The sequence below is a fragment of the Pteronotus mesoamericanus genome, unplaced genomic scaffold, assembly GCF_021234165.1.
Source record: "Pteronotus mesoamericanus isolate MK-2021 breed Mesoamerican mustached bat unplaced genomic scaffold, CSHL_Meso_final contig_202, whole genome shotgun sequence".
In the NCBI taxonomy this organism is placed as follows: domain Eukaryota; kingdom Metazoa; phylum Chordata; class Mammalia; order Chiroptera; family Mormoopidae; genus Pteronotus; species Pteronotus mesoamericanus.
Window position 1 is genome coordinate 7,158,755 of NW_026555086.1, and position 141,174 is coordinate 7,299,928.

Consider the following 141,174-nt stretch of genomic DNA (forward strand, 5'->3'; position numbering starts at 1 on the left):
CCCTGGTGGGGAGAAAGGCCCGGCAGGACCCTGGCTACACACAGACAGTGCTGCGGTCCAGAAATGCCTCAGCCGCAACCTGCAGGTTCCCAGCCCCCCAAAGCGAGGGGCTCTGCTGAGAACGGGGAGCTAGAGTGCAGAGGGGGACCCTGAGGAAGATGCAGAGGGTGGGGACCAAACAGGGAGCCACCAAGCCACTGGGGCAGAGCAGTGGTTAACAATGCGCGCCCTGGAGCAGCCTCGATCTGGGTTCAAATCCTACCCTCTGTCCCACCCTAGCCACGTGACCCTGGGCAAGACATTGAATCCCTTTCACCCATCCTGCCATTCTTAAACCTGTAAAATGAAGATAGGAAGAGCGAGTTCTGTATGGCATAACACTTAGCACAGTTCCTGGAACCAGGAGATGCGCAATGAATGGGAGGACCGGCGGACAGGTAGCAACTCTCGATGGCGTGCTTAGTAGTGTGTGCCAAACGCTGCTGAAGCCCTTCACAGTCAGGGCGCATCGAAGCCTTACAGCGGCCCCGGGGGCCAATGCTGCGATGCGCTCCATTATACAGAAGAGAAAACAGAGGCACCCGTCAGCCCAAGGTGACACAGCTGGTACGGGGCAGGGCCAGGAGGTGAAGCCCCAAGCAGCCAGCGTGAAAGCTGAGTGCCGCTCTGCCTGCTCATCTCCTTAGGGAAGCCAAGCGGTCAGGTCTCCTGAGGACTTGGAAGGGGAGGGTGACGGCATTTACCACACAGAGGGAGGAAGATCGCCGCCCTGAGCCCTGCTCCCTAGTTCCCCGCCCGCAGGGCCCCTAAGACACTCAGCTTTCCATCTTGGGGGCCCAGGGTGCGGTAGCCGGAGGAGACAGGCTTCCAGAGGATGTGTCTCAGGCAGGTGACTCTGTGCGTGGTCCCCGTGTGAGGACAACAGCCTGCACCTCCATCACGAAGCAGCTCATCAGACTCAGGGCCCTGGGGACCAGCCCAGACTGGGGGCAGCATCTTCCAGAGTCACCGTGGGCCAGCCTGGCCTGAGGACCCCTGAGGATCTCTCTGAGGAGGGTGCAGTTCCCCTCGCCGGCCCCTCCCCACCCTGCGTACTTGCTCTGCGGGCTCTGTGGCTGCTCCTGGTGCCTCCAGGACTGGCCCCTAGGCAGCGAGCGCAGGGCAGATTTTTCCCGTTCTGTGCCCTAGGGGGCGCCGTTCACACCTCCCAGGGAACGGACAGCTCGGCTGCGCTTTTAGCTAAGCATCTGCTAAGGCTGGTTGGAGCAAAGGGAAGAAATACCGGCCTGGGAAAGAAGGCGCTCAGGTTGCAAAAACCAAGGGCAAACCAAGGGCAAACCGGCCTGGCTGCACTGACCCTGAGGCTGTGGTTGGGAAAACTTCAGCCAAGGATACTGGGGCTGTTTTATCTAAACAGGAATTAAATATGCCACAAATATGCAGATTCCTGATTCTCATGGCAAATCCGCAGAATCCACATTTCTGGGGTGGGGCCCAGGAAGCTGAACTTGCACAATGTGCTAGCACAGCATGAGTTTGGGAAAGGCGAACAGGCAAAGGGTCCCTAGGAAGAAGCAGTGACTGTCGAGGACATGACTTTAACTGTCATCATGGAATGTTGGTAAATGGGACCCTTCTCACTGCGCCGCCAAAGTCTTCCCCACCGATTGGCTAAACTCATATACTATCCCCATTTCACAGGTGGGAACACCGAGGCTTAGGAGCCAAAGGCCACCTGGCGGGCAAATGGTGAAGTCAGGCTTTGAACCCACTTTTTCTTTTTCAACTCTTCAGGCCACACTCCTAAATCTCATGCCAACCAATACTGGCTATTTCACCCCAGGCGTGGTATTTGAAGTCAGCAAAACCTAAGTAGAAATTCTGGAGAAGTTCCTGCCTTCCACAGACATAGAGAGACCCAACTTTTTGAAACCACAGGAAGAGAAGTAACAGACGCACTGCACCTGCCACCGTCCAAGGGGTTTACAAGTATTTATTCACTTAATCCTCCCAACGAGCCTGTGACATAGGCACTGTTAGCTTCATCATCCCTCCCACTTTACAGACGAGGAAACCAAGTATGAGAAGGTGGCCAAGATTTCACAGTTAGTAAGTGACGGAACCGGGATAAAAATTCAGGCAAAGTGGCTCCTAACGCCATGCGTTTGGCCCCGCCGCATTCTGCCTCTCAGGGCTGCAGAAAAACCTGGACATGGTCAGCTTCCTAGAAAGAAGTATCAGCGGGATAGAGCGATATGCCGGAAGTCGGTGGCAAGGCAGCGGGAAGAACCACAGGGGTTCATGTGTGTTCCTGGCAAAGCCACTGGAAAGCGCTTCTTGAGGAAGAAGGAAAGAGCTCAGAGACTAGTGGGCAGGCATTTTAGGGGACTCTGAGACAGATGCCAGGCAAGCATCTGCCAATCCTCATACGCTGCGTTTACAATGCTGTGCACATTTAAGGAGACACACGCATGGAGAGATGCACTGCGTCCTTGGACGAGAGGAAGACTGAATACTGTAAAAATGTCAGTTCTCCCCAAATTGATCGATAGATTCAAAGCAATCACAGTTGAAATTCCAAAGGGAGTTTTTCATGGAACCCAGTGAGCTGACTCTGAAATTTGTACATTAAACAATTGCTTTGGAAAGAACATTACCAAGACATTTCCAAAGAAAAAGAGCTACAGCGTCTTGCCCAATTCGATAGGAAAACTTACTAGATTAGCAGGCAATGTTTGTTTGTTTTCCCAGCTTTAGTAAGAAATAATTGACTAATTAAAGTGTATATATTTAAAGTGTACAATGTGATGATTTGATAATTACCTGCTACATACGTTGTGATACAATGACCATAATTGAGTTAATTAACCCGTCACCTCGCACAGCTACCTTCCTGTGTATGTGGTGATAACACTTAATCTGCTCCGTTAGCAGCTTCTGAATACACAGTACAGCACTGTTAACTATAGTTGCCGTGCTGTGCCTTAGCTCCCAGAACGGACTCATCTCAGAGCCCCGATTTGGCCTCGAAAGTAATAACGAAGGCAGCCTGAGATTGCTCAGGCACAGACAAGAGACCGAAGGAGCAGAAGGAAGAGCTCAGAAACAAACCCAACTGTGCAAGGAAACTTGAACTACAGCTCACTCCATCATCATGGATGAATCCCCAAGGTGTTACATTGAGCCAGAGAAGTCAGAGGACAATATCACTAGTGTGATTCTTTCATATATAGTGCAAAGGACAAAACTAAACAAGCTCTTGTTAGGAATATATTCCTAGGTGCTGATGCTGTAAAGAAAGCAAAACAATGAAAATTTGCTACGCTCAGGATAGCGGTTACTGTGCAGTGGGGGACAAGGTGACAGAATGAGCGGAGGGGGGGCATGCGGGGTGGCCTGGGGGGTTGGAAATGCTCTATTTCTTATTCTGGGGATGGGGTTCTTGCATGTCCATGTCATTTATAGTGTGAATACTGTTCGAACATGTTTTATATACTCTTTCTTCTGTATGGTAAATTTTACCCTGCATTTTAAAGTGCTGAGAGTATGTGCGTATTTCTGGGAGGGTCCCCATTTCATCCAATTCTCTAAGGAGTGCTTGGTCCGATCCCAGAGTGCACTGGGGCATGGAGCTTCCTGAGGTCCAGTCCTGTTCAGATACTCCAGACTCTTTCCTGGAGAGAGACGTGAACCAGGTGTGGGCCCCTGTCCCCGTAACTCGCTCACATGACCCGCTGAAGGCCACAGGATGTACGAATGCATTCGGAGGCCAATGCAGAGAGGGAGAGTATCCGCATTCCTCTCCAGGGGCCCGAGGCCCTTTGCCTGGAGCACCTCCTTTCCTTCTCCTCCCCCAGCCCCTCTCCTGACACACCTTCCACCTGCCTTTCTGCTTCCCATGGTCCATCCCCATCTAACTGAAGGCCGTAGCCCCGTGTCAAAGGCCAGAAGCAGCAGAGAGGAGTCAGGACCCCGGGCGCAGGCTCCCAGCCCAGTGAGCTTTCCGTCACCCGACCCGCCACTCCTGGTCTCCTCGCCCCAGTCCCTGCCTGGTCCGCTATCCCACGGGGCCCGCAAGGCTTGTCTAGGCCTGCATCGGGGCGGCCTCATGAGGACGCCTTTGCTCCTTTTGTGAGACAGAGGAATCGAGGCTGACTCAAGGTTTTTCTCCTGAGGAGCTGGAAGGGGGACACCATAATCTGGAAGAAGGGAGGAGGAGCAGCAGGCTGTGGGCAGATCAGAGGGCAGGGCAGGAAATCTACATGGGACATGCTGAGTCCCAGGTGCCTTTTATGAACCAGGCGGAGATGTCCAGTCTGCAGTTGGATCCAGGCAGAGGATGGACGGAAGCTTTCAGTGTCGGTGTCTGACCTTCTGGAATCAAGTTCAGAAGGTCATCGCTCTCTCCAATGCCCCCATCTTATTGAGAATAAAACCCGGAGTCCCTTCGTGGCTGATAGGGAGGAAGGAGTACATGTGACACAAGCCCAGCCAAGCCTGGGGGCCTCACGGGAGGGCAGTCAGTTGGCATAGGGGACCAGTAGCGGAGGGCGGAGGGCGGAGCCGCACCCGAGTGGGCTGGAAGCCCTGAGAGCTTTAGTGGGAGGTGGCCCAGGGAGGCTAATTTCAGCTTATGGGGGTCCTGTATTGAGGAGACTTGCATGCTCTTTGTAAATATGGTATAATTTATAATAATGACCAATGACCCCAGGGCAGGGCAGCTGCAAGGACATAGGGGTCTATCGTCCCCTGATCCAAAAAACAAAGCAACAGACAAAAACTAGACAAAGAAAGAAAATAGAGGAAGCAAACAAATTACGAGCAAACCTCTCCTCCTCTCTGGCCTTAGCGGCCCCGATCAGTGCAGGCTCCGAGTCTGTGTACCCTCAGGACCCTTCCAGAACACAGCCCCTTGGGTTCCCAGAGGGCTCCAGCCCAGCCTTTGGGTGTCAGGGCCTTGGCATCTGCGGAGAGAGGGCCAGAGCTGGACTGAGAGCGCCGGCCATCGCCTTGCGCCCATGGCCTGTGTCACCACGTGCCATGGTAAGTGGAAGTGACGCCTCCCCAGAGATCACATTAACTCTGATAATGCTCCAGCCGCCTGCCCACCCACGTGCCCTCAGGCCACCGAGAGGGGCAGGGCGCCGGGCACAGAGAGAAGCCACATGGCCCCCCGGCTCTTAGACCAGAGATGCAGAGGGACACCTTCCCCTGAGCCCAGCCCCAGCCGGGCGTCCTCACGGCAGTGCCGCAGGAGTCTCTGCAGTGACAAGGCGGGACTCTCAGGACCTGCTCACTGGCCCTCTGACGCGTGCATGTGTGGGTCATGGGGCAGGGTGGGGGCCCCTCCTCCAGCCCTGCCCTCAGCCCTACACATGGTCACCCACCGCTCCTGCCGGTGAAGACCCGGCCCCATCAGCGTCCTACTGCCCGTCACGCTGCTCGGAGCCCTTGCTAGTGACTGGGGTGTGCTGGACCCGCACACCGGGCAGGCTGGGAGTGCTGGCAGGTAGGCACCCCGGGAGCAGCCTTAAGGATCCAATACCCCAGCTTTCTGGCCCGGGAATGGGACAACCGACGCTCGGTTCGTGTTGCCTCCCAGAGGTCCCCAGGAGGACTGCCCCTTGAGGTCCCCTCTTCTGTTTCCCTCCCCCTCCCCCGCCTTCCCTGCCAAACCTCCCCACCCATCCACCAGGGCCACCAGGGGCCACCTCCTAAATAAACGTCTTAAACTCAATTTGTTTCAGGTTCTGCTTCTGGAGGAATCCAACATCCACACCCTCATCCAAAGACACCCAAGCCAACCAACAACCGAGAGCTTTCCTAGGGCTGTTTTGTATACATTTCTGGAGCACTGAACTGTGTAACAGGACGTAACGGGCACTGTCCGTGTGCCGGTGGGGAAGTCACACAGATAACTGTTGGACAAATACACAAAGTGGCATAAAGGAGTTTACTCTGTTGTGGGAGGTGGCTATCAGGGAAGGCTTTACAGTGGCGGTGACATCTCACGTTTTGAAGGATGCATAGGAGTTCTCCAGGCAGACGAGAGAAAGACAAAAATAGCCTGTTAAAAAATCCAAAGGTGCAAAAAGGCACAACATGTCCAGGGAACTATTAGTAGTTGAGTACCTCCCCTGTTGCTAGAGAATAAAGCATATTTTGGAGATTATAGAGGGTTTGTAGAAAGAAGAGGAGGGGATTAAAATAGCCAGATATGTGGTTAAATAGACAGGCAGAATCTTGTCTGAATTGTCGAAGGTGTTCAGATGTTATCTTGGAAAGATTAGAGGGTTCAAAGAAATTTGGGGTTATCTTTTTCTGATTGCTTACGCATCAGATGCTCATCGTCAAAAAGTTGGCAGGTAAAGAAGTGTAAAGAAGAAAATAAAATTACTTCAAGTCAGAATTTAATTAAATCACGCAATGTCTTGCTGTCTCTCAGAGGAGTTTTAGGCAGAGGAGTAAGGTGATCAGACTTGAGTTTTAGAAAGAGCTCTGGCAGCTGGTGCACGTCAAGTGGCTGGAGCGGCACTGGCTGAGGGCGATGAGCCAGAGACGGACGGACGGTGGCAGGGCCCTCCGAGGGGCGCGAGGGATGCAGCCCCCGGCGGGAGCCCCGGGGCCTCACAGGGAGCCTAGAGGAGGGAGTCGCAGGGGGGCCGACCAGATGGGCCGGGGGGCCGGAGGAGAGGAGGAGCGCACGATCCATGATCAATCGCTAGGGAGCTTCTTTCTGAGGGTTCCCTTCCCCACCCAGTGGAGGGGGCGGGGGCTGGGAACCCAGAGACCTGAGTTCTCACCTCAGCGTCGCCGCTTCCAACCTGTGGAACTTCAGGCAGCTCCCTCGGCTCCTCAGATCTGAAAAATGAAACATGATTGCATTCCTGCTTTGCTCGCAGGCTTGACAAGGTAAACCCTGGCTCAGAGGCGATAACAACCTGTGGCCCCAGGCTCTCCTGGGACCTCTGCTCATTCCTTCCCCTGACCTTCCGCCTCCTCCAATCACCAGCCGCTAGGAGGCCAGGACAGACCCCTCGCTGTCCTCTCCTCTCCGATCCTTCACTGAGGACATCAGTCACCCTGGTCCCTCTGGGGAAAAATTCTCTAATCCTCCCCTCCCTGGAGGTCCATTGATTCATTCATTTTGTGTATAAATTGATGCCCTAGTGTGTCTGACGTGCTAGGAATTCAGTAGCGTGTAGGATGACGTCCCCACCGTCCTGGAGCTCATATGTCATCCGAGAGGAGACATGTACTAAACAAGCAAACTTACATTTGGATGGCGAGGTAATGAAGGGAATAGAACGGGGTGACGTGTCAGAGAGTGGCGGTGTATTTGAGATCGGGCAGAGGGAAGAGCATGCATAAAGGTCTTGGGGTGGCTGTGAGCTTGGAACGTTGAGAGGTCAGAGGTCGGCAGGCCTGGGCTTATGGAAACTCCTGCCTGTCCTACCTGAGTGTGGCCACCTCTGGGAAGCCTTCTTGGGTTACCACCCCACCCCTGGCTCGCTGACTCAGCTCCACCTAATTTCCATACCCTTGTGGCCACAGCAACCCTGACCACACCGGGTCATGACTGACTCTTTACACACAGAACTGTTCGCGCTTCCACGGCCGCGCTGGCCAGCCCGTTTGCTCAGGTAGCTAGCTGGTGATCCGCACCGGCCCGACGAACGAATCCACGAACCCACGGAGAAGCGCGTGCGTGGGTGAATGAATGAGCGAGTGCCAGGTCTTCGTGGCTCCCTTCTTTACCTATTTAAAGGCCGCCCTCTCCAATTCCCCGACCCCACAGCAACCCCACCCTCCCCGCGCATGGCCCTGCCCCATCCCCCAACCACGCTCGGCTTTCCCTCCTGCCACACAGGCCACCTTCTCACAGAGCAAATCGTGCATCTATGTCTTCACCGTTTATCACGAATCGTGTCTCCCCCTGCCGCCCCCGCCCTGCTGTCTTGCCCTTCCAGAAGGTGCACTCCATCGTGTCAGGCATTTTTGAGTAAGCTGTTCGCTCCTGTGTCCCCAGAGCCTAGAACAGTGCCTGGAACGGAGCAGGGGGAGGCAGGGACAAATGAGCCAGGGGGAGAAGCAGGCGTGAATAATAGTTCTCAGCCTCGTGCAACAGGGGCCGGAACGGCAGTGCCCGGCTAGCCTGCCCGTTGCAAGCAGAGATGCAGGAGTCAGGGCTGGGCTGTGTGCCCTTTCCACCCCAGCCAGCAGAGCAAAACCCACCCGACGCCTGCCAGCAGCGCGTCGCCCAACTGAGCAGAACGTTCCCGTTTGTTGAAAAAGAAACTCTAGCAGGGTAGTTTAAGACGCCTGCGACGGGTGACAGAGCCTGTATGGAACCGGGTCATTTGCTGTGTTCAGTCTTTTCCTGGGCCCCTATCAGAGGTGACTCAGGCCCTAGTTCTGGGAATCCCGTTCTCTTGCGGTGGTCGGAGGTCAGAATCTGGTGCCCCAAGGGTTTCGTTTGGTACCTCCGTTCGCGCTGGAAAGGGAATGCGTACCCGGGTCCCGCGAGTCGTTGGGAGCTGGGCTCCCGCCGCCTCCCGAGCCCGCGCCGCGCCCCCGCCCCCGCCCCCGCCCATTCCCGGCCGCTGTCACTCTCCATTAGTGCTAACAGGCTCCAGACGGAGCGGGTCCGGCGCTGGGTTAATGCAATCGGCGCGTTACCTGGGGCGCAGGCTACATTACCAGCCCGGCCCCGGTCCGGCGCGGCCAGAACCAACCAGCCCGTGCCCCGCGGGCCACCCCGCGCCACCAGCGCTCCTCGGGGTGAGCCCGGACGCCACGCGACGGAACTTGGCCCCAGCCCGCGCCCCACAGCCGAGCCAGGCGAGGCGGGTTCCGGGCTTGCAGGGCGCACGGCATCCGGGATCCCGTTGCTGCGGGACATGTGAGTGCGCCCTGCGTGTGGGACCCGGCTGGATGGGTCGGGAAGACCCAGGCTGGGGCGCGCAGAGCTAGAGTGCTAGCGAGTATGACGTGCAGAGGTGTGCGTGTCCGGGGAGGTTTCTGGGGCTGTTGAGGGGAAAGGGCAGCCAGCTGCACCGGGCTGGCCACCGCCCTGGGAAGCCTCCGCCTTGGCGTGTCCAAACCCCGTCATTTGGGACTGAGAGGGAGCGGCCAAATGAGGGAAGGGCTGCCAGGTCCCAAGCCCGACCTACAGGGCGGGCAGGAGAGGTCTCCGCCTCTAAGTTCCGTCACAGTCCAGCGCGCCACTACCTCTGTTTCCAAATTGTTCCAACAGACGCGCGCCCTTTTCTGAGGACTGCGTCCGCTCAGCGCGCGCTGACCGAGGTATCCCCGGCGTTCTCGGGAGGCTTCTGGAGGTGCAACCAGGGTGGAATGCCTAGTGACCACATCTTTTCCTTCTATCCAAACAGAGCCTCGGCGCGCTCCCAGTACCGCGGACGTCCCTCCCGCCAACCGCACCCATGCTTCTGGCACGGATGAACCGGCAGGTGCAGCCGGAGAATAGCGGGACGGACTCCGAGTCCGAGCAGCCCCTGCCGGCGCGCAAAGCTGCGGAGCTGTTGGTAGTGAAGGAGCGCAACGGTGTCCAGTGCCTCCTGGCGCCCCGGGGTAGGGACGAGCAGCCCCGGGAGACCTGGGGCAGAAAGATTGACTTCCTGCTCTCAGTGGTCGGCTTCGCGGTGGACCTGGCCAACGTGTGGCGCTTCCCTTACCTCTGCTACAAGAACGGCGGCGGTGAGTCCCCGGATGAGCTGGGGGTTTGGATTTGGGAGGCTACCTGTCCGCGGCAGTGACGGGGAGAGGAGATGGGGTACACACGGAGGAGAAGAGGAAGCCCACGGGCAAGTCTGGGGAGCAGGAAGGGTCTGGACAGGGCTCATGGAAATGGCATTGGCGTCCACGGTGGAAGAGGAAAATCGAGGCATGAACTTGGACAGTGAGGGTCGCATGGGTGGAAGGGGTGAGGGGGAAACCGGCACCAGGGTGGGTGAGGACCCCTGCCCTTTGATGGTCCACGGGAAGGGAGGTGGAGATTTGGAGAGCTCAGGAAGGGGCGCCAGAAGTGCACAGGAGGTGACAACCAGGCACACAGTGTCCCTAGATCCAGCACCACTACACTTGATAGAAGACTTGGGTTTGCTGACGACACTTGGGAAGCCCTGTGCTCCGGGGACAGAGACAGGCAAAGAGAAGCTGGTGTCAGAGGGAACTCCACTCCCAGCTGATGTTTTGCCAGAGAGGCCAGAACCCACAAGCTGGGTGGACTTGGTCAGCAGGTCCCAAGAGCTGGCCTGGTTCTGGAGGTAGGGGGCCTGGGTGATTGGGACGTACCCTCCGCCTCCTGGGGTCCTGGCCACGTGGCAGGGTAGAGGGGGACAGGGGCCTGGAAATAGCAATTAGGCTATCTCCCCCCTCTCCAGGTGGGTAACATTCCCTACCTGCCCTGGGACAAGAGCTTCAGAGACCAACCACAGCCCCACCAAGCATCAGAGCCCCGGGCAAAGTGGCCCAGGGGACAGGATTCTGGGCTCTAAGGCCCTAGCTCCGTCCCCAGGGCCTTTGCTCCTGGGTGCCCAAACCACTCGGTCCTGCCCCTTTTCCTGGGATGAGCTAAGGGGTGCCCTGTGGAGAGCCCAGCGAAGAATAAGCTAGAGGCAGAAGTTGGTGGAGGGGCGGGGGCCCAGCTCCGGAAACCGCTCTACCCCCTGGACCATCCTGCCTGGCAGAGCCTTTGGCTCGGGACCTCAGGGGTCAGAGACAGACAGGGAGTGGGTTTGGAACTGGGCGTCAGGGCCTGGGACCCAGCTCTTTGCTCCTCTGTGCGCACTGGACACTTGCTTCTCGTTCTGGGTGAGAAATGGGCTGCATGATCCAGACAGAGGTCCGACTTCTCCGTGTTTGGCGGCTGCGGCTTCTCAAGGGCTTCTGGTCAGGACAGAGCATTATGGCCCTTCAGACCCAAGAAGGGAGGCAATGCAGATTCGATGTTATTTTAACAGGGAGGTGATGAATGAAAGATGGACTGAAAGACCCTAGGCCATGCCGTCCAGCATGTCCTCAGTGACTGACCGAGGCTGCTTGTCGATAGCCAGCGGAAGGTCCGCTCATTGATCAGTGTTATTGACCAGGTTCTTCTCCGTGTGAGGCCCAATGGCGGCTCTGCCGGGGTCATCTAGACATACTAACCACCCCATCTGCCTGCCAGGAGTTTTAGTCACCTAAGTCATGCTGCTAACAAGTCATTTCCATTGTCGCAAGTGTTGAAACTAAAAGCACCCCAGGTGGCCAATCAGACACATCAGCTAGATGGGTATCTTGGTGTATCCCTGGCTCCACATGCCCTTGGCCCTCGCCACGAACACAGGCAGAGTGTGTGCTGTATGCCAGGTGACATCCCAGGTGCCCGGGGCACAAAACGGAGCAAACCTAGCACAGGTTCTAATTCTTAAGCGAAGTTGCCTGGAAACCCCCTCCCCTAAGCTTGCCAGTCCTGCACAGAGCCCACCTTGGGCTGTTTGGACCCATGTGTCTCTTCGGGAGTCTGTCTCCTGAACAGCCTGGGGCGCCTTGAGAGCCGGGAATGTGGCTTTTCATGCCTGTGTTTCTAATGCTCAAGATAAGGTCTAGATCCTAGGAATGTGGTAGAAGGTGCCCGGCAAACTTCTAAGGGCTGCATATATTCATGAAATGGCCAGAGCCCTCAAAGGCTTGGTCCCTCACCAGACACAGCAGGACGCCTGGGGGTAACTAGGGCCGGGGGTGGGGCTGGGGCTGGCAGCCTGGAGAGCAGGAGCCTGGATTCCAGCTTCCAGCAGCAGGACTGTGGGTGACTCTGCAAGCCTCAGTTTCCTCATCTGTCAAATGGCTTTAAAGAATGACATTCAGCTCCGAGGCTCACTGTGAGGACAAAGTGTGCCCATGGGGAGGCTGGCATGGAGGATGGCCTTCGTGCCAGCGGCTGCTGCTCCTTCTTGGCATCGTTAGGATGAGCTGTGAAACGGAGGCAGGGTGGTGAGCGTGGCTTAGGAAAAACCAGAGGTGGGGGGCTGAGGTCGGAGCTCAGCTCCCAGGGATGGGAGGGGCACGGACAGGCCTGGGGTCGGGGGGCGGGGGAAGGAGATATTCTAGTTGTTCAGGAATGCGCCTGGGATCACATCACAGACTAGGAGAGCAGGCTGAAGGGCAAGCTGAGAGAGATAAGGGTGGAGAGACAGGTTGAGGCCCAGCCATGGAGACCTTGAACGCCAGGCTAAGGGTGGGGAGGTATTGGCAGTGGCTTTCCATCTGTGGCCGGGGGGCCCACGGTTGGCACACCACAGCTGGGCGGCGCCGGTCAGAGTCCAGGGCAGCTCCTTCGGTAGCTGATGCCTCCCCGCCCCCCACCCCTACCCTGTTCAGGCGATGCTCAACAGGCCCCTCCTGGGCTTAATCTCTGCTGAGAGCTCCCGGTTGCTCCTTGTGGATCAGTTGTCACTTAGTAATTCTGAAACCTGCCCCAGAGGTGGGCAAGTGGGCTGGCAGGCGGGGATCCCGGAATTGAGGAAGCAGCCCAGAGATCTGAGTTTGAATCCCAGCTTGTTAAACCTGGGCGTGGTGCAGCCTCTCTCTGAGCCCAAATTCCCCGCTGCAGCTGGAGGTGAGCTCAGAGGACCCCCACAATCCGGCCCTGTCCTGGCCCAGCGCTGCACGCAAACCAGGGCTCACCACCCAGTTATCTAACCGCCTATGTGTTCTTCTGGTGTCAGAATGAACACCGTAACCTCCAAGTCTACTCGTTCCTGCTGGAGGCTGTTTTGAAATAATAGAGATGTTGCTAGTGTAGGCCCTTGGCTAACATTTCCTGAATGACTCGCTGGAAAAGACCAGCCTCCCTGATTATCCTCCTGCAGGCAGATCCTGGGGTGCATGAGTGTGGGGGGCTTCCGGGGGGAACGCCACTCTCGAAGATTCCAGGGTTGGCTTTATGCAGAACCTTCTCATCCAGGGAGGCAGTGCCCAGTAGGTTTCCAGGTTTCTGGATTGTCCCTCTGCACCTGTGGTCTTGAGCCTGGCCTGTGCTGGCTCCTGAAGAGGAGTGGGCCACTCGACTGGGTCCCCACACCTGCCTCCTGGCCATGGAAGGGGCCCCTGCAAGTTGTCCTTTGCAAATAGATGCTTTTGTCTGCGACGTGTCATGCTGACAGCTCTTTAGGTCCCGACAGACCCGAGTTTGAATCCAGGCCCGACGTTTCCAGAAAACGTGGCCTTGGACAAGTCACTTGTCCTCTCTGGACCTCTGTTTCCTTGAGCAGAAAAGGAGAGTAATTGTGCCTTCCTGCAGGATGGTATAACATCACAGAGAGTGTGCACGCAGAGAGCTCAAAGCAGAGCCCGGCACATCAGGGGGGGCCAACGGATGAAGTTGTCGCTATTAGGGGTGTTGCCCAATGGTTTCTAACCACAGGTTAGGCCCAGGCGTAGCACAGGGCACTGACTTTGGAGGGAGCAGAGCTGATTGTAAGAGGAAATCGGTGGACATGGTCACCCTTGTGCCTGGGACCGAGAATGAAGAGCCGCGCGGCCCTCCATTCCGACAGCCCAGCCTTGTGTTGCTGTCGTTTCCTCACCCGGAGAATGGGGGTCAACCTTTTCCTCATGCTCATGGGGCCCCATGTGGTTCTGGGTCCCAAATAGGGTTCCCCAAGGAAGCTCCAGGTCTCGGCTACCCACAGCCCTTTAGGAACCCTCTGGGCCAAAATAGCTGGGTTGCTGAGGCTGGGTGGCTGGTGCAAAGGGCAGGAGCCTGCAAACCCGGTGCCCCCACACCCAGCCCGGCTGTGAGGGCGCTGTCTGCACCCCACGCTTGCCGGGCCAGGCTCAGCTCAGGCGCCCACGAGCCAGCCAGTCGGTGTGGCCCTGCTGTTGACAAGTTTGCAGGAGTGGGCGCTCCCTGGGGGCTGGGGCAGAGACCTGGGGCTGAAGTCACCTGCACGATTTGGTCCCTTGCTCTGAGCTGGCCCCAGAAGGGGCCTTTTCCAGCAAGATGGAATTTCACGGGGATAAATGTCACATACTGCCCTGCAGTCCCAAACCCAACTGCCCAAGTAAGGGCCAGGTCACAGCATGAGTGGACAAAGTCCCCAGAGCTTCCACTAGCTGCGTGGAAGTCGCTGCCGGCATCCATTTATTGAACCAAAAAGCACCTACAAAAGGCCCATCCTATGCCCGGAACATCGAGATGAGCAAAAGGCAAGCCCTGCCTTTAGGGCGCTCATGGCCTATTGCAGAAAACGTAGAAGCTGGTGTCAGCGCAGACCCTGTTACGGGACGTGTGAGACCCTAAATGAGGGAGGTGAGGCCCTGCTCTGTGCTTTGCGGGTTATAGTCCGTCTGTCCTGTCGCTCTGAGCCTCCCACACACCCTCTCGTTTGTTCCTTTTAAAGAGACCAGGAGGGAGCAGGTGGGAGAGCAGAACCTTTGGGCCGCTGTCAACAGAAACCCAGCCCAGGCTCTGCCAGGCCGACAGTGGGCGGAGTGGTCGCACGAAGAGGGGCAGCCCCAACACTCGCTTCCCGGCCGCCCCCCGGTCCCCCTCCTTAGAGGAAGGGTCAGGCCATTGGGGAGTGAGTGTTCCTGCGCCAGGGCTGTCCCAGGTCTCAGAGCTAAGGCCGGGGTCAGCTGGGAGGACCCAAAGTGAAGGTAAGGGGGCGACCCCTTGTGGAGCCCCAACCAGCCTGCTGTCATCGCTCTGTGTGGCACTTGCTCTGGAGCAGCAGGAACGAGGCAGAGGCTCCCGGCCGGTCCCCGTCAGGCCCGGGGAAGGAGTGCACGATGTGAGACCCGCCCTGGGCTGAGGTGGTAGGGACCCTGGGGCCAGCGGTCAGGCCTCGCGGTCGCTGTGGAGGCCCCGAGGAGAAGATCGGTCTGGAGGAGGGGACATGAGTTGGCACCACGTGGCTCTGGAATGACGAACTTGAACAATCTGGGCTTGGTTTGGTATAAGAACTGGGGCGTTTCCCGACAGAAAAAGCCACGGGGAGCCAGCTGTCTAACCGGCAAGGACTCAGAGGGGGACCTTGTGCCTGGCGCCCAGCCGCAAAGGGTCGCTTTGGGAAAAGACTGACTTGTTTTGTTGTCATGGCTCCGCGGGGCCGAAAGGGGGTGAGGCTGCAGGGGGTAGGACGGAGGGAGGGAGGAAGCCAGACAGAGTGGTCGGGCTTCCAGGTCCAGCAAGGCCTCCGCTGATCTCAGGCCCGGAGGCGATGAGGGCCCCCGAGACTTGCCCTGAGTTGGGGTGAGGGGCGGGGCTGTATGTCCCGGGTCGATGGTCCCTGGAGGCCAGCTTCCCTGGGAAAGGGATCGGGCCTTGATTCAGGGGGCTTTCTTCAGCTGAGGCCTGAGCAGTCCCCTCTGAGGGGACAGCTCCTCATTCCTAAAGGTGGCACTCGGGTGGCACCGCGGGGCCCCTTTGGACCAGGGGGTGGGTGGAGGTGGCCCCGGGGAATCCTGGGCTCTGCACTTGCTTGTGGTCAGCAGCATATCTGGGTGCAAGCCTCCCTGGGGACAGCGGCATGCAGAGCCCAAGAGACTGCCTCCAGGTCCTTTGCGCTTGCGGGCCCCCGGCAGGCGTTCATGGCTATGCGCTAGGACGACCCTCAGTCGGCTGTGACTGCCGGGCTACAGAGTTGGGTGTGTCCCGCCCACTCACACGTGTGACAGCAGGACGTCATTCCCATTTACAGAGCGCCTACTAAGTGCAGGTCCTTGACCTCTCTTGTCTCTAATGATCACAGCAAGCCAGCGACGCAGGTGTTACCATCTCTGCTGACAAAGAGGAGACTTGGGCTCAGAGAGGTTGCAGTTTTACTCAAGGCCGCACAGCCATACATAACAGGCCCAGGCGGCCAGAGCTGTCAGGAGATCCAGGCGAGGGGGTAAGAGGAAAATCGGCTCGCTTTATATTCTTCTGACCCTAATGCGGGGGGGTGTCCCCCACACGGACCATTTCCCTGCTCTCCAGACACGGGCTGGATGGTCTACAGTTCATGTCTGACACTGTCTACCTGCTGTTAATGCAGACCCTCCTAAACCACCCACACTTCAGATGCCGTTGCAAGTCCCCCGTTGTCACCTGTGCGCCTGACTAACCGGCTGTAAGTCAGGGCTTCCCGCCCTCCTGTCTCAGGTTTGACCGTTTGTGCAAACAGCTCATAGAACCGGGGAAGCACCTGTTTACCTTTACCTGTTTATTATATAGGACATAGAGGAGCAGCCAGATAAAGGGGTGCGCAGAGTGAGGTTTGGACGGATCCAAAGTACAGGAGCTTCTGTCCCCACAGAGCTGGGGTTCGTCACCTCCTGACACGGGGGTCTGTTCACCACCTGGAAGTTCTCCAAACTCTGTAGCGCAGGGGTCTCTGTGGTGGCTCTGTCACATAGGCGTGGTCAGTAGTAACTCAGTTGCCAGCCCCCTGCCCTCCCCAGAGAAGGGGAGTGGCCGAAAGCTTCAAACTTCTCATCATTGTTGGTCCTTCCGGTGACCAGCCAACATCCAGGAGCCCACCGAGTCACTACGCTAGGACAAATGACACTCCCATCACCCAGAAAATGCCAAGGGACTTAGGAACCCTGTGCAAGACGCTGCTCTTACCCCATCACTCGGGAGAGTACAAGGGTTTTAGTTCTGTGTCAGAAACACAGAGCAGAGACCAAATATGTATCTATTTACTTTTACGTCACAGGGGGTCTGCCCTGGGCCCTGTGCTGCAGGGAGCCCCGTTCCGCCCTCCTTCTCTCCTCACGGGGATCAGGGCCGAGCGGCCACCCACCCAGGATGCTGCCTCCCAGCCCCCACCCCCTGCCGGGCACCCCAACCCCTCCGGGTCTGCGTGGGCCTTTTCCTTGGTCCCTTCCTCTGTCCTAAGGGCTGTGCTGGACATGGGCTCAGCCCCAGGCCCAAGGTGGGGCCGGGCCCACTCTCCGCAGAGGCTGTGCACGGACCTAAGACGCAGGGCACGTCTGGATAGAGCTCGGGGTGGGGCAAAGGAGGGGGAGCGGGGCCAGCAGGGCTCGCCACGCCGCCACTTTCCAGCGCAGAGCACCCAGAGCACAGAGCACTGAGGGCTCCGAACATGAATTCTCCACGGGCACCGAGGCGACTGGAAGGTTTGGTTGCCCAGGTAGGAAGACAGAACGTGTCTGTAGCAGCTGTAGCCTGACGTGACTGCTTTAGATCTGCGGACATGCGCACTGTCGATCTCCGCGCAGGCCACTGTCCTTGCCCCGCAGGTGCCCGGGGGCTGGAGGGAGCCACTCCGCCTTCTCCTGTTGTCTCACTCCCCTTGCACCTGACGTTGCCAGTGCCCCGGGGAGGCCCGGGGAAGAGGGACAAATCAGCCGTCCTGGGCGTTGACCGAGGTTTTGCTGGGGCTCTGGTGACCGCGGAACAGTTCTGTGGGAGTTTGCTCCTCAATGCACCAGGGCGTGGCTGCCATTTGGCTGTGGAATCAGGCCCTCAAGGGTCTGGCAAGCTGGTCCAGCTAGGTCTCAGGGGACCGTCCTCTCCTTCCTGCCACCCCTCCCTGGTCACACGCCCTCCTCCTGCCCTCAGCTCCCCAGCGGCTTGGGCCACACTCCCTCCTGCTATACACCCCCTGCGGACATCCCCTCCCATTCCTGGGGACCCCCTCACCCGCCTCCGCTCTGCTCCAGCACACCCACCCAGAACTGGGCAGCTGCCGGCCTTTCCTTCCTGAGACTTGGCGTTTGCAGAGAATTCCAGAACCCCTCATTGACCAGCAGGCTTCCTCTCTAATAGTGGGGCGCAGGCAGCACATGCTGGGCTAGGGGTGACGGATAGCTGCTTCCCTTACTAAATGCACCCAAGCTGGTCGGAGTTCCTTGCACAGTGTCAGGTGTTTTCCTCGTGCCTCTGTGAGTGTGTCAGTGTGCAGAGGGTACATGTCTCTTAGCAAGAATAGGTAGAGGCATGCTCTGTGGCTGTGTCTACATGTCAGAGACTCCCAGGAGCTGAAACCCTCCAGAGGTGCGGCCGAGCCTGCGTTTCTCTAGGGCTTTCCTCATCCCCAGCACCTGTACAGCCAGAACATTCCCCAGCCAGGACTGCATCTCTCAGGCCCCGCGGGAGGCTGGCTGCTGTGGGCACCACCCCACATGGGGATGTAGCCAGGCTGTGGGAATGTGACAGTTGCGGGCCTTGCAAGGCGGTGCCTTCTAGAATGTGTGCAATCCAGCCTCAGTTTCCTGGGAGCTGCTTCAGGGCTGTTTTCAAGAGAGGCCTCCTCAGCTGATCCATCTTCAGCTCTGCCCTGGCTTCCTCTATCTAGCACCTTCTGCAATGGGGTGTGGGCCAGCTTGCTGGTCGGTGTCCTCTTTTAGAAGGAGGCACCGGCCACTTGGAAGCTTTCTGGCTTTCATTCAAACTCAGCCTCTTCGCCATTCCCACATGTCCTCGGCCTGTTGCCACCTGAAGCTGTAGCTGACCCACACCACGCGCCGTCCTGTCGGGGAGAAGAGCTCGGGCTGGTGTGCCCTCATCCCCCTCCCTCTCCCTTCTCTGGGACTCCCAGCCCGCCCAGCAGGGGATGAGTTTAAACAGGGCCATTTACAACCTGTTGGCAGTGCTACCCTGAGCTGTAGGGATCGCCAGGGGCAAACCACAGTGCCAAGGCTGGAGCCGTGACCTTGGCTTTTCCTTCCCCATAGTCCCTGGAACCACTGACTTCCAACTCTGGGCCTATTAAACAGTTTAGTACATGTATTTTCCCTACTTCCTGGCCCCAAGCCCCCAACGGGAGTAACGGGTACCACCAGGCAGAGCAGGGCTCAGAGAGATCCAGGTTTGAAGCCAAGCAGCATCCTTAATAATTTGGACAAGCAACTTGACCTTTCTAAGCCTCAGTTTTCTTGTCTGTGAAATGGGATTAATGGTAATTATCTCTCAGGGGTAGTTTTAAGTGAATAATTATGTAAAAACTTAGTGTGATGGCTAAAAATGCCTGTATCTAGGGATTTCTGACCACCTGCCTAGGCGTTTGCAAAAGAGATTGCGTTGTAGAATTCTGTTATAGTTTAGGGTCCCATAGAGTGGCCAAACCTCCCCGTCCCCTAGCTGATATTGGGGCCAAGCTGTGTTACAAGAAAAGATCAGTCGGTCTTTCTTTAGGTTTTGAGGATCAAGCTTGACCCATTAGATAGGATATGTCTTAAGGGGGTACCAGCAGGAATGGACTCTTTATTCCCCATCTAGAAAAGTGGGGAGAGTGCTGTAAGCTGCGGTTTCTTGGCATAAGCCTGGCAAAGGAACACAGGTGGTAGACTAGACTGCCGACCCCTCTTCTAGGGGGTAAGAAAGAGTCTTAGTAGTTCCTGCGTCCTTCTGGGAGCTGAGAAGCCTTAGCGGGGAGCTGAGGGGTTAAACAGGGGCAGCCATTCCCTGGGAGTGAGCTGGGAAGTGGCTTGTTCCACCCTTAAAGTGGCTTTCAGTACCCCGACCCCTCCTCTTGCCCTGCTCAGGAAAGAGGCTGGAGAGGAAAAAAAAAAACACACAACTGAGATATCAGGCTCAGGCCTTACATGGCGGCTGAAAAACCGGCCTGAGTTTTAAAGTGTCGCCCTTATCCCTCTGCGTTGGAGAGGCAGGCACGCTGCCGTTCCTGCAGCCTGTAGTGAGTTTGAGCAGCGGGTTAATTACCTACTGTTCCCAGGACCTAGTAGCTCCTAGGTCTAGAATCTACAGTGTTTCAAAGACGTGTATGCTTATTTTTCCTTCTTATTTCTTTTTCCACTTCCATTTTCCTTCTTGAGTTACCTATTGCAATGTCCTTCCTTCCCATAATGAATTTCTTTCCTTTATTCCTTCTTACCCTTCACTTTCACAATCCTTCACTTTAATTCTTTCTTTCTCCTCACGTTCCTAATTCTTTCTTTTTCTGTTCCTTCCGCCTTCACAATCCCTCTTCAACTGGCACAGGTCATCCACAACTCACACATCCTTCTGCAACTCACACATCCTTCTGCATCTTACATACACAACATTCTAAAACAAGCACAAGCCTTCTCAAACTTAAGCCTGATTAGCGTGCCAAACATTTGACCTAAGGAGTGTATTATGAAATAAAAAAGAGGGAAACTTATGAATGAAGCAAGTTTAAGTGAAGAAAAGGCACAAATAAGAGAAAAGAACCTGGAAAAGCCAGCACTTCCCGCTGAAAGCTAAAACCTTGGTTCCTCCTCTCGAGAACGAACCCTAAGTGGGGAATGCGCCGCAGGGAGGGGAGGGTGCTTTTACCGTGTGCCTCTTGCTGCGTGGACTTCTGCTTGTGGCTGGCAGGTTTCCTAGCGTTCAGTCCCGGTCGCAATCCCAGCTTATCCTCTCACAGTGTCTTTGGGGCAAGTGCCCTTGTGGCTTTTAATGCTCAACCCGGGCCCATGGGGTGGGGTGAGGCAATTTCTCGAGAGGGAGAGAGCAAGACATTCACCTGGTAAAGGGAACATTGCCTCTCCTTGCAGCTACTGCAAGAGGGATTTGGATGCGAATTGAAGTGCTAGATAAGAGAGATGTGGCAAGAAGCCAGCTAGGGGTGGAAGATGCTGCAAGAGGCGACCTGGGAGAGAGAGATACTGCAAGCTTACAACACGCCGATGATCTAAACTGACTTTTCTTTTGGTCAAGTTTCGAGGCAGAAAAGGCTAAGGAGTCCATGTGGTGGGTGATGGGAGCTCCCTACAAGGCCCCTGCGCAGCTTAGGGACGGACCTCAAACACCTCCGCCGGGCCCGCTCACTCAGGGTGGCCCCGAGACCCAGGGCCAGAGGGAGAAAGTGCCTCTTTTGTTTTCGGACCCCGGGCGGAACCCGAGCACTCATTCCGGATTTCCTTATTTCTACCTCCAATCACAAGCCTAGCCCGTTTGAATACTGCACCCCCACAGCGCAGCACCTCCCTTACCTCAAAGGCGAGAGACCGCACTCACTGCGTTCCAAAGGGCTGGAGACAAAAAGGGTGAGATCTGAGAGGCACAGTCCCTCCCGGCACCAACTAATGTTACAGGAGAAACTCGGTTCTTGCGGACGCAGTAAAGAATTACAGATCCGCAAGCTTCCGAGCGTGCAAGCAAAGTTTATTAGTGGTAAGTTCTAATGGGAGAGCAGATGCAAGGGTGGCCGGAGCTGGGGCAGGGTGGGGGGCAGAGGCCCAAGAGAGCGAGGCCTTAGTTCTAAAGACTTACATGGTTTTGGGGATGGGGGCTAGGGAGTTACACATGGATGGGGGTAAAAATGGTGCTAGTCCCCCCGCCCCCCACCCCCGGCCCCGCCGCCCTGCGGAGACGTGACTACCAATGTAGGCGTGTGTCGGTCGGTAGCTGTCAGCCCGAATCCTTGTCTCCCTCCAGACTCCATGTGTTCATTTTGTGAACATAACAGGAGGCAGGCAATAACCATAGTTGTTTCATGGGCTGTATCTTTGGGCACTGTGGACCCCTCCCCTTCCCTCTTCCAGGCCTGGGGATGAATGCACAGTCTCAAGGTTTTCCTCTTTCCAGGAAGCGGAGAAGATACACACAGACTTTCAAGGGTTCCCCACCCCCCACACACCCGCACTATCGTAGTTTTGCTTGCGTTGTTGGGAATGCCTTACAATGTTACTGACCCCGGCTCAGGACTGCTGGGTCCAGAGGGTCTCCCTCCTCCTCCCTGCCTTGGCTTGCCGCCTATCCTACCTAACAGACAGACGTGGGTTCAGGTGCCAGAGCAGCCCTGTCTGTGCGGGAGGGGGACAAGGGTGGAGATTGGAAGCAGGAAATGGGGAGAAGAAGAGAGAGACTGGCATGTGGCTGTTTCAAAGGAGTCCGGGCTGGAGCATTAGACAAGCCTACAACCACCACATGAGGTGGCTTAGCTGGGCCCACCCACATCCCCAGTTTCAGAACACCCCTGCCCCCCAAGACTCTGTCCTTCATCTAGGCTGGAATGTTCTGGAATCTGCAGAATCCATTGAGAATGGCTCTGAAGCTCTGGCAGACCTGGGTCTGAATCGCAGCCCCATCCCTTACCACTTGGGTGAGGCCGGTCATGTCATTTAACTTCCCCAAGCCTCAGTTTCCTCCTCTGAAAAATGGGTATAGTGGTTGCTCCCTCGGGTGATTTCTGGGGGGCGAATGGGAGCGCAGATATCCAGAGGCCAGCGCCCTGCCTGGCGCATACTCGCTCCCCCGCCGCCCACCCCGCAGCGAGTCTGCTGCCACCGGAGGCCCTGGGTCTCAGAGCGCTCCAGGCTTTGTCCCCAAGGGACCGGGGCTTCCTGGGAAAAAAGCGGAGAACTTGGAGTTTGAGGAGCACAGTGGGTTTGACCCTGTGTGTTCTGTGGTGGCTACGGTTCTCTGCCAGCTTGGGGCCTCATTTTTCACATCTACAAAATGGAGGTCGTAACAGTTTTTCCATTTTAAGGTTGCCGTGACGATTAAATGAGACATCGCATGCAAAGTGCCCGGAACCCAGTAGGAGACGTTATAGTTCTAATGTTGCCATCATTAAATATTTCCCAGTTTCTGCACTTTGCTGATGTGGACAGGGCAGAGGGTGTTTGGTTTCCAAGGTTACAGCATCTCGGCCAAAGGTCATCGGTGCGAGGAGTGTGCGTCTGGCCTGGCCACGCCCTCCCCGCGACGTCAGGAGCAGGAGTTAGCATCTTACGGTGGTCATGTCAGCAGCCCAGGCTGACGATCCCATATCCCAGAGAGTCACCCAGTGAGTCAGAGCCCGCTAAGCTCACCCCAGCCTCGATCGCAGATGGATCTCATTCCACCAGTAATTCCCTCAGGGATCGGTTGCTGCCTGTTGCCAGGGGACCCCTCTAGTCTCTGCGTGGGCACCTTCCCTGGTCAGAGTCGGGAGCCTCTGGCCTCTGTGCTCCAGCACCTATTCACCTTCCACTGCCCTGGTTTGATTCCTGCTTCAGTCACGTACCAGCAGTGCAAACAGGACCCACTGGATCCCCGTCTCTGCCCTCGGGTTCCCGCGAGGGGACATAACGACCCTGTCTGACTGATTATGTTGTGGGACTGAGGAGAGTCTGATGAGACTGTGTTTGGGAAAGCCCCATGGGACCTTAAAATGATAGAGATATGAGCAAAGTGAGATACTCGGTCCAACGTCACTTTGGGCACTCTCTCTCCGTCTCTGGTCTCGGCTTTCTTACCTGTGAAAGGAGGGGCTTGGGGCGCTCGGCATTCCCAGAGTGGGCACTCAGGGAAGGAAGGTCTGTATTTAAACACCCTCAGTACACACTTACCTGTGACTGTCCTTGTGTGCTTGCGTATCAAAGACTAAGAGAAGCCTGCAAGAACCACACCTAGGTGGCTTTGATCGACCCAGATTTAGTAAACTGATTACAGAGCCTTGTTATTATGATTATTACTACTACTACTACCATTATGGCTGTCCTGGTTATTTGTAGTAACTGTTCTGTGTAACTCTGTTTACCTGCCTTGAACTACCCCTTGCAAAGCAGGGGGCAAGCAGGGGAATGAGGACCCTCGTGGCTCTGGTCCCCCTGGACCCACCAGCACTGTGCGGGGCAGGCCCAGGCTGGGCAGGGGTCCGGGGGTCACACTCTGCCTCTGTGTCCCCCAGGTGCCTTCCTGATCCCCTACACGCTGTTCCTCATTATCGCTGGGATGCCCCTCTTCTACATGGAGCTGGCGCTGGGCCAGTTCAACCGGGAAGGGGCAGCCACGGTGTGGAAGATCTGCCCGTTCTTCAAAGGTAAAGCATGGGCCTGGGGGGCCAAAGTTTGTCCAGAGAGACTTCCATGGGCCCCTGGAGAACCTGCTTCGAAGGTGGCATCTGAGGTAGTCCCCTACTCAAAGGTACATGGAGAGACTTTGGTGCTTCACGAATCGCTTTAGCCTAGAAAGTCTGGAAACTCGACTTTCCAGTCCAGGCTCTACAGCCGAGTGCCCAGAGGGTGTCTGTTTTCTGTGGGGAATACAGAGCGTCAGAAGTACCCAGCGCCCGTACCACCCCTCGCCCCTCTTGCTCCCATGGCAGGCATGATAAATAGATCATAGATCAGTCCAGGCTCAGCCAGGAAGCTGCCTCACAATCCTTAATACAAGAGCCACAACTAATCGATCACAGCTGGGATATGAGAGGAAGCCTGCTTGCATTTGGGGCTTAGGGCGCATCTGGAGGAACTGGCCAGAGCAGCTGCCATTTCTTGGCCCCTTTACAGCCGTGAGAAGGACGTGGAGTAAGAATTAGTGTCTCCCAAGCACTGTTTAGGGAGCTGGGCCCAGGGGACACTGAGCACCTATGTGAGTCTGCTGAGCCTCTTCTCAGCTGGCACGTGTCCCCTGAGCACCTCCCACGCGCCCAGTCCTTCGGTAGCTACCAGCTGGTACAAGAGGCTGTAAGGTGTCAGTGTATTAGCTAGGAACTATTTTTTTATTTCCAGAAATCCCATTCAAAGTGGCTTGAATATAAAAGAGAATTCATTGGCTATGCTATGATAAAGTCCAAGGATCAGGAATTTCCTGCTAGCTTTAGGTACAGCTTGATACATGTTCTTTTCTTAAAATTGATTTTTAGAGAGAAGAAGGGGGCAGAGAGAAAGAGAGAAACATGGATTTCTTGTTTCGCTTATTGATGGCATTCATTGGTTGATTCTTGAATGTGCCCTGACTAGGGATCAAACCTGAGATGTTGGCATATTAGGACAATATTCTAACCAACTGAGCCAACTGGCCAGGGCCCTTGAGCCAGGTTCTTGAAAAATGTTATTTGGAAACTCTCGCCATCCTTCTCCAGCCTGTTTTGGTCAGCGTCAGCTTCCGTCTCAGGTACAGTCTCTTCAGGTGCTAGCAAATCTGGCCATCAGCAACAAGATTAAATCCTACCAAATTTAACAAAGACAAAATAAAACAGAAACCTCTTATATCACCACTGCTTCATTAAAGGTCCCAGAAAGGACTCTCATTGGTTCGACTTGAGACACATGCTTATTTATCAACCAATCACTGTGGCTGTGGGGAAGCAGAGCTCTGATTGGCTGAGCCTGAGTCATGTGCCTACAGCAGATGAGGGAAGTGAGGGATTAGCCTCATTCAAGCCTTACTTAGGTGGTAAGAATACGTGAGGCCACTCTCTTAAAGCCATGCTGAGCAGGCAAAAAATATGCCTACTGCAGGCAAAAGCTGTAGAACTCGCCCTAAAGGAGCTTCTGATGCAGCCAGGAAGATGAGATTGGCACACGAAGCAGGTGCTCGAAAATAGGACCCTGAGGAAACACGGGGCGGAAGTTCTGAGCAGGGCGGGCTTGTTTGGGGTTCCCCAGAAGCAGGTTCTGAGACAAGGATTTCAATGGAAGGAGTTATTTGGGGGGCAGGTGATCCCGGGAAACACCAGTAGGGGAGAGGGAAGAGGAGGCAGCCAACGAGCCAGCTCCCCCATGGGCCAGGGGCTCGGCGCCACTGGCAGAGAGAGGTAACACGGCTCACTGTCATCCTGCTCAAAGCGAGGGAGCTGGGCTACTTGTGCTCCAATGCCTGACCCTGCTGCTCCCCGGGGACACTCAGGTCGTGGCTCACCTGGCCTGCCCGACGTGTGGGCAGAGGGGGGACTGCAGTGGCGAGGGAGAGCTCTTGGGCAAAGGCATGGCAGGTGCCTAGGAGACACAGGGGGGGCTCTGGCAATTGGCTACAGAAAAAGAGAGGTGTGCGGTCGGGTGGTGCAGTGGTTGGAGTCGCCCCACCCACCCGCACCTCCCCCACCCCGAAGAAACCTGGCTCTGGGCTGGGCCCAGGGAAGCCCTGCTTCACCCCTCTGCCCCCACCCAGGAGTCGGCTACGCTGTGATCCTCATCGCCCTCTACGTTGGCTTCTACTACAATGTCATCATCGCCTGGTCCCTCTACTACCTCTTCTCCTCGTTCACCTTCACCCTGCCCTGGACCAACTGTGGCCACGCCTGGAACAGCCCCAACTGCACGGACCCCAAGCTCCTCAACGCCTCCGTGCTGGGCAACCACACCAAGTACTCCAAGTACAAGTTCACACCGGCAGCAGAGTTCTACGAGTAAGTCCTCCACCCCGTCCTGACGCGCGGGCACCCTGAGGCCTGTGCTGGGCAGCCCTGAGCCAAGCGCTAAGGAGAGCCACAGGAGCCATGCCAGTCATCACTTGTAAGGTGTGCTGACCCGGGGCTGGAGCTGAGGATTCAGCCGTGGGCAAGGGACCGGGACGAGAGTGTGTTCAGGCACAGGAGAGGGGGCGTGGAGAGACAATACCTGAGGGATCAGGTAAAGAAGCAAGAATGTTTTAGAGAGTGGACATGCCATTGAGGAAATAAAATGCATTCGGGGGAGTGGAAGTGCCCTTAAGGAACAAAAACCAGGTAGGTGGGAGCAAGTGATTGTGGGGGTAAAGGGAGTCAGGGAGGGCTTCTATGAGGAGGTGTCCTGAGAACTGATGAAGTCAGCCAGGGCGATTGTGTTAAGAGTTCCTCTGAGATTCTAATAGCCAGCCAAGGTTGGGAGCCCCTGGCTTGGCCCCTGCACTGTCCCACCTCAGACAAAATGAGATTCTTGCGGGGGTCAGGCTGACGGCCCCACAGTGTCGTGTCATGGGAAATCTACAGCCTCCTCCACTCTCTCCGGAGGAGCATTGCCACAGAAAATGCCAGAACCTTTGGAGAGCATGTGGGCAGAGGTTTTAGGCCTTCCTGTGGTTTGGACGAGGGGGAGAGGGGGCTGCTGATAACGTGTGATTGATTCCACGCTTGCCCTGTTATCATTGCCTGGTGAAGGGAAAAGCCCGACTTCTCCTTTCTGCTCGTGGCGAACTTTGTCCTTACAAGTGAAATGGAAAAGGACAGCCTTGCCTCCAGTCCAGTTATTATTTGATTCCTCCTCTGCCGTCTTAAGGGCCAGCAGGTCCGCCCCAGCCCAGACGCCCAGCAGGAGGGAGAGGCGAGCTGAGTTTCCAGACGCTGCTTACACACTTTAATCACAGCCCTAAACTTCCTCCAGGCTCAGCTGTGAGCAGAATGTGGTGGGAAAAGATGACATCCTTATGCGCGGGGCTGACGGGCTGGGAGTGGGAGTGGGGAGCAGAGCCCAAGGCTCATTGTAGCAGCGCGTTCCTCTCTCCTCCCCTCCTTTCCCTTTCCCGCCCCTCCCCTCCGCTCTGCTCTCTTTTTAAGCCCTGCTCCTCCCCTAAGCTTCATAGTCACCAGGAGTCAGGCGCCAAGTATCCCTTCCCATCCAAGTCCCATACAGTCATCACAGTTCACGTCGGTGGAGGTCACTCCCATTTTATAGCTAAGGTCGTGAAGGCTCAGTGTCCCGATAAGAGGCAGAGCCAGCAGCAGAACCCTGGCTGCTGAGTTGAGACGCTCCCCCCCGCCCCCGCCCACAGGTCTCCCCCACCCCCGTCTTTCTCCTCTTCCTGTCCACATCTGCTTGGGGTGTCCTGGGGACAGGTGTGCAGGAGTCCGTCCGGGTGTTCAGGAGTCCACCCCAAGCCCCACGTTCCCACCTGGAACCTGCTTTCATGAGCTCCGAAGTCCCTGAGTCACGGGCTGCCTCTGAGTTTTTCTTTTAATGGCAGGCACATGGCCCCATTATCCAAATGTTTGTACTTTAAAAGCCATCCTGTCTCAGTCTGGGGACCCAGCAAGTAGGACTCCGAGTGCCAACACTGAGGAGGTTAGCGGTTTCTCCTTCCTCAGAGCCTGCTGGCCAATTCTGTTACCATCTTGTACTCATTTAAGCTGACGGATTGAACGTATCATTCAAGGGAACAAAACCGCTATTCTCTCCAGGCTCCAGGCCTGACGCCGAACAGCGAGCAGCTCAAAGCAACCCCGATGCTCAGGAGCCGTATCTGTACAAGGGCGCGCTTGGTCAACGTGCCCCGGCCGTAGAGAACCTCTACCCCTGCCTGATCCTGGCGGGAGGAGAACTCCCCCTCCACCCCACCACCGACACCCTGCACTTAAATGTCAAGTGAAAAACTGAGCCCATTTGGCCCGTGGACTTCGGAGAGCCTGGACCGTATGCGTCACCGGGATTCATTTTCATTAGGTTGCTGGGGAAACTCCAGCAAACCCGAGCTATGTGTGTCCAGCCCAAGGCTTGGGCCTGCTGGGGAGAGGAGGCCGCGTGTGCATTCCTTATGGTGGGAGTCAGCCGGTTCACCCACACAACATCGCAACAGCCACTGCGGCCCTGAAGCCGGACGTCACCTGCCTGTGGGGTTCCCTGGGCCTGTTAGGGGCATTTCAGCCTTCCGATTGGATGCTAGAGGCATTCATACTTAGCCCATAAAGCAAAGGGAAGAAGCCGAATTAAGGTAGATGAGCTTGGTACCTGATTCTGGTTCTCTGTCTTTTTTGATATGTTCAGCGCCTGCCACTCTCCCCTCTCTCCTCCCCCCCTCTTTCCCTGCCCTTCCCTTTTCTCCTTCCTCTCTCCCTGTCTCGCCCTCTCCCTTCCCTCCCTCTCTCTCTTCCCCGACAGGAAAGGGGGCCAAAGTCAGGACATCATTTTTTTTGAGACTAGCAGAATAAGTTTGCCAGGCAGAAAAATCAAGCTGGGAAATGTGTTCTAGGTGAAAAGAAACATAAAGTCCCAAGGCCCAAAGTGACGAGAGCTTCCTGTGATTACGGAATGACAAGTGGCAGGCCATTGCCAGGAGCCGGGGGCAGGGCGCGGTGAGGCAGAGGTTCACAGGGCCATTGTGAAAGGCTTCGGATTCGGGAAGGCTTACGTTTTCATGCTTTCGACCAGGATTTCACAATCTCGAGACTTGACATCTGGGGCTGGATAATTTCATGTCCTGTGCATTTTGGATGTTCAGCAGCATCCCAGCCTCTGACCACTAGATGCCAACAGCACCCCCGCCCCGCAGAGGTGCCTCCAGACAGTGCCATGTGTCCCTGGGAGGCCAAGCCAGCAATGCCTCCAGTGAGAACCAATGTTTAAGTGCGAGGGGCCTCTGAGGGATTTGGGGGCAGGAGGGTGACAAGGTTAGAACAGAGCCCCCGATCGGTCAGGGGCTCCCCCAGTGGCACAGACTGGTGTAAGGGGCCAACTGGAACATAGAGGCGGGAGTCGTGGGGAGGCGGAGGGCGGGGCTCCTACACAGTCCCGGAGGAAGAGAGAGCGTGGCCCGGGACAAGGCCCATGAGGGCGGGAAGCTGACCAAGGGATAGGATAGGAGGGGCCAGACACAGAGACGCATTGCAGGGAAAACCGAGGCAGGGTGAGCCGTTTAAAGCTGCGACACCTGGCCTGGGGACCGTGGGGAGGTGGGCCAGGAGCAGGGCCTCGCGGGGGGGGGCCGTGGTCTCCCCTGCAGCTCTCCTCTCCCATTCGCGCACTGCGCACTTGCTGACTTGCGTGCAGGCCCACCTCCCCCTCCCCCGCACCTGCGCATCGCCTCTCAACTCACCTGTCCTCCCCCAGGCCAGAGAAGGGCCCCTCCTCCATGGAGCCCGCCCGCGACTCCCTGGCAGCGCTTTCTGGGCACTCCTTCGCTCCTCGGCAGGTGCCTGGTGCTCTGGAAAGGCAGGACGCAGTCCTGACGGCTGCTGTCACCCCTGCGCCACATCCCTGTGTTCGCGTGAATCGCAGGCACTGATTTGGAAAGAGTGAGCAGATGAGTGACTGCGTGGGCGAATCATACCCAGCCTCAGGGCGGCTCCCCATCCCCCGTCTGCCCCGAGCGGAGCTGAACTCCTGCCCAAGGCTGTGCTGGCCACGTTTCCAGGCTCGAGTGCAAGTTTTCCTCCCAGGTCTAGAATCTTCCAGGGTCTGATGCACGGCTTCCACTGAGGGCGGCCATCCGCCTTGGATTCTGCGGGCTCATCCAGCACCCAGGCTTCCGAAATATTTCAGGCCCGCATTTTATGAGCCTCTCACAGCCTTTTTTCCCTCTGGAACAGAAAGCCGATCCTATTTTGTCAGGAAAGTAAAGGCAGTTCCTGGAAGCCTTCAGTTTGCTCTAAAGAACGCTGGCCACTGGGGTGGGCCTGTCGATCGGTGGGTCTCAGCTCCGCCTGCCTGGAGGACCCCCGGGGAATTTCGGGGACGCTGGTACCCAGGCCCCGCTCCCTAGGGCTCTGATTTCCTTGGTTGACAGCGGGGCCCAGATCTCAGTCATTTATTTAAAACCTCAGCGATGACTCTGTTCTTGTGGCTAAGCCCCAAGGTGACATTTTCCTGACCTCGTATTTCTCTTTGGGGAGATGGGGGAAAAAGAAGAGAAGGAAAGCGGGTGGAGGGAGAGAGAGAATGGCTTTCCTCTAGCTTATCTGTTGCAGGGTGTAAAAGTCTGCCATCGATGTGTCCTTTGGGTCAGAGCAGTGCTCCAGGGAAGCACTCACTATTAAGCTGCGTTGCCTTTAACGCTGGTGCGAATCGATTCACCAGGCACCATCTAAAAGGACCCCTGGCTGAGGGCAGACCCTGTAGAGTGAGGCTCAGGAAGCTAAACTCGCGCAGGGGAATGGACAGTCACCCTGGGCAGCAGGAGACAACTGGGCAGAAGGGTGAGGGATTTACAAGTCGGGGGCGGGGTTGCTAAGAGAACAAGAGTGTAAAACTGACCCACTTTCCTTCTCAGTTCCCCTGGAGGTGAGCCTGGGCTCGTTTTCTTCCAGCAAGAAAGGTTGCTAGAAATCTCTCTCCTCATCCCAGGAGAGCCGTGGGTACAGGCAGCCCTAGCGTTGCAGGAGCAGGCCCTGCTTGGGACATGAGCCAAGAGCCACCAAACCGAAAGGGTTGACAGAAGTGTATCAGGAGTGATCATGGAGGCCTCCCGGAGGAGGGGACATTGGCGCTGGGCCTGGAAGGGTGTGGGGAAGCGTGTGCTGACTGCGGCCTCTGGGTGTGAGGTGCCGAGGAGGACTGGGCAGAGGCCAGTTCCGGGTACCACGCAGCTCCACGCATTGTCCCAACCCTTGGCAGGTGTCACTGTGATTGTGGGTTTAATGCTGCCTCCAGTGCTAGGACAGAAGTTCCACAAGGTAGGTACCGTGTGTGAGGGGCTCCCCCTGTCCCCATGGAGACAACTCTGCTTTCTTTGTCTTGCAAGAGTGTAGATTGTGGTGGGGAACTTCCCTCCCGTGGGACCTGGCCTACGAGTTCACGGATTGGTTTTATGGGGCCTTGGCTGGACCCTAACAGACTTCAGTAGATTCTAATGAGCAGTTGTCGCTTTGTCTGCCACCCTCTTTACCATTGTTCATCGTAGGTTATCTGCGGGCCCTGATATTCTCGAACCCCACGTGTATTTATCCTGTTTGTTTTTATTGAAGGGTACCATATTACAGAGAAGTAAATATTAGTAGGCGGCACCTCAACAAATGTCACACGCTGAACACAGCCACGTAACAAACTCCCAGACTGAGAAACATAACCGGCTAGTGTCCCAGAGGCCCCCCTGCCTCCCTCGCAGTCAGGGTCCCCAGCCCAATTCAGGGTCCACCTTTCCTGGCTTCTGACTCCGTAGGTCAGTTTGCCCGATTGCTCTACTTTGCCTGAATGGGACCGTACAGAAAGCAAGCGCTCTTTTCACGCTGATGTCTTTCTCATAGAATCCCGTGTGCGCGAAGGCGCGTGTGAGGATTCACCCACACCGAGCCTGTTGCTGTATAATACTCCATGTTACAACTATATCGAAATTGATCCATTTTACTGTTGATGCATGTTTGAGTATTTGGCAATTGGGGTGATTGTGAATAACGCTGCTATGAACGTTCTAGAACGTGTTTTCTGGAGACCATATGTCCACATTTCTGTGGGGTAAACGCCCAGGAGGGGATTTGTTAGGGCACAATGGGCGCACACCTTCAGCTTCAGCAGATATTCCAGATGGGAGAAATGTCGACCCTTGTCTCGGCCTCTGGACCGGAGATCCCTAACCTCAGCAACATGGCGGTTTTGGACCAGATAATTCTTTGATGTCCACGGCTGTCCTGTCCATTGCAGTATGTCCCTAGTCTATTCTCTAGATGCCAGTAGCAACCCCCCTCCCCACGTTGTTCTTGTCTGGGAAGACATCCCAGACATTGCCGAATTTTCCAATGTCCCCTGGGGGGTGAAGTGTCCCGGCCGCTCCTCGAGAGCCCCGCCGTTCTGACTATGAGGGCGGGATCCTCCCTGTCCTTAACTGTCCAGGACCAGGCCTGCGGGAGGCACGGGGAGGTTTTTGTTCCTGCTGAAAAGGCAGCCCTGAGCGGGTCTCTCCCAGGAGCCTTGCTGGCCCTGGGAAGGGCAGTGCTGGGCACGGGCCGCGATGCACAGAGCAGCCCCAGGTGACGCAGGGCTGCGGCCTGTCTCCCTCACGTGTACCTGTGGGGATGGGCCCGCGGTGAAGCCCCAGGCCGTGCTCCCTGACTGATGGCGGCTCCCCGGCCTCCCCCGTCCCCTGGCAGGCGCGGCGTCCTGCACCTTCACGAGAGCAGCGGGATCCACGACATCGGCCTGCCCCAGTGGCAGCTCCTGCTCTGCCTCATGGTCGTTGTCATCATCCTGTTCTTCAGCCTCTGGAAGGGAGTGAAGACGTCAGGAAAGGTAGTGTCTTTGTTCCTCTTTCCGTTGGGAGGTCGGCCTCAGACAATTAATTTTTCTAGCTGGGACTGTTAGTTGGTGACAAGCAAAGGTGGGACGGGACGCACGGAGCCTGGGTTTGCTCCCAGCTCTGCCACTGTCTCCCTGCGAAACCTGGGACAAATCCCTTCCCTTCCCCAAGCCCAGGCTCCCCAACAGTAGGGTCAGGGTTACAAGGGGACCAGGGCACTCACGCTTTTCCGCCAAAGCTCCCTTAAGGGACTTGGAAATGGGACACCCCAAGGGCCTTGGGAAAAAGCCAGTTGGTCCCCTGGCACAAAGAGCAACCTATTGACATGGGTTTGATGTATTTTGAATTCTGGCTTAAAACTTCATGCCAATGTCCCCTCCTACGTGGAACCTAACCATTGCTTCACTGTGAAACCAGTCGTTGCCCCTTCAGAATCTTTGAGTAAAAGAGAATGCTCTAGAAGATATCTCTGTGCCCTGGGGCCTCGTGCTTCCTCTGTCACAGCGCTGCATGCCCCAAGGGTCGCGGTGTTCTGGAGAGAGGAGCACTGCGCCAGGTGACCTTAGAGGGCCTGGCCAGAGTTAGCATTCTGAACCTAAGTGTCACCTCCCCCTACAGCCAGCCCCGCAGGGTGCAGTACACCAGGCCCCTATTGATCCTTAGGCTGAGGAACACACCACCCATTTGGACCCGATGGGTTCCACATGGAACTTGACTGCATTAAAGAGGAGGCAGCTGGGGCCGCTCTCTCCAATGTTTTGGCTAGTTATTGCTGGGTAACAAAACCGCCCCAAGGTGTAGTGATGTAAAATATCAACCATTCTGTTCTCTCTCCTGATTCTGCGGGTCAGCTGGGATCAGCTGGGTGGTTCTTCCGCTCTGTGTGATGTTACCTGGGTTACAGAACTGGGGGCTCGGCTGGGCTGGAGTGTACAAGATGGTGCACGCGTGATGGCAGTTGGTACTGGCTGGGGGCTCAACTGGACCTGTCAACCAGAACAACTTGGGTTGTTTCCACAGAGCCTCTCCCTGTGGCCAGGGCAGCCAAGTTCCAAGTGCATGTTCCTAGCAGGTGGGCCCTGATGTGCAAGTATCTCTTCCAGTCTCTGCTTGCATCCTGTTTGTATTGCCCCCGTGGCCAAGATAAGTCTTGTAGGAGGGGCCTCCGCATTGGTGTGGGCTTGCTGGGGGTCACAAGGCAACCATCTGCCATAATCAGGTAGACAGGATTTTGTGAGGTACTTCATGAGATGACAATTTTGGAAAGCAGGGTGTATCAGTGGTCTCTCTGGCACTCTTAGCATTCTTGGTCATGCCATTGAAGGCAAAGATAGAGGCAGGGGGCCAATAGCCAGGGGAGGGGAAATCTCTCAGGAAGAGTTTGAAGTGGAGCTTCCTATCAGCATGTTGGAGACACAGTATCTGTCCCAGGGAAGAACCCCTATAGGATGCAAGTCTGGGAGGAATTCCAGAGCGGAGCAAAACCAGGTGAGGACCACCACCATCCAGCATCTGGCCCATGGTAGGCCATCAGCGAATACTTATCGAAGCGTGAATGAGGGAAGGTAGGAAGAAAGGAAGAAGAGAGGGTGGGTAAATAAGTTTGGGGACTTTTGTTAAATGTTCTGTTGAATTCAGTTCAACTTACTAAACATTTATGGACACCTTCTATGTACCAGACTTGACACTAGTACCAGCGATGCAAGAATAAATAAGATGGATTCCTCCTTCCGTTGCTCTAGAGCCCACGTGTACTGGAGACGGGTGGCTCGACTAATGACACTAGTGTCTGGAGTCTCTATCCAGAGCCACAGTTGTGTCCCCCTTTAAATAAACATAAATACTCACAAACTATTAATAAACATTATTAAATAAAAATTAATGGCCACACGCTATTCTAGATCTTGCTTTTTTGAATTTAAATTTACCTTGGAGATAATTTCACATCAGGTAGTCATGTTGCACTGTAGCACAGACACAAACGGTGGGTTGCTGAACTGTCATTAAATCAATGTCATCAGTCTCCACAGTTTTTAAAAAAAATAAAATAGGCTATAGCAGAAAGGAGTTTTCAGGGGAGGAGCCTGAGCAAAGGCACAGAGGTGCAAAGTCCTGACCAGCCTCCGGGTGCTTCCCCCGGGCATAGGGGGCGGGGCTCCCCAGCACAGGGGGCGGGGCCTTCCTGGCCTCTGTGGGTGTGAGAAGTGAAGATATAGGAGCCCAACTGCTGCCACTGGCCTGAGGGTGGGACCACTGCAGGCTTCTAACATTCCACCCTGAGATTAAGTTCCCCATAGCCCTCACCAGAGGGGTGGAGCCTGCCTGCCCAGTTTAGCCCTGGGCCGGAGCTGGAGTAGAGCAAGAACTGTCTGCAGGGAGAGTGATGTTAATGAGAGAAAGGGCTGAGCATGCAGCTCCTCTGGGCAAAGGCACCCTTCCGCTGGGGAGAGACTGGAAGGGCGGAGCAGGAATGTGGCACCAGAAAAGCCCCCCAGGTGGAAACACGTCAACAGAATCCACAGCCCACATTTGCGTAAGTCCCCCAGTCCACAGGGAGGGACTTCGCGTAGGACATTCTTGTGCCCTGTCTCTAATTGTTTTTATAAACTGGCTCAGGAGAAAAACAAGAGCGCTGCTTATTTCTTCCAGATTGCATGTGGAATAGGGCCGCGGCTTTCCCCAGCGGCCCCCACGGCCACAGAGCAGCCTGAAATGGAGCGCAAAAGTTCGCACTTCCCCGCCACTCTGTGGCCACTCCACTGCCGCCTGCTGGGACGATGGCGGCGGCGTGCAGTCTGGACCAGGGAAAGGGGTTACCCCAGACCCACATCCTGTAACCTGGACCCATGACCACCCCACGGTAGAGGGTGGAGGTCTGAGTCAGGAGTTCGCGGGCGGGCGGGGAGCCTGGCAAGAGGGTGCATATCCCGTTGTTGTCCTGGAGCCCTGCCTGCCTCCCCACTCCCAGCCCTTGGCTCAACCGGCCCTTAGCAACTACAAGCCCAGGAAGCCGGCACCTGCTGCGCACCTGGGAGATACTCAGGGGCCATCCACTCCGACCTGCTTGTAGAAATGGGGAAACTGGGGCCCAGAGAGGGGAAGGGTTTCACCACAATCTTTAGCATGGCCAGGACTTGAACCTGGGTCTCAAGTACACAGCAGAGGGAGTGATCACGCTCGTGGCCTAGTGGTCCGACCACCCGCGTCAAAGTCCAGGCACCATCATGTCCTACGGGTGACCTCAGGATTAACGGTGCCCGCTAAGCTTTCGTGTTCTCACCTGTGAAGTGACAGCAAGTATTGATGGCACCAGCCTGCAGGGCTGTCCCAGAGGGTGGAGTGAGAGGTCCTCAGTGCAGGGCTGGCGGACGGAAATTGCTCACTTAATGACCCTTGTCACTCTTTGTCCGTCATTAGCACTGCTGCTGGTGCTCAGTGGGTTTCAGACTTTCTGCGGGGCTGGAAGGAAGGGGCAGCCCAGGCCCCCACGGCCCTGTCTCCATGCTGAACCAATCTCTCTGAAGCCTTGGACCTCTTTACGCCTGGAGATAAGTCAGGACAAGAGAGCTGGCCGGGGTCAACCACCACACGCTGCCCCATTCACGGCCAGGCTCCAAGCTGTCTGGGAAACGGGACGAGACAGAGCGCATTCTCAAATTCTCGTGAAGTTGGTGGGGTCAGGGAGAGAGAAAGCTGGACCAATTCAAGGTACACCTGACGTCCAGAATACTTAATAGAAACGTCTTTTGGTTAACTTTTGCGTTCAAGCCGTAAGTCTAGCCACGTCTTTTCATCTGTAATATGTCAACACAGATGGTCCTGGCTTGCTGTCCTGACTCTGTTGGACTCAGTTATAATGTACAGCATCATTTGCATTTGGACGATGAATAGGCTAAACTATTTATAGCTCAGTATTTTCTTAAGTAACATGAGTGTATAGCCCTCACCCTGTATATCATAGTACGCCTTCATTTTTAGTGCAAATGTCCCTAAGACCCAGTTCAGAGAATTATAAATTATAAATCACTGGAGGGTAAATGAAGGCAGTTTCTATCCTCCCTGAGTGAGACAAGGCCTTAGAGGTGACCTAAGCTGGGCTTCTCAGCCTTCGATGCTCATAAGAATCACATGGAGGGTTTGTTAAAGCTCAGATTCCTGGGTCCCTCCTTGAGAGGTGACTCTGGGGGCGGGGTGAGCATTGCACTTCTGACAAGCTCCTAGGTGCTGCCGAAGCTGCTGGTCCATGGCCTCACCTTGACCTAGCGCTTTGCCTTGTGCGCGGATCCTAGCAAAGTTTGCACACGGGCAGCGGCCTCGCCATGTCCCTGGACAGTTCCTTTCCTCTTTAGAGAGCTCTGTTCATTGGAAGGCCCTCCCTTTGCTCAAGCCCAGCTCCTCTGCCTTGGGATTATCAGCCATTGCATTTGGCACCCTGGAACCATGCAAATTCTAACCTGTACCCACAGACTCACAGAATTTGGATTTGAGGTGATAGGAAGCAGAGTCTTCCTTTGGGGACTGATGGCACTTGTCAAAAGCCAGCGGGCTCCACATTGTTCCTCTCATCTCATGCTCAGAGATACACCAAGCCTCGCTTCTCATGGCTGGAGATTCACCACAAGCTGAAAATCTGGGAGCAGAGAAGCCGGGGGTGGGGCTCTCACAGCCCGGGGGCCCTTCGCTTCGCCTAGTGTGCGTGCGGGGCGCGAGTGAGCATGAGCGAGCACTTGGCCAGGGACGCAAGCGCCTCCCCTTCGGCACAAGGTCTTCGGCCGCAGAACTCACTCCTGCCCTCAATTCTGAGAACTTTCCACAAGACTCAGATGGTTTACTTTGAACACATGTGCATGGACAGAGCGAACTCCCTTCTTGATGGTTGACTGCAGTCAGGGTCAGCTCCGCCGTGCCCTGCTGTGTCCTTGGGGGAATCAAATCCACTTTGGAGCCTCAGGCATGGCTCGTGCGGGGGCCTCCAGACCCCGTGGGAGAGTCCTGAAGTCAGACCAGGGATGTTGTTTCCTGCTGGGTGGAGAGGTGGGCTCGACGCCGTGCGGGGTGGGGTAGTGGACCCGCGGCTGGTGACATGAGTTATAGGGAACACAGCAGCGAGGGCCTAACAAGGACGTCTGAGGGCTCCTCCTTGTGCCTGTCACTAAGGAATTAGTCTCATTTGTCCCAATTAGGGGAAATAAATCAAGGATTAATGTGAGGCTATCCAGAGGCAATGACTTCACTTTCTAAGGCATATTTTCTGCCTCATTTGTTTTTGGAAATTTGTCCTCCTTGTTCCTACACCCCTGGAAGAAAACAGAAATCTAGAGCCCATGTCTTCACAGCCCTGCCCCCACCCCATGTAACAGAGAGGGATGGAGGGACAATTGGCTAACGTGAAACACAGGAACCTGATTCCTCTGTTGATTCCCTCAGAAGATATGACCAGCCACTGATACCTTTCATTACTCCCTGATGCACACTTATTCTTTCATTCATTCTTTGGCTAACTTAATCATCCACTAGCCTTCTGATTTATCACTGACCCACTCATCCATCCATCTGCCCACTCAACCAGGTACTCACCTCACCATCCATCCATCCACTTACCCATCCATCCATTTACCCATCCACCCAACTATATGTCCAACCATCCAGTCATCCATCCACCATCCATCCGTCCACCCAACCATTCAATAATCAGCCCTCCATCCACAACCATCCATCCATCCACTTACCCATCCACCCAACTATATGATCAACCAGTCAATCATCCATCTACCCATCCATCCTTCCACCCAACCATTCAATAATCACCCCTCCATCCACCGCCTTCCATCCATCCATTTACCTACCTGTCCATCTGTCAATCCACCTATTTATCAACCTTTCATCCACCCACCCAACAGATATTTTTTTTAAGCATCTGTGTGTGCCATGTGCTGGATACAAGCTTGAAAACTATGGGTGTTTTGCTTCTGACATGCTCATGACCTGTTGGGGAAGACAGATGAGGAGGCTAGACCCCTCCCCTTAAACGTAGTTAATGGAAAGCATATGACTTCATTTCCTACATCTTGGATTTTAAGCCCATGCCTCTCCAGGCTGGCAAAGAACTTCACCCTCAGACATGGTTTGGGGCTTCTGTTTTCTCCCTACGGATGTGTAAAGATTCCCGGGGCTGCCTGATGTCAGGGCTTTGAGAGGAGAAGCCAACTGGTTCTTAAGTCACGTGTCCTCCAGTGCTTCAGTGGAGTCTTCCTTGGGCCAGGCTGTCCTGCCCTGAGCACAAGTTCTGCTGGGCGCCCACTGTGCTTTCTGCGTCTGCCCCAGCCCTCTCTGCGTAGAGCAGTGACTTGAACCTTGGCTGCACCTTTACACCAGCAGGGGGAGCTCTTAAAGCTCCTGAAGCTCAGGCTCCAGCCTACGCCAGTTAAACCAGAAACTCCAAGAATGGGATGTGCACTGGGACATTTTTATCTACAGCTTCCCCCGAAGGATTTCAGTGTGTCAGCAAGGGTGAGGAGGAACGGCGAGGAAGCCCACACAGCCTCCCTTGTCCCCGCCTCTCTTCTCTGCTCCTCTACCTGGGGCAGGAGGGGAGGGGGGCTCTGTTCAGTGTGCGGGCACCCTCCGTTTCCGGGTTTCTGGGGCTTTATGCCCCAGAGACATGCCCAGTCCAATGGAGGAAGGCCAGAGCACTGCTGGAGGGTGTGCCTGAGTGAGGGTAGAGGTGGGGGAGGAGGATGGAGGAGGTTGGGAAGGTGGCCTGCGCAGCTCAAAGGGTCCTTGAGACAGGTGCCCTGTAGAGGAGGAGGCAGCAGGTGCTGCGAGAACCTGGTCTCTGCCCTCACCAGGCCCCAGCCCTGGCGGCAGCGCTGCGGGGCGGCTGGCTCTCCACTCGGCTCTGAGCAGCCCCGGGGTGCAGCCGGTGCCTGCTCGCCCTGGGGTCGGGCCGGGACCTGGCCTGCTGACGGAGCCGGAGTCCATGCAGAGCCGGAGTCCGTGCACTGAGTGAAGGGAGGAGGGGGGAGGGCCTGTGCTCCCAGGCAGAGCCGGGCCCTCAGGGCGCTTGTCCACTGCAGGTCGTGTGGATCACAGCCACGCTGCCTTACTTCGTGCTGTTCGTGCTCCTGGTCCACGGCCTCACGCTGCCCGGCGCCTCCAGCGGCATCAGCGCCTACTTGCACATCGACTTCTACCGCCTGAAGGAGGCCACGGTCCGTGCCGGGGACCCCCCACCCGAGCGCCCGGGCTGGGGAGGGCTCTCGGGGCATGCAGTGGTAGGAAACCTGGCCCCAGCTCTGCTGAGCTCCTCCACCTGACCGATGCTGGTTTGATTTGCCCATCTGGCTCTGATGGCCTGGAATTGTGTCGCTCCTTTTGGTGGCCTCTGTCGACCCCTCTTTTCCAAGGGAGCAATGCTCTGCCCTGGCCTTTTATCCTGCCCTGGGCCGTGGCGCCTGGCCTCCCCCGGCCACTCCAGTCCCCAGCGCTGGTCTCAGCCGCCATCCTTGTCAGCCAGAGGGAGACCTGGACCTGCTGCCTCTCCTGTCACCCCCTCCAGCTCTGTGTCCTGGCTAGAGTCACAGATGACAACGAAGGGGTGAATTTGGAATGGGGCCCAAAGTAGTGGGGCGAGGCTGGGAGCAGACACAGTCTTGGCGGTACCAAAGCCTCGAGCATCTTCAAACCATGGCTGAGGGGCCCGCAGCCCCCTCCCTCAGTCCCGCCTCAGTGACAACCCTTCAGCAGTATTCTCACAGCCACACAGGACTGGGAGGGACCCCTCCCACGATGCACCCCAGAGTTGTGATGTAGCCACATACCACAGGGTTATAGCCCAGACACCAAGAGAAAAAAAGTATTTCCTTAGTAACTGTCACAAAGGGAGCAGAGCATAAGGCGTGGATCAGCCTTGTAAATTGTGAAACAGTCAGACTTCTATCTGCCCTGCGAGGGTTTAAATAGGCCGAGTCTTTCTGACATGTAGAAGCTGCACCTGGGGGCTGTCTCAGGGGGCAGCTCTGTCCTCCTTTCTGTACAGTTGCCTCTGTCGTTCCACCTTGTGCTGGCAAAGTAGGGGCAGCCCAGAGTCACGTGAGTAGGGAAATGATAGGCATCTCACCAGTCCTAGTGGCAGCTCTTAGTAGGGTGGGCTCTGTGTGATTATCCCCACGACGCAGGTGGGGGAACTGGTAGGCAGGGCCAGAAAGAGGACCTGGACTGGACCAGGCGGCCAGGGGCTCGGACCAGAGCTCAGATCTCTAGGCTACGTGTCACGTGCCTTCGTCACTCGAAAGATGGAGGAATAAGTGAACTCATTGGCCCCCAAGAGGCACCGCTGTGTGGCTGGTAGAAACTGCTAGAAACTTATTCCTTCCTGAAGATGCAGGCTCCATAACTCCCGAGATCGTCGTAACCCTCACTCAACCCACACGGCCTGGAACTGTTAGTTTATTACCTTTGACAATCGGGACATCCCATTGAGCCAGCAAGTTTCCCTCAAGACCACCCACCACCTGGAGATGCTAGAGAGACCCTGGGCTCTCTGCCCAGGCTTTGGGGGGTGGGGGGTGGCTTGCTGCCACCTCCGGTTCAGACCTCATCCCCTCGGGTCACGGGGCATCCCTGGGGTGTCCCGGCCCTTCTGGAGTGGTGAGGTAGTCCCCTTCCTGGGGTGGCCGAACGTGATGGCTTTTGTCTGCCCACCTCAGGTATGGATTGATGCTGCAACTCAGATATTTTTTTCCCTCGGGGCCGGATTTGGAGTCTTGATTGCATTTGCCAGTTACAACAAATTTGACAACAACTGCTACAGGTAAGGTCCTTCTGGAGGCTGGGCAGCACCGAATCCTGGCAGTGACAGGAGAGAGGCTCTGGTCTGGGACAAGGGATGGGTAGCTGGACAGAGGGACACAGTGTGGCTTTCAAGGCAGGCAGCACTGTCTGTCCATCCGGTGCCCAGGCAGCGAGGATGGGATCTCCAGGCTGGTCACGTGAGTCGTGAGGGACGGGCGGGCAGGCAGAAGTCTGCAGGGGGCAGCGGAGTCTGCAATGGGCACCGACGGGGCCTCTGTCCGTCCCTCCCTCTCAAAGGCCAAAGGCAGGACCACAGCCCCCCGGCACAAGACAGAGTAGGGTGATGTGAACCAGTGGGGTGGGCCGTAGGAAGACTAAGGAGATGGGGCGATTGGCCCTCTGGAGGGGGAGCCGCCTGGATGTGAGTTGGAGGTGGGCTTTGGAGGACGGTCAGGACTGTGACAGGCAGACACCGCGTGGGGGGCAGGCGTGGGGGGGAACAGCCTAAGCAACACCAGGGAGGTCACTTACCCCCCTGGTTTGACTGGATGGGAGCCTGGAAGGGAGGTTCAGGCATCTGAGCAGAGCTCTCGGTGGCCTGCTGAGAAGCCGCGAGACAGTGGGGAGCCATGGGAAGTGGGTTGAGGAAGGAGGCTGGCGACTCCGTTCCCCGACAAGGATTCGGTACCAGACCCTGGTCTCAGAGCGTTGCACCCAGAAGCTGAGCGCCTATTTCCTGCACCTGCAGGCCCTCACCCGGTTATGGAAGGGCCCTGGGTCCACGGGGCAGCAAGGCGACCGGAGGCGTGCGAGGCTGTGGATTCCCCAGGAGGCCAGTGGTCGATGAGCAGGGGCTGGGAAATTCTGGCGACTTGAACTAACAGTGACTCTTTCCCCCAGGGACGCCCTGCTCACCAGCACCATCAACTGTGTCACCAGCTTCATCTCCGGCTTTGCCATCTTCTCCATCCTCGGCTACATGGCCCATGAACACAAGGTCAACATCGAGGATGTTGCCACTGAAGGTGAGTGAGCAGACCGAGCCCAGGGAGGACGAGGGGGCTGAGAAACCCACCTCAGTCAAGGCCGCACAGACCTGTACTGGCGGTGGGGCTGAGCGTGCCCGACGGGGAGGTGTGCAAATCGCCCCTGGGATGGACTCTGGGGCCGTCAGTGGGAATTCCAGGCAGTGCTGGGCCCTGCGATGTAGCAGCGCCTTCCTGGGTCCGGCGGAGCATCGGCTCTGCTCCAGGCCGCAGGCTGAGCTCCGGACACACCTTCACTGAGTTCTCATGCGGGAGAGTGTGAGCGGGCCTGCTTTAGCCGTGAGAATGCTGAGGCTCAGGCTCAGTAGCCCGCGGTCCCCCCGCTGACTGCTCCGACCGTGGAGCCTGTGTCCTTCCCCACTGTTTCTGGTATTCTCGTGGCCACAAAGAAGCTGAGCCCTGAGGAGGGGCTGCTTCTCATGGCCCCCGAGGAGCCTGTGAGCGTAGAGGATCCCTCGCGGGGTGCAGGAGGCGGGCTCGCAGCACGTGGCCTGTGGCTGTCCGGGCGCGGTGCCGCTTTCTGGTCTGGCAGCCGGGTGTCTACCTCCTTGGCACACGGGTGAGCTGCAAGCTGGAGCTGGGCTCGTCTGTCCTCTTCAGACCCTTGGATTTTCTTGCCCACGCATGACTGACCAAGATCCGCGGGCCGGCCTGAGGCCGATGGAGCCTCACCATGCCCTCGTCCTACCTGCAGCTCAGACCCACTGTCCCAGGCGTTGATGAAGCCCTTGATGTTTCTTGCAGGAGCTGGTCTGGTGTTCATCCTGTACCCAGAAGCCATCTCCACACTGTCGGGGTCCACTTTCTGGGCTGTGGTGTTCTTCATCATGCTCCTGGCTCTGGGATTTGACAGCTCAGTAAGTGACCCTGCTCAGGAAACCCCCCACCCCCACGCACACCTCAGCCTCAAATTCCCACCATTCAAACCCCTGATTAGTAGTCCTTTCCAGAAGGCCCTATTTGAATGCAAACAAGGAAGTGAGTCCTCACTCAAAAAGGCAAGACATAAGCCACAGCCAGGAACCAGTAGAAACCCAGTTGCATCGTGGGAATCCACGCCACAGGGACTGCAGATCAGCCAGCCCAGCGCTCTCCTCTTGCGGACGGGGACTGAAATCGGAGAGGGTGCGGAGCGGGCGCTCTTCCCCTGTTCCTGTTATCACCAGCTAGCAGCCAAAGCCCTCGGAGCCTCATCCGTGTCTGAGGGCCTTTATCTGACCCATTGTAAGATGAGATTTCCCGGGCTCTCTCCATCTCTCTGTCCACCTTGAGCACATAGTGCCTGGAAGTCTGCAAGGGCTTAGAGTAGGGCTGGCAGACAGGTTTCCCCTCACGGCCTCCTCAGTGGGTGGAGCTGCCAGGAGCAGGGTGCCGGGAAGGGGCCTGAGGCTGCTTCTGGGCCCTTAGGAGGGGGTCCTGATTTTGCTGAGTGTTGCCTGCCAAGGGAAGGGTCATGCCCGTGGCTGACTGAGAGCGGTGGCCCGTATGCTACTTGTCTGCTGTCCCAGGCTCAGGGGTCACGTAAGCAAACACTTGAGGATGACCCATACGAGGCCATAAAGAGTAAACTAGCCCAGCGCCGTGGGCTCTGCGACCCCTTCACACTCTGGGTAATGAGGAAAGTAGCTGTAATGCTCGTCGGAAGCTGCTGCCTGTGTCCAGCACTAGAAGCTCCCCTTTGTGGCTGGTTCCAGAAAATTCCGCTCACATGCTGCTACGTTACCTGGGCGTTGGGCATTTTATGCCTTTCACACTCCTGTAGCTCATCTGAACCCACTGGGGCTGAGTGAGGGGGTGGGAGACAGGTGCCTGTTGATCAGGGGGTGGTGGGGAGTAACCTGTTCACCCTGCACCGTGTGGTTTCTGAGTCCCGATTTTGGTTGAGAAGGGGACAGATGTCGGGGAAGAGGCTGGGAGGCAGGCAGTACCGGCCGATTTCTCCGGCGGGTGAGAGTCGGGGTGAGCCTGAGCCGGAGCCTGGGGCGCAGGGAGCCCCTGCTTCCTGCGCCCACCCTGCCTGGTTCCCCCCAGATGGGAGGCATGGAGGCGGTCATCACGGGCCTGGCTGATGACTTCCAGGTCCTGAAGCGACACCGGAAACTCTTCACGTTTGGCGTCACCTTTAGCACCTTCCTCCTGGCCCTGTTTTGCATAACCAAGGTGAGGCGAGGCTGCGGCCGGGGTCGCCTCCCGTTTGTGGGGATGCTTTTCAATCCATCAGACATGTCCAGCCTCGGAGCTGGCGTGGACTGGGCAGGGCAGGGCCCTGAGCTCGGGGCAAACTGGACATCCTTACTTACCCCTGTAGCCTGATCCTCTAGGGACATGCCCCGTTGTCACCTGTCACCCCTGAGCCTTGGGTCGCCAGACACCCCTGTTGCGAGAGGGAGCAAAATCCCTTTGATGCCCTCAGACCTTGGGACTCTGGAAGGCCTTTGTCAGAACACACACAGGCGACCTCAGTACAGTAGCCCCCAAACCCTGTCACCCACATTCTCAGACTGGGTTCTGAGCCCGTGGGACAGGCGGCAGGGGACAGGCACATTGTGGTGGATGTAACAAGATGGCCTCAAGCGCTCTCCCTTCGCGCCCCAGGGTGGGATATACGTGCTGACCCTGCTGGACACGTTCGCGGCCGGCACCTCCATCCTCTTCGCTGTGCTCATGGAAGCCATCGGCGTCTCCTGGTTTTACGGTGCGTGCTGGGCCCTGAGTGCGAGGAACCCCGTGTTCCTGGACACTTTTGCCCTGGAACACAAAGGGGCTTCTGTGTCTGGCCGGCTCCTTGTCAGGAGCAGCTCCCCCAGCCCGCGGCTCATCTTTGGGGGAACCGGACCCCCTTAAGCTGGGGCTGCAAAGGGCCCAAAGGCCCCCCCGCATCAGCTTTTAAAGAGGGACTTGAGGAAACTGCCGCTCCCAAGGCCTGTCATTCACTCTAAAGCGGGGGCCAGACTCAGCAGAGAGAAGACAAGGTGCCCTGTTACGCTTGCGTTTCAGATAAGCTGTGCATAATTGTTTTCTGTTGCTCCCCACTTGGGAATTGTTTTCCCAAATGTCACACGGGACACACTTAAACTAAGACCGGCTTCATTGTCTGTCTGAAGTTCACGTGTAACCGGGAGTCCTATGTTTTGCCTGGCAAACTTTTTCTGCAGCTGAGGAGGTATAAGGTGTCACCAAGTGTCAAGTGTGTTGCCGCTGTTGATTTCTCCCCGCCCCCACCCCGTGTCATATCCGCGTGAGTCCTGTTCTCAGTCTTTCCCACAAGTCAGAAAGGGGTTTTGGTGTGAGCCTGGGCCCTTCTGCCGGACCAAAGTCCCAGAAAGCAGTGTCCACAGCCTCATGGTTTAGGAGTGTGAACAAGAGGGGGATCCAGGCTTTGGAGTCAGGATGACCTGGCAGTGAGACCTGGGCAAGTCCCCTCCCCTCCCCGAGCTCCATCTCCCTCTGGAAAGTGAATTCGGGTGGCAGGTCGGTGACCCTGTCTGTGAGTGTGTCCTCTCCCTGTTCTGCCCCCGCCAGGGCCCGTCCCCAGGAACGAGTGCTGGGTGCCGGGCCCTGCCTCACCGCCTGCTCCCTGCCCCGGGCTCCGCAGGGCCGCGGTGACAGGCCTGTATGTGTGCCCAGGTGTGGACCGGTTCAGCAACGACATCCAGCAGATGATGGGGTTCAGGCCGGGCCTGTACTGGAGGCTGTGCTGGAAGTTTATCAGCCCCGCCTTCCTCCTGGTGCGTATGTGGGGCCGGGCGCCCTGGGTCTGGGGGCTTGCCTGGGGTGGGGGGGTGGGCACGTTGGCTTCGTAGGGGAGGAGGTTCTGGGATGGCGAGTCCTGGTTGTGGGGACAGGACACGGGGGACGCTCAGGCCTGGTGACGCGGTGTTGGACGCTCACCCCAGCGGGGTCTCCAGCCTGGGCCAGTGCTCCGCCCAGCTCCAAGGTCACTGGTCCATTCTTCTCCTTTTCTCGCTCCCCGTGTCTTGATCTCCTTGTTATCATTCGCTTCTTGGACTCTTTCTTCTTTCTCTGTTTTCTCCGCTCCTGCCCCGCCCCCCGCGTCCCCCCTCCCACCCCTCTGCCTGCCCTCTGCCCTCCCCGCAGTTCGTGGTGGTGGTGAGCATCATCAACTTCAAGCAGCTCACCTACGACGACTACATCTTCCCGCTCTGGGCTAACTGGGTCGGGTGGGGCATCGCGCTCTCCTCCATGACGCTGGTGCCCGCCTACGTGGCCTACAAGTTCCTGAAGACGCGGGGTTCCCTGTGGGAGGTGAGCTCGGGCCGCGGGGGGTGGGCGGGGGCGCTAGGGGAGGGGGCATCCGAGCCATTCCTGTCGGAGTGAGAGGGGAGACAGGACAGGGACTCTAGGGTCAGGCGGACCCACCATGACCCTCGGTTTCCATACTTATAACCTGGGGACAGTCATGTGGATCTTAAATGAAAGGAGCACGCTTTGCACCGCAGCTGCACGTGGCAGACATTCAACACGTGTTGCTGGCCACTGTGTGGCATGTCATGAGCACAATGACATACATTCTCCTTCTGCTGTTCCCACTGGGGCTTATGGGAGAAGGTGACGCTCAGCTCTCTAGTCCTCTAAGGACAAGTTAGACATGTGGCCTTAATGGCCACCGCCCCCGCCCCAAGCCGTGTCCCTTTGTAAGGTTTGCCATGTCCCCAGATGGCCTGGCCGTCCGGGTCCAAGCTCACCATGGCCTAGTATCTTGGCTTGTTCCTGCCTCTTTCCTGAGCCTGGACCCGAATCTGACTCGCCTAAGCCAGGGACCTGCGGGATACGCTTTCTTCTCTTACCACGAGCGCTGCTGGGCACGTGCAATACAGACAAGTGTTTGGGAAGTAGTGGCCTCGACCCTGGAATGACATCTTTCCCGCTCTTGGGTTATCGAAATGCCATGTCTCTGAGGAATAGCGGAGAAGGCCTTTTCCTCACGTCCTTACTTTGCACGATAGAGAGCCCGTCCCTCCATTGCTTCACCCCTCCCTTCACGGCACGGCTGCGGGTCTGCACGGCCCAGCACAGACAGGCTTTCCTGGAGCTCACTCTCCTGGGAGGGGCCGGCGAACCACTGAGGACGTGAGTGAGGGAGCTGCACAAGCACTTAGGCCAGAGGGTCGCAGGCAAGGCTGCGGCTGCCGCCCCCACTTCCTTGTGGCACGTCCCTGAAATTCGAAGTCCAAGAGCTTCTGGGTCACCTGAAGGGTCCAGATTCTGGGGGCTCATCCCAGACATGGAAACCTGGACCTGCTTCCAGCTTTCTATTCTCCCCACATTGGGAGCGGGCTCCCCGCCACCTGGAGATCAGTCCCCGAGCCCCACCCTGGGGAGGCCTACCCTCTGCCCCGGGAGGGCGGGTCCCATCTTCTGGGCTCTGCGCTCTGTGCCGGCCCTCCCCAGCACTTACTCCCATTGCGGTGCTACACTTGCACGTGTGTTTAGTTTTTCAATGCCCACCCCTCCCACGAGCCGCACGCTCCGCCAAAGCGGGGGCTGCATGGGTCTCCTCAGCTCTGGGCCCCCAGTGACTGCCCATAGCACCCAGACGAATGACTCAGTGAGCCGACCATGGTAGGGTGTCTTGTATGGACCTCGTACACTGTCCATGTGGGACTTCAGGCCCAAATAGCAGGGGGGCCTTATCCAGGGGCTCCGCCTGGGCCTCTGGGCCTAGCTGAGGCCTCCCCCGGTCCCCCACCTCCCACAGAGACTGGCCTATGGCATCACACCTGAGAACGAGCACCACCTGGTGGCCCAGAGGAACGTCAGGCAGTTCCAGGTGGGTGCAGCCGACTTTCGGGGCCGGGGCCTGGGGAGGACCTTCGCTGCTCCCTGCTGGGCCCTGGGAGTGCCAGGCCGGGCCCCCTGCCCCCTGCGCAGTGGGCCGGAGCTCACGAGGGTCTGGTGTTAGGAGTGGGTGTGTCCCCTGCCTTCTGCCGGCTTCCGCTGGCCCCTCTGGTCTTTGGTCTGGAAATGCCAAGTCCCCAAACTTCGCTAAGCTCTATTCTCCTGCTCTGAGTTGTCACCATGGAGTATCGCCAAGCTAGACTGAGGATCCCTTGTCTTGAAGGAAGCTCTGTGGGCACACCGGTAATATGTTGACCAGAGTCCCAACTTGTTTCCCTTAGAAACAGCCATGGCAGGGGGTCGGGGAGGGGCCCCGTGAGCTCCTTGCTTTGGGCTTGCCATGCCACTTCGGGAAGCCTCCTTTGCCCTCTTTGAGCCGCAGCAGCAATCAGGGAACCCAGAGCCTGCGTGTCCTCCGGGTCTTGGGAGGGAGGGGGTGTTGTCCGCTCGCTGTGCTTTGCAGCAGGCCCTGGGCCCCCCAGTCCCCGCCTGTCCCCACCACCGGCACTAAGGCCTGGAATGTCCCCCGCAGTTGCAACACTGGCTGGCCATCTGAACCGGCCCCGAGGAGGACGGCCGTGGCGCCAGCGCCCAGGCCGAGGTGTCGGCTTCGCTCCCGCCTGGATGCTGTCCAGGGGCTCCTCTCCGGCAGGTGCCCTTCCTGACGCCCCTCCTCTCGTCCCCTTTCCAAATGATGCCGTCGTCTGGTTTCCCCTCACCTTCTGTTCGTCGGGCCTGGGGGCTGTGAGCTTTGACTGGCGAGCCTCACGGGCGAAGAGGACAGGCGGGAACAGGACCAAAGGACTTTATGCACGACCCGTGGACGTGAACGGGAGGGAAGGGGATATCGGGTGGAGGGGGGCAAAAGGGGAAAATCGGGACAGCTGTAATAGCATCACCAATATAATATACTTAAAAAAAGTAGAGAACTGAAAAAAAAAAAAAAAGACCTTTGTCGAATCTCTTGTTTTGAGGATTCTCACCCAATTTGAGAGACAGCCCAGGCTGGGTCCATGGCTCGGGCGGAATTCCCCGCCACGTCTGCTTGTCCTGTGGGCCCCAGGAGAAGCCCTTGGGCCATGCAGTGTGGGCGGGGGGGTGGGGGGCAGGGGGTTGCTGTGGTTGGACAGCACAAACCGGACACCGACCAAAAGCCTGACGGAGCCCGGGGGTGGTGTCCCTGGGTCTCCCCTCCCCTACATGCCCTCGCGTGGCCCCCATTGGCCCTCCGGGGCCTGAACCGGGCTCGGGAGCCTGGGTGCGCCTGTCGCTGTCGGGAGACCCATGGAGAGGGGCTCTGGGCGATCTCCAACACAAACTCTCTTGGTCCGTTTTCACCCTGGCCAAAGGGAGCCTGGCTGGTGTGTTCTGCAGCCGTCTTCCAGCTTCTGGTGGCCAGGCGATTCGGAGCCATGGGCGTCACAGCGGGCGGCCACGGAAGAGCCAGACAGGCTCGCAGGGGCCACGCGAGGTCTCACTCTGCCAGGCACGTGGAGCCCAGAAGCCCATCTGTGGTTCCTGAGACCTTCCTGGGACACGGGGTCAGGGACCCGGTGAGGCCAGCCGTGCGTATGTCCTGTGGCCCCTCTGCTGTGCCCTCGAGGCCAGGAGGGTGCCCGAGGGCCGCCTGACAGACCATCTGTCCGCCCGCAGACTCCTGCACAGTCTTTCCCTGGAAATCCCACCCAGCGTGGCCCGCGGTCTCAGCCGATGGCGAGTTGCCCCTGGAAGCTCCCTTTGTCTCTCATCATGGACTAAACGCGGCACTCAAGGGGCAGGGTGGAACCAAGCACAGCAATCTGGTCACGCAGGTTGAGGGGGACAATGTTCTGCGTTGATCGTTGGAGGCTGTAGAGAATTTCTAGGTTGACTTCCAATAGACACTCATGAGTGGTGCCCTCTGGTGGTGGTAGTGGTTAGTTTCAGCTCATTCAGAGAAAGGATTCCTAATTTGATTAAGGCGGTGGCAACTATTTGGGGTTTCTGTTTATGGTTTGAGCCTCTTACGCCTGCATTGAAAATCTGTGCTTGGGAGTTCTTATTGTGGCAGTGGAGTCCCTGCTGAGTCAGGGTCCTTGGGTCATTGTTTGGAGAAAAGAGGGGCATCAGGAGACTTTTGATCTTTCCATATAAAAACCCCAGCTCAGAGTCTGAGGCAGCCCCGCTGGAAGGCAAGGCCTGGGAGCAGCCACCGGCCTGGAGCCATGAGGTGGCGGTCCGGGCCCCCAGAGCAGGGTGGCCGGCACTGATGGTGTCCTGAAGGGACTGTGCATCCTCCCAGGAAGGACAACGCCTCTCCAACTGTTCCCTTTTTTTTTTTAACCAGCAGTGTCACCCATGCTGCCTCCTGCCTGCCCAGCGAGGCCCGCAAGGGTGGCTTCTGCCTCCCCATTTCCCGGATGAGAAAACCAAGGCCCGGCATTTCAGATTCTCAGCTGCTAAGGCATCCCGTCGGACCCTCAGCGTAGACCCCCGGCTCCCTGCCCAGGGCCCTCTGAAACTCCCTGCCCGATATGGTTCACCCACACAGGGCTGTTCTTCCAAATGCACAGAAATGCAGTCACGGGGCCAAGGAGGGTTTCTGAGCAAAGAACAAGGTGTCGGATGAAAGGAAGAGGGGAGATGATGGCATTCATTCTCCTCCAGCTGGTCGCCGGGAGGAAGGGAGGCAGCTACTCTCGTTGGATGAAAGAGCCTTTCGGGGAGAGCAGGGTGGGAAAGCGAGTCCACATGGCTGAAATGAGCGCGTCCAGAAAGCCCGTGCATGTCAGAATAGGGATGCACTTCAGAAGGAGCCTGCAGTTATTTTCTCTGCCGTCTGCAGGTGACCCTTCTGCCTCCAGACAGGTCTCCCAAAGGCGCATCGGTGATGTGGTGCTGGCTCAACTAGCCCCAAACCAGCGCAACAGAGCTGCCTTGTGGAGGGGCGTGGCCTCTGAGCCTGGCGTTGGGGGAAGCTGGCCCCAAGCCCGGACCCCTGGGGAGGCGGGGGATCCTGAAGTCCTTGTAAGTCCTCACGGAGGTGCTAGGAGACCCCTGGGTCCCTCCTCCACCCACGGTTAATGGGCTTTGCCCTAAGGAGTGCTTGGCTTCTTTTTCACGCCCCCCGCCCTTTTTTTTATAACAAAGGTTACCCAGGATAAGGGCTCTCCTGTGTACTGTACATGGCAATTTTGACATTTTACAAGATTTTAAAAGAATTATTACTTTCCGTAAATGTACAATATTTGTTTAAGACAATCAGGTTACCTTCTACGCAACATCTAGTTTGATATCATCCGTCTGGTAGCTGGTCTTTATTCTCGATGCAGGCGACACCAGGGAGGAGGAGGTGGCCAGCTCTGGCTGAACAGCCTGCTGAATGAAGGTCCCCAAAGCCGCCTTGGTTCTCAGAGGGGGTTCCCCCCCAGGTGGGAGCCAGTCTGTTTGTGCAGCATCTCTTCTGCTGACGTGGTAATGTGAGACCGAAACATGCTTACCAAAGAAGCCATTTCTTAGTAAAGAAGCCATGTGCTTCCTTTGAATGCCGTGGAATGGAGAGGAACAGGGACGGACCATAGCGTGTTGGGAACAGACCGTAGCATGTGGAATTGCCGCTGACCAGCCAGGTTCCGGGGGAGAGCAGTTTCATCTCTCTGAGGTTCAACATCCTTTGCCTGTAAAAGCAGGGTTGGGTCAGACAGTCCAAGGTCCCATCCAGTTAAAAAATTTCACGTCTGCCTGACAATGTTTTGGGCTAAATTTACACTAAAGAAAGCACATCATTTACGACAGGACCTTCCAGAATGATCTGATGACTGATAAACAACTTGTGGAGCAGAGAAATGTCAGATCAGATTTCTGGCCTCTACAACTTTTGATTTATTTATTTTTATTTTTGACATTCAATACTTTCTTTCTCTTCAATATGTCTTCAACGTATGCTGGAAACACTTGGTATTTAAAAAACATAAAATCCTACCCTTCTGTTCTGAGGATGCTGGAGGAAACCTGTTGGCCCGATCCAAGAAAACCCAGGATCCACGAGGCTGTGGACGCGCCAGAGGACCACTGCAGCCGCCAACACATCTCCAAACTACCGGTGCGCGGGAACTCGCTCTTGGGTGCCCGCCCTCGCCCCTCCGTTTCCCCTCCGTGTCTGTGTAGATAAGGACTGTTGCCACGGTGTCCTCTCTGTGTCAGGGACTGTTCCAGTGCCACTCAGATATCTCCGTTTAGTGTGGATGTGTTTTATAAGCTGTTCTCTCTGTGGAAAAGTAGCTGTACAGAATAATAAAGGCTATTCCTGCGCCATGTATCTGGTGGTGGAGTCCTTTCTGTCACGAAGGTAACAATGATACAATTATGTAGGTTTGTCTATGATCAGTCCCCAGCCGGTACAGAAGAGCTTCTGGTCAGAGGGCCCACTTCCCACTTAAATAACTTTCTTTAATGCCCTGAGGAGCAGGGGACTGAAGGCGGTCAGTAGTCCTAGCTCTGAGATGGGCGCGCTGATACTTAGATGGGAGGTAGGCACCCAGGGACCCCAGGCGCGTTGTCTGCTTTTGCTTTTTCATCTCCAGGGCAGTTTCTCCATCGCCCTGCATCGCAGGGACGCTTCATTTTAATCCACCCCACATCAAATCCATCATCAAATTTGTTTTCCTGACAATTACCCCGCAAGCGAGGCAGCCCCAAGACAAGTTCGCCCACTGGACAGAGGAGGAAGTTGAGGGCTGGGCTGAGCAGTGAGCCCCCCAAGGCCCACTGAGGGGCACAGTCCGTGGAACTGTGGTGGTCCGGACAGGTGCCCCAGAGCCGTCAGAAAGGGCAGCAAGGCTCTGAAGAGGGGGACATCAAGTGACGGCTTGTTGCAGGGGAATGGTAAGGTCCCTTTGTCACACAGCCCCCAACAGAACAGCCCAAGCGAGCCTGGATGGGCAGATGTCGTTAGAAGGCAGGGCTATGGAAGTGTTTCAGACCCACAGAGCCCATCTGGGACCGGCTACTCTGAGGTTGCGACTGAGTCACAGCAGAAAAGGCATCCTTATCACCAGAATGAGAAGGTTGGCTTAGGTGTTCCTGGAAAGTCCCTTGTGTCATGGTTCTCTAAGGCACTCCCAGGGAGCTCGCACAGCCGACGACTGAGCAGTTCACACTAAGAGGTGAATGACTGCCTTTCTAGGCAGAGACCGAGGGTCCGGCTGGGCGTTGCTGCCTTTTGCCTGTCCTGCCGTTTCCAAGCAGCCTCCATTTCCCCGCAGACCTCTGCGACTGCAGCGTGAAGGGAGCTATATTTACAAAACAGCTGGAGGCTGGCATGGTCTGCAAGCTGTGGTCTGCCCTGGTTTGGTGGAAAGAACAAAGGGTTCGGAGTCAGACTCAACCGGGCCTTGAAGCCCAGTTCTACCACCTGCTGCTATGGAATCTTGAAGAAAGTTACATGAAACCTCCGACGACTTCTTACGTCTGAGAGGCGGGAATAAGACCACACAAGAGTGTTATCAGGAGCGTCAGATGTGGGGCACCAAGAACAACTGCTCTGGAGCCGTGGCGCCTGGATCCACAGCCTGGTTCCATCGTGCACACGGGGAAAACTTGGGCAAGGTACTGACCTGCTTCAGGGGGTCACCGCTACATTGGAGAGACCACAGGGACCACTTCATAGGGTTGTGGGGAGGGTGGACTGTGAGTATTGTATTCAGAATAGTACCTGCTTACACAGCTTGTCATCGGATGTATTGTACCTATCAGCTACGTCATGCGTGTCTGTTTCTTCTCCCTCTTATTTGCTTCTGCCCGTTTCAGAGGCAGCCCACCTACTACTCTCTTTTTGTGTCACTGAAACAGTGTCTCTGTCCCCTTGTCCACTCCTTAGGATGGTGTCCCTAAGGTTTGAATTTGGATCTGAGTAGCCACCTCTCGGGCTCGCGAGGCCTGGGTGCAGGTGAACATGTGGGCGGGAAGTTCAAGCCCCGGCAAACATCAGCCTCCATGGGCCTTGCCAGGCAGCAGCCAACCTCCGGCAGGATGTGACTGCCCCATGTGCCCTCTGCCGTCAGCCCCCGTTAGGCTGCTGGCGAGAGAGATGCTTCTCCAGCTGGGCCCTGTCTCAGGCAGGCCCTGGCCTCAACTGTGACCCAGAGTAGGAGACGGACCGTGGAGATGGAGGCTTCTGAAGGAGCTGGCTAGTAACTGGCTTCTGGTGCCTGGGAGGGCCTGCGCTGGGCCAGACTAGCAGGGCCTGAAGGCAAGGGGTTGGCTTTCAGGGAATCAAGAAAGATTATATCTGTCCCCAAAGAAGACCCCAGCGGGGGCCATGGCCTGGACATACCCAGGAGCCACAGAACCATTATTTCTTCAGTATAGAACGGCTCTAAAGAGAGGGCAGTCCCTACACGCCACTCGGCCTCAGGCTCTCTCTACTCCAGAGTCCCGAGCTAGGATAGGCAGACTTGGCGTCGGGGGTGGGGGGAGAGGCCTGAAGCAAGCCCAGCACGGCCTGAAGCATGGCCACAGTGGACTGGTGCACACCTGAAGGCCACGGTCAGCCCAGCCACAAGGTGCTGCCTGCTGCCCACCCCAAACTCATGTCCCGGTCCCTCTAAACTTCTGCTCTCGCACCACAACCCCCCAAGCTCCCCAGGGGTTGCTATTGAACCCTGACCCCCATCTCCAGTCACTCGATAGTAACCAGCCCTACCACCGGAGAGAAGGGGGAGGGCAGGGCTTCAGAGATGAGTAAGGACATGGCAGGGCCGATATTTCAAATGCATCACACGACCACGAGCGTCAGAGTGAGGGTTAGCATGATTAGCTAGCCAATCACGCTTACAGAGACCCCAGTACAGTTTTGGGATTGGAAGGGGAGCAGGGTGCAAGGAGCTCCTGACTTCGTTCAGAGAGAGAGTGGGGCCATCCACCCCAGGCTCACAAGCCAAGGTCCCTGGACTGAGGCCTCAGGAGCATCAGCACCTTGGACAAGGCCAATGCACTGTGCTGGCCTTTCCTCGGCAGACACGCGGGCTTCTCCCGCGCCAGTTCCTTTTCCTGGAGCTTCACAAATCTCATCTCACTGGTCCTCCTACGCAAGTCCTAAGGCCGTATTGTCACCCGCTTTACAGCTGGGGGGAATTGAGACACAAGGAGGTGAAATCACTCACTAGCTGGTGAGACTGGGATTCGAACCCCGGAAGCCTGGTTCCAGCCTGTGCTCTTAACCACTCTGATACGCCATCTGCCTCACCCCAGACACAAAGGCCAAACATGGCCCAGCTGGGAGGGCCATGGGGCCTCTACTAGTACCAATGCCCTCTTTATTATGTTTATATAAAATTAAGATTTTTATTTACATGTATATACGTATATGTAATCTGTACACGCACATGCACACATCTACATACACATACTAAACCACATCTATTTCAGTGCCTACAGTGTGCTGGAATACAAATGACTTGCCCCAGGTCACGTGGTCAGAGTTCATGGGAACAGAGCGGCCTCTGCCTCCCGGGGAAAACACTTTCGCTGTCTTTCTGCAAACACACCCCATTCCCAAGCTCCCTGGTTCTTCGGGCCAGATAGAGCTTTCACCTGGGCTCTGTATCAAGAAGCAAAAAGATACACCTGTATACACTAGGCTGACAAGGTGTCCTTGGTTCAGAGAAGAGCGTAAGCAACGGCCTCCCCTGGACCAGCCCCGAGGCCTGGCGTGGCCCTGGAGAAGCTTAAGAAAGTCGCCGGGGGTTGGGCTGCCAGCTTTCTGTCCCAGCACCCACAGCATGTAGTTCTCTGCTCACAGGGAGAAAATGCCTAACCCACATGCAGACATCCTGCCCACCTTTCCGGCAGGAAGAACAGGAATGAAGAGGCAGAAGGAAAGGCAGAGGCCAGCTATCTGTCCCTCCTTACTCTGGAGGAGGGCAGCTTTCTCAGAACGCTGCCCAGACATTCGCCGGCGTCTTGTTGCCCAGGCTCATGCAACCTGGTGAACCGCAGTCTGTTCCAGGAACATTGCTTCCTTGGGCAGAATCAGGGTTGTCGTGGGAAGAGGGTAGTGGGAAGGCACAGGTCTCCCGCTCCGTCCCCATGGCTTCCTCCCCTGATTCCGGTGTCAGCTGACAACAGTGGAAAGCACCATGGTCTGGGTGGCCATAGATAAGGGCATCTCTGTCCCATGGGCTTACATGAAGGACTCAGGTCTTGTACAGTGAGGACAGACAGACCTGGGGTTAGCATTCACAGAGGCACCTCTAAGTTGGCTGAGCAGGTATGTTTTCCCGCTGAGCAAGCATTCTGCCTGCCGCTGCGGGTGACCACTCCCTTCCCCTGGGCTGACCAAGCACATTAGTAATCAGCGGAAGCAGTTGATCAAACGAGAATCTGGGCACTGTGGCCACCAGGGGGCACCAACGCACACTTCTGCCAGGCAGAGGGGGGAAGCCAAGACTATGGGGCTTAGAGCTCTCTTTGAACTCTCCCCACTTCCTTGAACCAGAAAGCCTAGAGCTGGCCCACCACCCGTCACTCCTGCCATAGTATAGTGGCAGAGCAAGTCAAGAGGCCAGCGCAGACTCTGAGCGGAGCGCAGAAATCACATGGCAAAGGGCAAGTATAGAAGCGGTGTGGAATAGGGGCAGAGAGGCCAATTAGGAGCCTCAGACCAGACCAGGCAACAGACAAAGGGCAGAGCCTTTGCAGAGAAATGCTATGAAGACTTCCAAAGTGCCAGAGACAGGATGAGTTCTGTTTTGGAGTCTGGGGAGGTGACGTGGGCCCAAAGGCATTTCACTGCAATTTGAAGAAGAAATAAGATTTGGGAAACTCCCGCTCAAGCAGCCCCTGCATGCCTACGACTCTAGAATCTGCAAGAAACCAGCCCAAATGCTGTTCCTGCACGTGTCGGCACAGGCAAATTCATTGCTCTTTGTAAACTTTCCTGGGAGTCGGTCTGGGATTGCAGCCACGTTTCCATTTCTGAAGCCGGTAAGACTGTGTGGGAACTGCCCACAAGGGGGCAGCAGAGAATCACTCTGCCAAATGGGTGGTAAAGGTCAGAGGCCAAAACAAACTCAGGAAAGGACTGTTGAATTGTGTCCAGTGCTGGAAGGAAGGATTGCGTTGCATTTAAGGACTGAGGCTCCAGAGGCAGGCTGCCAAGGTTCCTATCCAAGCTCTGTAGCCAGGATTCCAGGCTCCTAGGCTGCTTTAATGCTCTGCTGTCTCCATCTTCTTTTTTTTTAAAGATTTTATTTATTTATTTTTAGAGGGGAAGGGAGGAAGAGAGGGAGAGAAACATCAATGTGTGGTTGCCTCTCGCCCCCTACTGGGGACCTTGCCGGCATCCCAGGCAAGTGCCCCGACTGGAAATCAAACCAGTGACCCCTTGCTTCACAGGCTTGCGATCCACTAAGCCACACCAACCAAGGTATCCTCTTAATAATTTTTAAAATAAGGGGGTTTTTATTTTTTGGTGGTTTTATTTTTGCACAGCAATTATGTAGCTGGTCTTATCTGTCACTTACTAGTTAAGTTTTCTTGAGCCTTGTGTTAGCTTTCACAGCGTTGATACCAAGTATGTACCTCAAAGCGTTGCTGTGAAGATTATTAGAATTAATATGTAAAAGACTTCATTATGAAGACACACAATTCTAGTTACTATTATTACTCTAGCATTCAAAGGTAGTCATCAGATTACCAAAGGCTGCTGTCCACCTCCACCTTGTAAAGATGCACCTGGCCAGCCATCTATCCATCCATGTACCTAGTCCCATTGCCAAACACCTGCTGGGCGACCATGAAAATGGATGTGACCTTGGTCCTGACCCTAAGGAGCCCACAGCCTGACAGCAAAGCCTCTGGTCACTAACGAACTTGCCTTCCTTTTTCATTCCCGGCGCCCATGCACTCAGGGACACCAACGAGCTGACGGCCACCAACGCGGAGTTGCTCCCGCCACCAGGATCTGGACACCAGCACGGGTCCTACGGGTCTGCGGGGCTGCCCCAGTTGTGCGACCTGGTAGGGCGCTCCTCCCGCGGAGCCGCCTCCCGAGGCGGATAACCACCGCTCTGCCCCAGGCTTGTCCGATGAGTAAGAGAAGAGGCTGGCTGTGAGCACGCCGCGCCTGTCACCCAGGGGCTGCGCGTGTGGCAGGCACCACCAGGTGGAGAGTTTTCAAAGGGCATCATCCCCCTCCCACTCCTCTGCCCGAAGCCTTGGCCTCTCTCAGCAGCCGGAATGAGGGGAACCGTGCTGGAGAGAGTTGGTGCTGTGCCCCGGAGCTGGGGGCCATGCAGCGAACAGGCGGGCAATTGCAGAGGGACAGGTGTCTGAGAGTGTGGCCAAGGGGACAGCGGCATTCCCGCATGGAGGGAGTCAGGCTGGGGGTGGCAGGGGGTACGGTAGAAAAACCCCCATCTTAGGGGTGAGGGGGCCTCAGGCTGGCTCAGTAGTTAGGACAGTGACGTCCGTGTGACCTGGAGCCAGTTCCTGTGGTCTCTGGGTCGGCCGGTGTCCATACATAGAGGCAGGTGGTCAAGGGCCCGCCCTGGTGCCCTTCCGGCTTGGATCCCTCACTGCACGCTGTCAACGCTCAGCTGGTGGCCCCGCAACGCTCAAGGCCTCCCCCTCCCAGCACCCGCCACACGGGTGGCTTCTCTCTAGGAGGGGGGCCCAACCTATCGGCGTGTGTGTGCCACACTGGAAGAGGAGGAGTTGTCTTGGGCCACACAGTGCACACGTTGCGACACGTAATCATGAATAAATCTGATATGATTTAAGTAAATGTGTGATTTTGTGTTGGGCTGCATGTTGGACACCTCTCTCCAGGCACCTGTGACTGCCTGCAGGCTTCCTCCGTGGGGCAGGTCACGGTGCTGAGGACGGAAGCCTGTGAGGGGTGACAGTGTGCACGTGCCAACCGCCGCACCAGGGGCACTTCCTGCGCACGGCGCGCCCACCCCCCTTCGCCCTCCTGCCCCTGAGAAGGGTGGGTTAGTCTCCAGCCCAGGACATAGGCACTGACTTGGTCACCAAAAGAACATTATTTCCAAAATGGAGGCCACAGGTACAGAAATGCCCTGCCCGTGGCTGCGGCCCACGTGCCCCCGGCAGGGAGCTGCCTCCGGGGCCCACCAACGCTTTGCTGCAGAACTAGCCCTGTCTGATTAGCCGGGTCTCTGTGGCTGGCTGGGCCTCCCATTCACAGCTCAACATGTTCTCTTTGGGGTGGCTTCTTGGCTGCGTCCTTGGCAAAGAGCTCGGTCCAGAAAACCACTTCCTTCTCTTTCAGCTTCCAGGCTGCCTGGGTGGTGGCGCCAATCTGCAGGTACCCTTCTTTCTGGTCGTACGCCGGCCAATGGGGCAGCCCCTCACCATTGGGATTCCTGGGAACAGAAAAAAAATCAGAAAAACGCCCCAAAGCTCCTCTCAGAGATTTGCAGGGCCCCTCAGCTTCATCGCCCCCAGAAGGCCCGTGCGCCCCCAGAGGCAGGGGCCTCGCCGTCTCCTGGGCAGCCCGGCCCTTCGTAGGCAGCTCTTGCATCGGAGGTCTCCCCAGGGGCTGGGCCAGCAGGGGTTGGAAGCCGCCCCTCCCAGCAGATACGCCCGCCCCATCCCAACCGCGCTCCACCTTTGCTCACCCGTTCCGGGCAAAGTTGGCCCAGAATTTCATCACCATCTTACTGAGTTGGATCTCCTCTTCTGAGGCCCCCTCTGGAGGAAAGAGGAAAAAAGCCTTCATTACTTAAAGTGTGTTCGTGGGTCAACAGCAGCCACACCACTTGAGTGTTTGTTAAAAATTCAGAATCTGAGCCCTTCCTCCAGATCCCCTGAGCCAAAAGCTAAATTTTAAGAAAATCCTGGGTAGTGTCTGTGCATTTTAAGCTGAAGAGTTACGGGTCCAGGACTCAGCAAAGGGCTGTAGTCAACGCATACGCTGATGCCTTTGTGCTCTGTGGCCACCGGCCCTGCTCCGCATTTCAGAGTCACAATGCCTCACCCCAGGGTTTCTGCTAAAGCCACCCCACCTCCCAGGATTGTCCATCGATGGGGGTTTTCTCAATCTCTGTCACCCACCCACATTTGCATAGAATCTAAAATATAACAATGATCTTAAAGAGTCATCCAATCAGGGTGTGGCCCTGGTGTGTCCCAAATAACCCTGAGGTGGGTCACACCCAAGTCCTCTGCAACCACTGATAAAGTGTTGAAGACATTTGTGAAAGGTTGTCTTTAAAATATATTCCTAAATACAGGATCCAGCATGAATAATGCCCCTATTTTATTGCAAAGTCTTTTATTACAAAATCATAAGTATGTAATTCTGTCACACAACAACATCACACTTGAGCACACCACATGACATTTTAGGTGAAATGTTCAAATTAAAACTATAAATTATTACACCCATATTATTACCCTACCCACCACACTCAAGTGGATGTTACTTCTGCCAACCCTGTATATTAACTTTTTTAAAAATATGAGTTTTAGATGATAGAGAGATGGTTGGGCAGATAGACAGAGGACATATTTCATCCCTGACTCATGGTTAACACCAACTCTAACCCTACCCTTACATTCATCCTGATATGCTCTCATGAGTGGGGAGCAACAGGCGGCATTCCAGCCCTTGAGTGGGGCCCTGTCTTACTGACGCCCAGGTCTGGAGCCTCAGAGTGACCAGGAATAAGAGCACACACATGCACGTGCTCCATCATGCAAGTCAGAGCAAGAGAAAGGTGGGACCTTTGTGGTCCAGCCTGTTACAGTGAATTCAGGGAACTAAGGCCTACAGGGAAGGAGCAACTTGCACAAGGCCACAGACCGAGCCTCGACCCCAGAACCCCCAACTCCAGGCTTGTACAGCTGTCACCTTTTAAGAGTGGAGCCCCTAAGACGGAGAAGAGCTCATCACCGTGGTCCCCAATCACTGTCTCTGGCTTCATGTCTGATGAAAAGCTTGAGCGATACTGAAACTCATACAGGTAGGTGGGGACTCCAGCATCTGAAGAGACAAGAATGCTGCTCAGTTCACCTTACCAGGTGCACTCCCGACGGTGCCGAGGTCTCCGGGGGCCCTGAGCTCTTGGGATTAGTGGCACCCTTGGGTCCTGAGCACAAAATGACCATGTTAACAGCAGCCACCCATCGTGAGTGCTGGCTCTGGGCTGGACAATGTCCCTGGATAATTGTGCTGGACAATTATCAGTGTAGCAGAGAAGCAGAGTTTCTGGAAAGGTCCATGAGTTGATTAAAGATGCATAGTTTGTACAGGCAGAACACAGTTGAGCCAGGTATTCACTAAATGAATGAATGAATGAATGAATGAATGAATGTTGGAACCTTGGGTAAATCCATTCAAAATAACCGTCATTGTGGGAGCACTGAGCCAATTCACATGAACCCCTTTGTTTACTGAAGCATTCACACCAGAGCATCTGTATCCGCAGTTTACCACATCTCATTGGTAACAGACTACTTTCCATTCACCTGAAGAATACCTGCAGCCCAATAGGTACCCTTTGGGGACAGTAAAAATGTGGAAAATGCTGAAAAAAGGAAAATGAACAAAAAACCACTTATCCCACCACTCAGAGAAACCACTGTTAATATTTTAGCACACATCCCTTCTATTTGAATTGGGATAATATTGGATATGTTATCTTGTAATGACTAACCGTTTCTTACATCATTCAATATTTATCCACAAAATTATTCTATATCCCAACTGGAGGATGTACAATTATTTATTTCATTGCCTCCCTCTCCCCTCATCACTGCCCCGTTGGTGGAGCAAGCGGTGTTGTCCAGAAGAAGTAGTCCCGCTGCGGTTCCATAATTTCCTTGTTAACCAGCTTTCTCAGGGTCAAGGTTAGCCTTGCCTCTGCCGCTCAGGAGTTTTAGAAAGGAACTCAGGACCCAGCCACAAAGGAAAGAACTTTTGTGAATTAGGACCTTTTTTTGCCCTAAACATGATGATGATGATGATGATATTTTAGGACTCTTCTTCATCTCTCCCCAGCCCGCCAAGACTTAGCAAACCCTTGCAACTGCAACACAGTCTTCAAAGGAAAGTAGGGAACGGACGTGGATAACAATTAGGAACAACAAGAGAAGCAGAGAGAAGGAGTGATGATAATAAAAATACACAAATTGTAATAGTATGATGTTCTTTTAGGGGGTGAGAAAGGGCTTATAAAATTGGCAATATTCTTTTTTCTTTAATCTTAGTATGTCAAATGAGGGCTTTAAGAAATCCACACTCTTATGCACCAACGGCACAATCTGTGACCCAGATTAGTTGATTTCATCTCTAATAGCCAATCCTCAGAAAATGATTAAGAGACCTGGTTAAGGATTGATGCTCATATAACTAAACAAATTTTTTTTGTAGCATCAAAATAAAAGCAAGCAGCCTAAATACCCGAGACAGAAATGTTAAAGTCAATTTTAATCCATGAATAATGGATGTTTTGATGACTTTTTCTAGACATGGAGGAAATGACTGCAACATAGTGTTCTAGGAACACAAAAAATATGAAATTAATTTTTAAATCATATGTATGGAGTGAAGAGATTATAAGAAAATACCGAAAATGTACAGCAAATACTTCTAGGGAAAGGAATTATGGGCAATATCTAGTCTCTTCTTCACATGTTCCCATATTTTCAAAACGTCCTGCAATCAAAAGGTATGAATTTTATGTTTAGAAAACTTTTTTTATCAAAAAGAGAGTGAAACAAATACAAAAATGAAAGACTAACATTGATAAAAATCTATGTAGTCTTAGCCAAAAAACCCCCTAAACTTAAAGTCAAGAGAAATCAGATAAACAAACCACAGGTTCAGGTTAGGAGCAGCAAATAGCGCAGAAAAGGACACCGCCAGCGAGACACAAAACAAGAGGCAAGACCAAGGTTATGAAAGAATGGGTGCGCCCCCTTTCCTGGGGAGGAGGAGGCGGGAGCCAGAGTGCACGTCCAGGCGCGCGGGGAAGCGCGGCAGGCCGGTGGCAGCTCCGTTTGATCACAGGCACAAAGTTTAAAGGCCTCCCAGCACCGCTGGAGAAAGAGGTAGGGACCACAGCACCATTTCCTGCCTGCAGTCTAGGCGCCAGGCCTCCTGAAAGTCACTCCCTCTCCAGGTGAGCTCACCCACCCCCCACCTCACACGGCCTTGGATCGGTCCGAAGGCCCGTGGTAAAGCCAACCGGAGACGCGGATGTTCTCTGGGCCACCTGCCCTCACCCCCCTGCCGCTCACCCCTTCTGGCTTTCTTGGTCCTGGACAACCCTCCTGATCCTGCGCTTGGTTTCACTCTTTCCCCAGCTCTACTGGTTAACAAACCAGCTCACACTTGGCTCTGACCTTGGAGACCTTCCGAGGCACATCTTGCAAGATTAGCCCTAGCCCCACAGACCCCGTAACTCCGGGAGGGGGGCCCCTGGGGCAGAGGCTGCCAGCGGGTCCGCACGCCCCTGCTGCAGGGCATGCCAGCCTCGCCCACCGCCCCCCCTCCCCGGGCCTGCAGCTCTTCGCCTGAGGTCAGCAGCTGGCAGAGGCCACTCTGCCCGCGGGCACAGCGGGTCAGAGCTCCAGGGAGCTAGCGCCCTCTCTGGACCAGCCTCACGCCAACGTCTCGTGCAGGTGGAGGATAAGGACCCTAGTGCCCTCGTCACCAGGATGACCCTGGCACATGCCTTCCACAAGATTCCCAGAGCACCCCAGCTCCAGGTGTCCGCGGTAGACACCTGCTTGACCGCACAGCACGGTGGCCCCCCGCACTTCCCATGTCACTTCTCCACTCCTCTGCTGGTGGTTCCGGCGTCACCTCCAAATGTGCTAATTGAATTGGAGTCCTTTTCTCAGAGTCTGCTTCTGGCAGAAACCAAAAAAGGAGAGTGCCCTGCCCCCAGGCCATACGGAATCAGCCCAGGAGGCCTGAGCTTCAGTAGTTGGCACATGTGTCTATGCCAGCGGGGAGGGGCAGGACAGACAGCGAAGGTGGTGGGGTTGGAGTCCCTCACTGCCCAGGCTCTGGGACTCACCTCTGCTGTAACGGGCCACAGTCACAGTTGGGGCACCAAATAACACATCTCCCAACAAATCCAAGAATGAATCTTTCTTTTTGACAGGGTCGTCTGTCCCTCCTAAATACTTCTCAACAGCCATTGGAACCAGTTCCTCAGGAATCCTCTGCAATGGATCGAAAGCGAACATGACCCCCCACCCCGGCTGAGTGACGTGGCTCCTCCAGCCGGTGAGGAAGCCTCGTGTTTCGGGTGAAGTTCTCAAGTCCCATGCGCACCCTCTGTCCCTCCCCGTGGGAAGATGGAAGCCCTCTGGCTCCAGTCTTCATTCTGCCATTTAACCGCTCGGCGATCCGGGGCAATTAATCCCCTGTCCCTCCTTGGGTCTCCGCCAGTTCCCAGGATCCCCTAGACCCTTACAGTGATGGAGCAGGACTTCCACAAGAGTGTCTTGGCCGTCTCGTGGTCCAGCTTGCCTTCGGAGATCGGGTAGCCTATTATCTGTTGAAACAATGGTGTGATATTTGTGAATCACTGGGGATTAACAGGAAGAACCAAACTGACCAACCAGCCAAAGCAATGCAGGCTGAGGGACTTGTCCTGTCTTGATGAGCAGGGTCTCTGATGATTGGGCAAAACCAATGAAGGAAAGGGATTTATATCCAGAAACTCAAGGAGTGCAAAGAAGATTAAGTAAATGTTAAGAGGAGCTGTCTCAGCCTTCTGGAACATAATGCAAGCTAGTGTTGAAGGCCAGGGCTCCGGGTCAGACAACACAGCCTCACAAATACCCCGCTCGTCCCTGATGACCCCGGAATCCCCAAATCCTGCCAGTATGGCTTTGGTCCTTCAATGTAACCTTTGAAACCATTCTCAAGTGAGAACTGCTGGACAACTCTGCACATGACGATCCACCCAAATCTCTGCACTGAGAGCCATGATCAAACTGGCACGACTCCTAGCAGCTTGGGCTGGGTCCCAAGGATGACAGACCCCAGCCCCCGGGCAAACTCCGTGCTGTCAGGAGAATTTACCATGTGTTCCAGCCAAAGCCCCATGATAGGCAGATAGGCCCCCGAAGCCCCGCTGAGAACCATTTACCGTGACGAATCCCGCTCTGCCCTGGGAGATGTAACTCTACCCCAAGACCGGTTGCTCATGGGCCTGAGAGCCTCCCCTCTCTGCACGGCCACCACACCGGGCATAAGCCTTGCTCCGCCCCCAGACCCTCCGGAAGGAAAGCTGCCTGAACTCGTGCCCGCCTTCCGCGAGGGACATCACCACCTCCTGCCACGTGCACAGGTGACAAGCGCCACTAAGCAAACCCAGGTGGCCTGGTCACAGGGACAACCTCCTGCATATCCAGCCTCAAAATGGCTCTGTCTTTTGTTTCAAGGTTTGAGCTTGAATTCACGCTGGATCTTGTCCCCGCTGCAGAGGTGTAAATAGTGTCGGCTTTGTTTATATTTGACATATGGGAAAGCTGTTCCCGCCTTTGAGGAGGCAGTTTCACTGGGAGGGCAAGCCCCCTGCTTTGAAACCACCTAGTTAGCTGACCAAGAGCATGCAGGGGGGTTTTGTGGAAACCCTGAAGGCCAAAGGCAGGGACCGCAAGGCCCCAGCTCCGCCCCTCCCCAGGTGTCACGCCCTCATCTGCGCAATAATTCTCTCCACGGCCCCCCCACCCCGCGCCTCCGCACCCTACGCTTCAAGGGTCTTGGATTGGGGGCGATCAGAGTTTGGGAGAGGGGTCCCCAAGGCCTGGCCACCCAGGTGTCAGCCAGGCCACCCCAGAGAAGGCTTCCCCAGGACCGTCAACCGCGCGAAGGGGAGAGCTGCCAGGGACCCAGGCGGGGTCTGCGGAAGGAGGCGGTCCCAAGGCCAGAGATGAGAGGCTGGGGCGAGGGGCGCGCAGAGGGCAGGAGGGGCCCGCAGGTGCTCACTGTTGGAAGGATCCAGCCGAACTCTTGCTTGTTGATTCCGATCATGAATGGGATGGAGTTGAATTTCTTGTCAGCCAGAATCTCTTCGGGCATCTTCGGCAGCAACACCCCATCGACCATGATGGGCAGGAAGATGTGCTTCTGCGGGAGGGGATAGGATAGTGTCTGCATGGCCCCTGTCTGGGTCACCCCATGTCCATGTCTCCCTCTCAGCCGGCCTGAGCACGAGGCCAGCACCACACACCTGTGTGCCATGGGCGGTGGCACAGAACTCCAGGCCCGACCAAGGGAGCTAAGCAGGCCCCTCTCTTCTTCCCCCGGAACTTGGCTCTTTTGTCACCTTCTCACGAAGTCAGTCCCAGACCTGGCGATGCGAGCTCAAATCACTGGCCAATGCTACCCCATTTTCCACGTATTTTTTCTCCATGTCACGGACCATCATCAAACGCCCCACATATTTTATTTGTTTATTGTGCTCTCTCCTCACTGCAAGCGGGCAGGAGATTGTGTCTATCCTCACTGGTCTATTCCCCAGCTCAAAACTCACGTTCTGGCACATAGTAAGTGCCAGTAAAATCTTTGCTGAATGACTGAAAAAATGCCATTTAATCCTCAAGGCACCTTCTAAGATAAGCGCTACTATCCCCACGGAGGAAGCAGAGTGTCCAGGGCTGTAAGATGTTGCAGAGGTAATGCTGTTGGAACCTGGCGACCCCGTGGGCGGTGGGAGGGAGGTGGGGGGTGCGGCAGGAGTTTCCTGCGTGGCTGGGAGAAGGGTGGGGACCTCAGGACAGAGACTCCTGGCTCCCTTCCCGATGGCCCTGCAAACAGTGCAGCTTGTATGGTCGGTCACCCCGGCAGCCTGGGGGAAGAGGTGGGCCCCTCAGGGGAGGCTCCCGAGGAACCCTTATCCCGTGGCCCCCGCCTCCCTGTGGTGGGGGTTTCTAGTCCAGCCTTCTCCCACTGGGGCTTTGTGGGGAGCAGGAAACAGAAGCAAGAGTGTAGGCTGGGTCCAAGGGACACAGAGCCAGTGAACAAGAGCACTGGACTGGGAGTCACGGGCGCAAGTTTCAGTCCTACCTCTGTCCTGCTGGCTGGGTTACCCAGGAAAGTCACCCCGTCCCTGGGCCTCAGCAATACAAACACAAAGAGTGACTATATGTCCACAGCAAGAGCTCTTTTATTATCTTTAACTGGAGCTTAAAGGTGTCGAGGTTTAAAACCAGTAATCAGGAAACCAAAGGTTCCTACCTCTCTGTGGTCTCCAAGGAAATCAAAATGGCCAAAGTCCTGTGGAAAGAGAGGCAGAGGAAGTAGGTAAGAAGGCTTCCTGGGAGGAAAGCTGATCGCCACCTGGGCCCGGAAGGTGTCAGCTTCTCCCTCCTGGTGCCAGGGCCCAGAGGAAGTGGGCGGGGCACCAGCTCCCCTGGACGAGAGCCCAGGGTCTGAGGGGGTCGGGGAGAGGAGAGCTCTGGAGCGGCTGTCTGTTGTTTGTGCCTGCCGCGCCCTCTATCCATTTCCCCTTCTTGCTCCCCCAGGCGACAACACCTCAGCTTTCCTTTGGGGGAACCTCCCTTACCCCCATTCTCACTCCATGAGTCCAGGTATCTGTATAGGACCGGGGGTGCCCCATCTTCCTGAGCACAGAGATTAGTTAATGGACGGGCATGGTGCCTGTGTCAGGCCAAGAGAGTTTACCCCAAAACTTTTGCTGCAATAACTGGGAAAGGGGCTTCCTAAGCAGGTAAGATGTATGTGTAGACTGCTAATGTTTTCTTTAACCTCCCCAGGGGACACAGCTGTCTGAGAGTAAAACCAACACTGAAAGATAAAAATGGGGGCAGAGACAGATTCTTAATTCTACATGGGTCTCTTGATCCAGCCATGCCTGAAGCCACCTACTCCTGAACTTTTCAGTAACCTGCAGATTCTGTTACAACACATTCCTTTTTCTGTTTAAGGTACGTTGCGAAGAGTTTCCTCATCTTGCACTGGAAAGTCCTGACTCACACAGCCTCACCGAAGTTCACCCAGCCCCAGGCTTCACATGGTGTCCGCTCACCAAGACTGCGCCGACTGAATGCTGCACTGAGCTAAAGGGGCAGCCCAGCAGCAGAAACCAGCCAGTAGCGACCCTCCACTGTGGGCTGTAGCCCTACCAGCCCAGTGTGCACGGGGTGTGTGTGGGTGCGTGTGTGCTGGGGAGAGTGGATTAACATGGAAAGACTCCACACGAGCTCAGAGAACCCCAGAAGGGGAGCACGGCCCTTTGGTTCTCTGGGTTTTCCCAAAGTCGCCAGCTCTCCCCTTGCAACCTTTTAACTGGGTCCTCTTGGGCCACGTGGAATGAACTTGCCTCTTTCCAGGCATCAGAAAACAGCTGTGTTTTAATTCTTTGAATATGTTGGTACTTCATTTGAGCCTGAGGAGCCAGGACCCACGCCCTAAGGCCACCATGGATCCCCCCATGGAGCAGAGCGGAGTTCAGTGCCAGAGGCCTGCCCTGGGGGCCCAGGAATGTCTGCAGGGCCCAGGGCTCAGGGAGCAAGTCCAGAGATTCAGGCTCCTTTTGGGTTCAAGTTCACACCTCCCCACACGAAAAGGAACAGTTCCCATCGGACGAAGATGCTGTGTTCTCTGGGTGTCTGTCCTGCTGACACTTCCATGTGATGGCCCATGCCACAGCCATTCATCCATCCTCAAGTGTCATCGTCTCTGTGAGGCATCCCTGCTGACTATAATGAATGATCCTCTTCTCTGTACTCCCAGCACCCTGGTGGGCGGGCGGGTGGGTGGATGGATGGATGGGTGGTTGGGTAAATGGGTAGATGTGGCCACTGCATGGAGCATGTGTGTATTGGATGGATGAGTGGATAGATGGGCAATAACCAGCATGTGCCTGAGGGCTGGATCATTGATTTCAGAGGGAGCAATAATGGAGTGAAGAGGTATGGTGGCGAGATGATTCATGAATGATTGATAATAGATAAATGAAAGTTATGGATAGATTGATATTAGAATGATGAAAGGATATTGATGAATTGGATATATTTGTAGATGGATAGAGAGATAATAGGATGATGAAGAGATGGATGGATGGTTGGATGAATGAATGGATGGGATGGATGGTTATCCTGGAATCGCAGCTGAGGCAGGATATCGGAAAATGTAGAAAAATGGGCCATCATTAGGTTATACCTGATCGTTTCTCAATTAACCAAGATAAATTTTGAGTACCTGTCTGAAAATCTTTGTTCTTAATATCCCCATTCCCCAAAATCAGAATGGTAGTTACCTCTGGGAATACAAAAGGGATATTTTCTTAAAAATATTCCTGGAAACAAGAATGACAAAATAATAAATTTTGACAGAGCCAGGGAATTATTACACTGTTGATTATCTTGTTAGTTTTTAACTTAGCTAACATTGGAGATATTTCTCAAGAAATTCCCCCTTCAGATTTTGGGGTGATGTTACTCCTGAGAGACAAGACACTGTGCCAGGCAGTTTTTCTGGGGCAAACAGGCAGCTGAAAGGATGAAGCCTGGGGCCTAGTGCGGGGCGGTGGGGGCGGGGGGAGGGCGGGGGGGCGGGGCTTGCGTGGCCAGGAGAACCGAGGCGCCTACCATTTTCAGCGACGTCTCCAAGAGCTCCTGCTCCGACTTCTGGCGCAGGCAGTGCACCATGACAGCAGAGGTGGTGGTTTCACACCCAGCCAAGATGGCGATTTGCTGCAGAGAAATCAGGCGACAGTGAAATCCAGGAGCCTGGCCCCTTCTGTCAGTCAGTAGGAGGTGTTCTATCCCAAGCTCGGCCTCCATTTCCAGAGGCAGCAGGGGGGAGCAGAGAATTCCCCAGACCAGGAGGTGTGGTCCAGGGTCTCAGTCATGCCAATTATACAACCTCTGTCTCAGTTACCTTGTCTATCTTAAAATAGGCAACATGATCTCAAAGCTGAATGTCAAAAGAAGGGCAATCACGATGTCAGGTTTCAAATTCCGCTCATCCTCTTACTAACACTGGGCCTCTCGCAAGCACTGCAAAGAGCGGCCAGAGAAGTTGAAATAGAGAGAAGAAGGCAGGCTCCACAATGGTGGGGCTGTGGGGACGGGGCCCGGGCCCCCCAGGGCCTAGGGGAGTGTCTGATACAGAATCAGCACTCAGGAAAAGGGAGAAGCAGGGAGGAGAGAGAGATACGTTAAGGAGGGGAGAGCACAAGAGCAAGAATAAAAGTCTTAAATTCCCTTCATTTTTCCAATTTCTAGTTCTTATTTGACAGTGAAATTCAGCCCCGTCTCTGTCGCCTGCTTTTTTAAAATAAATTCCCCCTTTCTTGACTTAAGCCTGGTCAAACGGAGCTCCGTTGTTTACAACGAAAGAGTTCTGAAAAACACCCTCCGAATTCTTGGTGCCTTCATTTCCTTCCTCCTACTTACCAGCCCCTTCAAGTCCGGCCGCTGCCCCCACCCCTCCAGGAAACCACTTTCACAACCCTGCGAAAATGCGCCCCCAGCCCCGGCCCCAGCGGGCGCTGGCCGGGAGAGCGTCCCGTGCAGCCCGGCCCCTGCCACTGTCCCCATCCTCCGCTCACCCCAGGTCCCCTCTGCTGCTTCTGCTCTGGTCACATCAGCCTTAGTCACTCTCTCTCACCCAAGGTACTTCGTCCCGCCACAGGACACTTGCACATGTTGCTCCTGCTTCCTAGAACATTCTTTTGTCACTAAGTAAATTACTGCTCATCCTTGTGGTTTCAACTTATTGATCACTTTCTTCAGGAAGCCTTTCCTGATAACACCCTCTATATACTGGACTAAGTACTCTTTTGAATCCTGCTATGACATTAAGTACCTCTCCTTACTGCCTATCACAGTTGACATTTGATAACTGTGGGATGATGTATTATAATCATTAATCTGTCTCCTCCATTAGAATGGAAGTCTCATGAGGTTGCTAGATGTCTGGTTACACCAAAATGATTTGTTGAGTGAACAAATGAATCAATGAATTAATTCTCCAGAAACCGACCCCAGTCACAAGGTCCTCAGGGGGCAACCACTGCAGGCCCACGGGCTGCAGGGGGTCCCCAGAAAATCAGGCCCTCAGAGAGATGACACATGAGGGCAGCCCACTCCCCACTCTCAGGCCAGCACCCCGCCTTGGCACACTCTGGGGACATGGTCAGTGAACCGTGACTGTGTTTGCAATCCAGAGTCATGACCTTGAGTCCCAGCCCTGTCCTGATCACTTGTTGACCTTGGCAAGTTGCTTCTGCTCCTTAGCCCAGTTTGCCAGGCAACAAAAAGGAGTTGCGGGTATGAGGGAAAGGTATTGCCTTGAGCAACTGCTCGGCTATTTTTCTGTGCTTCTCTGAGGGTGTCACTGCGCCCCACAGCAATGGAGGCCTCTGAGGACTCCCGGAGAGCAGAGCAAAGGGCCTAAGGGCTGTCCAGTGTGGGACCTACCTGAGCTACGGCCTTAATGTCTGTCCTGGCCAAGCTGTCAGTGTGGAGCATACGGCTCTGAGAGATGACCCGGTGGAAGAGATTCTTGGCCAGGGGAGACAACATCTGCGAGGGGAGTGGACAGGAAAAGAGTTTAGGCTCATGGGGAGGGGTCTTCAAGCGCCTCCCTGGCTCTGTCCTGGCCCGCTCCCCTGGAGACCTGGCCTCAGTGGGTAGGACAGGTCCTCACCTGGCGTGGCCTGTTTTCCAGGCTGACCCAAGGCTCGGTTTTCCAAGAAAACCTCAGCTAGTGAAAGCCAGGGGCACAGAGTGAGGAACAGAACAGGAAGTATGTGGCGAGCGCTGATTATAACTGATCACAAGTACCTGAAAGGCAGTTTGGCAAGTCCCCTTACCACTTTCAAGGTACAGTTCTGAGTCTACATTTCCATTACTAAAAATTTGCCCTGAGCACAATGATCACGGAGGCACAGCGATTTCTGGGGGCGCTCCTGCTATTCATCGCGGGGAGAGCTGAAAACCACCCCACATTCCAAAATGATGGTAGTAGGCAAATAAGCTATTTTTAATTCTTACCATGGAATACTCTGAAACGATACAAAATAAAATTATGGAAGAGTACTTAATGGTTATGAAAATATTTATCTTATATTTGTAATAGTAAGGAAGGTTTTTTTGTTTAAAAAATCATAGGTAAATGATACATAGATAGGTAGATAGATACAGGACAGGGCGTGTCATAGAAAAAAGACTAGAAAGATAAGTGTCAACATGTCCATGGTGACCATTCCTGGGTAGTGAGATTGTAGATGACTTTTTTTCCTTCTTTGGGCTTATCTGTACTTTTCCTTTTTCTCCACTTTACAAAATATAACAAGTTTCCTCTGAGTATTCAGCTAGGAAAGCAAACATGTTTGAAAAACATAGTAACAGGGGCGACTGCGAGGCAGCCGGAGGGGCATGGACCAGCTCCCAGCGCCTTCTGATCTGGTCCTCCATCTTTGCTCCCCACAGGGTCTTCCCCCACCCCCTGCTCCATCCCTCACACCAGGCTACCGGGGGGTCTGTGTCCCTTGTCCCCTGTCCCATCCCCGCCCCCTCTTCTCCTTCCCCCAGCCTGCTCCCTGCTTTGTCCACAGAGACTGCTATCCCCGACCTGGGCCGTGGACAAACCACCAAACCACCTCAGGGCTGTCCTTAGCGCTCACATCCTCTTGCTGTGTAGATCTGGCTTTAAGCCAAACAAGGACCCTCTGCCAAACTCTCGGGGTTGCCTCGTCTTCTGCATAATTTATTCCTACCCCTAGTCCCCAAGAGAAGCGAGGTGAGTCCTGACCTAACAATGAGAGCGCTCCTCCACACGAGAAGAAGGGATGCTGCGGGCAGGGCTGGAGGTTGTTTTGGCCCCAGGACGCAGTTGAGCCCCACGCTTCCTGGGGGCCCAGGGGAGCTGGGCCATTAGCTCTCCACCCTCTGGTTCTGCACAGGGCAGGTCCCGCTTGGAATCCAGCGCCTGCTCATGAGGGTGCCTCTGGCTACATTGACTGGTCTCCAAGGGGCCCCATCGGCAGCCACATCAGGGCAAGGAACACTTACAAGAACAAAGACACTTTCACCTCCTCCTGACTCTCCGAAGATGGTCACAGAGCCTGGGTTCCCTCCAAAGCTGGCGATGTTCTCCTGGACCCAGCGCAGTGCGGCCAGCTGGTCTAAGATCCCCCAGTTCCCCCGGCTGTGCTCGTCCCCTGTGCTGTGAGGGAGGGATGGTGCAGGGCTGGGAGCCAGGCATCATGCAGGGTTCTCGGGGCCGCAGGTGGGGCTGGGGCCAAGGCCGGGCGAGCCTCGGGAGCAGGCCGAGGCCTCCGCAGCCCCGCCTCAGAGGTGTGCGCCTACCTTCCGTTCCTGCAGCACTGCTTTCTGTAGGGCCCTACATTCATTCACCTCATTCATTCCCCTGGCATCTACTAACACAGCATCTTCTATGTGCCGACACTGTCCTAAGAGCTGGAAGTGCATCTGAGAACTGAATAGGCAAAATCTCTAACTACACAGAGCTCACACTATAGATCACGAACAAATAAATAGATAAATATAGAATATAACACCAGTTAGTTAAAATGCTTTGGGGAAAAATAAAACAGGGCTCATGAGGGAAAAAGCAGGGGTGGGGCAGCGGGGTCCTAGCTCAGATCACATGTCCAGGGAAGGCCTCTTTGAGTAGAGATCTGAGTGAATGAGCACATGAGCCTCACAAACATCCGAAGAAGGGAACTCCAGGCAATAGAAACAGCAAGTACACAGGCCCCAGCGTCCAGCGAACGGAAGTGTGAGGGTAGAACACGCAGCTGGAGAGGGCCCTGTGGGCCTTGGTAAGGACTTCGGTGTCATTGTAAGTAACGTGGGAAGCCGGGGAGTGATGTGATTCTGTTTGTCTTAAATGATCACTCTGGCCACTGGCCATCAGTCATGGTAGAAAAGTAAGCGGTTATTACAATAACCCAGGTGAGAGACACGTGTCAGAGAGCTTTGATTAGGGCGCGTGCAAGGGAGGAGGTCAGAGTGGCTGGACTCTGAATGGGCCTAAGGTGGAGCCAGGAGGACTTGCTGGCCAGCGGGGGGTGGGGTGGGGCCTCAGCGCCAGGCTTCTGTGCTGAGCAACCAGAGGGATGGAGCTGCCAGCAGCCCAGCCGGAGAGAAGGATTGTTTCTGGGGTGGGGGAAGGGGTGGGGGAAGCAGGGGCAGTGAGAGTCAAGTGTAAGTTTGTCCTGGTGAAGTGTGAAGTGCCCTTTAGACATCCAGGAAGTAGTTAATTATGTGCATCTGAGTCTGTGAAAGCTGCCCCCCCAAAAGCTGGGGTCCACTCAGACAACCAGTGAGACCCAAGGCCTGAGCACAGGGAGGAGGAGGGGTCGCTGAAGGGGCCCAGAGAAGCAGTCCCTGAGGTGGGAGGTGACCAGGAGCCGAGGGAAGGAAGCATTTCAAAGAGGCGGGAGGGGTCACATGCGGGTGCCAAAGCCGGTGGGTCCCTGGGACCTCGGCCAGAACAGCCCAATGGCAGGGTGTGGCCGGAATATTTCTACTGGTGTGGGGAGAGGAGCAACGGGAAGGGGAGAAAACCTAGAGAGCAGGCAGGGAGGCTTAACGTAATGGGGAGCAGAGAAACGGGCTGGGGCGAGAGAGATGAGGAGCCTGGGTGACGCCTATGCATGCTGGGGCATGTGACAACAGCATCTGGCCCCAGGGGTCTTTCCCGTGGGAACCCTCCCCACCTCCAGCCCACATTCCATCTGCCATCTCAGGGCCAGAGGCCCTGGGGCCAGTGCATTTCGAAAACCTCCCATTAACTGTGCCTTAGGGAGACCTGGCTCCTGTCTCTAGACTCTAGCCTGGTGCCAAATGCAGAAGGAAGTGGGCGGGGCCGGGGGGGACCCTGGCAACCCTCCTGGCAGGAGTGTCGCTGGAGTCAGCTACTCTGGTAGCCTCCCCACTGTCACCCCAGGTCACCCACTGCGCTCTCCGCCCTCCGAGCTCCCTCCCTGGGTCTGCCCCTTCCCTGCTTTCCCATGAGAGCCAGGGCGTTCACACTGCCGCCCTAACCGCTGCGCCGCTGTCATTCCAGAGATGTGCGCTGTGCTGTGGCGGCACAGGTGCAAAGGAGATGAGCATCTCAGAGGAGGCGACGTTTGAGTTGGGCTTTACAGAATGAACAAGAGTTTGTCGGGTGGAATAGGCCTTCCAGGCAGAGGGAACAGTGCGGACAAAAGCTCGGAAGCAAGTGGACCAGTGTGACTGGGAGACGAGGCCAATGATGAAGGGATTTGGGTGCCTTACCAGGGAACGTGGCAAAGGTCTCCTTAAGGGCTGACATGACCAGGGCTGGGGCCTAGCACCCCCCCTTTCAGGGCCAATGCACAGTGAGGGGAGTGCAATATGTTACCTGAAGAATCCCCAGATGCCCAGGCGGTACTGGATGGTCACCACCACCACGTTTTCTTGGGCGGAGAGGACCCGCCCATCATAGCTTGATGCCCCGCCTACTAACAGGCCTCCTCCATGGATCCACACCATCACCTGGACGGGGAGGAAGCAATCACACTGGTTATTAGAAGCAGAGCTGGGAAGGACCTCAGGAGCTTGTCTGGTTTGGTCACCTACCTCTTGGCCGTGACTCGAGGAGGCCGTTCTCCAAAGTTCATCAGCTCCCAGCAAAGCTGGAGCAGGCCGCCCCTTTCCTCCCCATCCTCCCAGCTCCCTCCCTGCGGCCAGGCCGCTGCCCCACTCAGCACACCCTTGCTTGCTCTCCAGCCCCTAGCCCCCGCCATGCACCAGAAGAGCCGCCAGCTGGAACCACACTCACCGGGAGCCTGCTCCTCTTTGCCAAGTCAGCAGGGGTGTAAATGTTTAGATACAGACAGTCTTCAGAGAACTTGAGAGGGATGTTCTTGTGGTTGGTAAAGATCTCTGAGAACATGTGGCTTGTCACTCCATCTTGGGAGCACCTGGGAGGGCCAGGCAGGAAGGAGAAGACCTGAGGCCCGAGCAGGGCTGAGCTCGGAGCTGTCTCCTGCACACTGGCCAGGCCTGGGCCTGGGCCTGAGAGCACTAGGCCTGTGCGGAGTTGTTCTCACCACAGTGAAGACACCAGAGCGGACCAGAGGCTGCCTGAGGGGGGCGGAGGCTGGGTGGGGGACCCTGGGGCTCCCGAAAGCCTCCCAGGACCACACACAGTGCGAAGGCCTGGCTCCTCTCCTTCCCCGGACCCCCCTGGTGCACAGAGTCGAGAGCAGGAGGCTGCCCAACCAGTGCCCGCCTGGGACATGATGGTCCCTGCTGCCCTGGACAGAGCCTGGCTATCCGCGCGGCCCCCGCAGGGGGTGCAGGATGCCCATGTTCCTCCACCGGGGGACCCAGGTGCTCTAGGCCACAGGAGACTGCCAGTAACCATGAGAAGTCATTCAGATGGCCCCAGTCATTCGGAGTCCGTGACAGATCAGGGGTGAAGTCTTGGTAGGGCAGCATCAGGAGAACTGCCTTGGCCACTGGTGTGCTGGGTGACCTCGGGTGAACTCCCTCCCTGCTCTGGGCCCCAGTCGGCCAGGTCCAAGCGAGGGGAGTGATTTCTCCAAGGGTCGTGTAGCCCTGACATGCTGAGGTTCTGTCACCCACCCGTCCATCCACCCTAGGCAAGCGCCGCTGCCTGCCCTAATAACAGCCTGTGAGGAGCCAGCATAGATTGTGATTGGTGACATTTACTGAATCCTCCCAGTGTGCCAGGCACTTAGTCCTCCTTGGGACTAGGTCGTTAGGCACACCTGGGAACTGAGAGCCTGCCGGGTCGACACCTCAAAACATTCCCACCCAGACGCCTCCTGGCCCACCCCGCCCCCCAGACATGGCAATGTTCAAGACAGGAGAATATACAGAATCCTACCTTTCCTCCCCATCACCTGCTCAATATTAATTTTTCCTAAAGCACTTATGATATTCTAACCTATTACATAATTTATTAATTTGCATATTATTTATTATTTCTCTCTCCCTACTAGAACATAAGCTCCATGAAGGCAACCATGTTTATTTCATTTACAAATGGCGCCCAGCAACCTAGAACACGCCTGGCACACAGTAGGTGCCCAATAAATATTTGGAGACTAAAGGGCTCTAGAATGCTGTGGGAGTTCTGGAATATTTTTAAGGATCTACCATATCTTAAGGACCCCAGGACAGTGGAGAAGCCACACAGAGGCCAGCCTCGGTGCCTTCCTGCATCCCTTTGAGGCAAACATTCCATTAAAAGATGCCAGCACTCACATAGGAGGGTAAGAGGTGGCGTTCTTCACGAAGGCCCATGGTTCTGCAGGCTGTGGAGGAGTGAACCTCAGGGGTCCAAGAGGAGGCTTGGCGAAAGGGATTCCCAGGAAAACAGCCACAGGCTCTGCAAATCCTTTTAAGCTGACATATGTCCCCAGGATTTTGCCCTGCACGGTGTCCACAATAGGCGGTGAAGGCGGGTGCCCTGTGCATATCGAGAGAAAGTGAGGACACACCAGTGGTGAAAGGTTTGAACTGGATGCCAGATGGGTCTGGCTACATGTGACCCTGAATGAGTCACCTCAACTCTGAGGCCTCAGTTTCTTCCTATGTAAAAAGGAGATGAGGTGACTTCTTAATGCATGGGGTCCACCTAAGGAGCAAATGGGGGTAGAGGTGTAACAGCATCAAGCAAAACATAAAAGCAAGAAGGGCTGCTGGGTATGGACAAGACATATGGTTTCCATGCTTAGGCGCCTCTGGAAACAAGTATCCATTAGGGTCCTGGCACTGAGCTACACGCTGGATGAAAGCGTGAATGAGAGGCAGCCCCTCTTCTCAGAAGCCTGGGCCTTGGAGGGAGAATGAGCCACATGCACATTTGACCCTACTGCTGGGAAGAAAGGAGCAAGTGGCTGGTGTCCTGAGAGAGGATCAGTGAAGTGTCCCAGGAGTGGTGGCATCATGGAGGCGGTGGCCTTGGCACTGGGGCTTGCAGGAGGGGAACACTGGACCAGGGGAGATGGAACAGGGGGTACAAAAGTGTAAAGCAGAGGGCGGACTGTGCCAACGCAGGGCTCCGGGACACCACAGGGCAAGACCTGACTGAGAAAGAGAGAACGACCCATCGGGCAAGAGGAACCTATGGGGAGAGGAAGATCATTCTGGAATGAGAGAGCTTCGTGTCTGCAAGGGCCTCAATGCCAGGCCACGGGTTTGGGCTTGAAGAGATTCTTCTGGTGGCTCTCCGCAGGGATATCGAGCGGAGAGAGAGGGTCAGCCCCCGACCTGTCCTGTTCCTGGGCAGCAGGCAGCTCCTCCTCAGCGAGCCGAACTCCTCTCCCTGCGGCTTCCCTGCCAGCCCTGGCTATACCTGCCATGGGCCATGCTGAACTTCCAGACTCTCGGTCGCGCCCACCCTCACGTCTCCTCGGGCCCAGCCTCGGCAGCCTCAGCTGGTTTAAGTGCTCCCCTTCAGAAATGACTTCTAGCCTCTCATCCTCCCAAGTGTTCCCCTTTAGATACAGACAAAAGGCCAATCTCTCTCTCAAAGTGTGTGGCTAGAGCAAAAAAGAATGATTCAAATTTGGTCTTATCGAAGACTACCTAGTGACACTAGGGGCTATGTGCAAAAGCAGGGTATAGAACAGCATCCATGCCCCTGTGTTTAATAGCCAACCCTCTACTGTGGTCATTTAGGTTGTTCTCCTTTGTTGTGATTGCGAAGTATTACAGTGAGCACCGAGATGGATTTCCTTGGGAGCGTGCCCATCAAGATCTCGAGGAGTGGTGTCATGGCCGGTGGCATTTTTTCCCTGTGCTTCCCAAGTTTTCAGCATTGAACATAGATTCCTTTTTATAATCAGAAGGGGTTTTTAATGAATAAATACAGTGGTCTATCAGGAATTTTGAAGAAGGGCTTGTTCCCTGATCCAAGGTGGGGAGACACAGAAAAGAAAGGAGAAGATCCAAGAGTTGAGCTGTGACACAATTCCATTTCAGACAGGTGTGGCACAGGTGCAAAGCAACTCTCTGGGTGAGGAGGTGGCCCAGAAAGTCGGGCCCTTCATGACTGGAGGAGGCCAGGTGAGAGGGCAGAGCAGAATCAGCTACCTGGAAGTGAAGGTGCACACCATGGATGGGCCTGGCATCACGGAGGAGGCCGGGAGGAGAGAAGAGAAGAATGGCAGAGCCAACTCCGGGAAAGGACCAGCTGAGAGAGCCATCCGAGTTGGGGGAGGAGAGCACCTCGTAGGGGGTGGGGTTGAGAGAGTGCCAAGTGCTTCAGATTGGGGAAGGAGGCTGCAGTCTGAGGAGACATCGGACTTGATAGGAGCCTGGCCTTTAGGAAGCCAATGATAACCTTCGAGAGAGAAGTGCACAGAAGCCCAACTGGCAGGCGGGAAAAGGTGGGCAGTGGGAGAGCCAGCAGCTCGGGGCTGTTCCATTCCCAACTTGGCCTCTTTCTGACTCTGTCCTTACATGCACTCCCAGGCCTCCCAGAGTGCACGCGACCAGAAAGAAGGTAAAATCCAGGTGGCCCTGCGCTGTCAGGGCGCTGATGGCCCAGCACTGTGGGTTCAGGAGCCAGAGACTAGGTAACTGCGCAGACTGTATTTTCTTCACTCTGGCTTTTTTTCCCCCTTTGACTCAAACTGGCCTCACCGAGCACCTCCCTCTCCCTTGCTTAGTCACGAAGCCCTCAGGATAACAGGGGTCTGGCCAGTGTCCAGTAGTCTTAGCAACAAGGTCCCCAATTAACTGGCTATTGATACAGAGTTTTCAGCCAAACTAAACATAATATATTGGCCTCAGTTGTGTTTTAGCTCCAGACCCAGGAAAGCAGACAGATCCCACCAAACAAATCCTTGTGAAATTGGACAGGCTGACATAAAGATGTGATACAATAATCAATTACCCCCTCTCCTGGCACCCATCGACCTCTAGAAACCATGACCCTAACTCTGTTAGTCACCATGACTAATGATTTTCCCCTTATATAATCCATCCCCTGGAAGCTGTAGAGGGGCCTGGTGTTTGAGCATGAGCCACCTGTGACTCCAGGCATGGGGCCATCTCCTCAATAAATCCTTACTTTTTTGGCTGCAAACTCGTGTCTTCCTTGGTTTCGATATGCACAGGCAAACAGACCCCTTCAGTCCAGTAAGAACAGATTGTTACCCCCAGTTCCTCCCTCCTCCCTCTGCTTCACTTCGTGGCCACCATGGTGGTGTGGCCTCCTCCATCCTCTTGGGAACTGGAAGTAACAATTTTTTCAGTGACAGTGGCTCCTGATCTGTCGGCTTCCCACCATTTTCTATTAATACACTTTAAAAGAATCCCTCTATTCATGGACTCTTCTATTGTACTTCCTCTGTCCCAGGCACTGTGTTCTTTAGGGAAAAAAAAACCCAACCCATTTCATCCTTACAACAGCCCCATGCAGGAGGTATCCTGTTATCACTCATTTTAGAGAGGGCAAAACAAGGCTCAGAAGAGTGGAGGACCTCCCGTAGGGACACACAGCTAGTAAGTGCTGAGCTGGGATTGGGATGCATGCCCTGTGAGTTAGTATTAATATTCTACTAAACTTCTCTCCACTCTTTGGCCACATCTGGACTAAGAATCAAGGGGAAAATAAACTGAGCTCCTAGAAGTCCTGGTTTGCGAGGCTTGAGGCTAGCGGGTGGACCCTGTGCATGCAGCATGAGCAGCTGTGGTCTCCAGTGTTTACCACCCGTGTCTCCTATGGACTCGGGATGGCTGGGCTGGAACTGCAGCTGTCACACCTGTGCCCCGCATGCGACTACCCCACTTTGTCACCAGATATGGACCTCCAAGTGTGCTTCCCTCTGTATTTCAGTAGGACTCACCCCAAGCCATGGAAGTGGTGAGGGAACCCAGGACCAGAGCAAAGAACCACATCGTGGAAGAACAGCAGCTCCAGGTCTTCATGCAGCTCCAAAGGGCTGTGTGGCCTGCTCCTCAGCTCCCAGCCGCCCCAGCTCTGGCCTTTCCTCTGTGCCCTGCAGCCTAATCAGGAGACCACAGAAAAGCACCTGCCTACTCCAAACCGTGTTCTGGGCCCTTATTAGGGCCTCTAGGCCACACCTACCTAGAGTTACCTCTTTAACAGCCCCAGGAAGGCTCTCAGATTACCTTCACCAGATTTGTTAAACAACTTGTTGCATAAGGGTTTCTCCCTTGCAAACTTCAACCTTAGTATGCAATGAGTTTCCCAAAGCAGGCCCAAGCCTGTAGTCAAGGGGGAGCTTAGCCTCTGGTCCTCAGAAAAAGCCTGCAAATTTTGTGAGCAACATCCACCCCCACAGCTCCTCAACTGGAAAATTTAGGACAAGTCTCTCAGTGTCCCTGTGATGGGGCTGTGGACTTTGTGACAGCATTAAAGTCAGTTGCCAGAGGTGGTTGCTTCTATAAAGACTGACCTGGGCTGAGGTTCGTCCCTTTTATCTAGGAAAAAACACATGTCATAAAGAGCACTAATAAAGAGCACCCACATCTCTATCCATATCTGGGTTGTCTTTTAAGCAAACAGGCTATTTCTAAACACACATCACACACACACACACACACACACACACACACACACACACACCCGCCCCCAAAGGCCAGGTGGCCTTTGTGACCTGGTAATATAGTCCTGGCTGTCCATTTAGGGAGCTTGTAGGATGCTGTAGTAGCAAAACATAGAACGTGAGGATGAATTATTCTTCTGATCTTACTGTTCAATCACATGCCTGCTGGGACACCGATCCATTTCACAAACAGAGGCAGCCACTTCTAGACCTTGCCACATCTGGCTGCAGCTAGGAAGCCCATTCCTGGCTCATGACGACTCTACAGGAGTGATGGGTGAAGCTGAAACCCACCACGCCTGAAGCCAGACCTCAGCTTCGCTTACGTGCATGATCCCTGGGTCACATTAGCTGTAAGTGCTTCATGTTTCAGTGGTTCTTGATTGGAAATATGAATTTTCCCTTGGGTAATTTTCTAAGGTTTCCATATGGAAACATGATCTGGAGAGGAAAATCCTTAGAACTGGCCTTCATTCCTAAGTGGCTGGATGGGTCTTAGGAGAGAAGACACCGCTGGGGGTCCCAAATTAGCCCCCCACCCTCTCCATCCCCATCAATTTACTCAGCAGATACATGGAGAGCACACACTTGAGCAAGCGCCGGACAAGCGGGAGTCCTTGTTTTACTGTGCCCTTCACTTGGCTTTGCCCATTAACCATGGTGTTAATCGGGACCGACTTCATGGTGGAGAACACTGCCCTGGGGGAGCGGAGGGTGGCAAGCTCCCTGGGTGACGCTGGGGGTTCCTTTCTGGAAAGGGAGCAGAGAGAGGGAGCAGAGAGAGGCAGCAGGTGGCTGCGGGCATGGTGATCGCTCAGGTACTGTCCACCCTGGAGCAACGTCCTGTGAATCAGAATCCCATGACATTTTCCCATCAGCCTAGATACGCGCGGTGTTTCTGGAATCTCAGTTATTCTCGTACTAACGTCACAATTTTTGCCGGATCAGCATACTACCTGCGCTATTATTAGCGATTCTCTTTACATGGGTAATTCTTTTTACTTAAAGCACACTCATTCAAAAAAATGTTTATATCATTACCATACATGGAAGACCTGTATAACTTCCCATGAATAAAAGTGAGCATGAAAATTGTGTCATTGCCTTTTTAAAAACTAAAATGATGGTAGAAATAAAAAAGTGAATATGGAAATATAAGTAATAGCGCCTCTAATTGATTTACAAAAGTGCATATCCCGAAATAAGTTACTAAGCGGGAAAAGTAAACTGGGCGGTCAGTCCTGTAAGGGCAGGGACACCTCGTCCACCATCATGACCACCCGTTACGTGCCCCGCCACCGCCTTGATTAAGGGTCACCCTTACTGCAGCCAATTCATTGAGCATCGGAGAACATTTCCCCGTACATGCTCAGATCCTTGGGCATAAGTCACATCATGTTCACCAATCTCAAGACCTGTGATGTTGTGTTGAAGTCAGGCAGTGACTCCCTGGGGACAGCCTGAGGACTTACTGAGACAGAGTACGTATGGGAAAGTCTGGCCTGGGCTTGGGCCCTGGAGAGGAAAGAGCTGAGTCCACCATGGGCTTATATAAACGGTCACCCGAGGTGGGACAGACTGCTGGCCTGCGGCCATCTCCACTGGGCAATCACATGGGGCCTTCTAGTTTTTCTGCTGAGTTAGGCCTGTATTGGGAGATTAGGGTAAACTCAGTAGCAACAGTCCCAGAATTTCAATGGTTTATTGCTTGCTTACCAGAAGAACTGGGGTGCTCTTCTTCCATATGGTCCCTCAGGGATCTACCAGGAGGTCAGCAAACTTTTTCTGTAAAGAGTCAGCTAGTAAATATTTTAGCCTTTTCGGGTCACAGGGTCTCCGTGGCAACTACTTGTCCCTGTGGTTGTAGCAGAAGCCACATAGACAATACCCAGGGAGACGGGCATGCCTGTGTTTCAATAAAACTTTATTTTAAAAATAGGAGCTGGGCTTTATTTGGCACAGGGGCCAGAGGTACTGATCCCTGATCTACACGGTGGTGGCTTTGCCACCTGTACCTTATGGTTTTGAATGTTGTCATGGGTGTTGATTCCAGTCAGCTGGGGGAGGCGGGGACATGGAGCAGTGAACACTGAGGGGACAGGGTTTTGGCCCGGGCCTGGGTGTGGCACTCCTCACTTCCACTCACATTCCACTGCAGAGGACTTAACCCCCTGGCCAATCTCACTGCAGGGAAGGCTGGCAAGTGTGGTCTGGCTGTGCACCAAAGATAGTAGGATGGATTTTAATGGACGGCTAGCAATTCCTGCCACAAAGGATATCCATTCAATCAAGGATTTAATATGAGGGATTTTTTTTTTCTCTTACATAGTAAAATAAATATATCAGCATTATATGGATGCTTTAAAGTCTGTTTGTGCACCATCTTAAATAACCTTGGTCAACTCCAGGAATAAACATAATACACTTTGCTAAACACTGAGCTTTTGTATTTCTTTGTTTTAAGTTACAAAAGCCTGATTGTGAGCCCAGTCCCTGCTGGCTAGAGCTGCTCTAAAAAAACCTTTCTTCAGCCTCTAAAGAATAAAAAAAAAAAAGAAAAAGAGTGAACCAGAAAGACATGTAAAAATTTAGGTCCAGAAAAGTTAAGATTGACTTGTATTCTGGAAATGGCTCTACAAACTCAAATTGTTATTGTAGATTTTATTGTCAACATCTGGGCGAATACAGAGACCTCAAACTAAGGAAGCATTTTGCATTTCCTTACCTTGAGGATTGTCCAAGTTTATCATCACCCCAAACTGTCCACACTTCTGATTATCCTGGGAATAAGCGACAAGACTTGGAGGAGCAGAGAAGAAAGGACATCAGCGGCGGTGCAAGGCGGGCCGGGGAGCTTCTCAGTGAGGTCTCCTGGGGCTGGAAGCGTAAGTAATGGACAGAGGACCTGAGCGCCCAGCCAAGGGCGGCCAAGCTGGCTTTCACCCAGAACAGTGGGGAGCCATCGAATGCTTTAATCATGAGAATGACATGATATAAATGGTGTTTCCAAATGTAGAATCACAGAAACAGGTGAGTCATTGGAGAGGTGGAGAAGGCGATTCTGAAAAGGAAGCTCCCAAACACTCCCCAAGAAGGTAGGAGGCAGCTGCGCTCTCCTTTCCGGAAACAGCTTAGTTTGCTGTGGGTTTGGGCCGGGCCTCATGGGCTCCCACAGGCCTCAGCAAGAACAATGACAGAGCATCTCCAAAATGCTGGGCAGCACGAAGGTTTGCAGGTTCCAGGATTACAGATGCTGTCCCCCAGTTGTTGCAGTAGGTCACAGGAGTCATGGGGAAGATGTTGCCCTCTGAGGTCTCCTAAATCATGGCCTGTTCTGTGCCTACTTGTCTTTCTACGGAAGCAGGTCAGAGACATGTTGGGGGTGGGCACAGGTGCATGGAGGAGAAAGGTGAGTCAGCCCGTGTTCTCCTCATCCCACCCCCCAGGTGCCAAGGCCTTTGCAGCTATGCACATACATCTCAGCATACCAGGAAGCATGCACGTTAAAACCAGATGCTCAACTTGCCCCTATAAAATCGGAAAGGATTTTTACCACTACGATTTTAGTGATCATGCCAATTATTGGGAAAGAGTGTGGAAAAACAGGAACCTCACCACTCATGGGGCAGGTAAACTAGCCCAGGCTTTCTTGGGGGTAATTTGGGATGCAAACACTTCAAATGGAGCACCTCCATCGCCTGAGCTATTCTTACCCTAGGAATACTCCCCAAGGAGCTCAAAGACATATGTGTCAGGCAGGTCTCCTCCATGATATTGACAGCAGTAAAAACTATGGAATAACCTGGTGCTTAACAATAGTAAATAAGTAATACTTAATACTTTATTAAGTATTCCTACAATGGGATGCTATGTAGTTGTCAAAAATGCTCTAGACAAAGAGCAGGATCACAGCCGTGGGCTGGCAGGGTTGGGTGGGATGTGAAGGGATTGAGCAAAAAAAAAAAACAAAAAAAAAAAAAACCAAAAAAAACCACAATAAACCCCAGTGTGGTGATTGTTGTTGGGGTGGGGGTAGAAGAGAGGATAAGGGGGAAATGGTGATCGACAAAGACTTGACTAGGGGTGGTGAATACACAATATAGTGTACAGATGGTGTGTTACAGAATTGTACACCTGAAACCTATAATTTGATTAACCAATGTCACCCCAATAAATTCAATAAAAAGGAAAAAAACATAGAAACGCATATAGTACTATTTTTAAGTGTTCATTTAAAAAAGTTCTCCTCTTCCTGTTAAAGAAGAATCAGACCCTTGTATTTATTTCCATTCCCTCCCCAGATTCTTCTAAAAGGACATGAAATGAAGTCCTTAAAGGCACAAGCCTGCCTGCACCCATCGGTGGAAGAGGAGAGGGCAGCAACCGCAGGTAGAAGCTGGAAAAGGGACAGAGACAGGGCAATGACAACTGTCTTTTGAGCAGAGAGAGCGAAAACCAGTGCATGGGGAACAGGGAGCCTCCAGACAAAGGGATACAAAATGGAGACAGCAGAGAGCTCCCTGGATTTAGAGTTACGACGAGGGACCAGTGAAAGTGGGGGTACAGACACCCCCATTTCTGCACACAGAGAGGGCAGCGCTCCCCTGGGAGTCCCCCGAGCCAGCGCTCCCTCATGCACTGTGCCTCTGCCTGCGCTCGAGCTGAACTGAATCCAGGGATCCAGGGAACCTGGCAACCTGATTCCAGCACAGAGCAGCAGACTCAGCGGCTTGAGCATAATATGATTTCTGTCCAGAAACCTGAGTGTCAAAAGGAGAAAATTCCCTGAACCTCAAGAAATGGCTGCCGTAACAGTGACCCCTGATGGTGACGATGCCTGGTCACCTACATAATGACGTGGACAAAGTTGTCCCTGCCCTTGTATCTATTAACTGGCCATCCACGATCCACTTCCTATCAAGTAACTTATTTTCTGGAACGCACTTTTGTAAATCTATTGTTACCTCTAATGAAACTAAGCAACGATATATACAGTAATTAATTAATAAGAATAAAATTGTAGCAGTCCTTTAGAAAATACCAAGTATTGACAACAACATGGAGCAGCTGGAAATCTCTTAGGCAGCTAGTAGGAAGGCAAACTTGTACAACCACTTCGGGAAACTTTTGGTATGTCTAATACAGCACCGTATACAATCCCCGTGACCCAGCAAAGCCATTGGTAAGCAAATATCCAAAAGAAAAGCATGCAGGTAGTCACTTCATGACAAGTTCTAGAATATTCCCAATACTCTATGCCTAATAACCTGAAACTGGAACCTATCCAAGTGCCCGACAAAAGTGGAATGGATAATTTATGGCACATTCATACAAACAACGGCTCCACAGCAATGATTAAAAAAACTGCAGTCACATACTATGTGGAAAGTATCTTAAACATAATGTTGAAAGAAAGAAGCCAGGTACAAGAGCACACGACTCTGTTTACATGAAGTGCAGCACCCAGAAAAGTGGCAACATACTGCCAGGAGTCAGGAGAGTGGTTAGCACGGTGGACAGGTGAGCTGGGGGACAGCTGGGGCGGCGGGCAGGGCCTGGGACTGCCATTGAGAGGCTGAGAGGCAGGTCGTCTTCTGCACCTGGAGCTGGGTGCTGGGTACGCAAGCAGGGTCTGTCCGGGAAATTCACTGGGACAGCACATATATTAACGTGCCTTATATTACACTATATATATATTTCAATATATATACATTGTGTTTGAAAACTTAAAAAATTGTTACAGGTCTTAAGAACTTACTATCTAATAGAGGAGAAAAGGCTTTTATGGATAAAATTACTATATAAATTATAGAAATAGAATAGAATGCAAGAAGTCAAATGTGCAATTATTTTAAACAGGACTCTATTGTATGTACTAACAGAAGTCCTACTTAAACTCACCTAAAGCATATACTGAATACATTGGCTCTTGTATATGAAAATTTCAGGAGGTAAATAGAGTTTCAAGTGTAATTATATAAAGGGGCCCCTATAGATTAGAGAGATGGATGATGGATGGATGGATAGCTACACGGGTAGATAAAATCACCTTTTAACAATTGTGCACCTGGAAAGAAAGAAGTCTGTTTCCTGCAGATCAAGGTTAAAAGCTGTCCCTGTCGGCCTCCAAGGTATGCTCCAGCTACCCCGCCGACGGCGCCACTGCCCACTGGGCCGCCCCCGGCCACCGCTGAGCATCCGTGACTGCTTCTGCGCCTTTGCTGGCCTTCATCCTCCCGTCCATCCTTTCAGTCCCAACTTGAACTCTGACACGTCCACAAAGAACAGCAGTCTCTTTGCCAAAGAACTGTGTTGTACTTGGACACAATCAAGTGACAAGGTAAGTTTTCCTCTGCCCACTCCTTCTTCCCAGGGAATACAGGGAGTTGCATTCTTAATGCAAATGGTGAGCAGCGCCCAAGGCTGTGACAGATTAGGTCTGTGTCAGCTGTCGAATGGGAGGTTTGTTACGAATATGTGCTGTCTGGAGCAGCGCCCGGCAGGGCAGCTTCCCAGGTTCAGGGGCGAGCCTACCCGCCATGCTTTCCTCATCCTCTGCCCAGGGAAAAACCTTGACTCTCAGCCAGGGCCAGAGGCTGACCGGGAGGAGCATTGGGCTCTGGGGTTGGGCAGAAAGGCCCGAGTCCACAGCGCCCCTGAGAGAGGATCAGGAGCCACAGGGGGAGGGACGCCGTTCTGCCCACTTGTAGTGGGAACATACAAATATTAGGCAAGAAAAACACTGCAGGTCCCAACCTATGCTCTGCCTGTGACATATTTCAGTCAGACTTTTCAGATGATAGAGTACTTTGTCACCCTCCCGATGTAACAGGGAAATGGGACAAGGGTAAATAGTATTGGTTTGTAATTTAACTGTTTTGACTGGTGCTCTTTTTCTTGCAAGTTCTACACTATCCAATCAAACCACTTGGAAGCCTTGGCGTGGAAGGAAGCATTTTTTCCTCTTTTATGATGCTGCCCTCTGCTGGATATTAGGAAATTCACAGGCAAAGACATTTGGTTTGTTTCCAAAGTTTTGTGAGGGTGTGATTTAGTAATTCAGGTCCAAGATTGCTTGGGAGGTGGAGGGGGAAGGATTTTCTGTAAAAAAGTAAATAACTCACAATTAGAAAGCAATTAAATATTTTGTTTTTGCAATTATGAAAAAGCAGAGGTGATTGTGAAATACATGTGCCTGTGTTTCCCATGAATATGAAGTGCTATCGCCCTTTGGGGCAGTGACTTTGTAGTCATAAGAGTAATTTATTTTTTATTTTTAAAAAGATTTTATTCACTTATTTTTAGAGAGAGGGAAAGGGAGGGAGAAAGAGAGGGAGAGAAACATCCATGTGTGGTTGCCTCTTGCGCATCTCCCATGCGGGAACCTGGCCCACAACCCAGGCATGTACCCTGACTGGGAATAGAACTGGTGACCCTTTGGTTCACCAGCCAGCACTCAGTCTACTGAGCCACACCAGCCAGGGCTAGAACATAAGAGTAATTTTAAAAGAGCATGGCCTTTGATCATGTCCATCTTCTCCGATAAATCCAGATACCAGAAATAATTTTTAAAACTAAAGGTACTCACTCTGAAAGTTGCTCATCAAATTATGCCCACAAACATCCAGGAGAGACTAATGGCTAAAGAGACTGGATATATCCACAACAGGAAGGTGTGCAAGCTGATTTTTTAAAGGACCTTTAGCAACTTAGAAAATGCATATGCCACACTATTCAAGCCTAGCAGCCCTTGACCAAGGATGCACTGATCACCTAAAAACTGAAAATACAGATTTTTCAGATCCCAGCCAAAAAGGTTCTGCTTCAGATGAACTGGGGCGTGGCCTGGGCATTGGCATTCTGGGAAAGCCCTCCGAGTTTGTCTCCTGATTACACACCTGATAGAAAACTCTGAATTAAAGGAAGAAATCAGGATGCCAAGTGGCATTTATATTTCGACTTTAATTCAGTAGTACATCTGATTGCACGTGGGCAGGAACAAGGAGGGAAGAGGGCCCAGTGTCTGGATGACTTGGAGATATGCTCTCTCTTGCAAAACACCTACCAAAATTAGAACCAGATTCAAGGATGCTGGGACTGTGAGAAGTATATAAATAATATGTGTAATGTCATTGAATATGATAGCATTTAAAAATGAGTTGAGTGATGTTTTCTAGCTGTTTACTGACATGTCAATATAGAAATTAGCCTTCTGCAGCTGCAGAAACCACTGTAGTTCCCAGCTTGGTTGCACGTGGCTTAGGCCCTCTTCCTGGAACAGCAAAGTGGCCCACGCATCCCTGATCCACGCTGGCACAATCACGTAGGCCAGACACAGTCCAGCAGCCCAGGATCACACACCAAGGGAGCAGGCAGCCTGGCAGGAGGAGTCCTGTTTTGCAGAGACAAGGGACTCGGGGCCTGGTTTTGACTGGCTGCTAACTCACTAAGGGAACTTGGGGGAATCCCTTTCCCTTCTCAGATTATTGTGAAATGAGAGATCTGGGGTCCAAACTTAAATACCTTCAGAGGCCAGGTAATATCGGCGAGTGAGAGAGGCAGGCACTAGGCTGAGGGGAACAGTGAGGGCTGGGAGTTGAGAGCCCCGGCCGCTGGCACGGGGGCGATGACTGCGGCCTCTGCTGGGCGCTCTGCCGGGGCTGCGGGGGGCAGCTGTGCGGGCCGCACACCGCAAAGGGCACCACTTCCGAGCGGTGCGCACAGGTCACAGGTGCGGGCACTCCTCGATGACAGCTTCCTGGAAGACGTCTGCCCAGGGTTTGCAGGAAAGAACGCCTTTTAATTTGCACAAAGGCGCTGTGTCACCATGCAGCTCCCAGGCTGCCAGGTCTACCTTTTTTTTCTTTTTTCCTAGAGAAGCTTGAAACACAGCTTTTAATGTGCACGTTTCCCAATTTACAATTAGTTGAGAACTAATTCCAAAACATTTGTGATGTTCTGTGAGCTAAAGAAAACACTTCTGGGCACCAGAGTCAGACTGTGATCGGAGATCTTTGACCCAGATGTACCCTGAGTTGCTCACATGAAACCCTCCTGTCCTGGGCGCCTCATGCGCACGCCCGAAGCCATCCCAAAGAAAAACGAATGACCCTGGCCAGTGGTGTCAGGATAGGATAAGGGATTATGCGGACATAAATAGAACTGCATCCTTTGAATGATGATGTATTTGGCTCCCCCGACTCATCATCTGGTTAACTTTAATTCATCCTTTCTTACTCTAAATGTTATTCTTCCAGAGACAACGTCCAAAGACTTCAATCTAAAGTAGGTTCCCTTGTTACACTCTCTTAGAACAAATTACTTTTGCTGAGTGAACTTGCATCATGAGACGCTGACGCGTGTGAATGTTCACTCCCTGGCTGCCTGCTCACCGTTTGGGGGACATCATGTCTTCGCTCACCACAGTATCCCCGGAGGGGAAATGCCTGGTACAGAGCAGGCACCCAGTATAGATTTATTGAATGATTGATTAGTCTCAATCCCTACCAGAGAAACACCTTCTCTCGTCGGTGTCCTTGACCTGACCTTGCTTCATGGGGTTTGACTTCTGGGCTCCTGACCTTAGGGGATGTCCAGTTTCCATTGCTGAGAAGGGGGTTCTCTGGCATGGCCCCCTCCCCCAGAGATCTCTGAGCCAGAATAGGAACCCTGTTTAAGCCAGTGACGGTCAGGACATCCGTGCGTGGCTTGTAGCAGAAACCTGCCTGGACAGGGGCTGGAGGACTTGCATTCCAGGCAACTCAGACAGATACCTTCTCTGAGAGACAGTCATCTTGGATGCTGGGAGCAGAGGGGGCTAGTTTTCAGACCAGAATTAAATTTTGTTCCCTGTATATATCTAACATTCTGGTTTTATTTCACGTGTTTCACAAGATCATTATTATGCGAAAGAATAGACCAGCCCTCCTGCAGATGTAGGGAAGAAATCTGGTGGCCTTCAAGGCAGATTGCATTTTTCTGACGTGGAAAAGAATTCCCATGGAATCGGCTAAAGGAGCTGATTCCATAAAGTAGCTAAACCTAGAATGAAGCCAGTGATGGTGGGAGGAATCACAGTAGAAGGGAAACAAAAGTCACACAAAGATAACTTCTCAATGAGCAAAAGAGAGAATGAAAGGCAGGAGCAGAGAAAGGAAGAGTAAGGAAGAAAGGGGACCCAGGTGGCTTCCGGAAGTGGACATTATCAGGGGGAGGGTTTCTGTCCAAAAGTCCACCTTCCGCGCTTTCAGCCTCTGTCCCACGCTCAGGTTCAAGTCCAGCTGCAGGTACTGCTCCTCCTGACTGTAGGCTGGCCACAGAGGCAGGCCTTCCCCGTTAGGGTCCCTGGGAGTGAGAGCAGGAGTGGGGGTGAGCTTCTCACCCTCACACACGTGGCTGTGGGGAGGCCGGGGGTTTACTCACCCAGTCCGAGCAAAGTTGGCCCAATATCTCATCATCTTCCTGCTCAGCAACATCTCCTCCTCTGTGGCTCCTTCTGAAGGAGAGAATCACAAAACCCGGCTCCCACAAGCACTGGCCAGAAGCCCAAGGTGCCTCACATTTGACGGAAGCCTTTCACATCTCTCCTCCCACTGGATCCTCACCCGCTTACCAAGCCATTTTACCCATTTTGTATTTGCAGGTATTGAAGCTCAGAGCAACTGTGACTTGCCCAAGAAATCAAGGCTTCCAAAATGGTGGAGGCCAAACACACACGTTCCCTGTGCATTCGGCACACTTCTGGCCATTCCCCTGAGACTACCAGTTCCTTAGGGGACAGGGACCCTCTGTGTATGCCTCTCTCTCTTATTGTATTTCTTTACTTGAAAAAGTAATGCTCAAAGCGCAAAACCCAAAATGCAGAAAGAGCATACAACTTTTTCTCTCCCATCTCTTCTCTCCATAATTACCAGCCTCAGAGGCGACCATTGCTGCCAGGCCCGTGGGCGCCCTCCAAAGGCAGGCTAGACATGTACAAGGGCATAGGCAGACACGTTTTTACCATGCTGTAGTAGAATGGACACAGAGTATGCATCTTTCCTTTTGCTAAAATTCTATCTAAGAGGTAATTGCACAGTGTTGCCTAGGAGACTTCCACTTACTATCAATTATTCTATAAATATATATATTTATGTGTAATTATATAAATATATAATTTGTGTATCCAATATTCTTTGAATGGATCTTTACGTGATATCCAGATTTTTGCTGATGAAAACAATGCTTTAGTGGGCAGGTATACTTTTTGCACGTGTGGAAGTACACTTGAACAAAAAACCCAAGAAATTGAATTGCTAGGCTGAAGACCACATGCATTTCAGATTTTCATAGAGTTTTCCATTAGTATATGAGGTTGTCTGATTTCCCACACCTGCTCCAATAATTAGGAAAAACGTATTGCTCTTCCCAGCCCTGACCAATGAAAACTGAGTCCTCAGTCGAGGTAAGTTTGCAGTTCTCCCGCTGAGAGAGGTTAAGTGGATTTTCATGCTTAAAAGCCACTCGCATTTCCTTTCCCACAAATGATCTATTTATGTCTGTTACCCAGTTTTCAACTGGGTGGTTTCATTGATAGTAGGGGCTCTGTAGATACCAAAGAATTTAACCCTTTGATACATATGTCATTCATTTTCCCCAGTTTGGGGTGTCCATGTGCTCATTAAATAGTCCAGGCTCAGTGAGGGCTGCTGATGGATAATAATATTATCACTCACTGTGTGCCTACGAGAATTATTTTACTTAATCCCCATGCCAACCTAGGAGGTAGTTGTTATTATCTACACTATAAGATGAGAATGAATACATGAAACAATGAATAAACCACTGCGCGCACACCCACTCCGCATGAGAGGCTCTGTCCTCATTGTCAGGAGGCCGGCATGAGCTGGCCAAGGGCCTGCACTGTGCAATTTTTAAAAACGAACTATTTTAGTGACATTTTCTGTGTGTAACTCCTCTAACTTCTTCTGTTGACAACTTCCTCTCATTGGCTTATTATTTTAGGCACTGAATGGGTCGTAAATTCAGGAATAAATGAACTAACCTTAGTAGTAAGAGTTCACAAGCATTTGCATTAGATCACCTGGACCCAGACCATTTTGGGCTGGGATTCTGAAAAACGAGGTTCTTGCCTCTTACCCTGGGTGGTAGCCCCGTGGGAGTTCTGAGAAGGGGAGGGAGGGTAAGACCGGCAGTCAGGGAGATGGAAGAAAGTGGTTCTAATGAAAAAAAATTACATTGCACGAGTGCTCCCATGTGCCCACCCTTTAGGCTTTAGTACAAAGAGAAACACCCATCAAGTAAAGGTTGGCAAGCTCTTTCTCATCTTGGTTTCTAAAAATATTGTAAAAATACAAGTAGGGGGCATTTTCCAGGGGAAGGCTATGTTTGTAAACCATAGGTTAAATAAGTAAACTAAAATCAGTCCCCCGGCTCTTACATAGTTTGGGCCAGGTAAGGGGCTCCATGCAAACAGTGGGGAGTTGCATTCTCCCCTCAGCTCCTCCTCATCCCAGTGTTCCCATGAGAGCGAGGGCCCGCGAGGCCAGCTCCTCACCGAACATGATGATGTCGCCCTTCAGGAAGGCACCTCCGAAGACAAAGCGGATTTCATCAGTGTGGTCGGCTTTGACGAAGGCCGGCTTCCTGTCCTTCAAGAAGTGGGGCCGGTGCTGAAACTCATAGAAGTAAACAGGCGCACCAGCATCTGCAGAGACAGAGGGGAGAGACCATGGCAGGCGCCGGGGCGGGGCAGCCAGGGCAGTGCAGGGGCACAGTGCGGGCCCCGCATCCCTACTCACCCAGTCCTGGGTCCGCGGACCCACTGTGGGGAGGCGACTTGAACAAACCTAACGTCCCTCTTCCTTGTGGGAGGCCAGCATTTCCTGCTCCAGAGGCCCTTACTGCCCCGGTGACAAGAACTCGCTGCCCCGCAGGGCAGCCAGGGAGGGCAAGAGCTCTACTTTTCAAAAAAAAGCCCTTCCTGCTCATCCAAGTCTACCTCCTCATGACTTCCTCTCACTGGCCCAGTTCAGCTGTCTACCAGGGGTGTCCAACCTGAGGCCGACAGGCCGCAGGCAGCCCAAGATGCCTGTGAATGCGGCCCAATGCAGAATCGTAAATTTACTTTAAAAAAGATGAGATTTCTTTGTGATTACATGTCAGAATGTATTTTATGTGTGGCCCAGAGATGCCAAAAAGTTGGACACCCCAGGAAGGTAAACAGAACAAAGTTACCCACGCTTCCAAGAAGCTCCATGCATCCTACGTTCCCTCACTTCTCTTCTACGAAGATCTTCGCTCTCTAGTTTCCCCTCTTGCTCTGAATCGTCACTTTTTTCTATACTGGATAATGGCAATCATGCTCGCAAAGTCTCCCATTAAAGCACATGCACAAACACACATGTGTACACATATGCATGGGCGCACGCAAACATACTCTTGGTCTCATCATCCCCTCCAGTTACTGGCTTACTTTTCCAAATCCTTCTGGTAAGACCTCACAATACAGGTATTATCTCTGCTTCCTCTCCTCTCATTTGCCTTTTAGTTGCAGTATCGTTTATGGACAATAAAGAGCACAGATTTTCAATGCACAGTTTGATGAGTTTATATGTATGATGTGTATACACATTCATGTAACCACCACCCTAGTCAGGATACAGAAAGTTCCTTGTGTCTCCGTGTAGTCACTCTATCAAGAGACACTGTCTTTATTCCTATCGCCATACATTAATTCTTCCTGTTCTTGACCTCCACACACATGGAATAGCTCAATATGTACTCTTTTGTGTCTGGCTTCTTTTGCTTAGTGTAATGTTTCTGACATTCATCCATGTTGTTGTGTGTGTCAGTAGCTGATTCCTTTTCATCACAATTTATTTATCTGTTCATCTGGTGATAGGCATCTGGGTTCCTTCCAGTTTGGGGCTATCGTGATTAAAGTTCCTATGGATAACCATATGAGAGTCTTTTACATGGACATAGGTTTCACTTCTCTACAGTGAATCCCTAGGGGAAGAATGACTGAGAAATAAGTTAGGTATTTGTTTACTGTTATGAGAAACTGACAGTTTTCCAGCATGGCTACACCATTTTAGATTCCCCACCCCTCCTTGTAGCTAAGACATTTGGGAAGACACTTCCTAACAGCAAGTCACCTGGGAGACTGGCCCCAGAAAATTATGGGAGGTGGGGATTTTCTCCATGGTTGTGAAGAAGGGAAGGAAGGGAAACAGTAAGAACTGATGAACATTCTAGAACTCTGACAGGCCAGGGAATTGCCATGCTTGGCACGTGGGGTTAGATACCAGACACCTTGGGAGGCCCCTCTCAGTGAGAGACCAGAAGGGCAGAGGAAGCGGCCGGTCAGCAGGCACCAAGGATCCTGGCGGCCTCTAGCCTCGCTGTGTTGTGGCCTGAAGAGGGGTGGCTCAGGGACTCACCTCTGTGATATCGGGCTGTGACCAGCCCAGGAACCACAAAGAACACATCTCCAATCAAGTCCAGGAAGCTGTTCCGTATTTCAAACGTGGATTGCTCATCGTGGAAGTATTCATCAGCCACTAAGTGTAAATACTGGGTGGGGATGTGCTGCAAGAGATCAAGGTCACAGGAGGTCCAGGTCAATGAGAGCAGCCCACGTGTGAGGCATGGCCTGTGCAGGCATGATTCTGAGGGCTCTGCACACACCGGCACACTGGAGCCACGCAGAGAGCCTGGGCTGCAAGGATCAAAATCAGCCCCCTTTCACAGATGGGGGGACTGAGGCTTACAGAGGACAGGTGGTGTGTACCAACTGCTAGAATCACGATTCTTTCCCAAGCGTATTTGCATCTAAATTCCATGCTCTTAATGCCTCTCTGAAAAGTCTCAGAATTCGCCACCCCCAGACAGAACTGGCTACCTCATTTGTGGGACCCAATGCCAAGTGAAAATGTGGGGCCTCTTGTTCAAAAACTACAAGAATTTCAAGATGGTGACAACAGAACACCCAACCAAGTGTAGGACCCTCCTGAACATAAGGCCCTCTTTTGAGTACACAGGTCACCCCCCCGGGAAGCTGGCCCTGTTCCTGGTACCAGCACTGCCGCCAGGCCTTGGCTAATTGATCAAAGCTAGATGGTTGCTGGGAGTTCCTTCATCTACCAAAAAATGGGTCGCTCAGAGGGTCTTTAGTTCTGCTGGTTCCCTGAGACCCACTGCCAAGTCCTTCAACAGGGCATTCCCTGCTTTCCTTGACCAGGCTGTCTGTCAGTCTGCTGTCCCTCAACTTGCCCCAAGCACAAGGGCCAGAAAGTGGGAGGTAAATTCAGGAAGGTTCAGGGTCTGCCACATTGGTGACATTCTTAGCGGTCTGCTGCTCTGGAGAAGGCTGGGACAAGTTGGTGCGCCCCAGCCCCCCAACTCTAACACAGAGGCACAGCCCTTCACAGGTTTCTCTGGGGTTTGGAGGTGCCACAAGCCACACCAGGGAGCACTGCTCGGACTTGTCCATTGGGTCCTCCTAAGGCGACTGCCACGATCAGGCTCAGAGCAAGGGAGGGCTCTGGAGCAGGCCCAGGGGCTGGTGCGAGTGCCTGCCACTTGGACCACGTGACCAGCAGACTGCTTGGTGTTCGAAGAACCCAGGGTGGGTAGAGATGCTGTGTGGAGCCTCCAGCAAGCCCAACAGGGCAGTCGGGGCAAGGCTATGCCATCTGCATAGGAGAACAATTTGAGAAGCCCCTCCTGCCATGCTGCCAGGCCCCAGGGGAGAGGGAACCCCCTCCTGGTCCTCATGCACCTTCCCACACCCTCCCTCTTGCTCCTAGGACTTGGCTTAAGAAATGCTCTCTTCTGAAATTCCCTCTCGCTCAGATGTTCCTCTTCCCCAAGGCCCGGATCAATGGCCTCTTGCTCCATGAGGCCATCTGCATCCCAGCCCGAGAGACTCCACTGGCCAGCTTACACTTTAAATACCTCTCTAGCTTTAGTCCTGACTCTCACCCACAGACAGCCAAGACTCATCCCACATCCCTTCCAAGCCTTAGGGCCGGAGGAACCCCTAGCTCCAGTCCGCTCCACTCTGCAGCCACAGGACTCTTGCTCAGATGGATATTGAATCATGTCGCTCTTCCATCCCCAGCCTCCGGGATGAACTTCACATTCCTCCACAGTGTATCACAGCCACGGCACCCTCCCCGGCTGCAGCTGACCCCGCCACTGATCTCTTACTTCTCTGCTCCTTATTGGTTCTCTTGGTTCCTCTGGCTCCCCTCACCGCCGCTCCTCCCGCTGCCAGGCAAACCTAACTCAGGCTCCAAAACCTTGCCCTCCCTCCTGTGGACCCCACGTGGCCTCGGGCATCCCTCGGCCCTGGTTTGTGTAGCAAAGCACTGAAGTGTCTCCTCAGGTCCGCCCACCCCAACAATTTACAGGCTCCTCTGGTGCAGGGGGACGCCTGCTTATCATCGCGCCCCAGTGGCTCGGGGAGTGCTGGGGCATGTGGCCTCTCCACAAACATTTGACCAGCGAACAAATGACTGAGACGAACCTGAAACAGAGTATACACCGAATAAATATTCATGGAAAAATGAGAGGGAAGAAGGAGAGGAATCCACCTCTATATCCTTGTGTCTGGGATGTACTTGTGCAGGGAGTGAATGAATAAATGGTTGAATAATGGTCCGTGGAGTTTCTAGAACCCAATACACGCCTGGCTGGCATATAGCGAACATGAGTCCCTAGTCCCAGGTGGGTTTCAGAATTCAGAACTTACCAGAGCTGTGTGTAACATGTGCAGGACGACGGACTTGTTGGAGCCCCTGAGGACCTCAGGAAACTCTTTCTGCGGAGAGAAGCAGGGAGCCCTGTGAGCACATTGGGTCATCAGAAGGGAAGCTGGTCTCTCTGAGGGCACTGGCGCCTGCCTTTCAGAGGGTAGACTGGGAAAAGCAGTAGCTAATTCGGCCCCCGGGGGGCCACGTGTAGAAGCAGCCTCAGTGGGTTGGTTCAGCAACCCAGTTTCTTCTTCTCACATTTCATAAAAGGCAGCCATTGCCCATTACTCCTGCAGTCCTGTGGGACCCGAGTGGCTTCCCTGAGGAAAGGCCATGTTATGGGCTGCATTGTGTCTCCTACAAGATCCTATGTTGAAGCCCTAACCCCAGGACCTCAGACTGTGGTAATGTGTGAAGACAGGGATTTTAAAGAGGCGATTAAGTGAAAATGAGGACCTTAGGTTGGGCTTTAATCCACTCTGACTGATGTCCTTATAAGAAGCAGAAATGTGGACACGCAAAGAGATACCAGAAAGGTGTGCACAACAGAGAATAGATCATGTGAGGACACAGCTAGAAAGCGGCCACCTCTAAGCCAAGGAGGGAGGCCTCAGAAGAAACCAAACCGGCCAGCGGCATGATCTTCAACTTCCCAGACTCCAGAACTGTGAGAAAATAAACTCCCGCTGCTTAACCCACCCAGCTTATGGTGTTTAGTTAGCTACGGCAGCCCTAGCTAACTAACACAGGCCCCATCTGGGCCTCGACGCCAAGATGCAATGAGAGACCAGAGACTCTCGAACCCAGTGGTTGGCTGTTTTCTTTCTAAAGACTTTTGCAGTCAGGGCCTCTGAGAAGCCAGTCCCTGGCAGGGAAGTGGTGACACTGCTGGTTAAGAACACCGGCTCTGCTTGGTACGCAGTGAGAGCTACGAGAAACTACTTGTTAAATGACAACACCTGCTCCGCCCCAACGGCCGCTATTAAAGTTTTAAAATGAAGGAGTAAGAATACTATTCATTGTCAAGTGAATTTCCCTGGTGCTTTTTCTGCTAAAAAAATTTGAATCAGAGGGTAGATACTTATACCTCTCTGTCTCCTTGTCTGCTTCCCAGACTCCTGGAACCTGAGGGAATCCCCGGAGTTACGAAGTTATGCACAAGTATAGCTATACTATGAGGGACCCTCTCTGCATGTTCAGATGCTGGGATTTGTGGCCATCGGCTAACTTTATAACTTGACAAACCTCTGTATTTCATAAGTTCATTCCCCCCAGCTTGAGAGGAGGTCGGGCTATATAAGTGAGCTTTGATGGTATAAATTTGAACACTCCAGTCTTCTGAGGAAAGATGAAAAGTTTATTTGAAATGCGGAGGGTCTTCTCAAACTACAAGCTCAAGGAGGCCTGGCTCATTCTCTGCCTTCGGGCCTCAGCTCAAATGAGTCTCCCCGAGAAACCTTTCCTGACCACCCTTTCTCCTCCCTAAGGAAGCTTTCTCCCCCCAGTTCACGTCCTTCGCAGCCCTTGCATTCTCGGAAACCTTGTACTTCATCTGTCTCTGCCCTCAGAAATGGAAGCTTGCAGAAAGCTGGAGCTGTATGATCTGTTCACAGTTGCATGCCTGGTTTTTAATATAAGAGCTTAGCGCATATAGTAAACACTCAGTTCATTCTTGTTGAATGAATGAAATGGTTCAATGAGTTTGCAACTTGCACCACCTTAGATAACATTCTTGGAAATCCAAATGCCCCAACTGAGGCTGAACATGAAAGTGTAAAGGCTGGAAGTTTTCTGAACCTACACGAATTTCACCTTTGAAGTACTTAGTAGCTGTGCTTATTTGAAACAATCATTTGTCATGTTTTGAACACAGATCGAATGGTTCCAATTATCTCTTAGCATTGCACAGGGTTGTTTCCTTCGCTAAAAACCTACACGGGGGAGGGTGGACACTTGCTAAGGCTGACCCCAGACCTGTTACCCTCCCTCAGAGAGGGGGAAGATGACCGCTCTGTGCCTGGCTAATGGGCTCCAGCCCTCACAGCACTTGGTGTCATCCGTGGGAGTGACCCGCCAGGGAAGCAAACCCTGCCTCACTGTCGAGGGAGCGACGGAAGGCACAGATGGAATTCTTACCACCGGCAGCAGGAAGCCAAACTCGTGGTTATTGACTCCGATGATAGAAGGAACGGAATTAAATGTTTTTTGAATCAATAGTTCTAGAGGCTTATCAGGAAAGAAGAAACCGTCAACCACTGTAGTGAAAGACTTGGTTTTCTGAAATAAGAAGAGAAAGGTTGGAAGCTGTCTCTGTTCGCAAAATCTGCTGTCCCCACACCCTAGCCATGCTGAGCCAACCCAGTCTAGCAAAATGTGATGAGAAAGGGAAAATAACCCACTCTGGGCTCTTCCCAATGCATCTGCGCTCCTGGGGAAAGGGGAGCAACTTCTCTGTGCCTTTGTTTCCTCATCTGCTAAGAGGGGACAAAAATAGTATCTACCTAAGAAAGATAGTAGCCTGGCATGGTAGTTCTCCAGGTGTGACCTCCAGACCACCAGCATCAGCGTCACCTGAGAGCTTGTTAGAAATACAGGTTCTCAGGCCCCACCCCAGGCCTCCTGAACACAAAACTCTGGGGGTACAGTCCAACCAACTTAAAAAATAAAACCCCTTCCAGGTGGTTCTGATGCATGTTTAAGCATGAGAACCACTGGCCAAATGCAACAGGCAGAGTGGTGAGGGGCAGGGGTGGCCAGGGTACCAAGGGTTGGTGTGAAACCCTTCCCCAGGTGTCTTCGCTGCCCTGTGCCCGGGGTCAGGCTAGATATTTCTGGGGAATAGAGCAACACTTGGCTCTATTCATGGTTTTATTTTAGGTCTCTGTTTGGAAGTGGGGTTAGACCCTCCACCAGGCCAAAGACTTGCCCACTTCTCAGACCCTAGCACAGCGCACAGAAAATCTCCAATTCAGGCCAAATAACTACTCAACAACTCTTGGAATCTGACAGATAATGACCTTGCTCTTCCCAAGGACTGTCAGAAGCTCTCGAGACTGGAGGGGACATAAAAGATCATCCAGTCCGCTCAATGAATCATTTAGTGACTGAAATTTGTCACTGGGACCCTTCCTGCATCCTCACAGAGGTGGGCATCGCACTGCCTTCTAAAAGAGCAGGTCCTTTGCCAGACAACTGAGTTTTTAGAAAGTTCTTGGTCATACCCAGTCACAAGGGCTTCCTAGCAGGACATCCAGCTCTTGATCTTGACATTAGCTCCTGGGGGTCTTGTTAAACAAGCATGGCCCCTCTCCCCAGTGAGGTCCCTTCAATGACTGGGACACGGCTTTTCTAATTTGTGTTTTACTGGATCTTCTCCAGGCTAAGGCACCTCTGGCCCATCAAGTTCCTTAAATTACCAATAAGGGTCCTATAGTCTACATTTTTACAGCCATTACTATGAATCCCCAGCCCCCATCTTTGCAAGTCCCAAGTCAAAATAAATAAGAGCGGTAGGGTGTGTCTACCACTCCATTCAAGGGGCTGCCCTGCCCCCAAACCCTCTCCACCCTCTTCACCTGGCTGATGTTCAGCAACTCCTCAGAGGATTTTGCCCTCAGGCACTGCAGCAGGGCCTTGGAGTCTGCAGCGTTGCAGTCGCAGATATTTGCGATCATCTGCAACTATTTCCGGAGAAGGAACAGGTTAGAGCACAGGACTGGAAGGCTTCAGGAAAATGAAAATTGGAAGGAGCCCTCAATCCAGCCACGGGCCCATCCATCGTATATGACGTCCAGCCTGCTGGCCCTCCCTGCTCTCATGTGCCTGTAGCGGAGTGGACACAGTGAGGACAGCTGGGCCCTGCATCATCCTTACTCTTACCTGACCCTCCTTGTCATCTTTAGCGATGCTGGAGCTGTGGGTGAGGATCCGTCAGTCTGTGGCCATGAAATGGAGTCAAGACTCCTGGTCATGGAGTGACCTGTGATGTCACAGTCCCATGATACTGGCTCCATTGGCACTGGGCCCACAGAGCCCAGAAGCCCAGCTCTGGGGTGCCAGATGGATTCAGAGGCTCCCAAGAGGGAAGATTCGCTCTGCAAGCCCTTTCATGGTCTGTTGAGGTGCAAGGTCAGCTCAGAGTTTCGGCTTGTTGGCCCTGCTCAGGCCTCACTCTCACCCCCTGCCTGGAGCGCCCTGAACAATTTCCTTCTGTCTCTAAGCCAGTTCCACTCACTCTTGAAGGCCCGGCCCCCCTCCTCCAGGATGTCCTTTCAGGCCACTGCAGCGCCTACGAATCCCTTCCTCCTCCGATCTCCCATGTCCCCAAGCACCCTGATCTTCTCTACCTAGCCCTTTGCTAAATACCTTCTTGCACTGGCACTGAACTTTCCACATGTGCAAAATTTGTCTCCTGAAAGGGGTGGTCCTTAATCTTCTGGAAGTCGTATATATTCTGAGAATTCAATGAAAGCCCCAGACCCTCTCCTGGGGAAAATGCAGAAACATAAAGTTTGCATACAATTCTAGGAGTGTGAGGACCACTTCCCACATATATTCGTGGGGTCCAGGTTTAAAATTCTTGTCATAAAATGATTACAGTCTTCTCAGGTTAGTACGTGCCTTCTTTACTTAAAAACCCACAGGTCCTAACACAGAGCTAGGGAAACAACGGGCAAGCAGCATGCGTGTGGTGGATGAATACACACACACACACACACACACACACACACACACACACACTAAACGTAGCTTGATATGTCATATTACCAAACCCAATTTTCCCTCTGTAGTGAGAGTACTTTTGCAATATTACAACTCTGTTTCTGCTCTTGGTATATGTTGCTGTTTCTTATAAACTGTTTGAGAAAATGCACCACTGACATGAACAATACCCAGGAGATGGCTCCATAGTCCAGTGTTTAATTAATATTCATTAAATGAATCAGCTCATTTGTGAACTCATTCATTGAGCAATCATTTATAGTCGGCTCGTATACACCAGACATTATGCTGGGACATGAAAGATAGAAGAGACCTTGGTCTCCAGGTCCTGGTAGAATGCAAAGACAAGATGACAGATGACAAATATCTGGGGCATATGACTCATCTTCCCCCTCACAATCTCCTGCCAGGCAATATTAATAAGTCACAGTGTTATTTCCTACTGAGCTGCAAACAGCATCAGAATCTTATTAGAGCACTCAAGGTGGAACAGAGTAAGTACAGGAGGTGAACTGTATATAATACAGGGGACTAAGACATCTATCACAAACAAAGAATAGTAGATAAAATGTGATTAACTGTCTCTCACTCACACACACATACATTCATGCGCACCAGCAGTATTGCACTGTGTACCTGGACCCATTTCCTATTGAACCAGGCCTTCCATGGAACAACAAGGCTCACCTTAGGCCAGCATCAGATTCTTTGGCCATGGTCGGTCAGGCCAAGCCCATGGTCAATCAACACCTGGCCAAGGAGAGGAAGCTGGAGAGGCGTTAACAATATACCTACATCCTTCTTTCTCTCTTCATCAGGGGCCTTCAGGTAAGGGATGATGGCCACCCCACTCTCCATGATGGCTTTGTGGAATAAGCCATTGGCCAATGGGGACAAAATCTGGAGAGAGAACACAGGAGACCCAGGAAAAGTTATCCAGGGAGCTTCCCACTCATCACACACCGCCCATCTCTTCTTTAAAGAAACCTTCCAGGAAGCCTCCTTAAGAGACCTTAAGAGAGAAAAAAAAGTCCCAGTTTGGGGGTTGAAGGACTAGTTGTGAAGGTTTGGGTAAGTTATATAACATCCTTGGGCCCCAGGTTCCTCATGGACTCTGAAGTCCAACATTCTGGTGTGTGAGTGCGAGCTCCTTACTTCCCAGCTGGAAGCTGCTGAATATTTCTTAGCATCAGTTTTGTAAGACTTCTCTTACAAAACGGGAGTAAAAATTGAGCCCACATCACAGAAGTTTTCTGAGGAGTCGGAGAAGTAATGAATAGAGAAGTCTTCGCACAGCGCTTGGTTAAGTACTAAGCACTCATACGATGGTGGCTGCTATCATATGTGTAAAGTTAACATAGTCCACCTTCCAAGGTTATCCTGAAGATAGAGAACACCTTGCATATTGTCAAGTGTTATACAGTGGAAGCTTAGCCCATCTCCCTGTAACTGACTTCTGTGATTACCACGTTAACTGATGCCCAGGAAAGACTGACCATGCGAAATTCAGAGCCAGTGAGCCATTCTCTGGCACCTCTGTATGTTTCTGTTCCCACCAATTTCTTGCTAAGAGTCTGGTGTGTTTGCTTCCAAACCTGTTTTGTCGATTACATTTGCTACTGTAATTACATAATCAATAAACTGAGACCCAATGGATGTATGTGTGTAAAAACCAAACAAAATTAGGTTTTGGGGGAAAAAACCCTTGATAGGGGCAGGTAGCTAAAATATGCGGCTATTAAAATAGGAGGTGAACAAGGTAAGAATAAATCACATGGGCGGAATAGAAAATTCCATAAGTGGCTGCATTCACAGACTACTTCACAGGCCTCTTCAGTGCAACTCACTCTAAGGACACAGAACCACAGTTTGAGGATAATGGATTCTGTAGGTGGTTTATGTAAGAGTCGTGCTGGACCTCCAGCCAGCAAACTGGCTCTGAAAAGATAAGACCTGGTACCAAACTATTGGTGGAGGAATGTGCATTTTATGTTTTAAGTTAAAATACAATGTTTACACACATCCTTTGTTATTCTATGCTTTTGCCGAGCTTTTCTATTAAACAGTTACCCGTCTTGACAATTGAATACCAGGGCTTCAACTGTACAAATATAAATGATTTTTCCTCAAAGTATCACTCACTATGTGATCTTGGGAGATTCATTTAAACTCTCTGATGACAGCCCTTGTCCTTACAATGAGACTGAGCCCCTAATTCACAATGTGAGTGAGGCTCAAGGGACACGATGTGTATAAAAGTGTTCAACATCAAGCACCAATCAGATGTAAGTGGTTCATCATCCTCATTTCTGTAACCTCCCCACCAAGGTTCATACAAGTCCCAAAAAAGAGAACTCACAAGGCTGGACACACTGATGGCTCCCGCTGACTCGCCAAAGATGGTCACAGAGCGTGGGTCGCCGCCGAAGAACTTGATGTTCTCCTGAACCCAGGTGAGGGCAGCCAGCTGGTCCATGAAGGCCCAGTTCCCCAGAGCGTGCCGGTCCCCTGTGCTAGGGACAAGAGGCGGTGAGATGCTCAGGGGGCCACTGCCCCCCACAGCCCAGGGAGTCAGCAGCAGAGGTGCGGGCGGGTATCAGGGCGCCGCCGCACCCGCTGGGGAAGGGCTGAGAATCAGAGACCTGAGGCAGCGGGGAGAACCAGGCTTGGCTCTCTCCCTCTGCTGGGAGTGGGGTTTGAGAATCTGAGGAAAGCTAGCTACCCCAGGGAGCTACACAGTCCTGTGTGTGCAGGTTCAGGGTATTCATAGCCTTGCTCCCTGAATCCATGGATTCCAGCAGAGCCCGACTCCCGAGGGTCAGTCTGCACCAGGGAGCAAGCCCTCCCGGGCACAGAGGTTCCAATGATGAAATGAATAATGGCGATAGTAACAGCAGCAGCAACACCGTGTGTGACACTGTCCGGAGGGCTTGACAGCTGACGCTTCCATAGCCCTCCCAGCTGGTGAGGTAGGTGGTACTGATTTTTCTCCCACCGTCTCTCTGGGTTCTATCCCCACCGTCTCCACACTCCTCCCAAAAGGCTGGCCTCTGAACTGCAGCACCCGGGCTTCCTGCTGTGTGTGGTCAGCGGGAGGCACTGGCCAGGGCTCGGGGGTGGGCTATTGAGAGACTGGCCTGTTTATTCCACCACCCTGGGCTCCTCTCTGCTGCAAGTGCTATGAGCAATGGCTGTACTTCTCCGAGGCCATAGCTCAGGCCACTTCCCTTAGTGAAATCTGCAGGCAAGCCCTAAGCATACGGCTGGATTCCTCGGCCCCTTCTTACAGACAGAAAAGCAGGACACAGAGAGAGTAAATCCCTTGCCCAGAACCTAAAATGTTGCAGACGTGGGATTCAAACCCAATGAGTCTGAGCCTGGAGCCCACGTTCCCAGCCACGGCCCCATGCTGTGGCCCATGCAGAGAGTACGTTGTCCAGGATGAGTGGACAATTAATGAGAAGGGAATGTAAGGCAATGGAGTGACTCTTCTCAGACGAGCACTTCAGGAGCCTTGAGATGGGGACCTATGGCAGAGACAATTAACTGCTCACACATTCTCTGTCCTCACAATCCAGGGCACACGGCTGGGCTACCTTTTCCCATCTCCCTTGTGCCGGGTATGGCCATGTGACCGAGTTCCGCCAACAGTATATGAACAGAAGTGATGAGCACCAACTCCAGGCTGACCCAGAAGGACCACCCTCACATGATCCTCCAACCTCTTTGTGCACCTGCTGGCCAAATGCAGAGGCACAAATGCTGGCCCTGCAGGAGGGCAGAGCCACAGAAGGAAGGAGCCCACATCCCTGGTTGACCATGTGGAAGGATATCTGTCAGTCAGGAACATTCAGTTAGATTTCAAGGGAGTGAGAAAGAGATTTTTATTGCTCTAAGCCACTAAAACCTGGACGTTTGTCTCTTAAAGTTGCTAAAATTAACTAGATAATTTGGGTTAAATTTGTTCAATGTCACCGAAGGCTCATTCCCCCTTAGGATGCTGGGCACTGAATCCCCTATGGCTCCTGCACAGCTGCCCCTTGGGGACCATGGGTGTCAACCACTTGGGGACGCTCACTTGAAGAAGCCAAACATTCCCAGCCGGTACTGGGTAGTCACAACCAGCACGTCCTCATAGGCAGCCAGGGCAGACCCATCGAAGATGGAGGCTGAGCCAGTCTGGAAGGCGCCCCCCGGGAGCCACACCATGACCTAAGGAGGGGAGAGGAATTTTCCAGTCAGCCTGCCGAGTACCCAGATCCTCTCCCTGTGCAAGTTCAGTCCTTCTTTATTTATGAAAATATGAATGTCTCACTATCCTTTCTAAAGAGCATCAGAGGTTTTGTCTTTTGAAGAAGGTTCAGGGTTACACGTGTGGGCTCTGGCGTCTGAGTACCTGGGCTTGATTCTGAGCTCTGCCACTGACGAGCTGTGTGTCCTTGGGCAGATTACCTAACCTCTCTGAGCCTCATTTATCTCATCTGTAAGATGTGAAAAATAAAAGTATTTCACTTATGAGGATATTATGAGATTGAAACAAGATTCTGCATCAAAGGGTCACAGAATAATGCTGGCACATTTCAGGTGCTCGGAAAGCATTGACTAAATATTGAACTTGTGACTCACAGGAAGATGGAAATCATTGTACGCCAAGTATGAGAGCAAAACAGCTTAAGCTGTTTTAATCTAAGGCTTTTGTCTACCTACAAAGAAAAGAGGGAAAAGGGAAGAGAAGTATGGAAATTTTACTGTATTGACTAGCAAAATTGGGACTGGGAAACATAAAACATTATTCAAATAGTATTATCGCTATTTATACTTAATAATAATGAATCCCTTCCATTCTCCTTTTTAAAGGTTGTATTAGGGACTGTAACATTTGGGGCAGGAAGGGAGAAGAAAACCACTGAGGAAAAAGGAGAACTGGACAAAGCATTGGCTTTGACGCAAGAATCTGCCACTTACTGCAGGTAGGGCATGGAGCAAGACCCTAAGGCCCTCCTTGTGCCTCATCATCTTCATCTGTAGAATAGGCCCAATTGCCTGACCCTCTGGGTTACTGTGGGGAGTAGATGAGATACTATACTGTGCCTGGCACATGTCAGAAACCAACAGATGTTGTCTCTAAAGCAACACAGCAAGTCTCCCCTTGCACTCACGTGGGGGAGAGAAGAGGATGATGGGAGGGTGCAGTTAAAAACTAGATAGTAGACTGTGCCTCTTTTACTCACTTATACAGGGATTTTTACATTTTTAAATGAAATGCTCCACCTTATTACCTGACTTTCTTCATTGCAAACAGAAAAATTGGAGAATTCTCTAAAAAAGAATTTCCAAGCAAACAAACAAAAATCAGAGTCCTGTTGAGCAGTGTCTTTTCTAAGTGTTTACAGACCATTAAATACTCAACAGAGGGGGGAAAAACAAAATAAAATCAAAGGTCAAAGTCACTGCCAATAAAGAAGCAATCAAAAAAGAGGATAAAGGGAATCTGATAGTAGAATGACTTTTTAAGGAAGTTATGGACCCGTCAAATGATCACATTTCCCTTTCACCCAGCAGGAGCCTGGGGCCGGTTCCAGACACCAAGCCATTCTGCCGGGTCCCAGCCCAGGGACCTGCCAGCGGGAGCGCCAGCACGCAGGCAGACTCACCGGGAGTTTGGAGCCGGCGTCCGCACGAGCTGGTGCGTATATGTTGAGGTACAGGCAGTCTTCCGACACCCGCAAACTGGGGAAATGCACCTTGAGAATGTGTTGATACGAGGGCAGCCAATCTGAGTTCTGGAGGCACCTGGGAAAAAGGGAGAAGAACCCACCAGGGTTGCTGTCAGCAAACTTGCCTGGGAGGGACCAGCTCTTGTGACAGTGAAGAGGCCTGCTGGTTTCCTTTCCCTGAGCAGAAGATGCCCATAGGGGCTCCTGGTATAAAGTTAATCATGCCTGCTCCTGATGGCCCAAACAAACTAATCACAATTCTCTTTGATTTGGTTCTTGGGTAAGAAAGTACACTGTGCCGAATAATTGTACCCTTCACCCCCGCAGCTACCCATGCCTACACCCATCACTATCCAGACACACACATAAAGACTCAGGCTGGTTCCGCAACTCCCCGAACTGTAGAGGTCAGGACACTGGGTTGCATATCATAAGCTTTGCTCAGGAAGCTCCCTCTTCGGTCCCCAGAGGGACCAAAGGATGTTTCCAGGCCCCTCCACCAGGAACCAATTGAAGTAGGTGTGTAGAGAGACTCCTGCATCCAGGCCTTTGCTCAAGCCAGTCCCTCTGTCTAGACTGCTCTCTTCTTCTACCTGCTTGCTCATGTTCTTCCCTTTCTTTCAGATTTAGTCCAAATGCTACCTCCTCCAAGAAGCCTTCTGAGATTTCTCCAGTTAAACCACAGGTATCTTTGGAAACACCTGCATATTTTGTGGGGGGGGTTTTCCCCTAGAAGTTCTCCTAGACTTTTATAGGAGTTTTATCATATTCCCCAACTCAACCATGAGCAGCTAGAAGCCTAGGACTCTGTATTGGTCACCTAAGTACCTCATGGCACCTATCACTAAGCCTGACACATAGTAAGATTAAGTGACGCCGTGTATATAAATGTTTCTACAAAGTGCTCAATTGATGTTAGTTTTTTGATAGAATAGTATACAGATTTGCTGCAAACCTATCCCCTGACAAGTTGTTAGGCCTTTTTTTTGCCCCTCTGTAGGTTGTTTATCAGATATCGGGGCCCCATGCTCTCAAAAAAGCCGTCTCTGACCGCCCCACCGCAAAGCGAAGCTAGTTGGTTCTCTGTGCTTCCTCAGCTCCTTCTCTGATCCCCGACGGTGGCCCTTGTCGCTCCACATTTCACCTGTTTATGTCCCCATCACCACTAGCAGTCTGCAGGTCCCTGAGGGCAGCTATGCCTAACCCACGGTGGTGTCATTCAGGGCCCCACGGAGTTTCAGTTAGTGAGTTGGTTCTCAACAGATATGAGCTGAATGAATAAATGAGGGAATGATCAGATGAGTTTCCGTTTAGTGTCCTCAGCCCCTGGGCCACATGGGGTCTTCTTTTGGCTTAGGGAGCTTCCTGGCACCAGGGTACTCCTTCTGCCTGGAATCCAAATGCCAGGAATGTGACCAACCATGAGGACTTGACAAAATTTGACAGTCAGAAGATTCTTGGGGATTTCTAAGTCTCAGCTCCCACCCAATGCATGAGGCCCCTCCACAACTCACTGGGGAGCTGGTTGCCTACCTGAGCTTGAAAAATTGCAGTGACTGGCATCTCCTTACCTTCCAGTCCCCCTGTGTCAATGAACCACACTCCTGCTGTCATTCTATAGGTATCTACAGATTTCCTACCGGAGGCCAGGCTCTGTATGGGGCACAGTGTTGACTGCTGGAGCTAACATTGCTTTAGTGTGACTCTTCCTTCTATAGCCCTTTTCTGGTCTGACCATGGAGACTAAGTCTAGCTGACAGGTCACGCAGAAACACCTGACAGTCCCTTCCAACCTGACTGCACGCAGGATCCTTAGAGAGCTTTCAAACAATCCAGTTTTCTGGGCCCAGGTCTGGAGGCTCCAATTCCGGACGTTCAGACAGGAGCGCAGGAGAGCTGCATGCGCTGAACGATACCATGCGATCACTGAAGCCGCTTCTGAAGCCCTCCCCTCCTCCTCCCTTTTGCCCCCTCCCACTGGCCTGCCTGGCCTTTCCCCCCTCAATGCTCTACCCTCTTTCCCGGTTGCAGGCCACCCGTCGGCCCAAGCCTGGTCTTACGATTTAGGGTAGGATGTGGCATCTCGGAAGCCATTCCAGGGTAACATAGGCTCTGGGTTCGCAAATCGCAGGGGTCCCAGGGGGGGAGCAGCAAAGGGGACCCCGAGGAACACATTCACAGGCATGGTGCTTCCCAGCACAGTGGCTTGCTTCCCCTGGACCCATCCCAGCCTGGTGGTCCTCACCGGCGCATCTCCAGCAGGCCCTGAAGGAACACACGGGGAGGAATCAGGAGCTGGCTGGAAAGAGGCCAGGAAAAAGCTGAACTCAGAGCTCCCCCAGTTGGGGGTGCTCTTTCTCTGCCAAGAAACCATAACACAAAGTATCTAGATTCCTTCTCAAGGAACCAGGTCCACTGCTTCCTTCAAGATTGCCTTAGCCATCACCTGCATCCAAGCACCAATTTAGTTCCTGCTAAGAGCACGGCACTGAGCCACAAAAGTTCTCCTGGTTACCTTGGGAACCCACCTCCCTCCTGTGCACAGAAGCTTCCCCGCCCTGTGAGACTGACAGTACACACCAGGGCCTGTAGGCCCTAGGACCCCACAGGATCAGCTGGCGCAGAGTTCCCCCACTTCAGCCATCGTCAGACCCACCAGCACAAGTGTCTGTGCATCACCTGTATTGCTACCAACTTCTTAATTTTCTTTAAATTAAGTTTAAATACACTTTTTACATTTACCTAGAGGAATCTTAAACAATAGCATCTATGGACTTATGATTTTCCCGAGTTAGGTATATGCTTTTGAGGACGCATAGAAGTAAACATACAGCAATGAAAATAAAAAACTCTCACACCGATGCCACCTGAAATCAACTCGTCTACCTCCAGTGGTCTGAGGATGACTTCTCAGCCTGAGAATACGGGCTCCTTGGTTTCCCCATAGAATCTGGAGCTTTGAGAAGTTAACTGCCCAGTTATTTAGTTAGCAGGACCCGGGCGTCTAGGTGCCACCTCTGCTAAGGTCATTTCAACAGGGAAGGCCCTGCCTGCGCAGCCAGCATCACAGAAGCACAGGCTCTGTCCCACGCCCCTGCCCAGTGCCCAGGGCAGAGGGCTCTCCAAGTCCCCCACAGGGCACGAACAGCTCAAGGGCAGGACTGGGGTTTTCTGTGCTCTACCCATGAGCCCCAGAAGGAGACTCTGGCTTTGGGACTTCCAACAGGACCAAGACATTGATTGGGTACCCCGAGGTTACTACAGAGCCCTCCATGGGATCTCAGAGACCTCTGAGCAATAATTTCATTTCCACCCATGGAAAACCCTCCGAGACAGGGAAATCCCCCGCCCCATCTCCTGGGAGCCTTCCTCTCCGACAGGGTGTCTCACCCTCAGTGGCAGTTGCAAGGACCCAAACAGCCCCGATCAGGATCTGGCCTGGGTACACCCACTCGCCACTCATCTGGCTGGCCTGCCTGCACTCCTGGACATGCACGGCAGCAGCTGGCCTCAGAGAGCTTTGGTCAGGGACGAGGGAAAGCTTCCTGTTAGTAGACGAGTGTGGAGCAGACACAGGATGCAGGATTGGTGAAGAACAGGATCAGACCAAGACTGAAGAGAGGAATTGGCCAAGCAAGTCTTTCCTGTTCTGATTTACATAAGAAGCCAGTGATTAACCCTTGAGTTAGGGAATGATCATTTGTTAAGCTTTGGGCTCACAAAATAGAACTAGATTTGGGATTAGGTAAACCAGAGACCTCAATTCAGATGCCTGCAGGGGCTGGAAGGCAGCAAACAAGCAGGGAATGCAGCTGGGTCAGGGGAACAATAGGGAGCGGTGGGAACTGTGGAAAACTGGACAGCACATGCTCTATCTGAAGGGGCACTGACTTCTCAACCCCTGTGAACATTTGTTTTGTGACAAAGTAGGTAGGCCAACCAAAATTAAGTGGATTAAGTCCATTCCACTTATTGCTCTATTTTTCAACATGGCCTCAATTTTTTAAGAAATCATAACAGGAGCCCCACACATTATTTCTGCTGGCTTGAGTTGAAACATGTCTGTTGTCGATAAGTTCAAAGTCATACAGCTTTTTAGACATGAAAGTATTTAGCTCATGTCCGGGCTGTAAACCGGGTGGTCAGTAGTGTCTGCTAGATTGGAACTAAAGGCACACCCATACACTGTGCTTTAAAAAGCTGTCAAGAAGAACGTGACTTGTTTTCCTGTCTTTCCAGGTGGGCTCTGCCTATTACTGCCGCCCTGAGCAGTGGTATGCTCTTGCCTGAGGCCTTGAGGTCCTTTACAGAGACCAGAGTTCCATCTTGATTCTTGCTCAGAATCAAGGGTGTCCTTAAACAAATCTTTTCCTCTGGGCCTCTGTCTCCCCATCTTATGATGAAGGTTGTGCCAGTGTTTTGGGATTACACATTCCAGTGACCCAAGTATGAATGAGGTTTCCAGACCGGCCTGTGACGCCAGAGAACCCTGAGTAGGACAGAGAGGTGGAGAGATTCCTGAGCTGAGGAAGAAGGTTGCTACAGGGCAAGTGAGTGGCAGTGGAAAGGCACAGACTCTGCCAGTTCTAAACAGCATCTCCGCTGGCCCTGTCCACCAGAGGTTTCAATGTCCGTTTTATCAACAGCTTGGAGGCTTCTTACACTATCTTCCTGCCCTAGCGCTCCCTAGTTGCCACCAAAAAGACTCTTCCTGTGCTACAGCTCTGTCCCTCCATCCAATCAGAAATAACATTAATCGTCTCTACTGCAACTCCTTCAAGTTATTAAAGTACCTTAACATGTACTCTCTTATTGTCACATCTCCCCCACCACACACCCATGTTAGATGCCTTGTTTCTTCAGTTTGTTTATCCTTCTAAGCCCAGTTCAGCTACCACTTCTTCCCGAAGAAGATTCTCCCGAACTCCTTAGCACTTTGCTCTTTCAGCCCCTCTGGCTCTCTAGTCAGTTGGGTACATGACGGCCTTCTGCCTTGGGAAGGGAGTCTCTTCCACTTATGTATCCAACACAACTTCTTCCATATGCTCTGGTATCTCCCCAAACTTGGTCATGGGCCTTCTAGCCTCACAATTGCTCCCAGTCCCACTATAAACTTGACCATCAATATACCTGAGATTTTTCTTTATATTGACCTGTTTATTTTCAAAGTAATCATTACACATCTAATGCAATGAAAATAGTGTTTTTGACATTACCTCTAGGCTCTTAATGTTCCCATCAGTACTACAGACCAGTGGCCTGAATGGCCCCTGAGAGACATAGACCTTTGATGGTTTCCTCTCTTCTCCCAGGTGGCCCTGAGGGGGAAGCCAGAATGAGAAAGGAACACTGTCCAAGGCCTGGCTTAAAACCTGTGTTAATCTGCCCTGCTGTGGCAGTGGATCAAAGGGCAATGACAGAGACCTCAGCATGAAGACCACCCTACAGGTGGACAAAACAAAGGGAGGATGCTCTGGAGACGGAATCAGGTCACCGGGCAATGGCCCTCACACCCCACATGGGCGTAGAGCTGGACCATTAGAGCTTCCTCTCATAACCTTTCTTCAAGTTCAACTCACATTCATGTTAAACCAAATATATTAAAGGATGTTCAAATCTTTTTCCATCTAGATCCATCCTGTCATTCCAGGTGGCTGCATCATTGCACCCCCATCACTGCACCTCCATCACTGTACCCCCATCACTGCACCTCCATCACTGCACCCCCATCACTGCACCCCCATCACTGCACCTCCATCACTGCACCCCCATCACTGCACCCCCATCACTGTACCCCCATCACTGCACCTCCATCACTGCACCCCCATTACTGCACCCCCATCACTGCACCTCCATCACTGCACCCCCATCACTGCACCTCCATCACTGCACCTCCATCACTGCACCCCCATCACTGCACCTCCATCACTGCACCCCCATCACTGCACCTCCATCACTGCACCTCCATCACTGCACCCCCATCACTGCACCTCCATCACTGCACCTCCATCACTGCACCCCCATCACTGCACCTCCATCACTGCACCCCCATCACTGCACCTCCATCACTGCACCCCCATCACTACAACCCCCATCACTGCACCTCCATCACTGCACCTCCATCACTGCACCTCCATCACTGCAACCCCATCACTACAACCCCATCACTGCACCTCCATCACTGCAACCCCATCACTACAACCCCATCACTGCACCTCCATCACTGCAATCCCATCACTACAACCCCATCACTACAACCCCCATCACTGCACCTCCATCACTGCACCTCCATCACTGCACCTCCATCACTGCACCTCCATCACTGCAACCCCATCACTGCACCTCCATCACTGCAACCCCATCACTGCAACCCCATCACTACAACCCCATCACTACAACCCCCATCACTGCACCTCCATCACTGCACCTCCATCACTAATTTACTACAAAGGAGCCAGGAACATACTTTGGGGAGTGTCAGGGCCTCCTGTGAACTTTGCTGAGTAACTACAATAATAGGTTCAAGACTCTGTGAGTAGGAAGGTGGGAGAAAAATGAGGCATAACTTTTGCCTTAGCTCAGATTCAGACAAGGGCATCACCATGTAAATGCAGGTAACTAATAGAAGATAGATTGTGGTAAATTCTCCGACTGAGATTTGGACAGGTATGGGGTGCAAAGAAAGAAGATGGTTAGCTCTGGCAACCCAGAAGATAGCCACTTATTTTTCACCCTTACTTATAGCAGTTGGATCAATAGCTCCCAGCCCCTAGTCTGGTCCACTCCACAACTTTAAGGGTACTTTCCATCCTATCCTCTCACTTTGAGCTTCAAACCAAGACATCTAACCCTAAGGAAGTTGCAGGGCCATGTCCAGGGAGAAAGGGCGCTTCAACCCCTCTCAGAAAGAAGAGTAAGGAGCAGGAAAGGGCCCACACCTCCCTGGACCAGACCCCACTCCCCGAGGCTGCACCCGGAAGCCTGGGCAAAACCTGACCTGCTTGCTCATGTGCAAAGAGCTCTCTGCTCTTCAGCTTTTTCTCCAGGGGATTGCTAAGTGTTCTGCTTGCCTGAGGCCCTTGCTGGAGCATCTAACTGCTAGGGACCACTTCCCAAGGTCCTCGGTGAGAAACCAAGCACGCTGCCACCCCCAAAGTCTATAGTGCTGAGGCTGAGAAACCCTGGGCTCAACGCTACGACAGACCCTATATTTGACATGTTCAACTTACAAAAACAGCAATTTCACCTGATCCCATATTGGGTTTCTATAAATTTCAATTTAAAGAGAGGGTTCCAAAGTGCTCTTATGCATTGCAAATTATTAATCAAAATCAAATCTCTCACTGCACAGATGGCAACCATGTGTTCCAGAGAAGATACGGGAATTTCCCAGGGTCACACAGCAAGTGCGCTGGATCCAGACCTCAACACGGGCCCCTGGACACCTGTCCACCCTTCCTGTCAGGACAAAGGCCCGACCCTCACTGCAGCTCAGTTCTCCCACCGCGGGAAATGGCTTCTTCCCAATTTGCCCCTTCGATTCTCGGCCCCAGTTGTTTCAGGGACGGATGCCTCCCACCCAACACTTGGGCTGACATTCGTCTATAAGATAAAAGAAAATCTGTTTGCTTAAAAAGGAAGAAAAGAGGAACAAAGGAACCTTATCCCCAAACAGCCACGCGAAGCGAGGCCAGCTGCCGGGAACTCGGCAAGATGAATACCATGCACACTGCTCGAGAGAGAAAAGGCCCCAGAGAAGCAGGCAGGGGACGACACAGCTTTCCTCTTGAGGAGAAAGAGCTTTGCCTCCAATGGACAAGAAGCTTTGCACTGTGAAAGAATGAGCCCAGTGCCATCCTATAATAAAGCTGGACAGGGGCCTCCGGAGTCCAGGGGAGCTTGTCCTCCAGGAAAAATGAAATTGATGCCACAGCCACATCACAGGGCCGAGGACACACAGCCTAGAGCAGAGCTCTGCTTGTCAGAGTGGGGAGGGACCTTGGAGATTGTCCAGGGGCTGAAGTGCAAGCCAAGGGAGCAGAGTTGGGGCGAAGAACAAGAGTCAAGCTTGCCTCCCTCTGCAGCCAGAAGCCGGGGTGCTGCAAGGCGGGCTCCATGCCGCCCTGAACTCCACTTGTATCACGGGGCGGGGGGGCGGACAGGTAACCAGGTTCTTGGTGATCAGGGACAAAAACTGAACCAAACACACAGCGTTTATAGCAGAAAGCAAGAGAAAGCAGATTTATTAAGCCACACAGGACATGGGAGAAGGCCAGCTCTGAGCAGAGCAGAGCCTAACAGCCTAACAGCCCTGACCTCAGGGGCTAGAATGCTTTTATTCCTTTAGGGTCTCCCATGATTTCCTTGACTGGCTACTGGGAAGGGGGTCCCCACAATGCTAACTTATTATAATGCTATTATAATGAAGCAGGGGTCAGGTGGCATCTCTTGCACAGGTGTATTCCTGATTAACTGGGATTCAATGCTTTTCCAGAAAGCAGGAACTCTTAGAACCCTTAGAACAGGGTATCTGCCCTTTATCTGTGTTGTCTTTATCTTAGCCCTGGGGGCACCTCTGGAGTTTCCTCCTTCCTAACTATCTCCTGCCTCATCTGCATATATTCATTTTAGTACTAGGACACTTAAACCCCACCCACCCCATGCCTCACCCAAGTTTTATTTACACACTTTTCTAAAAAGTGCATCCTCATTGAATGATGGGGACATTGAGGCACAAAGAAGAGGAGGGGACTTGCCTGAGCCAGGGAAAGAGCTTCTGACCTCTTCCATTTCCCACACAGGGAGGGGCTGGAAAAGCCAGCAAGCAAATACCTTGTCAGCATCCTAGCCAAAGTTTTTATTTTTTTAATTTTTTTAAGGTTTACTATACAGTTAAAATAAACCCCTACAGAAAGAAAATCCACAAAGCTGCTGACCATACGTTTGCGGAAGCAGATTCCCCATCCTCAGAGAGGAAGCCTTCCTCTTACCAAATGCCTCTGAGCCTCAGCTCTGGCTCCTCCACGTTTCCACTTACGGAGGCCTCAGCTATTCCCCTGGCCCAGCGAGCACCCGCCCACTACACTGGGGGCCTGCGATCACCTGCCGGGGCTGAATTCCCTCAGCTTCCCTCTGCCGGTTTCCATGGCGAACACTTCCAGCTCCCATTTTACATGCAGGATTTAGGCCAACCCAAGGTCTCTTGAAAATGATTTTTTTGACCCCACCAGAGTTCACCCTCTTTTGCTCTTATAAACCAATGGATTTTATTTTAATTTCAAGGCTTATAATTACACGGCAGCTGTTCTGGGATTGTCTGTCTTTTGGCACATGGCTTCGGCAGCCTGCAGCAGCCCGAATTTCTCATCCTTGTTCCTTTCAAGAGAGGAAGAGAGGAGCCTGGGTGAGGACGGTGGTGGGGAGTAGGGGAGTTCAGTCTCCAACGAAACCCTTTCCCTTTGATCCCAGCCCTTTTGATTGTGCGTCTGACTGCTGAGCACTGCTTTGATCTTTCACCTGCCAGAATCCACCAAACATTTTCCACGTCCTCTGCTCCGTGTAGAATGAAACAGAAATTTCACCACCCGGCAGGCTAGGGCGGCTACTGGCAGGGAACGAGCCACATGAACATCCACTCTCTCATGGTGACTGGATCTTTTGGGAGACTGTGGGCAAGCGGGCATAGCCAGTAGACATTCTCTTACATGCTGCCCTCGGTCCAGTTAGGCCAAACCGCCAGCAGGGCTGTCCTCTGCCTTCAGATGGGAAGTGATGGCACTTCACTGGCCACCAGGACTGCCCTCCGAAGGACCTGCCCAGAGAAGGACCTGCGCAATGATGAATGAAAGAAGACGTCATTTTGGTTCCTTCTTTCAGTCTTGACGAACAGTCTATGAAATCATTGTTTAGTCAAACCTTTCCCCCAAAATATGCACAATGGAGTAGGTTTATGAGAGGCATTATCCACAGCTGTAAGAGTCCTGGTGAGGTCTGAAGGGGACTCAGAGGACACAAAATGTGGTCCCCACTAAACACAACCTTATACCCCTTGATTTATAGGAAAACACGGAGGGCATCATCTGAATGCCCATCTCTTCCTGTAGCCTGAAATGTCATTGGCGACTTCCTCTTCACAACACAAGTGCCTTGGAGGAGGGTAAAGGGTAAATCTCAAGGCCCTCAGATGAGGAGGATGAGTTTTTCAGACCAGAAGAATCCAGGTTCAATGTTGAAGTACTTGGAGGAGGAGGGACTGTGAGGGAGGAGAGATGAAAGAAAGACATAAAGAAGATGAGGCAAGAAAGACTAACTGCCTTTTTCACAATTCTAACAAAAGCTCAGCCTAGAGGAGGGCCGTTATACTGCTGTGTAGTCTTCAGTCTGAGCGAACACCCCTTTGGACACAAAGCTCTACAGCAAGACCTATTTTAAAGATATACAGAAAAGTTGAAAACCTACTGTGCTCGCAGGCCTGAAACAAGCAGCAAGTTCAACTCCTGAAGCCTAAGAGGAGAGATGAACTCCGCATGCAAGGCTCCCAGGCTCCCAGGCCTGCATCTGGGCTCAGGAAAGCTGTGCTTTCCGCCTGGGGCTATGGCCTGTCCCAAGTGGTTTGTCTGAGATGAGCCTGAACAGGTATGGGAAACCCTGACAACCAAGACTTGTCCAAGTGATTTGCTGGCTCAATCTTAGTTTGTAATATCCATATGAAATTAGACCCCACACACCCCCCATTATGAAACCTGGATCTAAAATGAGAGCCAAGGGAGCTGAATGAAAGCAACACATACACACAGTCAAAGAGGGATGAACTCAGAGAGAGAAAAGAAAACGAAAACTCTCCCCAAGTATGTGAACTCACAGGGTCATGGAGAGATAGACAACAAACACAACAAATCTGAGAAATTATACTAGCAGAGGAAAGAAAAAGAAAAGAACAAACAAAACATTAACAATTAAACATAAGCCAGTAAAAGAAAAAAGCATGCAAAGTAGGACATACAAGATAAGGTTGTAGAAATAAAACCAAATATAATGGTAATCACAATAAATATAAATGGCTTAAAATCACTTATTAAAAGTTGGAGGACATTAAAAGATGTGAGATTTTATATGTATACAAAATTCAGCCATAAGAAAGGAGGATATCCTGTCATTTGCAACAATACACATTGACCTTGAGCACATTGTGCTAAGTGAAATAAGTCCAACAGAGAAAGACAAGCACTGTATGATATCACTTAGGTGTGAAATCTAAAAAGTCAAATTCATAAAACAGGGAGTAAAATGGTGGTTACCAGAAGTGAGGGGGGGAAGAAATAAGAGTGATATTGTTTAAGGATACCAACTTGCAATGAATAGTAAATAAGCCATGAAGGTTTAATACACAATATAGTGAATATAGACAACAATATTGTACTACAATCATCAATCCTGCTAAGAGACCAAAACTTAATTATCCTGATTCACCATAAAAAAGGATAATTATGTAATGTGATAAAGATGCTAAATATTGCTACAATGACAATCATAATATAAAATGTGTCCATTAATATGTTATATACCTTAAATCTACAAATGTCAAATACATTCAATTAAGAGAAAGCTGGAGGTTATCAGATTGAATTTAAATCTAGCTGTATGCAGTTTACAAAAGATATATGTAAATCAAAATAAGAAAAGGGTTGAAATAAAAGGACAGAGAAATATACTTTATAATATTGAAATCAGACAAAAATGGAATTTAAGTTGAAAAACACAAACAGGGATAAGAATGAACACTCTATGATGAAAAAAAATCCATCAAGAAGTTATTGCAACCGCCCAATAACCTGTAAGTGCCCAATAACATAGCTTCAAAATATATAAAGCACAACATTCTAGAAAAGTAAGGGGGGAAATAACAAGTTAACTGATAAAAATATGGAGAGGTTCAAAAAGTCCATATCATAGTGAGTGTATCCCATTATATAGAAAAGGAAAGTGAAGCTCAGAAAGGTTTAGTGACTTGCTTACAGTAACACAGCTAATAAGTGACAGAGCTGGGATTGAATCTATCTAGGTTTGTCTGATTATTCCTAGCCACTACGTGGCACTGTTTCTTGACCCTTGAAGGGAAAACACTCACCTGGCACAGCAAATAGCAACAAATCCCTCACCCTTCAGGTCTCAGGCCCAGCCTCCCTTGGCTCCCAGGCAGAAGTCAGCACCCATGTTTCCGGTGTTAACCTTCCCATCCGCCATTCTAGAAGACAGTGAACACCACAAGACTTGCAACTTGTCTCGTCCTTCTCTGGACTTTCAATCCCTACCACTATGCCTGACCCAAAGAGAGTATTGGGATATCTTATGAAATGGAATTGAACAGACTGGCAAAAAGAAACCAAATTTTATCATACCCAACCACCATCCATGCAAATAGAGGCACCTGGCCCCTCAAGTCTCAAGTTTTATGAACTCTCTTTCCAAACAGGCTGGTAAAAGAGCCAGGGCCCAGGACAAGCTCCTCTTTGCACAGCAGCAAAGTCCCACCCTGGCCATCCATGGTGCTCCTGGGCCCAGCATCCAGGCCTCTGTCACGTAGGCAGCTTCCTTTGCAGACACATCATGGATGGTTCCCAAGACGATGTTGTAAAGGGAGGGGAGTTTCATGGTTGGAGTCCTCTAATTCCCCGTTTTTTTTCTCTAGGATACCCTAGCACCCCACAAAAGATCTATAAATCCAATATTAAATGCGATTCTTCCTTCTATGCCTAGATCAAGCCCCAATTTCTCCAGGAAACCTGCAGATAGCTTCCCCTGTGCTCTGCAGGAAGGTCTGAAATGTGCATAGGGTCGGGACTTAACATCTAGCCACTACCCCAAAGCCCTCGTGATTCCAAAACCATCCCCACAATAGAGAATGGAGAACTCAGTAATTAAGAAGAGGGGGAAAGGGGAGTTTTTATTTATTATCTGCCTGGGAAATCTGATGATGATTTAAACATGCTATCTCATTTAATCATTGCAACAACACTCCCAGGACATATTAATGACTCCTTGTTACCTATGCAAACATTGAAACTTAGAGAAGTTAAACCCCTTGTGCAAATTTACAGAGAAAGATATTAACAGATGGGAGTTGAATGCAGGTCTGTCTGCCTCGAGGGGCCCGCAGTCTCAAACTCCATAGGCAGTACCTTCTCCAGACCATTACAGATGGTCCCTCCGAGTGTCACTCTCTGGGCACCAGCAAGAAGTTTGGGCTTAACAAGGCAACATCTTCCTGAGATCGTCTCTGTTTCCTGGAAAGAGCATTTGAGGAGAGGGGACTTTGATTGGTGTGAGTTGTAATAATACTTATTTGTCTGTAATTACTCCTTGAATTCCAGCCAAAATGAGCTGCAGCTGTACAAAACATCTGGCTCCTCCCACATGGCAGAGTCAGGGACAGGGTGGTCAGGAAAGGAGCTGGAGAGGGGGCAGAAGGATGTCTCCCTTCAATAAATATTTACTGAATCCCTGCTTCACACCACACCTTGGCAGGAAGGGAGAGGAAAGGCATGAAGCTGAGCAAAAATGCAGTTCCTTTATAGATGAATTACATATATACTTAAAAATGCAACAATTGAAAAAAAAGAATGGCTTCTTGCTTTGAGGGAAATAACAGGCAAACGAACAAAACCTCAGCAGCCTAACATGATGCCATCGTTGAGGTACGCTGGGGAGCTGGCGAGGACTTCCAGAAGTGTTGACTTTTAAGCGAGGGCTTGCAGGCTAGGTCGCGTGTGGCTGCTGTCCATCAGGTGGACGGGAAGCCGAGCACTGGGGAGGCCGTCCAGGCAGGGGGGTCAGCCTGGGGAAAGGCTGCGAGGCACGAGTGAGCCCAGTGTGCAAGAACTTCAGTATCTGATACACCATCCTCCGCACTGGCACATGCTGGCTGACAGGCCTGTGTCATTCTCTGTGCCTCAGTTGCCTCTTTTGTGAGTTAAAATAATAGTTCCTCACCATGAGGCTGTCATAAAGATTAAGTGTTATTGCATGTTTACTGTACAATGGAAGCTAGCTAATTTTCACTGTGTTAATGTGGGATTTGAGACCCAGCACACTCTGCAAGAAATTGTCCAGCTTCCCTCTTTCTGCCCCTCTCACAGGGTCGCTCCGCTCTTACCCGCCCCACATCCCACACAGCTTTTCGAAAATGCACATAGATACTTCACTGTCCCGTGAAGCCTTCCCAGGCCTTCAGAGGTTGGTACTGACCACCTGGCCTCCTGGCTGGAGTTGGCATTGGATAACTGTCCCTTCCTCCCCCTGCCCTGCCTGGGGCTTTGCCAATTTGCCCCCTCCTCCAGCCCCCGGCCATCCACCTCTGAAATTAGCCCAGCTGTCCAGCTTTGCCCCTACTCCTTCACAGCACGGGCCCCTGCTTTCTGCCCTGTTTCTCCTGGTCCTGCTTCTTTTGTCATTCTGCCCAAACCCGACTGGTCAACACCCAGATGGAGATTTCCTTATTCTGGAGCACCCTCTCTAACTATTAGAGTCCACATTGGTCTTTCCCTTCTTGCTACCTGTATATTCAGGGCCAGCCCCTGACCCCACAGTTTGGTCCATCTATGTCTGATATTGGCCATAAGCACCTTGACCTGTAGGCCTGATTCTCCACATAGATGGGGGCCCCACAGAGGCCTCTCCCTACTTCCTCACCTGTGCTGGGCCCAGGCACTCAGCTCTAGCTATACAGGGACTCCCCTGTTCCCTTGGGAGCTGAAGGCTACACCCCCTTCTCTTTCTTTCTTTCCAGTTCACACATAAATTTCCCAAACAGAACAAAAAAAAAAAAAAAGCTGCTCATAATTTTCCAAAGACAATAAAATGCAAAGAGACTCTAGAAAAATACTCCCTATTTATAGACATGAGGAGTGAAGAGAGATGATGAAATTTTCAACAAGCCAGCAAAAGATGATTTTCATTGGCCTGGGTTCGAGTCAAGGCGGTAGAGCCCACTGGTCACTGAGAGACACTGCCTTCCACCCTTCCCTCCAGAGTCTTGGGGATGACTGGGCCCCAGGGAGCCTGGTTGTGCCACTTCATTCTTCTACTTGTCCTCAATCAAATGGGGGTTGGGGGTGAAGGGCTAGAGTCCTCCTGCCACCCCCCTTTCCTGCAGAAAGAGGACAAAGAATGAGGGCAAAGTAGGTTTACTGACTTCAACCTACTTCTCAGAGTCATCAGCAAAATCAACCTGTACCTACAGGTTAAAATAAGTCAAGCCAAAAGTAGAGCAGGAGTGACTGCAGTTAGATGCCATGGAAAACAGGCAGGCCACTGTGATAGAACACATGAAAGTGGTAGAGGGCAGGGAAAGGTAACCTCAAGCCAGCTGCTGTTGACTGAGGATAGACAGATGCCTCAAGACAGAGAGCCATCTGGTCATCTCTTGAGCTCTGTTCTAGTTTTGAGGTTCTATGAATAAGAAAAGGGTCCTATGGGTGTAGCAAATGACCCAGAGGCAGCTGGTGGCAGACCGGAGGCCTGAAGCCCCGCCTCTCTCCATGTTAGTTGCACCTTGGCCCCCAAACCAGGAAAGTCAGGAAATCTGGATTCCGGTTCCTCTGCTGGCCTTGGAAGTTCATTCCTTCTCTGGGCTCAATGCCACTACCTTCAAAATGAGGGGGCTAGACCATATGATCTCTAGGGGACCCCCAAGACAGTCTGCCTTCCAAGACAGCCTGAGTGCTCGCTGTACGCTGAGATGACCGGCCGCACAGGCCGCAGGAGCACCCAGCCTGTGCTGGCCATCCTGCCCCAGTGCGCTCACCTCTGTTCCCTCCCTGTGGTCAGGCCATGGCTTCAGTGAGGCTGACATGCCGCCTGCACATTAGAGGCACCCGGTGTGTGATGAGGGGCGTCTACCACCAGCTTCCCCACCTCAGAACACAGGAAACCATGGTGATGTGCCCTGAGGTTAGACCCTGTCCACCAAGTCACTTCCAGCTAGGAAGCACGCGGTAGCCCAGTCCTCTAAATGCGTCATGCAGCCAACTCCAGCATCTACCAGCTTGAGACCACACTGCATGACACAAGCCAGGTGCCTGCTTGCCCCACACCTGCAGAGGAGCTACCCTATGGCTCAGTGAGGATGTTCTCCGGCTCACCTCTCTAAGTCCTCTCTGGCAGGTAGAGCTCAGCTTAGGTCTACCTCCTCCAGGAAGCCGCCCCTGACTCTGGCAGTCCACACTCATCTGCCCTTCTCTCGGGGCCTTCACCACGTACTTCCTGAGCCCCAAAAATACCATGTGATGCGTGCTCTGTGGAGACACTTGTGCTCCTTAGCATGAACCTTGCTTCCCCAATCACGACATAACCTCCATGAGTATCACGTGGAGTCCAGGAGCTGGGAGAGATTATATAAAACCAAAAGTCCCCACATGCCCCGCATTTGGAAATTAACGTAGGCTAAAAGTTAAGCTGCAGAGACTCTTCAGTATATAGTGGCTTGAAGAACACAAAAGTTAATTTCTCTTCCTGAGAACCATAGTGACTGCTGCTGGTGCCAAGTTCCCATCCCCTTGGGTGCCCTCACCATGCCCACGCCTGCCAGCCTGGCTCTGACAGCCAGCACCTGTGCTTTGGGTAGAGGGCTGCCCCGGGGCTGCTGGAGTTCACTGCGCCCATACCATGGGGAAAACTGGAAGTGCCTGGGAGCTGAGGGCTCCCGGGGACTGATGGGGTGAGGATAAACGTGGCCCAGTTCCCTCACCCCTGACCGGCTCTGAATGCTGTGTTTTACACCACTCCCCAGAGCCTCCCCATGAATTACGCCTTAGGCATCCACTGCGACCGCTGGCCCTTATTGGTTGCTGTCTCTCCCCTTTGTCACTCCCCCTCTGCTCACCTGCTAAGGTCCTGAGCCCCCCTAAGCAAACCACACACACTCAGTTCTCAGTGTGTGAATCCAGGTTCCTTCCATCTTGTTGCTCTACCACCCCTTTCTTAACCCCCAGCATGTCACTTTGCTCTGCAAAGTGGTGTCACCAGTATATCCATGCCCTGGCTTATAGAAAGAAAAAGAGAAAGGACAGCCAGAGAAGCAATTCACTATAAATGAGTGAGAAAAGTTGTACCTATCCCTTCCTTTCAAGTATCCTTGGTGAGAATTTAGTTGCAAGGGAGGCTGGAAACATGCCAAGCTTAAAACCCATCAATCTGGATGAGGAGAAGTGATTGCGGCGAAGGCTTTAAAGTCTCTGCTACGGAAATAGAACAACACCTACCCATTTACTGGGCTCCAAAATACAGATGCTCTGTTGCGTACTTTCCACGTGCTGCCTGTTGAATCGCTACAACATGATGAGAGTATTTCGGCTGTCCTTTACAGAGAGAGAAACTGAGGCCCAGAGAAACTCAGGATCTTACCTGACGTCACACATGGTCAATTAGGGGCAAAGCCAGGATCTGACCCTGATCTGACTCATGGGTTATTTTATTCCACGGTTATTCTGCTTTTCGGCCCTATAAGTGCCTTTTATCCGATCCACTATCCTAACTTTGAAGACGACAAAATTGGGAGTCAGAGATGGTCAGGAACTCACCCCAAATCACCCAGAGAGCTAATGGCAGAATCGGGCCGGAAGCCAGGGGTCCTGGCCCCCAGCCAGTGCTTCATCCAGGAAGCCTGCCCTGGGCCGAATGCCTCTATGCAGCACCTTCTCTGACTCAGACCAGTGCCTGCGGGGCTGCTGAAGCGAAGGATGTGCAAACTGTGGACTCACGGAGTCCAGAGCCTTAAAGTAGCATCTGAACAGTAGCATCTAAAGTTTCTAAATAGAAAATCTATCCCTCAAGGTGGCAGCGATGGCTCAGTGTCCCTTGTTACCTACACAGCATCCTCTGTGCTCCGTTCCCAGGCCTTGAAGCAGCTCTCTGGCTTCTCCCAGAGGGAGGGGAATGCTTATTCCCTTGGGCCTGCTGTCGGCATGCAAGAATTAGACAGTGGAGCGAGATCGGGCCACCAGGGTCCTCCATGAAGTCATCCCCTTGCTGTCGTCAGTGTCAGTTGCCTAGCAACTGCCTTGGCAGATGGTGGCACTGAGAGCATGCCAATCTCTCCCACAGCTAAAAATACATTCCGACAACAACAGGTCTATTTTAAAAGATACAATGCACTCCCAACGTCTTTCCTTGTCTGTGAGGGACTGTGCTGTGCCGGGTCCCTCTGGGCTTCTGATGTCGTCTGACAGGGTGGAAGGGAGCATTTGAGGAAAGGAATACAAGGCCAGGCTCCCTGGGAGTGCTTAGAAAATTATCATGGAAGGAGGAGGGTGAGAGAGGAAGAAGAGGTGAGAGAAGAAATATCGAGCTTGGGAGTAAATATCTAATAGTCAGCAGCAATCCCTTTAATTTGGCCGTGTTTTTGAAGCTACTCAGGAAGGTGAGGTTAGAAAGAAAAATCATAGAATTGCAGAAGCCTAGAGCTAGAAGGGATGCAACCCCATTTCCCAGCTGGGAAAGCAGAGACCCGGGGAGGTGACGAGAAGGCTTGGCTCTTTGTCCTTGTTCAGGGTGCAGGGGCTGGGGTTCCCAGGTGTGGGCATGAGGCCTCCAGCCCCCTAACTCCTCTTGCATTTCTCTCAGCAAGTTTGTCGCACGACACCTCACCAGCTTAGCCTTTCCAGTGAATCACCATCATTTGCAGGCTTCTTTGGTATGAGTGAATCTATTTATGCGTGCATTTAGCCATTCAGTTATTCAACAAATATTTATTAAAGACCTGCTGCCATATTGTGCCAATGCTGGAGATACAACAGGGGACAAATACACATGGTGGCCACCTCTCGTGGTCCAGCAGGTGAGGTGGGCATTGAGCAGGGAAGCACAGGGTACCTCATGCTAGAGACACTGGAGCCAAATCCATGTCAAGGCCTACTTAGCAGCTCTACAATGGAAGGATACCACTAATTAGGATTCCAAGGTAAAATACAGGAGTCCCCGTCAAATTTCAATTTCATATGAACACAAGTTTTTTAAATATAAGTATGTCCCCAGTATTATCTGAAGTTCAAATTTAGCTGTGCCTCCTGTATTTTTATTTGCAAAACCTGGCAGCCCAACACTTAATATCACTCTTGTTCAGTTTCCTCATCTCTAAAATGAGAAAAATAGCATTTACTCCTAGGGGTTCTTCTGTGGATTAAATGAGAAAACGTATGTATCTGTGACTGGCAGATGAATGCTTTCCACCTCCTCTCCAAGCAGGGTTTCTCTGGGGTCTCGCCCTGGCCAGCTTGTTCGCACAGCCCTCCTCTCTGCCAGGGGTCTGGTTCGTTGGTGATGGATGGGGGCAGCCCTGCTCTGTCTTAAGGCCAAGCCAGGGGATGAAGGGACTCTGCAAGGTGAAAACTGATTTGCCAAAGGAAATAGGAACCAACCCAACTTTGCCTGGAGTGCTGGTCAAGGGCAGCAAGTCTCTGCTGCCCAGGGAGCTTGTTAAACATATAGATGTCAGGATTCTCCCCAAGACTGAGAGAAATAGAATGTCTAGGGAAGGATGTGCCTTTTAAACAAACAAACAAAAAACCCCACCTAATTCTCAGAAGTTAGAGAACTGCCAGCCTCAGGTGCGGGAGGGGAGGCTGTCCCCGCGGAAGTGTGACCTCAGCAGCCTGCGTTGCAATGCGGGATCCTGGATGGGATGCCGGAGCAGAGAAAAGGACGTTAGTGGGAAACAAAATGAAACCCGGAACACGTCAGCAGTTTAGTTAATGGTATTGTACCCATGCTAATTTCTTAGTTTTGATCATTGTACCGTGGTTATGTAAGATGTTAACAGTAGGGAAAGCTCAATGAAGGGTATATGGGAACTCTCTGTACTATTGTCAGAACTCTTGTGTAAACCTCAAATTACTCTCAAATTAAAAAAAAAAAAAAAAAAAAAGCTGCTTTGGCCCAAAGCCTTCCTTGGCCTTCCCTCAGGCCCCTCACTCACCCCATCCTGGCGCATCAGAAGGCCCAGCCTGGCAGCCGGCATTACCCGAACAAGTGCAGGTAGCTGAGAGGGAGGGAGCCCCACACACAAGGTCTGGGAGAGCAGTGCTTCTCTTCCCTGCCATTCACACTGGGGCTTAAATGTCAACCTCAATGAATTACATTTTAATCTATGTTATCAACCTGGCCACAGTCCTAATTGGATGCCAGGCACACTGTTGAAGGGTATGCATAATTCATCAGCTGGAAGGGAGGCCATAGAAAGGGAGGCCTTTCATCTTGGGCCAAGGGTGGAGGAGAGAGAGGAGGAGAAAGGGGAACAGGGAGCGGAGAAGAAGGAGGAGTTGGAAAAGGAGGGAGAGCAGGTGGGGCTCAGGGGGAGGGGAGAGAAAGGCCCCGGTATAATCTTTCCAACACAGTGCCAGCCACTCAGTCTTTAGGCCTCTGTTTCAGGCCACTTCCTCCAAGAAGTCTTCATTTGCCACCCCCCTACCCCACCCCCCAGACAAGCTTGGGCCTTCCGTCCCTTGCTTTCTCATAGCACAGGACATGCCTTTGTTACCCTTGACCAATTTCAAGGCCCTATAATGTTTAAACATCTGTCTTCCCCTAGACCTTGAATCCTCTCCCTCAGAGGTGATGTCTGACCTGATGACAGATCCCTCCCACCTGGCAGAGCCCTACACCCAGTGTTCGTTGAATGACCAAAGGACAGATTTCTAGCTCAGGCCACACAAAGAAACTATCTTAACTAATGAACCCTTCCTCTTTAGTGTCCTGGCTCTGCCACTAAACTTTCTCCAGTGGCACCCTGTTCTGAAAGTCATGCTTCATTCTGCCCAGCGTCTGTCTCCTTCTCTGGCCTGCCCTCTCCCACGGCCGAGAATCTCACAGGAAAGCAAACACATACCGTTACACTGGAAATGCGAGGGAAAGTCCATAGTTCTTTGGGCCTGCCTCACGCTACACAGTCAGGTAGGCAGATCACCTGTCCTCCCCACTTTCCTCGGTCTTCTCCAGGTGGGCTTCCACTCCGCTCAGATTGCTCTTGTCTAGGTCACCAACCAACTACACATGGTCAAAGGCAATGGGTACTTCCCTGCCTTTACCTTGATGACCTCTCAGCAGCAGCATCGAGCCCTCCCTTCTTCTTGACACAGGACCTTCTCTTGACTCCTGACACCACACCCTGCTTACTGCTTTTCCTCCTTCCCCCTTAGCCTCCTCATGTCCACTTGCTCTCCTGAGTCTCTCTCTTTTGCCCAACGCTGAATGCTGAGGAGGCCCAAGGCTCACTCCTCAGACATCTGCTCTTCCCTGGCTACTGTTGCTACTTAAATAACAGTATCCAGTTCCATGGCTTTAATATCATTATACATTAATGATTCCTAATCATGTATGTCTACCCTAGACCTTTCCCTTAAGCCTTAAGTTCCAAGCACAAATATCCACTTGAGACTCTGTATTAGTTATTTATTGCTGTGTAACACACTATCCCAAAATTTAGCTTCCAAGCTCCCCCATGTGGCTGTTGGCGGGATACAGTTCCTGGAAGGTCACTGGACTGAGAGTCCCAGTTTCTTACTGGTGGTTGACCAGGGGCCTCCCTCAGTTCCCTGTCATGGGAGTCTCTCTATGGATTGCTCACAACATGGCAGCTGTCCTTTTTCAGAGCATGTGGGCAAGAGAAGGAGAAAGAGCACCCAACACAGAAGCCATGGCCTTTTTGTAACGTCATCTCCGAAGTGACATCTCATCACCTTTGCTAAGTTCTGTTGGCTGGAAGTGAGTCTCCAATTCCAGCCCACACTCAAGGGGTGGGGATTACATGGTATGAACAGCAGGACACAGGGATCACTGGGGGTCATCTCAAGTTAAACAAATCCATGATAGAACTCCTCCTTTTTCCCACCCTAACATGCTCCTTTCCATGTTTTCTATCTTGGTAACTGAAGAACCAGCATTGGGGCAGACTGCACTATCAACCTGGATAAGCGGAAACAACATTTCCCAGAGTCTCCCTATTGCATGGTTCTGGGATAGAGTCAGCCAAAAGGGAAACTTGCACAAGATTTGGAAGGATTGGAAGTGAAGCATCAGCCATTATTCTCAAAAGATACACTGCTGAGCAGACACAGAGGTATCTGGAGCACCCCACCTTGTCCTCACTCTCCTCTGCTCTGTGTCCCAACTGTTGGATGTGGGGAAGCCCCCATTCAGCCTCCCAACTGCAGGTCTTGCTGACCAACAGCTGCCGATGCTACCTCCAGCTGCGTGGCTGCAGGCCCAGGCAGGTAGAAGGCACACAGAGGCCACAGTCCCCATAGCCCTCCCCGCCAGCTCCCCTCGCGGACATCCCTGCAGCTCCAGCTCATCCACCTGCACCGGGTCTTCGGGACTGTTACTGGCTCTTCCCCTGGATCTCCTTCCCCTTTCAGACTTTGCTTTTCCAGTTCCTCCCATTATTAGCATATAATGGGTTCTGATTATGAACCTCTTACCCCCATAATGCTCCCTTTTATCTCAATTGAAGCCTCACCTCCTCAGAGAGGCCTTTCCTGAATTCATCATCCTGTTCCTGTGTCAGTCCCTCTAGACCACTAGATTCTGAATGAGATCATAGTCAGCCATCTTTACCTCCTTACTATGTCTCATCTACTGCACTATGTACTTTAATTGTGCAACCAGGGATAATGTTAACATCAGTCCTGCAAAAAGCGTGCATTTTCCCCCTACTTTTGAATGAACACACAAAGAGGTGAAGTGAGTTGCTCATGGTCTCAGAGAGCAGGCAACACAAGAAATAGTGGGAGGGGGACTGGAACCTGGGTCTGCCTGACTTCTGGTCCACTCTCTTCATCACACTGTAATGCCTCCTCCTGCCTGAAGCTGGAGCTGGGACTTTCTCAACTTCTCACTCAGTTTCATTTGTAAACCACAGGTACCTCAGAGATTGATCATGAACATTAATAGTACTTAATAAACTTTTATCCCTTCCCACTTCCCAACCACTACAGATGTCAAAAGCCAAGGTCAGTATCTCTCCTAGGGTGGGTCCCCCATGTGCAGTCAAGGACTGCCAGGATTCCTTGGAGCACAGTGTCCACGTGCCCTCTCCAAGACCATGTGGCAGATTTCATTCTGGAGCCTAGGCAGTGCCCGCCAGAAGCCCTTCCTTCCCCTCTCCTGCCTCGTCTGAGTGGCCCAACTCTGAGCCACACACAGAATCAGTGACAGAAGGCCCGAGGCTGTGGACCAGGCCTCCCCGCCTTCGCGGCCTTCACCAGCTCTTAGGCAACTACACCCTGTGTCGCTTGCAGTAGGGCTGGGCTGTGTCAGGCTGCCAAGGCCACCTGGAGCTCTCCTGATGTTTGTGCAATTATGGAAGTCACACCATCGGAGAAGCAGTTTCATAATCCAGCAGGGCAAAGGGCTGCAGAGAAGCCAGTGCTCCCACAACTAGCTTTATCTTAGCGGCCTGCTGGGCAAAGCCCGAAGTCCTCAGCCACCACCAGGCTTTCCTGGGGTCTGTCTTCATCAGAACGGCTTGTCCAAACGCTCTTGGGCTTCTCTCCTGCCTAGGAGGCACGGCCCTTTTGCCCTTTGACTCTTAGCTCAGAGCACCGGCCTCTCCGGGGGACCTCTCCTCTTCACCTGGCTCCTACCCTTGCTCAAAGGTACAGGTCAAAACCCAACAACTGCTAACAATGTACAAATGAAACCACCCCTGTGCGTGCTTCTCTTATAAGATTTAGAAGAATCACTACTTTTTCATCAATTTGCAAACTCCAAAAACGTTTCCCATCTGCTGTCTCGTTTGACCTATCAGAAGTTATGAGGTGGTTGAACATAAAGCCGCCACACTGTGGAGTTGTGCAAATAATCACTGCTGGCACCTCGTGAACTCTTCCTCTTTCCCCCAAAGCGAGCCAGGCACTTCCCCTGAGTTAAAGACACTGGGTCCTTTCAAAGGCCTGAGAGGAAGCGACCGTTACTACCCCCATACTCCAGAAGACAAAGCTGAGGTGCAGAGATATTTAAAAACACACTTGTTCTTTGCCCCTTAACTCAGAAGTAGCAAAGCCATGATTTGCAAACCCTGATCCCCAACTCTAGTCAACTGCTAAACTGCACCCAATCCCTAAGAAAGTCCCAAGGGAGGTAGGTGCAGGGGCTTGTCCTGCTCAACACGGATGCTTTTCAAAGTTTAATGTTCATAGAATCAGCTGAGGACCTAAGTTAAGATGTATCAAAATGAAGATTTGGACTCTGCTGATCTGGGGAGAAGCCCAAGATTCTGCATTTCTGACAAGCCCCCAAACCAACCCCATTTTGAGTAGCAGGCTCTGTACCACACCGAGGCTGGGAAGTACCTGCCGCCCTCCTTCCCACGTGCAGTCTTCCTGTGTGGTAAGCGCTTGCATTACGCACAGGCCACTCTTGCCCTGCTGACAGAAAACCCCGTTCAAATGTTGGTTTAAGACAAAAAAGGAATTGATTGACTCATGTCCCTGAGAAGTTCCAGTTCAGGCCCAGCTGTACTGAGGCGTTCCAATGAGAGAAAAGGACCTGGTTCTTATGACAGCCCAATTTTGCAATTCCCATTGGCTTGCTGCCCAGGCTCTGCATAGTGCTACAGAGGCTGCCAGAGGAATGAAGCACGGTGGGGCGGTCTCCCCAAGCTGAAGCCCAGGCTGGTGGGCGGCCATCAGGTTTGGAAAACACGAAAAAAGCTGCTTAACGGCAGCCACGGAGTCCCTCCTAGTGCTCTCGCCGATGGGGAAGGCTCCAGGTGCCCCATCGCTGCATGCCTGGCCTGGGTGTTCTCGAAGTCTGAGTTGGCTAGCGGTGCCAGTGCCCTTGGGCAGACTTGAGACTTGGCTAAGGAGCAAGGAGATGTGGACTGGCCATGCCCTGATGTATAGCACCTTTTCCTACCCCCTGGGTCATTCTAGTCTTCCCCAGCTGAGGTCGCTGAATCACTGGCCCCAGTTCTTCTCTCTCCTGCAGCAGATTATACAGCCACACCTTTGCCGCCCTTCCAAGGTGGGTGGAGCAAATTTCCCCCACTCCTGATTTGGGGGTTAGTGACTTCTTTGGTCAGTGTGTGTTAGAAGATGTGAAGTGGCTGGACACTTGCTTTCCCAGTTTGGCTTACTGTCTTGCGCCGTGGTGACCGTGGAGCAGAGCGCACATCCCATCAGGGGAACTGAGCCTGTTTATGGCCTGCAGCCTAGCGTGAAGGGGCCAGCCTGGCCCAGCCAAGTGGCAGCCGGCTGCAGAACGGGAAGTACGAGGGTAAATGATTGCCATGTTAAGGCACTGAGACTGAGTGGGATTTGATTTGTCACACAGCATTGTTGTGGCAATGGCTGATAAACGGCAGCTTAATGATTCAGCCTCAAAAACAGAACCTCAAATTCTTGTCCCTCTTGAGCGCCCCACCCTCACAACACCTAGTATATATTCAGGTATCAGAAACACCAGGCACCCTTCAGTCTAATTTCCTAATATGACATACAGGGAAACTGAGGCTTAGAAAGGCAAAGCAGGTGGCCCAGCAGCTGGGACTAGAACCTGGGTCTGCTGATTTCTGGGCCAGATCCTTCTGCTGTCCCCTCTGCCCCCCTCTTATTTCTTTATTCAGAGCCTGAGGCAACGTGCTCCTGATCTGACAGTCTTTGCAATCCTGCCCGTGTCCTTGAGACTCAGAGGTACACTTGACTCTGACCCTGCATCATGGAATGGCTTTCTAGAATGTGCTCAAGGCCCTAAATGGACGCCCAGGGGCTGCTTCCCAGCCACAGCCTGCAGGACCACAGAGGTAGGTGATGTCCAAGGTCAGGGCACAATATGAGACTTCAGTGACACAGGCAGGCCCACACCTCCATGGGGTCTTGGGGTCGGTGGCTGGTAGGCTCTCCGCAGACCACACGAGAGAAGTCACAGGCAGGTCCGGGGGCCACATGGGCTGTAATTGAGGAGGAGGGTGGGTCAGAGTGGTCACTGGAAGGGAGCAGATGGGGGTCCACCTGCCTCTGGGGACCACCACAGATCAGCCCCAAGGCAAGGCCTAGTCCAGCCATAAGGTACTTCCCACTTCCCAGGAAAATGGTTCCCCAGCAGCCTTGCTGAGGAAGGTGGGCGAGTGGCTCACAGCCTGGTTGGCAGGCACACCATGCCGACGGGCTGCTGAGAGCCTCCCCCTCTTGCCCCTCCTGAGAATAAACCGAAGGGGGAGCGAGCAGCGGGCCTGCCTGCACTTACCCCCCGCCCACGTTCCCACCACCTGACTATATCTCTCACATGCACCCTTACTCACCTCCCACACCCACACTGGTGCCCTGGCCTCCACTCCCCACAAGCCTGCCCGTCATCTCAAAGCCAGGGCAGGGACTAGGGTGATGGGGATGGGGCACAAAATTTATGGAGGAGCGGAAAGTACTCAGCAATCAACATAAGTAATAGTTTGATGCGACATTTTTAAAAGTTGAAATTAATGCCAAAATGTCTATGATGAGCAACATAACATGTGCATAAACACAGCCTCCAAAGGGGTGTAGAGCGGGGTGAGGTGAACGAGGCCATGTCATGCAAGTGCAGGGTTAGATATCTATAGAAATTTTTTTGCATTACTTAAAAATTGTTTTAATATTGCATTAAAATAGTATCTATTGTAATTACTGACTTTTGGCCCTTACTTAAATTCTGCACCCAACGTGAGCACCTCGCTTTCCTCACCCAATTCAGTCCTGTAAAACCGAATTACGGTCCCGGCGCTCACCCTCATCAGCCCCAGCAGCAGCTTCAATGGCCAGAACCAGTCACATGACTCCCACCGGACTGCAAAGGATGATGGGAAAGGCAGGGGAACACATGGGATATCTAGTGAGCCCTTGGCCTGCCACTGAAATGGACTTATTCAAAACATATTTCAGAGAGAAGTCATCTGATTTCTGGATGGTTCAGATGTCGGGTTTGGGGAGACAGTAAGGAAATGGGAAGAGTCTGGGATAATTGCCAGGTTTCTGGCATTGGCAATTGGGTATAGACTTAACATGTTCACAACTAAACGATTGCCCTTCTCCTGTCATGCACCTGCTCTGTCCTCCATTGTAACAGGCGGCAATTCCATGGTGCTCGTTGCTCAGTTCAGACACCTTGCCATCTTTCTTGAATTGTACACTTAAATGGGTGAATTATGTGATACGTGAATTATATCTCAACGAACCTGTTTATACACTGGGTTGGCCAAAAAGTTCATGTATTTTGTTTCCATAAGATGGCTCTAATAACACTTAGTTGTCTTTAACTTCATTAGACATAATTTCGTTAGATGTATTGTGACAGCTGTCCCATCAGCATGTATTTTTTTTAAAGACTTATCAAAAATGGTACATTTTTATGTGGCCATTTTAACATTAAAGATAGAAGAAAATAAGCAACACTTTCAGTGTATTATGTTTTATTATTTCAAGAAAGGTTAAAATGCAACTGAAATGCAAAAAAAGGTTTGCGCAGTGTATGGAGAAGGTGCTGTGACTGATCAAATGTGTCAAAAGTGGTTTGCGAAGTTTCTTTGTACTATTGACATTTTGGCCAAATGATTCTTTGCTGTGAGGCTGTCTTATGCATTGGAAGATGTTTAGCAGCACCTCTGGCCTCTACCCACTAGAAGCCAATAGTGGGAGACAGCCGACATGCTCAAAATGTCCAAATCAATAAAGTTATAGGTGAAAATGAAAGATGTGTCTTTTATTTTTATGGAAAAGCCTAAATGGACTTTTTGGCCTATCTAAGAGATTCAATATGTAATATATAGTATATACTTATACATATTTATTTTATACCTAACATTTACATAGATATATACCTAGAATCTGATCACTTCCTTTGCCTCTCTACCACCGCCCTGGTCCCAGCCACTGCCATCTCTCACCTGAACCACTGCAGCAGAGCAGCCAGAGCGACGCTGTTACAGTGTAAACCAAATTCAGTCATTCTTCTCCTCCAAGCTCCAACAAGGGCTCCTATCTCAGTATTAAAGCCAACTTCTTTACAATGGCCTACAAAGCCCTACACACTGGGGCCTCCCCTTCCTTGACCTTGGCCTCGTCACCTCTACTCTTGCCCTCAGCCGCCCTTAGCCAGCCACACTAGCCTCCTTGCTGTTCCTCAAATGCACTCAACATTTCTCACCTCAGGGCCTTTGCACTTGCTCTTCCCCTGCTTGATCTGTTTTCTGCCAGATATTGGCATGGCTCACTCCTTCACCTCCCTCTCAATTCTTTGCTCAAATTTTACCCTCACAGTGAGGCCTCCTTGACTATCCTATTTAAAACTGTAAACTAGCCCTAATCTCAGTATACTCCTTTACTATACTCAACATTTTCTGTAGCATTTATAACCTTCTAACATACTACACAATTTTAATTTTATAATTATCATTGTTATACCTATTGTCTATTGTTCTGCGTCCTCTCACTAAAAGGTAAACTTTAAGAGGGATATGGATCATTATTTTGTTCACTGGGTATTCCAAGTATTTAGTCGACATTCAGTAAATATTTGTTGATTAAATAAATGAATATGTGAAATGTGTGAGCAAGTGGGATGGAGAAAAAGCTTGCCCATAGCAGGTGCTCAATAAATATTTGTTAATTATATATTGGTACAACACTGATTCACGGGCCAGACTCAGAAATGTCTTCCACTTTTCATGCAGACGGTGACAAGCACAGTGGTTGGCCCATAGTAGGTTCTCAGTAAGTATTTACTCCTGTTTTGCTTCAAAAATTATGTTTTCCATCGTGAAATACCATCCTTTCCATATACCCGAAGTGCAGCCATCGGGCAAGGCCCAGTCAAGAGCCACCTCTCCCTAGAAGTCTTTCGGCTCACTCTCTCCCAGCTCTGAACTCTACGCCTTCTTCTTTAAAGTCAGGTAACCTCGGGCTCCCTCTGGGTAGATGCCTGCATGTAACTGCTTGGCGGTGCGTCTTTCCATGGACTCTCCTGAGACTCAGTTTCACTGATCAATGCCTTTTTTTGGCATGTCTTCTCTCCACGCACACAAAGTATGGCAGCAAATGGGCTGCATGGGACCGGGCAGGAACGTGGGTGATATCAAGAAGGACAGAGTAAGTTTAATGCCAAAGAGAAGAGAGTGGTGAGGGCAGTTCCCTCGCTGCAATTCCTGATGTGCCTTGCCTATCGGGATGCTCAGGGCCTGTGTTTTTTGGTCAAGACTTCTGTAATCCGCCCCCCCCACCCCCCGCAGAGAGAACATTCTCTGCACTGATCCATCCTGTCTGGGACAGAACATTGGCCCATCCTGAGCACCCAGTGTGGCAACTGTTTCCATATCTGCCCCCTTCCTGGGCTGTGAGCTCCTGGAATTTGTGTCCCCAAGGCCTTTCCAAGTTAGAGCATGACACAGAATAGGTGCCCAATAAACCCCTGGTAGATGACAAAGCAGTAAGCCAGGCTTACTTGAAGGCCCCCATCATGAAGTGACACACGTCACTTCCATTCACATTCCACTGGCCAGAGCAAGTCCCATGCTTCTGGTTGCACTTTCAACACCTCAGACTGTGCCTGGTCAAACTCAGCTGTGCTAAGCAGACCCCTGCAGGGACCGGCAGGTGGATCAGTGACAGAACAGAAGTTGCCAGGCCAAACTGACATATCCATACCTTGGAACTTCCCCCCTGCCCAGAGGACCATTTTTCACAATGCGGGAAAGCTACAAATGAGGTCTGCACTGTGTGGGCTATTAAGGAGAGGCTTCGGGACACAGACACAGAAACCCACGCTGGAGCATAATTCCTATTCTGCAGTGCGTTCTCCATGGGACCTCGGGCACAGCCCTTTCTATCAAGGGCCCTGCTTTTCTCCATCAGGGAAATCTTGGGCTATAAGCTCATGGTCTCTATGGTTCTAAGCCTCCGCAATCCTGACAACCAAGCTGGGCATATGGTTCATTGACCTGCCCAAAATGTTATCTTCCTCATAGTTTGAGAGCCTGATGAATCTTAGCAAATGCAGCAAAATACTACGGAGAAACAGATAATGTTCCTTTCCCACTTTTAGAAAGTCTGTCTTTTTTCCATCCTCAGTCATTTTTTTGCCTTCCTGAATATTGAGCCCCAGGGTAAATTCACTATGTCATCTCCAAATTCCCAGAAATTTAGATTCCATGGGGTGAGGGAAAAGAGCGATGAAACATCTTTTCCTTTTCGTCACAGGAAGCTGCAGCACATTTCAAAAGTAAGATGGGCTTATGATTATTAAAAATAAACCCTGGCCCACAGCCTGCCTTCTGCATTAATCTTGCTGACAGATGCAGACTTGCATATACACGCTTGGGCTCTGGGCTCCTCCAGCCAGTCTTCATGCTGAGATTCTCTAAGGACAACCATTTATGTTTGGACATTTATGAAATCAGCATTGGCTGTCTCAAGAAAGGGGGTTCCACCCTAGGGCTTAAGGGGACAATGGGTCTCTAGAATCTTAACTAAGGAACTTAAGTGGTTTGAAAGGAAACTAAGATATGTTTTAAGGTTCTTTCAGTGGTAAGTGGCAGAAACACCAGCTAACAATGGCTAATGCAAAGAAAGTGACTTTTTTCCTCATGCACCTGAAGAGCATAGAATACCAGGGATTCCGGCGGGTTTCAGGGATGGCTGGACCTAGGTGCTTGAGAAAACTCACTGGGAGTCTGTCTCTTTCCCTCTCCAGCTCACTTTCCTCAATGCACCCTTTCACCCTCAGGCAAACTCTTCCCAAGCTTGGCAAGATTCTATCCTAGTCATTAACTCTAGTGGAAGGGAATTCTTGTTTCCCCTGGATAACACAGAAGTCTCAGAAATGACTCTTGTTGCATAACTGGAGTCACATGCCCATTCCTAAACCGATCATTGCAGCCTCACGGTAGAATACACAAAGTGGGCAGAATAGGGCTGGGAGTGAAAGCCGCTCCGTTCTCAGCCAATGAACTGAAAGCGTGAGGGGGTAGTTCCCCAAAGGAAAGCCACCTTTAAAACCTGAATGCAATACATGGAGCATGCTAGGCACTGCGTGAAGTGAATCATAACAAGTGGAAGGAGGAAAAAAACAGAATTCAAAGTACCCCTGAACCAGTTGTAATTACATTTTCCCCTCTGATATCGCTGGGTCTGAATGCAACAGGGCCTGAAAGCTGGACATGGCTGTTTGCATGAGCAGAGAGCTCTAGGAATGCTCTGTCATTCTGGGGAGGACCAGGGAGAGAAGCTCCTCACTCTCGGATGCAGAGGGGCTGAACACCACCAATAACAAATTAGATGTTATTGACCTTTATAGATTCCTTGTTGTCCCCAAAGAAAAGCAACATACACATTCTTTTCAAGTACACATTAAATCATTAAATATTTAGCAGACCACATCCTGGGTCACATCCTGGGTCATAAAACCAACTTTAGCAAATTTGAAATAACTGAAATCATGCAAAATATGTTCTCAAACTATAATGGAATTATACTATAAATCACAAAGAGAAAGAGAAAATCTCCAACACTAGCATATTAAACAACACACTTCTAAATAATACATGAGTCAAAAAAAGTCTCAAGGAAAATTAGAAAATATTTGAATTGAATGAAAATACAGCATATCAACATTTGAGGGACGCATTTAAAGCTGCGCTTAAAGAGAAATTTATAGTAATAAATGCTTACTCTGGTAAAAAAGAAGGGTCTCATATCAGTAGTCTGAACTTCCAACACAAGAAACTGGAAAAAGAAGATCAAAATAAAACCAAAGCAACCCAAAGGAAGAAAACAATAATAGAGGTAATGCAGAATCCAGGAAATTGAAAACAGAAAGATAATATTCTCTATTACCTTTTTTCTTAAATGATTGATAAAATTGAAATGTGTCTAGAAAGACTAACAAAAAAAGAAGACACAAATTATTAATATCAGGAATGAAAGAGAGGCTATCACTACAGATCCTGCAGCAGTTAAAAGAATAAAAAATACTAAAAATACATTAATACATATAAATTCAACAACTGATTTCCAAAACACCACGACCAAAACTCACTCAAAATGAAACAGATAACATAAATAGTCCTATAAATATTAAATAAATTGAATCTGTAGTTAATAATCTTCCAAAAAAGAAGTATCTAGGCTCAGTGGTTTCACTGGCATATTC

At 52.4% G+C, this 141,174-nt stretch overlaps 3 protein-coding genes across 4 annotated transcripts; 1 reads left to right on the forward strand and 2 right to left on the reverse strand.

The window, feature by feature from the left end:
- Nucleotides 1-9,252: 9,252 nt before the first annotated feature.
- SLC6A2 (solute carrier family 6 member 2) lies at nt 9,253-49,075 on the forward strand. The gene is made up of 15 exons (XM_054570248.1): nt 9,253-9,306; nt 9,393-9,717; nt 23,616-23,747; nt 25,820-26,057; nt 32,421-32,559; nt 39,643-39,777; nt 41,275-41,378; nt 42,260-42,384; nt 43,150-43,262; nt 44,437-44,565; nt 45,001-45,100; nt 46,033-46,133; nt 46,504-46,671; nt 48,125-48,196; nt 48,797-49,075. The coding sequence occupies exons 2-15, from the start codon at nt 9,444-9,446 to the stop codon at nt 48,818-48,820; spliced, it is 1,854 nt and encodes a 617-aa protein (XP_054426223.1). The 5' UTR covers nt 9,253-9,306; nt 9,393-9,443; the 3' UTR covers nt 48,821-49,075.
- A 10,371-nt stretch (nt 49,076-59,446) lies between these two features.
- CES1 (carboxylesterase 1) lies at nt 59,447-81,213 on the reverse strand. Its single transcript, XM_054570249.1, has 14 exons — nt 81,087-81,213; nt 77,494-77,698; nt 76,040-76,181; nt 75,620-75,753; nt 73,279-73,432; nt 71,683-71,787; nt 69,847-69,951; nt 67,472-67,510; nt 66,221-66,361; nt 64,698-64,778; nt 64,296-64,443; nt 61,121-61,252; nt 59,886-59,958; nt 59,447-59,630 (listed from the first exon to the last, which is right to left on the reverse strand). The coding sequence occupies exons 1-14, from the start codon at nt 81,166-81,168 to the stop codon at nt 59,447-59,449; spliced, it is 1,725 nt and encodes a 574-aa protein (XP_054426224.1). The 5' UTR covers nt 81,169-81,213.
- Nucleotides 81,214-91,756: 10,543 nt separating this feature from the next.
- CES5A (carboxylesterase 5A) lies at nt 91,757-112,471 on the reverse strand. 2 transcript variants are annotated; one of them, XM_054570250.1, is made up of 13 exons: nt 112,399-112,471; nt 111,069-111,273; nt 108,946-109,084; nt 107,370-107,503; nt 105,651-105,804; nt 104,087-104,191; nt 102,145-102,249; nt 100,706-100,846; nt 98,569-98,637; nt 96,254-96,401; nt 94,366-94,515; nt 92,232-92,304; nt 91,757-92,153 (listed from the first exon to the last, which is right to left on the reverse strand). In XM_054570250.1, the coding sequence occupies exons 1-13, from the start codon at nt 112,469-112,471 to the stop codon at nt 91,922-91,924; spliced, it is 1,728 nt and encodes a 575-aa protein (XP_054426225.1). In that variant the 3' UTR covers nt 91,757-91,921. The 2 variants fall into 2 exon arrangements, with proteins under 2 accessions (XP_054426225.1, XP_054426226.1); XM_054570251.1 differs by lacking the exon at nt 94,366-94,515.
- Nucleotides 112,472-141,174: the final 28,703 nt, after the last annotated feature.

Bases quoted from the DNA above. Each gene is read 5' to 3' on its own strand.
- CES1 (XM_054570249.1), bottom strand. From the start codon at position 81,168: ATGAAGACCTGGAGCTGCTGTTCTTCCACGATGTGGTTCTTTGCTCTG. The intron at 77,699-81,086 runs GTGAGTCCTACT...CGATATGCACAG, and splicing joins CACCACTTCCATGGCTTGGG to GGCACCCGCCTTCACCGCCT. The intron at 76,182-77,493 runs GTGAGTGCTGGC...TGGCCCTCCCAG, and splicing joins GCCACCTCTTACCCTCCTAT to GTGCTCCCAAGATGGAGTGA.
- SLC6A2 (XM_054570248.1), top strand. From the start codon at position 9,444: ATGCTTCTGGCACGGATGAACCGGCAGGTGCAGCCGGAGAATAGCGGG. The intron at 32,560-39,642 runs GTAGTGTCTTTG...TGTCCACTGCAG, and splicing joins GAGTGAAGACGTCAGGAAAG to GTCGTGTGGATCACAGCCAC. The intron at 48,197-48,796 runs GTGGGTGCAGCC...TGTCCCCCGCAG, and splicing joins GGAACGTCAGGCAGTTCCAG to TTGCAACACTGGCTGGCCAT.
- CES5A (XM_054570250.1), bottom strand. From the start codon at position 112,471: ATGAGTGGCGAGTGGGTGTACCCAGGCCAGATCCTGATCGGGGCTGTT. The intron at 111,274-112,398 runs GTGAGACACCCT...GTGTTCCTTCAG, and splicing joins CCTTGCAACTGCCACTGAGG to GGCCTGCTGGAGATGCGCCG. The intron at 102,250-104,086 runs GTAGGTATATTG...CTCCGGAAATAG, and splicing joins ATGAAGAGAGAAAGAAGGAT to TTGCAGATGATCGCAAATAT.